This window comes from Lepidochelys kempii, chromosome 9, assembly GCF_965140265.1.
Source record: "Lepidochelys kempii isolate rLepKem1 chromosome 9, rLepKem1.hap2, whole genome shotgun sequence".
Lineage (NCBI taxonomy): Eukaryota > Metazoa > Chordata > Testudines > Cheloniidae > Lepidochelys > Lepidochelys kempii.
In genome coordinates, this window is record NC_133264.1 from 58,024,887 (window position 1) to 58,165,350 (window position 140,464).

Consider the following 140,464-nt stretch of genomic DNA (forward strand, 5'->3'; position numbering starts at 1 on the left):
GGCCTGAATTAAAAGCCTTCTTCAAAGAGACAGAAGAATCTGCATCAGAGTGCCTACCGGGGCACAAAGAAATGGGAAATGCAGTAGACACTAAATGAGGGCGAACAATTTATGAGTTTACCCTGTATAAGCTTTATACAGGGTAAAATGGATTTGTTTGGGCATCTGAGTGTTAAAGACAGGAATACTTCTTAAGCTGCTTTCAGTTTAAGCCTACAGATGTTAGGGGATGTGGTTCAGACCTGGGTCTGGGTTTGCAGCAGTCTAGCGGGTCTGGTACAAACCAGGCAGGGCACTGAAGTCCCAAGCTGGGAGGGCAGGGAAAGCAGAGGCAGAAGTAGTCTTGGCACATCAATTGGCAGCCCCAAGGGGGTTTCTGTGATCCAACCCATCACAGGGAGGTCTGTGGTTCCTGGGGGAATTCATTCCACAGTCTGACCAGCCCCCCAAGAAAGCTCTCTCCCGCACAGATGAACTTAACCGTTGTTGTTGAGAGTTCCATTGTGCCAGAGCTGTGGTTCTCATACTTATTTGATCACACCCCCCTTCTTTGAGTCTGTAGTCGTTTATGCCCCTCCCACAACACAAGTACATATACTGGTGCCCAGTTCTGAAGGCAGAGCGGATAGCAGCGATGGCTGGCTAGGCACCCAGCTCTGAAGGTAGCACCACCTCCAGCAGCAAGGCAGAAGTCAGGGTGACATGATATGGCATTGCTACCCTGACTTCTGTGCTGCTGCTGGTGGCGGCACTGCCTTCAAAGCCAGGCACCCGGCCAGCAGTCACCACTCTCCTAAAGCTTCTTTAGGTCCTGGGGTCGGTCCTGGGGCCGGTTTTGTTCAATATCTTCATAAATGATCTGGAGGATGGTGTAGATTGCACTCTCAGCAAATTTGCGGATGATACTAAACTGGGAGGAGTGGTAGATACGCTGGAGGGGAGGGATAGGATACAGAGGGACCTAGACAAATTGGAGGATTGGGCCAAAAGAAATCTGATGAGGTTCAATAAGGATAAGTGCAGGGTCCCGCACTTAGGATGGAAGAACCCAATGCACCGCTACAGACTAGGGGCCGAATGGCTAGGCAGCAGTTCTGCGGAAAAGGACCTAGGGGTGACAGTAGACGAGAAGCTGGATATGAGTCAGCAGTGTGCCCTTGTTGCCAAGAAGGCCAATGGCATTTTGGGATGTATAAGTAGGGGCATAGCGAGCAGATCGAGGGACGTGATCGTTCCCCTCTATTCGACATTGGTGAGGCCTCATCTGGAGTACTGTGTCCAGTTTTGGGCCCCACACTACAAGAAGGATGTGGATAAATTGGAGAGAGTCCAGCGAAGGGCAACAAAAATGATTAGGGGTCTAGAACACATGACTTATGAGGAGAGGCTGAGGGAGCTGGGATTGTTTAGTCTGCAGAAAAGAAGAATGAGGGGGGATTTGATAGCTGCTTTCAACTACCTGAAAGGGGGTTCCAAAGAGGATGGCTCTAGACTGTTCTCAATGGTAGCAGATGACAGAACGAGGAGTAATGGTCTCAAGTTGCAGTGGGGGAGGCTTAGATTGGCTATTAGGAAAAACTTTTTCACTAGGAGGGTGGTGAAACACTGGAATGCATTACCTAGGGAGGTGGTAGAATCTCCTTCCTTAGAGGTTTTTAAGGTCAGGCTTGACAAAGCCCTGGCTGGGATGATTTAACTGGGAATTGGTCCTGCTTCGAGCAGGGGGTTGGACTAGATGACCTTCTGGGGTCCCTTCCAACCCTGATATTCTATGATTCTCATGCCCTGCAGGGGGGCGTGCCCCCAGTCTGAGAACCTCTGTAGAGGAATGAAGCTGTCAACCATGTCAACCCAGAGCTCTAGACAAGAGGAAGCTAGTCTTTTCTTCCAAGAGAAGACTACCTGATTTTTATACAACCATCAGCCCTACAGTATTGGGGCACAGAGGGAGGATGTGTAATATGCCCTGAGCACGAGGCTATGCGCACACTTACGTGATGCAGCAGAGAAGGAGCATGATCCCCAAGGCAAAAGGGAAGGCATACAGAGCTGCCCGGGGGAAGGATCCACGGATGTGGGTCCAGAGATCATCCATGTAGTCTGCCAGCCAGGACCTGCGGACTCCTGCAGAGGTGACACATTCTAGTCAGCAAAAGGAGCAATGTGCTGGAGGGATAGAATAAAAAATCTGCTACAGGGATGTCCTTCGTTAAAAGCACCACAGGGGAAGAAGGTATGTGGCATCTGATCCTCTACATGCATTTCTGTCTGTGGGAGAGCCAATAAAGTATTACATTGGCGAGTCCCTGCTGCCTCCCCACATGCCCAGCCAGTTATATCGCCCACCTTGTCTCTCCATAGCCCAGAGAGTGAGGAATGGATAGCTCTGAGGACTGGTGATGGAATATAGCACCTGTCTGTGCTCCCAGTGAACACAGTTGACCTCCATGGGAACAGGATAGGGCCCAGGGCAATTTGCATCTCTAGGTCGCTTTTCTCAATGCAGACCAGGCTGGTAGTGCCCACCTGATGGCTTGTTAGTAGCCTACATGAAACAAGCTGGTTGCCTGGTAATATAAGAAGGTTCTAACTTGGTACAGTAGAACCTATAGACACATTCTCCTGACATCTGTGAAGCAATAGAGATCCAGATCCCGTGTGTCTTTTCTTGGCAGACTCCTGGGTCCCAGAGTCACATGAGGATTGGACCCTGGGCTGAACATAGATACTTGGGAGAAGGTGGGTTCTATCTCATTAGGTTTTTGGAACCTGAAAGGTAGGTTTGGGGAAAGCTGAAACAGCCTGAATAGCCTTCAGAAAGACTGGAACATCTCTAAGGGCTCATCTGCCTGGGGACACTCAGGAAAGTTAATTCAAATTAATTTTTAAAGTCAATGAGTTAAACTTCATTAAAACTCTCTCATTCAGAATTAACGTGGCTTTAATTTGGTTTAATTTAATTCTGTGAATTAAGCAAAATGGAATTAAAGTCACTTCAATTCTGAATGAGAGAGTCTACACAGGAATTTAATGCAGTTTAACTAATCCACTTTAAATCCACACCTTTAGGTAATTCAGATTAACTTTCCTGAGTGTTCCCATGTAGACAGACCCCAATATTAATTGTTAAATGTTTGAGTTTTCTGATAGTTATTTGAACAGAGACCAAGAGGACCCATTTTAACTGACCCAAGGAGTTTCAGTCTTAGTGAGATTTTTCATAAAAGTAGATTTAGAAAAGGACCAATAAATCAGAATTTATTCTGAAGCATGAATAGTATAATAATTCAGTTCCTGTTCCATTTGCCCCTGTTAAACACTATGAGCTATGTAGGATCAACTATTAGAACTAAGAATACACTTATCTCTTCACTTGCCTCACCTTTCTGTCCTTTGACATTGTAAGGCACAAGAGCTCGAGGAGGAGATAAGTCTAGTGTCAGTGCCCTCGATGCTTTGTATAAAAGTAAAAAATAATCTGCAATCAGAGAGACAACCCCGAGCCCTTCCTACAAAGGAAATGGAGGGTCATTTGGTGGCAGGGTAAACAAATCATATTCTGCCCTCTTGAAACATCCACGTACCCCTTTGGCACGGGAGCGGGGTGGAGGAACTAGCTATGACAGTTTCATCACACATCCCCCTCCCAGTTGGCACTAACCTTCCCCCTTGGCAGCAGTTTTAGCAGAGTGACCAAGAACTGAATGGGTCATGGTGACTGAACTCCTCTCTTGTCTCTAAAACTGGGTTCCTCCTAGGCCCAAGTTGGGGTACATAGCTAGGGCCAGTGCTGTAGATGCTCTTAGGGATACACAGAGAATTTTTAGGTTTCAGAGTAACAGCCGTGTTAGTCTGTATTCGCAAAAAGAAAAGGAGTACTTGTGGCACCTTAGAGACTAACCAATTTATTAGAGCTGTAGCTCACGAAAGCTCATGCTCAAATAAATTGGTTAGTCTCTAAGGTGCCACAAGTACTCCTTTTCTTTTAGAGAATTTATAGTTTCAGGGCTGCAAATCCTATCCATTTCTCCAGCACTGAACTGACTCCAAGGGAATAATAAGCCTCACATCCATCCTGTACCTCACCCTGCAGATTCCAGACACCAGGAGAGAGGTTTAAAAATATGTCATCTACGAGCATTACCAATGGATCTGGCAGTACCATTCTCTACTTCCACCCCATTGAGCTGGAGGCATGGGGCCTGTCTCTCTTTAGCTGCTGCTTTTGCTACTTACGTTGGATTTCCTGGCCTGGGTCTCCTCTCTCTCCCACAGCAAAGGGGTAAACTTTCCCCTTCTGCCAAGCCAGAAGTCTTCCTGGGACTGGTTTCTGGGCTCCCCACTCTCTGATCCTGAAGAGGTGCCTGCGTGGATGGGAGATGGCCTCAGGCTTGGAGGTGGGCTGGTAGCAGGAGGCAGAGGCAATCAGCCAGACCAGCAGAGGAAACACAGCCTTGTGCAACAGCAGTGCCATGGCTTCTTCCTGCCAGGGGACTTCTCACAGGGCTGGATTCTCCTCACCTGGTTCCACCTGGCCCCTCACACGCTTGCCCTTGCCCTAGTCTTGATCTTTAGGGATCCTTTGACCACAAGAAGACTGAAAAGTGTAAAAGGGGTTAGGGACTTGTCAGTTACTAAGGGGAAAATTTCCCAGACCAATTCCCTTTATTACAGCAGAAAAATTTGTATGAACCCAACATGCTGATGAGTAACTGTCCACACAGGGCCTGATCCAAAGCCCGGTGATGTCAATGGGAACCTTTCCACTGATTTCAGTGGCCTTTGGAACAGGCCCAAATAATGCACAACTGTGCCGTAGTGCCTGTTTGGATGTGCTCATGCAGGCTTAAGTGGATGCAAATTGCAGCCCACATTTGAAAGTAGTCTCTTAATTCTCTAGCCAGTCAGACGGGCTCTTAAGTGTATTTCTTGCTAGAAAGAGCATCTCACTCAGAAAGATTCTGAATTTATAAATATAGAGGCAAGGCCTGAGCTATAAAGCTGGGATTCCAACATCCCCATCATTTGAGGAAGTCTGGATCCAGGATGATCCATGGAATCACACTTTGTCATCTGATTGCAGGCATAGCTAGGAACTGTGCTGTTATGAGCACTTATTATAAAGACTCTCTTGTGCATCCCTAGGAGAAGCAGGGCTGTTTGGATTTCATGCTTCCCTTATCCTAATAGTGCATGAGACAGGCTCATAACAATGAAAAGGCTGCCGTGGGAGCCTACAAATGCAGAGAGCAAACTACAATCCTGCAGCTAACCACGGTATAAACAGCAGGGAAGAGGAGAATTACTCTGAAATATGAAGAGAACCATTTAGGATCATAGCCAAGATAGAAAAGACCCTATTGAATCAGCGAGTCCACACCCCTGCCAGAGGCAAATGGAGTCCCCCAACAGAGAATATATCTGATATTAAATTGACACTGCATCTGAGCATTACAAATATTCCTGGGGGACATAGATTGCCATACAATCCTCTTTACCCTGTCCCCCACAAGCTTCAGATCCTGCACGGAAGATACAACTGACAATGACTTCTCAGATATCTGACACTCATGGGGGCATTAAATACGTTCAGACAGCATGGGGGATCTTCAGTGTAATTAATAGCCCTCTGATTCAGCCCATGCAAGAAGAAGGCTGATCATGTAGTTAAAGTACTGGGCTGGGTTCAATTCCTGGCTCTGCCATAGGCTTGGATAGGTCACTTTGTCTCTCTCTGCCATGGTTCCCCACCCCCTGTAAAGCAGAGATAATAGCACTGCCCCACCTGATGGAGGTTTTGTGAGAATGAATACTTGGGAGGGGCTCAGATGGGGCTTGTAAGTACCTGAATACATGTAATAATAATAATCCTGAGCTCTTCTATAGCGCTTTTCAGCTGTACTCTACACAGGAGGGCAATGCCATAATCCCTGTTTTACAGAAAAGGAAACTGAGGCACGGAGTGGGGACATGATTTGCCCAAGTTCACACAGCAGATCAGTGTAGGTGGGAATTGACCCCAGCTCCTAGTTCAGTGCCCTATACACTAGGCTACACTGCCCCCTCCCTCTGGGTTGTTTCCCATTTTTGGGTCTGGTCCTGTATTTTGTAAAAACATAAGACTAGCCAAACTGGGTCAGACCAACGGTCCATCTAACCCAGTGTCCTGTCTTCCAACAGTGGCCAATGCCAGGTGCTTCAGAGGGAATGAACAGAAGAGGTAATCATCAAGTGATCGATTTTATGCAGCATGGGATTCATTCTGACAATAACAAATTGTTGCTAATTAATGTTAACTGTCCCCTTATATCAGTCTCCCATATCTGTTTTCATAGAATTGGTGTTGAGAACCCACTGTTACAGCAGCAGGGTTTGACATTACCAGTATCAAGAGTCTCCCCTGGACAGTGTGCTTCCTGCTCATGCACAGGGTTGAAAAGAGCAGCACGTTTTGGATTGAAAAGTAATTCCCTTTTGGGATATAGCAGGAAGGACCTTGGGGGTGGGTTATGCCTTCCTGGGAGTATTGAGGGTCTGTCTGTTAGGATCAGATAAGTGTCCCTCACCTGGTCAATTTCCTGGGCCTGCGGGGCCCCTGGATGTACCCCATGTGCTCAATATCAGGGGCTCCCAGAGATGGCTGGGTCTGGATTCTGCTGTTTCTAGAGTCCCATTATTTGCCCTGATTCTCTTGTCATTTGCCATTTTATTTGGGGGAAAAAGCCCTTTTTAGCCAGCATTTTGACACTGTAACAAATGTTTATTCTGGTGCCTTTCAGTGTGGGGGAAATATTTTTCTTTTTAAATGCTTTAAGAAATTAAAATGTATCTAGGGACAGGAATAGAAGTCCAAAGCAAAGACACCCACAAAAACGTCACTGGCCTCTTGGCAGGATCCAGGGTAGCCTGTACATAAGCAATAGACAGGGTAGTTCTGTGTCACATGAGTGACTCTGTGACCCAGATCCTCAAGCTGTGGCTGTTGCAGCTCAAGAGGTGGTTGCAAAGGTGGTCTTTGCGCTCTCCCAATCCTGGGCTAGCTGTGTTGACAAGCCAATTCCCTGGCATAATTTAGAATAGCCTGAAGGCAGTTGTAAACGATACAGGGTGTACAAAATACCTCTTACGCCCCCTGTGCTGACAGGTACGAGTAGGGGTGATGTAGGAGCCAATATACCAGCTCTATGCCACTGATGAGCCCTATGTGATACTCCTGTGGACCCAAAATCCACCAGCAGTGTAGCACAAAGCAGCAAAGGGTTTGGGTTTGCTGTTTGGAACCAAGTTACTCACATGGATACCTGAAGTCTAAGCAAGATCAGCCACAAGAAAAAAGGAGAGAGTGAGAAGAGAGGAAGAAAAGGCAGAAAGACAGAGAGAGGCTAGAAAAGAGGAAAATGGATAACCTGAGGTATGGCTTTGTGGGGGAGGGGGATGAAACCATCAGTGAGATATCTCAGAGAAGCTTCCGGGTAATGGATAATCCCTCCATGCTGTTTCTTGAAAGAATGACCAGGGTTTATTTCATAACACAGTTTATCAGACTCCCCTGACCCTAAACTGAGTAGGTTTCAGTAATCTTGAGATGCTATTGCAGGAAAGATCCTCTATCCCCAAATCAACCTAATTGCACTGTTAGCACTTGCTACCAGTTTACATCATGCAAGCACTTTGGGTCAGATCCTCAGCTGGTGTAAACTGTGTGGCACCATTCTACTGAAGGCAACAAAGCTACGACAATTTACATTAGCTGAGGATCGGGCCCTTTAACTCTGCAGAACCTTTGAATTCTTGTTTCGAGATGACATGGGGGCCGGGGATTTGGGGAGCTCTGACTCATGGCAAGGGGAAACCAGCTCTTGTTTCCATTCCCAAGAAGAAGATACATTTAACAAGACCGTTCTGGAAACTAGTCCAGGAGCCTGTCAGGCTTTACAAATCCACCGCCCACAATCCAGCACTCCACAGCCATTACTGCGTCACATGACTTCTGGGCAGCTGGAGTTGCCGCAAGGGACTTGTGACTTTGCCCACGGACTGCAGGTTTAGTGTAGTTTCCCTGTTCATACCCTGGTGCCTGGAATTTCAAGGCTGGCTTCATACTTTGGGAACACTCCAGCTTGGACACTTTCTGGGTTGACCTTCTGTCCAATTGATTGATTCTTTTAAATCTCTTTATCACTATATTTTAAAAACTCAGCATCTGGGATTAGGGCAGCGAGTCGCAACTCCTGCTTTGAGCAGGATGAATTGAAGCTGGTGAGAGAGCACCACCATCCTTTCAATGCATCTCACTAGCCCTGCAGCCCAAGAGACCCTGGCCTCGCAAAGGAGAGGCAGATACAAAAGAGAGGCTCTGGGATGTGCCAGTGGTGGAGGCTGGTGCGATTGAGTGGATTGGTCCATTCTCCACAGGTGCCCCTGATTATACCCCCCTTGCACCTTTATTCTGGCCACTGCCACCTTCTAAGCCAAGACCAACCATTTTGGCCTCCTGACCCCTTTCCTGCTGATTTTACCAATGCCAAGGAAGCTGCAGTGACTATATGGAATAGGGAGCCCAGGCCCTAGTCTAACAGCTTCAGAACACAGCTGGCAAGGGCAGGCTTATCATTGGAGGAGGTACCTGTCACTGTAGGCCACACCTCCCAGGGGACCCAACCCCCCTTTCCCCACAGGGTGGCTTAGTATGACAGGAACTACAGAGCTGCCTAGCCATCTGGTCCATCTCTCTGCCAATGCAAGATGGATCTCTGCAGGGCATGTCAGATGGCACCCCGGGTTTCTTTGGCACTAGCTTGTGAGCTGCTGGTTGATATGAGGAGGGTGGTCCATCATGAAATGGTATCATGGAGCAAAAATCACTGAGTGGTGCAGTGGCCCTAGCCAGCTGTGTTCTGACACTGAGTGAGTTGGAGTACCTAGATTCAGTGTATATCCTGCAGCTGCTCTGGGTTCTGGAAAGATCACCTTGGAAAGGGACATTGTTTGGTCTGTTCCTAAAATAAAAGATAAGATCAGCTTGCAAGCCACTGAGAGACAGACTGTTCCGAGCCCTGGGAATCCTTAGGTTTCCAGCCCTGAGTTTGAAGTGCTCTTTGTTTCCCCTAATGAGGGCAATGACCCTGTTAAGATCCACGTCACCAGCCACACAGGCAGGAGTTCCTTGCTCTGATGAGCATGAGGAGCCGTCCTTCAGTCTGGTCACTCTGTTCCTGTGAGCAGGTTGTTATTGTGATGATGCAGTTGGACTGAAGGGTAATTGGATCTCCTACTCTGGGCAATAAGTCACTGCAGCGGCCAACGAGGAGGGGATCCTCTGGCCACTCACATACAGCAATGCAGCACCACCTGGTGGCATTATGTTTGAATCCTCCTGTCAGCTGAAGTGTCAGATATTGGCTGCTGCTGAATGTGGATTACCAGGGGGATGCACTGATGGCCTATGCGATGGCACATCCTTCATGCCTATTGAAACGCACAGGAATCCTGCCCTGTGCAGCACTGTAAAAGCAGGATGCTTGTGTGTTTCGATCCACAGCTGACCGCTCCAAGTGTTAGGGCACAGAGAATGGGTGTTCCATGTGCCTCCACCAGCTGGCAGGCCTAGTCTTCAGGCCTGTCGTCCTTGTTAGGGTACCTAGGACCCACTGAAGATACTCTTTCACTGTCCTGCTGCCTTGTGCCATTGAGCTAGCACTGCTGTAGGGATGCATTTCTCACTGTCTATTACAGCCCAGCTAGTCACCCAGTGGCACGGAGAGACATTCCTCCACTGAGACCAACCTGCTTCAGGCTTCGTGTTGCTTTCCTCCAAGGGAGTGGTTGTCCTGGCTGGCCAGCAATGTCTCGGAATCTCGCTACACCGCCCATGCAAAGAGCTGTTATTACAGTCCCCAGGAAAATCACTGTCCCACACATACACAGGCACGCACATCTGTATCTGCACATGCATATACAGACACACTCCAGAATGTCAAGGCTGTATTTCTCATCTTTTACCAGAGCAATACAACGGTGCCACATTACAGAGCAAGGACTGAGATCCTCTTGCTGTCAGGCCATCAGGTCCGTAAAACGGTTTTTGTATAGAGCAAATTACCAGGTACTCACTGTCAGAGGCAGCCCTAGGGCAGTGAGGCCAAACCCCGGGGGAATAAACCAGGCTGCTGGTTCCAGATGATGGCCAAACTGCAGAGTGCCAGCCCCAGAGGACATGCTCGTGCGTGTGTGCACACGCACACACCTGATCACATCTGATCTCGGAGTCTTCCATTCTGGGTTCTAAAGCTGCCACGTGGAACTCTGCTGTTTTTATGACATCACCCCCGCCCCCCTTCTCTTCACCACACCTGCCTTGGTTAAAGGAGATTGAAACAAACGGGGGAGCTCTCATGTCACTATCCAGCTGTGGGGGGAGGGAGTTGAGTTGACCCCCCCCCCATACACACATCAGTCAAGAGGGGGTTAAGGATCAGCCCCCACCCAAGCATCTATGAGGCTTGTCAGACCCCAACAAGGGTCTATGAAAGGGAGGAATGCAACAAATTGGGGTGCCACCCAAACCAGACTGGGGCACTGTGTTGTTATTAGCTGGTGTATGGTGTGCATGCACCGCTTGCTTCAGCCCTCTGAGGACGAAGATGGGCTGGGCTGTTATTGCTGTTGAGACCCTGTTTAGCCACCCAGGAGAGTGGGAGCCGCAACAGCCTGCAGTGCTGAAAGCCTGCTCCCATCTCCTATGCATGAGGCAAGGACCGTGGAACTAGTTTTCTTTTGTCTGGCCTGCTTGCCATCCCCTGGCAGGGGGCAGGCCTGCTTACATGACACCAATGGAAGGGGGCACCTCAGAACCGCACCAGAGAACTATGTAGGAGGTGAGCCAGGCGCCCACCCTCACCCAAATGGCCAGCCTGAGGCCTAATGTGACAGGGAGCTGCAAGCCAGGGAGAAGAGGGGGAGCTCCCCCTCCATCTCGCTGCCCTGTACTCTCACCCCTGCACCCCCTTCATCCCGAATCCTTGGCAGCTGGACAGAGTCTGCAGTGATCCCCAAAGAGCAGGCTGATTATGGAAGCTTAGCTGGTGAACCATCACCTGTCTCCCCTGAATCACTGCATTTGGTTAAGGGAGGCTGGGTGCTTTTCCACACGGTGGATCACTTTTCGAGAGAGAGGGACCCACTTCCCTCCCCAACGCCTCAACATTAGCTCATCTAATCTCACTAGGTTCCTATCGCTGCAGCCTCTATCCTCTGCCAGACTCTCTAAACGTTTCACGCTCTGACCTGCCGGAATGCAGCAGACCCTGGGCCTCAAGCTGGATGGTATTTAAAAGGGGAGAGAAGTCTTTTTAGGCTTCTCAGTGAAACAGATATTTTCACCAAAAATGAAAGTCCACTTTTGTAAAAAATTGTTGGTGTAAAGGAACTTGTTTCTGGTTTTGTGATTTCTCTCCTGCCCCCCACATACAGCTTTTAGTTTTTCAACAAAAATCTAAAAAATTGCAAAGAAATTTTTCAAACAAAACCCACATTTTTGACATTTTTTGCAGCGGGGAAAAAATGATTTTCTGACTAGTTCTAGTGCAGCGCACTCTGAATGCCCATTGGAGCTGATGAGAATCATAGAATCATAGAATATCAGGGTTGGAAGGGACCTCAGGAGGTCATCTAGTCCAACCCCCTGCTCAAAAGCAGGACCAATCCCCAATTAAATCATCCCAGCCAGGGCTTTGTCAAGCCTGACCCTAAAAACTTCTAAGGAAGGAGATTCCACCACCTCCCTAGGCAACGCATTCCAGTGTTTCACCACCCTCCTTGTAAAAAAGTTTTTCCTAATATCCAACCTAAACCTCCCCCACTGCAACTTGAGACCATTACTCCTTGTCCTGTCCTCTTCTACCACTGAGAATAGTCTAGAAGCATCCTCTCTGGAACCACCTCTCAGGTAGTTGAAAGTAACTATCAAATCCCCCCTCATTCTTCTCTTCTGCAGACTAAACAATCCCAGTTCCCTCAGCCTCTCCTTATAAGTCATGTGTTCCAGACCCCTAATCATTTTTGTTGCCCTTCGCTGGACTCTCTCCAATTTATCCACATCCTTCTTGTAGTGTGGGGCCCAAAACTGGACACAGTACTCCAGATGAGGCCTCACCAATGTCGAATAGAGGGGGACGATCACGTCCCTCCATCTGCTCGCTATGCCCCTACTTATACATCCCAAAATGACATTGGCCTTCTTGGCAACAAGGGCACACTGCTGACTCATATCCAGCTTCTCGTCCACTGTCACACCTAGGTCCTTTTCCGCAGAACTACTGCCTAGCCATTCGGTCCCTAGTCTGTAGCTGTGCATTGGGTTCTTCCGTCCTAAGTGCAGGACCCTGCACTTATCCTTATTGAACCTCATCAGATTTCCTTTGGCCCAATCCTCCAATTTGTCTAGGTCCCTCTGTATCCTATCCCTGCCCTCCAGCAGAGAAATGTGCACTGTCTAACCCCTGAATCAACCCTGGTATAAGAAGAAATAAGGTCATCTGGGATCAGTCAATCAAGGACCCATGAAGCAAATTCGGAGTCAGCATCCTCATCAGAGGAGCGCTCTGCTTCAATATTTCCACTCTAAGTCGACTGGTGACTAAAAATATTTTCAGGTTTCAGAGTAGCAGCCGTGTTAGTCTGTATTCGCAAAAAGAAAAGGAGTACTTGTGGCACCTTAGAGACTAACCAGTTTATTTGAGCATAAGCTTTTGTGAGCTACAGCTCACTTCATCAGATGCATAAAGTGGAAAATACAGTGAGGAGATTTATATACACATAGACCATGCAAAAATGGATGTTTACCATACACATTGTAAGGAGAGTGATCACTTAAGATGAGCTATTACCAACAGGAGTGTCGGGTGGGGGGAGAGAAAACCTTTTGAAGTGATAATCAAGGTGGGCCATTTCCAGCACATTTCCAGGAGTTAACAAGAAAGTCTGAGGAACAGTGTGGGGGGGTGTGTGGAGGAGGTGTGTGGAGGGGAAAGGAATAAACAAGGGGAAATAGTTTTACTTTGTATAATGTCTCAACCACTCCCAGTCTCTATTCAAGCCTAAGTTAATTGTATCCAATTTGCAAATTGATTCCAATTCAGCAGTCTCTCGTTGGAGTCTGTTTTCGAAGTTTTTTTGTTGAAGAATAGTCACTTTTAGATCAGAAATCGAGTGACCAGAGAGATTGAAGTGTTCTCCGACTGGTTTATGAATGTTATAATTCTTGACATCTGATTTGTGTCCATTTATTCTTTTACGTAGAGACTGTCCAGTTTGACCAACGTACATGGCAGAGGGGCATTGCTGGCACATGATGGCATATATCACATTGGTGGATGTGCAGGTGAACGAGCCTCTGATAGTGTGGTTGATGTGATTAGGCCCTATGATGGTGTCCCCTGAATAGATATGTGGACACAGTTGGCAATGGGCTTTGTTGCAAGGATAGGTTCCTGGGTTAGTGGTTCTCTTGTGTGGTATGTGGTTGCTGGTGAGTATTTGCTTCAGGTTGGGGGGCTGTCTGTAGGCAAGGACTGGCCTGTCTCCCAAGATTTGTGAGAGTGATGGGTCATCCTTCAGGATAGGTTGTAGATCCTTGATAATGCGTTGGAGAGGTTTTAGTTGGGGGCTGAAGGTGATGGCTAGTGGCGTTCTGTTATTTTCTTTGTTGGGCCTGTCCTGTAGGTAAAAAAGTACTGAAGGTAAAAAATCCATTACAATCTACATACCACACAGACTATGCTGACAACTTGTGCCACACGCTCTCAAAGAAACTGCGGAACCACCTGGTCAACATCCTCTACAGCAAACAGGGAAAGATTAAGAATGAGCTCTCAAAACTGGATACTCTCATAAAAAACCAACCTTCCACACAAACTTCCTCGTGGCTGGACTTTACTAAAACTAGACAAGCCATTTACAACACACACTTTGCTTCTCTACAAAAGAAAAAGGACACTAAATTATCTAAACTACTACATGCCACAAGGGGCCACAGCAATGGTTCCCTTAACCGACCTAGCAATATTGTTAATCTATCCAACTATACTCTTAGCCCAGCAGAAGAATCTGTCCAATCTCGGGGCCTCTCCTTCTGCCCCTCCACCCCCACGAACATGATACAGTTCTGTGGTGACCTAGAATTCTATTTTCGACGTCTCTGACTCAAGGAATATTTCCAACACACCTCTGAACAACATACTAATCCACATAGACCTTCCTACCAGCATTACAAAAAGAAGGATTCTAGGTGGACTCCTCCTGAAGGTCAAAACAGCATACTGGACTTCTACATAGACTGCTTCCACCAACATGCACGGGCTGAAATTGTGGAAAAGCAGCATCACTTGCCCCATAACCTCAGCCGTGCAGAACACAATGCCATCCACAGCCTTAGAAACAACTCTGACATCATAATCAAAAAGGCTGACAAAGGAGGTGCTGTTGTCATCATGAATAGGTTGGAATATGAACAAGAGGCTGCTCGGCAGCTCTCCAACACCACTTTCTACAAGCCATTACCCTCTGATCCCACTGAGGGTTACCAAAAGAAACTACAGCATTTGCTCAAGAAACTCCCTGAAAAAGCACAAGAACAAATCCGCAAAGACACACCGCAGGAACCCTGACCTGGGGTATTCTATCTGCTACCCAAGATCCATAAACCTGGAAATCCTGGGCGCCCCATCATCTCAGGCATTGGCACCCTGACAGCAGGATTATCTGGCTATGTAGTCTCCCTCCTCAGGCCTTACGCTACCAGCACTCCCTGCTATCTTTGAGACACCACTGACTTCCTGAGGAAACTACAATCCATCGGTGATCTTCCTGAAAACACCATCCTGGCCACTATGGATGTAGAAGCCCTCTACACCAACATTCCACACAAAGATGGACTACAAGCCGTCAGGAACACTATCCCCGATAATGTCATGGCTAACCTGGTGGCTGAACTTTGTGACTTTGTCCTCACCCATAACTATTTCACATTTGGGGTCAATGTATACCTTCAAATCAGTGGCACTGCTATGGGTACCTGCATGGCCCCACAGTATGCCAACATTTTTATGGCTGACTTAGAACAACGCTTCCTCAGCTCTCATCCCTAATGCCCCTACTCTACTTGCGCTATATTGATGACATCTTCATCATCTGGACCCATGAAAAAAAGCCCTTGAGGAATTCCACCATGATTTCAACAATTTCCATCCCACCATCAACCTCAGCCTGGTCCAGTCCACACAAGAGATCCACTTCCTGGACACTACAGTGCTAATAAGCGATGGTCACATAAACACCACCCTATACCGGAAACCTACTGACCGTTATTCCTACCTACATGCCTCCAGCTTTCACCCAGACCACACCACATGATCCATTGTCTACAGCCAAGCTCTACGATACAACCGCATTTGCTCCAACCCCTCAGACAGAGACAAACACCTACAAGATCTCTATCAAGCATTCTTACAAGTACAATACCCACCTGCTGAAGTGAAAAAACAGATTGACAGAGCCAGAAGAGTACCCAGAAGCCACCTACTACAGGACAGGCCTAACAAAGAAAATAACAGAACGCCACTAGCCGTCACCTTCAGCCCCCAACTAAAACCTCTCCAGCGCATTATCAGGGATCTACAACCTATCCTGAAGGACGACCCCACACTCTCACAAATCTTGGGAGGCAGGCCAGCCCTTGCCTACAGACAGCCCCCCAACCTGAAGCAAATACTCACCAGCAATCACATACCACACAACAGAACCCCTAACCCAGGAACCTATCCTTGCAACAAAGCCCATTGCCAACTGTGTCCACATATCTATTCAGGGGACACCATCATAGGGCCTAATCACATCAACCACACTATCAGAGGCTCGTTCACCTGCACATCCACCAATGTGATATATGCCATCATGTGCCAGCAATGCCCCTCTGCCATGTACGTTGGTCAAACTGGACAGTCTCTACGTAAAAGAATAAATGGACACAAATCAGATGTCAAGAATTATAACATTCATAAACCAGTTGGAGAACACTTCAATCTCTCTGGTCACTCGATTTCTGATCTAAAAGTGACTATTCTTCAACAAAAAAACTTCGAAAACAGACTCCAACGAGAGACTGCTGAATTGGAATCAATTTGCAAATTGGATACAATTAACTTAGGCTTGAATAGAGACTGGGAGTGGTTGAGTCATTATACAAAGTAAAACTATTTCCCCTTGTTTATTCCTTCCCTCCCCCACCCCCCGCACTGTTCCTCAGACTTTCTTGTTAACTCCTGGAAATGTGCTGGAAATGGCCCATAGAATCATAGAATATCAGGGTTGGAAGGGACCTCAGGAGGTCATCTAGTCCAACCCCCTGCTCAAAGCAGGACCAGTCCGCAATTAAATCATCCCAGCCAGGGCTTTGTCAAGCCTGACCTTAAAAACTTCTAAGGAAGGAGATTCTACCACCTCCCTAGGTAACGCATTCCAATGTTTCACCACCCTCCTAGTGAAAAAGTTTTTCCTAATATCCAACCTAAACCTCCCCCACTGCAACTTGAGACCATTACTCCTTGTCCTGTCCTCTTCTACCACTGAGAATAGTCTAGAACCATCCTCTCTGGAACCACCTCTCAGGTAGTTGTAAGCAGCTATCAAATCCCCCCTCATTCTTCTCTTCTGCAGACTAAACAATCCCAGTTCCCTCAGCCTCTCCCAATAAGTCATGTGTTCCAGACCCCTAATCATTTTTGTTGCCCTTCGCTGGACTCTCTCCAATTTATCCACATCCTTCTTGTAGTGTGGGGCCCAAAACTGGACACAGTACTCCAGACGAGGCCTCACCAATGTCGAATAGAGGGGGACGATCACGTCCCTCGATCTGCTCACTATGCCCCTACTTATACATCCCAAAATGACATTGGCCTTCTTGGCAACAAGGGCACACTGCTGACTCATATCCAGCTTCTCGTCCACTGTCACCCCTAGGTCCTTTTCCGCAGAACTGCTGCCTAGCCATTCGGTCCCTAGTCTGTAGCGGTGCATTGGGTTCTCCCGTCCTAAGTGCAGGACCCTGCACTTATCCTTATTGAACCTCATCAGATTTCTTTTGGCCCAATCCTCCAATTTGTCTAGGTCCCTCTTTATCCTTTCCCTGCCCTCCAGCGTATCTACCACTCCTTCTAGTTTAGTATCATCTGCAAATTTGCTGAGAGTGCAATCCACATTATCCTCCAGATCATTTATGAAGATATTGAACAAAACCGGCCCCAGGACCGACCCCTGGGGCATTCCACTTGACACCGGCTGCCAACTAGACATGGAGCCATTGATCACTACCCATTGAGCCCGACAATCTAGCCAACTTTCTACCCACCTTATAGTGCATTCATCCAGCCCATACTTCTTTAACTTGCTGACAAGAATACTGTGGGAGACCGTGTCAAAAGCTTTGCTAAAGTCAAGAAACAATACATCCAGTGCTTTCCCTTCATCCACAAAACCAGTAATCTCATCATAGAAGGCGATTAGATTAGTCAGGCATGACCTTCCCTTGGTGAATCCATGCTGACTGTTCCTGATCACTTTCCTCTCATGTAAGTGCTTCAGGATTGATTCTTTGAGGACCTGCTCCATGATTTTTCCGGGGACTGAGGTGAGGCTGACTGGCCTGTAGTTCCCAGGATCCTCCTTCTTCCCTTTTTTAAAGATTGGCACTACATTAGCCTTTTTCCAGTCATCTGGGATTTCCCCCGTTCGCCACGAGTTTTCAAAGATAATGGCCAATGGCTCTGGAATCACAGCCGCCAATTCCTTTAGCACTCTCGGATGCAACTCGTCCAGCCCCATGGACTTGTGCGTGTCCAGTTTTTCTAAATAGTCCCTAACCACCTTTTTCTCCTCTGAGGGCTAGCCATCTACTCCCCATGCTGTGATGTCCAGTGCAGCAGTCTGGGAGCTGACCTTGTTAGTGAAGACAGAGGCAAAAAAAGCATTGAGTACATTAGCTTTTTCCACATCCTCTGTCACTAGGTTGGCTCCCTCATTCAGCTTGATTATCACTTCAAAAGGTTATCCCACATTGATTATCATTTCAAAAGGTTTTCTCTCCCGCCCCACCCCACTCTCCTGCTGGTAATAGCTCATCTTAAGTGATCACTCTCCTTACAATGTGTATGGTAAACATCCATTTTTTGCATGGTCTGTGTGTATATAAATCTCCTCACTGTATTTTCCACTTTATGCATCTGATGAAGTGAGCTATAGCTCACGAAAGCTTATGCTCAAATAAACTGGTTAGTCTCTAAGGTGCCACAAGTCTTCCTTTTCTTTTCTTTTTAAAAATATTTTGCTGCTAAACTTTACTTGGGGGTGAGAGCTTTTATGTGGTCTGCATTGCTGGCATTGGCTTCCAGTAGCGAGCACTTGGATTGGTTGCAAACCCTGAAAGCAAGCACAGTGCCATCTGGCTGGAGTCTGGACTTTATTAGGATTACATCAGTAAGATCGATTTTATTTTTGTTCAGTTCAATTTAAACAATGTCTGCACAGTTTGGGGATTTGGTAATTGTAACACCCCAACAAAATGTGCTGGGGGAAGAAGTGAAAAGGTCATTGTAGGTGGGCACCCATCTGAAAACACCAGAACCCACACCAGGACCATAATACTGAGGGGTCCATGCCTGCTCTTTGACTGGCTGTGCTCCAGAGGTGGGATCAGTCCGTCTCTGTGCCTGTCACAGGCTCGCAGTGTTTGACTGAAATACTCCACCCTGGAGACCCTGCTGGGAAAGGGTTAATTGTGTTCTCCTGAGTCTCCAAGGCAGGTAACTCATTACCCCACTTGGCTATAAGGGAGGTAGGACGGGCCCTCTGGGGACCAAGGATCTGGGGTGTAGGCTGAGTAGTCAAGAAGGAGGAGCCTTAGGAGAAGCCAAGCCAGGGGAGAAGGTTTGAGCTGAACATTATCTTATTGTGGCCTTGTTAATAAAGCCAACTATCAGGACGCGGCGAGTTTGGATTCTACACAGTGTGTGGCCAGTGTCTATAGTGCAGCCTGGGAAAGGGACTGAATCACAGCCTGGCAGTCTAGTCTAATCATAGAGCTCCAAGCATTGTTGTTTCTAATATGCTGGCAGCAGACACTAGCATAAGCCGAGATGGGCCCAAGTCCTGCGGTTTGGATCCAGGCCCAGTCTACCTAAAGTTAATGGGAAAGCAGCCACTGGGTTCAGCCAAAGCAGAGAAAGAGCATAACAGCCAAATCCAGCTCCCACTCCAGATTCCCCTAACGTATGGGGCTCAGTGTGAAGAAGCAATCTGGGCTAGATGGCCTTACTGTAAAATGTCCCCAACCTCCAATGGCCCCTGGCCTGACAGAGTCTCTGGGTGGGGGTGGGTATGTGTGTGCGACAGGAAGTATCCTTGTTTGTGACAATCTGAGAGCCTGCCTGGGCTGCACTCTACATGGTGTCGGCATGAGGGGCCAAAGTCCCATAGCAGGCTACCGAGAGCACAGAAAGGGAGAAAAGCCCCAGGAGGAGGAGGGTTTGCTCCAGGAGATGACTGCCAACAAGAGAGCAACTTGCTGAAGACAGAATGGTGGCACTGGGCCATGACAGTGCAGGAGCACTATTGACTCAGCAAAGGAAGGGAAACAAAAGGGCATGTGGGGCAAATCCCACAGCCCTGAGTCAGGCTGCATGGCTGCTGGCTTCAGGCATTGCACCAAGCTAGCACAGCCCCAGCCTGGACTCTGGCAGGGGCCACTGGGTGCGTTGAACCCCAGCTGATTGCAAAATGTGGCCCTTGGGCGATGTTCTTATCTCTCCCTCCAGACCACACCCTCCATCACTTGTGCTGGGGCCATAGCCAGGGCCAGGTCACTGAGAGTTTATGGAAAATAACGAAGCAGATCTCAGTGGCTAATTAATTATTAGCTGCTATGAATGCTGACTCTAAGCCCCATGGGGATTTCAAGGCTGGCTGAGCTGGGGAAGACAGGGGTGGGGGGTGGCAGCAGATGTTTGCTGGAAAATTACTGTTTAATTATTTAGTGCTATGTTCCGATTATATGGCACACAGTATATGAGAAAGACAGGGGAAGGGCAGGCGACCCATAAACCTTTGCAGGCCCCTTTCTTCCGACCATTTGGAGTGCTCTGTGCCACATTCCCAACCCAGCTAGTGTAAATGCATAAAACTCCACGGAAGTGAATGGTGCTGCTTCTGCTTAGACCTGCAGTGAATGTGGCCCTTCATATGGGCTTTGGAAGATCTTCCTCTTTGGATCGCTCCAGGCTTGGTGATGGTTCAGTGTCCAGCCAAAGCTAGGTCCTTTAATCCAAAGCTATCAGCCCATCAGTATGTTTGCTGGGCGTCGCAGCCTAAGAATTCCATCCTCAGGGCAATGTGGTTTTGCCACCGGCGGGGGTGTATCCTTAGATACCGGGCAAAGAGCGGAGGATCCAGGGAGTTCACCACGGTGCTGAAGTGATTTTGGTTGCCCTTGAAGATCTGAAAGGAGGAAGAAATAGTTGGCACTTTCTCTGCTCTGCCATGTCAGGGCTGCTCACTCCCCCAGTGGGGAAAGATTCAGAGATTCATCCCAGGAACCAGCCCCTGGATGTCAGTGGAGTTACTCTAGGTGGGAATCTCACTCAGCTGGGGGTAGGACAATGCTAAGGAAGGCGATCCCTGTATCTGAAGGGCACAGGAGGGGACTTATTTCAGGTGGTGCAAGCAGAGGATATACCTGGGAGGAGTGGGAAGAAAGGAAGCAAAGGAAGATAACAGCGGAGGGGGAGGGTTCTAAACAACAGGGTCTATCAGATTGCAGCAGAGATTCCCAAGGAAAGGGGTAGAAGCTTCATCACTTGGGAAATTTAAAAATAAACAGGACAAAGATCTGGAGAATAAACTAGAGGAATCAATTCTGCACTGGCTTGGGTGCAGACAGCTAATTGCTCTAATAGGCTTTCTCTATCTTTCTGTTACAGCCCAGGTCTACTATATGGGGAGGCAGTGTATGGGGTGGTGTTTAACATCTTTATTAATGACCTGGATGTAGGTATGGAGAGCATACTGATGAAATGTGCAGATGACTCAAAGCTGGGGGGCGGATGCCAACACTTTTGAGGATAGAGCTAAAATTCAGAGGGATCTTGATGAATTGGAGAATTGGGCTATAGACAACAAAATGAAATTCAACAAAGACAAATGGAAGGTGCTGCACTTAGGGAAAAAAAGCCAAATGTACAGATACAGAACGGTGAATAACTGGCTTGGCAGCAGCACTGCTGAGAAAGATCTGGGAGCTGTGATGTATCACAACCTCAACATAAGTCAGCAATGCAATGCTGTTACAAAAAAAGCAAATGCAATTTTAGGTTGCATTAACAGAGGCATAGCATGCAAGTCACGGGAGGTGACAGTACCGCTCTACTCGGCGCTGGTTAGGCCTCAGCTGGAGTACTGTGTCCAGTTTTGGTCACCAATGTATAGAAAGAAAAGGAGTACTTGTGGCACCTTAGAGACTAACACATTTATTTGAGCATAAGCTTTCGCGAGCTACAGCTCACTTCATTGGCTGTAGCTCACGAAAGCTTAGGCTTAAATAAATTGGTTAGTCTCTAAGGTGCCACAAGTACTCCTTTTCTTTTTGCGAATACAGACTAACACGGCTGCTGCTCTGAAATGTATAGAAAGGATTTAGTGAAACTGGAAGGGATTCAGAGGTGAGCGACAAAGATAATCAAAGGGATGGAATGTAAGCTGTATGAGCACAGGCTGCAGGAACTGCATATGTTTAGTTTGGAAGAGAAGAGATTGCGGGGGGGAAGTGATAGCGGTCTTCAAATATTTGAAAGCTGCCATTAAAAAGATGGAGAAAATTTGTTCTCTCTTGCCATAGAGGGCAGGACAAGAGGCAACGGGTTCAAACTACAGCACAGCAGATTTAGATTAAGTCTCAGGAGAAACTCCCTAGCTGTAAGAACAGTAGGACAATGGAACAGACTCCTCGGGAGGTTGTGGAAGCTCTTTCATTGGAGGTTTTCAAAAGAAGGCTGGATACTCTTGAATGGGTCAGACACAACAAATCCTGCATCGTGGTAGGGGGTTAGATCAGATGGCCCCTGCAGTCCCTCCTAACCCTCTGGGTCTATGATTCTATGATTCTTATACACAGAGGGAATACACATACTAATAGACTGTTGCTGTATCATGAGTTCTTCCCATCTCCCAGCTGCTGCAGTACACACGGTAATCAGTTCTCCTCCATTATCCCCATCCCCCAGGGCCATTGCACAGTCAGGATTTTACAAAGCCCCTTATTCTGGCCTGCAGGTTTCTAATTTGTGGGTGATGTGTGTTTTCAACAAGTCCCTGTACTTTGCTTTCTGACGGACCAGGTGGCACAAGGGCTGATGCAGTTACAAGCAGGGCTGATGGAATTCTGCGCCATTGCAAGGCTTCATAATGGAGCAAGCACCAATGGGCACAATGGCAGGAAACAATACCTTAGAGCTGGGTGAAATTTTTTGGACAAAACTCTCTCATCTCAAAACTCATACATTTGTGTCAAATTCTCTGAATTGTTCTGCTCAAGAAAAAAATGGAAAAAAATGGAAAATAGATATTTTGATTCAAAATGACTTTTTGTTTCAAATTTTGCTTCAATTTTATTTTTAAAGGGTTAGAAAATCTTTGGAACAAATGGAAAAGTTTTGGTTTGGGCAAGGTATTTTCAAATGGGGAAAAATATGCCCAGCCCTGCAACAAGGCTATCCTCCCTTTGCCTCCAGCAGCACTGTGCTATGCTATCCACATGCAGGAACCACCCCAGGCACTCCTAGCGAGTGCAACTCAGGAAACGTTTGTTTGCCAAGTGGGACTGCTGCACCTCTCCTTTGCTAGTGCCCTGAGAAGACAGTTTTGTTTCAATGGTAGAGCAGATGCATTACCGTAGTCCCATAGCACCCTGCAGCACACTCAGGCTATGTCTGCCCTTTAAAGCACCATAGTGCATCAGTGTAGACAGCACCTTCACTGACGGGAGGGGCTCTCCAATCACTGCAGTAAATCCACCTCCCTGAGAGGCTGTAGCTAGGTCGACGGAAGAATTCATCCATTGACTTAGGCCTGGTCTACAGTACAGAGTTAGGTCGACACACACAAGGCAGCTTGACCTAACTCTAAGCGTCTATACTAAAATTTTGCTCCCATTGTTGTAACTGCCCCATTACACTGAGTCCGTGAAAGGCGTAGAGTCAATGTTGATGTAGTAGGTTGACGCAGGTCAGTGTGGAGCTTACATTGACTGTTACTGGCTTTCAGAAGCCATCCCACAATGCCCCACACTGACAGTACAATTGGTACAACCGCTCCTGGGGAGGACATGCACCGCAAACACAAGGAACAAAAGTGATTTAATTACTGTGCAATGACTTGGTACATAACTAAGGCTTGGTCTACACTACATCAGAGGTGCAAGTAAGCCAGTACGCCCCGGTACAGCCTACTGGCAAGAGCTGGTGCACCGTACCGGGGTGCATCGGCTTCCCCAGGCGCAATTTAAAGGGCCTGCAGCTCTCAGCAGCGGCTGCAGCCCCTGGGCCTTTAAATTGCTGCCAGAGCCCTGGGGTAGCGGCGGCGGGGCTGGGGCGGCGATTTAAAGGGCCCGGGGCGGTAGCAGGCTCTGGGGATGATTTAAAGGGCCCGGGGCAGTAGTGGCGGCTGGAGCCCTGTTCCCCGGAGCCCTGCTGCCGGAGCCCTGGGGAAGCGGTGGTGGGGCTCTGGGGACGATTTAAAGGGCCCAGGGCTCAGTCGCCGCTACCGCCCCGGGCCCTTTAAACCGTTGCCAGAGCCCCCGGCTGCCGCTATTACCCCGGCGGGGGGAGGGGAGGGGGAAGCAGGCACTTACTGGTACAGGGTGGCCCGGGGCTGGCTCTGACCCCCCAGTCCCGCCCCTTCCGCCTGAGGCCCTGCTCCTTCCAGGGGCCAGAGCCAGCCCGAGCCCCGTACCAGTAAGTCCCTAGACTTACTTTCACCCCTGCACTACATACTTACTTCAGTATAACTACGTGAAAAATACACCCGCCCTGAGCGATGTAGTTCTACCAACCTCTGTAGACAGTGCTATGTCAAAGGGAGAGCTTCTCCTGCCGACACAGTGACCACCTTTCACGGAGGTGGAGTTATTAAGCTGACAGGAGAGCTCTCTCCCATCAGCTTAGAACATCTTCACCAGACAGGCTGGAGCTGCGCCAATGTAAATTTGTAATGTAGACCTGCTCTTAGGTCGACATAAATTTGTAGTGTAGACAAGCCTTAGCGCTGTCTACAAAGGGACTTTTAGATTGGTTTAACTGGTCACTCAAGGATTTTTCACACCCCTGAGCAACGTTTGACTAATTTTCTAGTGTAGACCAGCCCTTACCCTGGAATAGGGGTTCACAGCTGGCTGAGGGGGGCTGAAAGCTACTGATGGCTCTGACTAATGAGTCTGATCCAAAGCAAATACAGACCCTGGTAAAGCCAATGGTTGTGCCAAGCGCTCTTTTTTAGGCTCAATGGAAGGAGCAAACAACACCCTTTATGCAGCAGAGACAATGGAGGGCTTGCCCAAAGTACTTGGCAGTTCAGTGGGCTGAGTACAAACTCAGGGGCTAGGAGACTGGTTTGGAAGCCTGTGTGTGTTAGCGGAAGAAAGCCAGCAGGATGACTGGAGAAGCTGTGAGTGTGATCCTGAGAGGAAGCTGAGCTCACTGGAGGATAAGAACCCAGCTGTCCAGTATTAAACCAGGCAGTCCTACTTTTCTAGGGTATGTCCCACTTCTGCACAGAAAAAAATGGACATGGTTTAGTTTGGATGTGGGACGCCCTTCTGAAAAGCAGTGTGCTCTTAACAATGGCCTGTCCCCCGCTACCCCATGCAGCATGACCTTGTCTGCACTGTGCGTCCAAGGTCCGACCAGTGCGGGTAGGGTCACACTGGCAGGGGCAGGGTCACGCCATTCCCAGAAGTACTGGAATGTCCAGTATTCAGGAATGAGTGAGTGGCCCCCTACTGGAGGGGCAGACCTGGGAATTTTACAGCCAAGAAACTGCCTGCTGTTGTTTCTTTCTACCTTTTGAGAGAACGAGGACTGTGTGTGTGTTCTTGGTAGATAAACAGGATTGCACCAAGAACAGACCTGACTCCTAGCACCAACTTCTCATCCTAGCAGAAAAAACCCTGCAAGGCCCCAAACACTGACTAATTCCTCCATCCAAAGAGACACCATCACAACCCTGGCAGCACATCACTGCCAAGTGGTCCTTGAGTTGCCCATGACAAAAGCCCCAGGAGTTGCTGTTGGTTAAATAAAGGATACAGAGGGGTTGCAAGCCCCTCTCCAAGTGTGAGCCAGCAGGGCCATCCTTAGGATTTATGGGGCTCTGTGCAGTATTATTAAACTGGTGCCCTATGCCCGATGGCAGCTCGGGCTTGCATGTATATTTTAGAAAAGGTGGTCTTTTGAAGGATTTATTAAAAAAATTATATGCCTGAAGATCCAAGCATTTAAAGCTAAAGATGAATACCAGATTGTGCATCTAAAAATATGTGCGAGGATTTTTTAGAGATGTGATTTTATAATCTTCAGCAACACACTAATGAAATATTTTTAAAGCAAATTTTAAACTAAGATCCTGTAGTTCTGAGTAAATATTACAGTAATGCACAACTGTTTTTGTCAGTAAAATTCAGAAACTGACAGTATATACCTGGGGTTTGGCAAATGCCTGTTAAATTGCTTCATTACCACTTGAATGGCTCTTTAACAGATTCAGTGTTGTCCTAATAGGTCTGGAAGGCTTTTCATAGAATCACAGAATATCAGGGTTGGAAGGGACCTCAGGAGGTCATCTAGTCCAACCCCCTGCTCAAAGCAGGACCAATCCCCAACTAAATCATCCCAGCCAGGGCTTTGTCAAGCCTGATCTTTTTCACTTTTAAGTACTAGATCCCCTTCAGAGGAAGATTCACCAGGCTGCAGCAGCCAGCTGTGGTCGGAGCCTGCAGAAAGGGTCAGAACAGGGATAGGAAGAGGTAGCGGGTGGACACTAAGACCCAGGGGTGCCCCATATTTTTGGATGTCCTACGCAGCATAGCTGGGCATGCCTAAGGACAACCCTGAGTACCAGTGTCTGTGATCCCTTGGGCTTTCCCTGGTATCCCAGGCACCAGCCTGGATCTGTTTACCTTCTCCTCGCCATTCTGGAGAACTGGAGTCCAACGCGAGCCGTCCTGACTGCTGGAGACAGCAAACTCCTTCACGAACATTTTACTGAAGATGAATTTGGCGCCCTGGGTTACGATTCCAGTGACTCTCATGATCTTCTCAAAGTCCACCTGCAGCCACTCATTGGGGCTGTTCACCTGGGGAATGACACACCAGCCTTCATGTCCCCTTCAGAAATACCCACCAGACACAGTGCAAATGGTCCCCTCAGCTCTCAACATGTCAGAACTTTTACTTAGCCATGTCCAGTCCCTCCCACTACTCTCAGAATGTCTTCAGCGCCAGGGAGCAGACAGGCCAAAACCCTTTCTATGCCGTAACCTTGAACCAAGTTGGTAACCATCTCTGGACATGGTTGGTGCTAAAACTTCGGAACAATCTCAGCTAACCAGGTGTTGCCCTGCTAGACTGGCACATAGCATGCTCCTGGAACCAAATGAGGACACTTATTTCCTTGTGTGGGTAGGATCTCCTCACAGCATCTGTGTCACCAGGTTGGCCAGCACTCCTTCCCAGACTCTTTGCAGTAGGGAATCCCAAAATGCATTGCTTCATGTGCTCCGCTGAGGCATTGTGGGATAGCTACCCTGATTTTCCCACAGTGCCCTGATACAAACATGGCAAGGAGCATGATCGGTACAGATGCACAAACCCACTGGAGACACATGTGTGTTGCGAAAAAGGCTGCTGTGTGGACACAACTCAGCCTGGTGTGTTGTAAGCATGGCAGACAAGAGTGTCGCAGTCACAGTTTACTTGTATTGTGGATGGGGCCTTAATGTTCTACGAGGAGCTGCTGGATCCAAAGAGACTTTGAACTGAACTGGCCTCACTCTCAGAGGGGCTGAGCCCCTGCACGTCCCACTAATGTCAGTGGGAAGGAATGGTGAGTGCTCAACATTTCTGAACACCAGGCCAGGGATCACAGCTCATGTTAAGTGCACTCACTGTTCCTACTCTCATCTCTGTAGCGCATCCTCCTTGGAGAGGCCAGAACTGGAGTAGTTATGATCTGACCCACAGCCAGACCTCCTGCACCCTGCCATACAGCACCTCCTGCTCAGACTGGAGCAGCTATGATTGACCCACAGCTACTGCTCCTCTACCATTCTCCACAGGGACTCCTGTCGGGAGAGGTGGGGAGTGTGGCGAGCCAGTGCTCTGTCACTAGCTCAGTGCTCCTTTGGGCTGGGAAACCCCCATTTAAAAGTGGGGCATGCCCCATGGTTACCTTTGGCTTCCAGGCATTAGTCCTCTCCTGCAGGTTAAGTCGGGCTTGGGAGGGAGCCCAGCTGGAGAACATGTTCTCACTGTAGGAGGAGGCAGAGATCTGCTGGTTGGAGATACTTTTGTTCTCCATTCCTAAGGGCATGGAGCAGCCTGGAAGAGAGTTGAAGCAATAGAAACCAAGATGCCTTCTGGTTGCCCATTACTCCCATTTGGTGGCCTACTGGCCAACATATGGGAGGCAGCATCTGTTATCACATCAAGACCACCTGTCACAGTCCTGCTGTGCACGTACCTTACCTGGCTATATTTCAGCTTCTGCAATCCCCTGCCAGCCCAGCTCCCATGTCTCCAGAACAGTCCTGTGCATTGGACACACACCCAATACCCAAAGCAGCTCCTGCTCCCTCCAGCCTGCTCTTGCCGGGAGGGAGGGGGGTCTGTTCTCCTTGAGTCACTCAGGAGGAAATAGAACAAGGAGTACTTGTGGCACCTTAGAGGGTACTCCTTGTCCTTTTTGCTGATACAGACTAACATGGCTACCACTGAAACCTGTCAGGAGGAAATGTCCTTCACTCCCCAACGTGCCTCCACATATCCAGCCCCAGTGTGTGTGGGAGGGGGGGACTCCATCTGCTCACCTGCTCCCCCTAGACTGAAATGGCAGCTGACTAAAAACCAAAAGCAAACAGGGTTCCTTAAAACAGGTGAGGATCAGACACTCTTTCTAGGAGGGCACTCTCAGCGTGGCTAACACACCCACCCACAGCTGCAGCGTCAGCACCGAGAGCTAGCTCTGCGCTCTTCCCAGGATAGCCATAGCCATCAGCCAATAAGGAGATTTTCAAGCATCACTTACCTGCCAGATGTCACTCCCCCTTCCTGTCCCCTGCAGCTAATCTTGGTGTGTCTGGTGCCAGCCCCACCACCAACATGGTCTAACCCTGCCAGGCCCTGAGCACCCTCGTCTCTCACTGAAATCAGCGGGAGTTGAGAGTTTAGCACCTCACAGGTGCAGGCCCCTGTCCCCCTCTGCTCCAGAGTTAGATTTTAGAGGGCATGAGGAGGAGCCAGGAGCAGAGGGCCTCATGGTGGGACTTACTGTTCAGATCACGGCCTCATGGTGGGACTTACTGTTCAGATCACAGCCAATGAGTTCCATGCGCAGAGTGGTCCGAATGCTGTAGTGTGTGGGGTGGAGGCGGATATACCGGGCTATGATGGGGGGGTTGAAACGATTATCTTTCACCCCTGTTGCATCCACATTCCCAAAGAACACCTGCAGGAAGGGAACAGATGGGGCCCTGTTTCTCCAGCGCTTGCAGAAGGAAGAGGACAGAGGTCTACAAAATAATCATAGCATCATAGAATATCAGGGTTGGAAGGGACCTCAGGAGTTCATCTAGTCCAACCCCCTGCTCAAAGCAGGACCAATCCCCAACTAAATCATCCCAGCCAGGGCTTTGTCAAGTCTGTCCTTAAAAACCCCAAAGGAAGGAGATTCCAGCACCTCGCTAGGTAACATATTCCAGTGCTTCACTACCCTCCTAGTGAAAAAGTTTTTTCCTAATATCCAACCTAAACCTCCCCCACTGCAACTTGAGACCATTACCAATAATGAGTGGCAAGGAGATGGTCACTTCAGTCTGGCACTTATTAACCTTACCAGCTTCATAACACAAGAATAAGGGCTCAATGAAATAAATATGAAACACCATTCAAATGGATACTAATAAATACTATTATACACAACCCAAAATTAACCCCTGGAACTCACTGCCACATGATGTCACTGAAGAGTAGGTTTACAAATGGTCAGACACTTATATGGACAAAAACATCTGCCATGACATGAACTAGGATGCAATTACTGGAGCAATGAATCCTCATGCTTCAGGATAGAAATGTATCACCTGCTGGGATTAGGAAGATATTTACCCCCGAGACAACATTGTATAATTATATGAATTGAAAGGGGTTCTGGCCCCTGCAGAAGACAGGATGCCTGCCTTCATCACACCCTGGCCTATCAGTCAGTTCTAGAAAGATGCAGCATCCTTTTCAGATCCTATCCTCTCTCCTTTACTCACCATCTGGGAGCTGGTGGCATTCCCCTTGTATCTCTTCCACCTCTCCCCATCAAGACCATAGAAGATGATGAACTGGGAGATGTAGAGGCTGGAGAACTTTTGCCGGGCCCCCTGGGTCTTTATGCCATGAAGGATCATGGGACGCAGCAGATCCACCTACCGAGGGAATATAGAGATTCTTTTCCCATAGGATGATTGCCATTTGGTATCTACTCCCAACGATAGTGCGACTTGCGCACCGGGTTTGACTCCTCCCAGGTTTGGGGTTGGGGAGGAGCTTCCCTCCTTGATATATCTGGGGAGGGTGTTGCAGAACCCTGGCTCATTGAGCAAGGATAATTTGTCAGGACCAGGCTGAGGTATCCCACACCATCAGTGATTGCAGGGGCCACTGGGAGACCTCAGACCACCCTCTCATCATCTTCCCCTCTGCTACTCAAACCAAAACAACCTTCTGCAATGGCACTGACAGCCCCTAAGAAATGTGCCAATCTACCTCTCTCCACTCACCCTGCAGCCCCAGTGGCCCCAGTCTCTCACAGCCAGCACGAATATTAACCAGCGTTAGGAAAATCACACCCACCAGTATGGTTGAATGGACCAAAGATTACTACCGCCTTTGGGGAAAGAGGAGCCTCAAAGGGAGGGGACATGGTCTTCGGGTTTAAAAAAACAGGGTAGCGACTCATGCTCTACCAAACCTGCGAGTAACCATAGGCAAGTCACTTCAAGCCTCGGTTTCCCCATCCATACAATAGCGATAATATACAGGGTTGCTAAAAGGTTGAATGACTATTTGTGAAGCATTCTGAAATCCTTGGATGGAGCATGCTATAAGAGTATTATTATTGTGTGTGTATTGTCAGGAGATTATCACAGACACTGTGCTGGCACATTACAGTTTTATTTGCTTTGTTATAATTATCTTAACATGACAGTGACTTTTGTGGATTTACATTTCCCTTCACATTTTCACAGCATAGTTTTGGGCACTCAATGCAATTGAAAAGGGATGAATTTAACACTGGTAAAAGGAAACAGTCGATCATTAACCTTTGGAACTCATTGCCACAAGATATGATGGAGTCCAAGTGTGTAGCAGGATTGATAAAAGGATTAGACATTTATATTAATAATAAGAATACCCAAAGTTATATTAGATGGGATAAAATAGTATAAGGAATATCAACTTTGAGACTTCAGGGCACAAGTCAACCCCTAACTGATAAGGGTCAGGAAGATTCTTCCCTTATGGCTAGATTATTACAAAGCTGTCTGGTAGGGGAATTTGCATCTTCCTATGAAGCAGCTGGTACTGGTCACTGTTGGAGACAGGATACCAGGGGGGAGGGATAGCTCAGTGGTTTGCACATTAGCCTGCTAAATCCAGGATTGTGAGCTCAATCCTTGAGGGGGCCATTTAGGGACCTGGGCCAAAAATTGGGGATTAGTCTTGCTTTAAGCAGGGGGTTGGACTAGATGACCTTCTGACCCCGATATTCTATGATTCCTGTTTACCTGTGAGGGTTGATCTGGTGTTTATGTGAATCGGGGATGATTAGTGCTGACTAAAGCAAGGCTGGCTACAATACTTGTCAAGATTTTAACTATTAAAGCTGGGGGATTGCTCCTATTCTTAGGGCTAGCATCCTCACACACAGCAGTTTGAGCTGAGAATCCACTTTGAGGGTTGCAATGTTACAGTGCATTACTTAATCACTGTTATGCGTGTTACATCAATGCAGGAAAATCCACATTAAAAATAAACATGGAGGGCAGCTCATCTGTTCTGTTCATTAATAGGAAACTTCTCACCAAAAGGGAATCTGCTATTTTTCTCTCTGTGCAACATGAAATATTCTTGTTTTCTCCATCCGAGGAAGGCAGATACTACTGACTTCACCAGCCTGTGGGTGAGATGCTAGGCACAAGGTGCAGGGAGGGGGTAGGCAGGAGGAGGGGACCCTTTCTGCAGCACTGGGAGTCACATGCTATTTCTCACTCCAGCAGCAGACCCGTCTGGGGGCACTGAGGTTAGCTCCAGAGGGTGCAGAACATGCGGCACCAGACATTGAGGTCAGAATGGGGGCACAGAGTCTGGCAGGAGGGGACAAGTGGGGAAAAGGGAAACCTGAACCTGCAGGGAAAAGTGTGCGTGTGTGTGTGTGTGTGTGTGTGGAGGGGGTTTGGAGGGGTGCATGTGGGTGTGTATGTGTGGAGGGGGTTTGGAGGGGGTGTGTGTGGAGGGGGTTTGGAGGGGTGTGTGTGTGTGTGTGGAGGGGGTTTGGAGGGGTGCATGTGGGTGTGTATGTGTGGAGGGAGTTTGGAGGGGGTGTGTGTGGAGGGGGTTTGGAGGGGTGTGTGTGTGTGTGTGGAGGGGGTTTGGAGGGGGTGTGTGTGGAGGGGGTTTGGAGGGGTGTGTGTGTGGAGGGGGTTTGGAGGGGTGCGTGCATGTGTGTGTATGTGTGGAGGGGGTTTGGAGGGGTGTGTGTGTGTGTGTGGAGGGGGTTTGGAGGGGGTGTGTGTGGAGGGGGTTTGGAGGGGGTGTGTGTGGAGGGGGTTTGGAGGGGTGCGTGCATGTGTGTGTATGTGTGGAGGGGGTTTGGACAGATGGATGTATATGCATGTATGTAGGAGGTTTGGTGGGGTGTGTGTGGGGGGTTAGAGGGGTGCATGTGGGTGTGGGTGTGTGTAGGGGGTTTGGAGGGGTGCATGCATGTGTGTGTATGTGTGGAGGGGGCATGTGTGTGTGTGTGGAGGGGGTTTGGAGGGACGGGTGTATATCCATGTGTGGAGGGGGTTTGGAGGGCTGCGTGTGTGTGTATAGGATGTTCGGAGGGGTGCGTGCATGTGTGTGTATGTGTGGAGGGGGGTGGAAGGGGCGTTTGTGTGTATGTGTGTAGAGGTTTGGAGGGGCGTGTGTGTGTGTGTAGGGGGTTTGGAGGAGTGAGTGAGTGTGTCTGTGTGTCTGTGTGTGTAGGGGGTTTGGAGGAGTGAGTGAGTGTGTATGTGTGTCTGTGTGTGTAGGGGGTTTGGAGGAGTGAGTGAGTGTGTGTGTGTGTGTGTGTGTAGGGAGTTTGGAGGGGAGTGAAACATCCCAATCTGGCAATGGCCTGAATAGCCTGAGGGCACTGTAGATGTGGTGGTGGAGAAACTGAGGGGCTTGCCCAGACTGAATTGCTCACTGCCTCTTTCTGTAGCTCATTCACAGGGCAAATGGCTGGTGCCTGCAGGCATCAGAGGCTACTATTAATTTCACTTAACAATGTCTCCTTCCTCCATAAGTGAAACCTACCTGAATCCAGGAGTTGCCGCTGTCAGTGCTCCAAGCATTGACAGACCCAGAATGATCTAACCGGGCCAGCCTAGGCGCCCATTGACCTGTGGAAGAACACAAGAGAGATGGGGAAGCCATGGCGTGAGTTCACTCACTGACATGGACAGACAGGTGTGATGACTACAGCACCAGCAGCAGAGTCAGAGCACATCCCTCAGTGGGTCTGTCTGCCTGCCCCTCACTGTTCAGACCTGGTTCACTGTCAGATGGGAAGTGCAGGTATCAGAGAGCTCTGCACTGGTAAAATCTGGGCTCAGATTAAAAAGACAGAGAAACACAGAGTCTGGGTAACCCCACTCAGGCATCCTTGTCTGACAGAGACCTACTTCTCCCGTTTACCCTCTCTTTTACAGTGGCCACCATCCTGCCAAGGGACAGGGTCTCCCCGTGTATCACATGCTGTCTGGACTGTAAGGGGCCATATCTTCTTGTGTAGAGAAACAAGCATCTTGGCCACACTTCTGCTATAACAATGGCTAAAAAATGGATTCTCACTGGACTCCTCTGGGGGCTGGAGGAGGTTGCTCTCAGCTGACAGAAGAGGTGTTCGCTGGCCACCGCAGGCAGGGAGAGCTGAACTTGAGATGAAGTACTGAATTAAACAGCAAGGATGTTTCAAGGCACCAGTCTATTGCAGACGCCTCATCTAACTGTGGTTACAATGGAATCATCCCAAGCATAGAAGGCAAGGAATAAAATCGCCAAGGCAAAGCAATGCAGCATATTGAGGCCTCTAGGAATCAAGAAAGGATTTGAAACTCAGTTGAATGGGCCCAGGGAAGAAGGCATTCTAGAGCTGGGTCCTTAGAGCCAATGGTATGGCCTTTGCCAGCCCCTGTCTGCTCCCTCCACAACTCCTTCAATACCGGGATGGTATCCGGCGGGAAGTAGGAACCACTCCATAAAAAAGGCTTTGTCTCGACTAGGAAAGTTGATTGAGTAGGTCAGGTCTTGCCAGCATGTGTTGGCTAAGCCTGATGAAAACTTGACCTTCTTCCTGGTCACAAGGCCAAAAAGTCCAGCACTCACCATACTGCCCTGAAGCTGTGATCTGAGCATCCGCAATATTCCCGGAAGCTAGGCCAAGGGGGTTCTGGCACTCTGCAACAAAGGGGAAGAGAGAGGAAAGAAGATTTATGGGCTATTTCATTTGGCCTTTGAAGCTAAGGCCTAGGTGAGCCTTCAGTCTTGGACGCTGAGTTAGGTTCCCAAGTCTGGTTTGGCACAGCAGCCAGGGAGCCCACGCAGCACTGCTTTGGAGCCTTCCCTGGGGCTGGTGGCCATTGTACTCAGGTGACATCACCTGCCATAAGGGCGCTCAGTTAGTGCTGGGCCAGCCTTTCAGAACAAACCCACAACCCAGGACAAGTGTGGGCTTGTTACCAACCCAGAGGTCAGGCCAGGCTTGCTGAAAGGTGCACCAAGTTCTGTGGGGCTTCGTGTGAACCTGGGCCAAGTTTCCAGCCACTGCTAGGCTTCGGGGGTGGGCCGTTCAAGATTTGGAGAGTAAATCATATGATACCTAGTAGTTTCAACTAGGAACCAGGCCAACTTGGCAGATTCAGCTGAGCACCATTGAACTTCTTGATTCATTGAAACCTGGATTCCAAATTGAAACTCAGGATGTGGGGACCCATATGAACCAAGACAGACAACGGCTTGTGCCAACACTGGAGAATTCAAATGGCCAAGTTCCCCCCCACCCCATCTCAGTTCTGACCAGGTCCTGCTATCTGTGACCTACCACCCTGCGCAGCCAGGGTATTGAAAGCATCCCAGGATGGCAATATCCTTAGAGCCAATGCCACTTCGTTGTGCTACAATGTCGCCATGTGACAATGCAATGCTGCAGATCAATTGTGTTAATAGTCACTGTGCAGTGCAGATGTCAAGAGGCATCACAGTGCAGTGACATGACAAGTCTCTCCTGGAAGTTTTGACAGGTGTTGAATTTAAACATAGTGTCAGAGATCTTAAACTCGCTTTAAAGGGGAGATAGAACCATGAACCCTGATTTTTTGCTAGCACTGTAGGGACAGTCCTAAATACAGCAAGAGCTGCAAAACAAGAGAACACCTCCATCCAGCCTTAGCTGTTAGTGACCCTAACTGCTACAGCTTTCACAGGAGGACTCCAAAAGCCTGAACTCAGGTCCTGGCATATAAGTAAGGCAGGAGTTGATTTTCTAGCATTTTAAAAAATTCTTTGCAAATTTTTAAATCTGCCCCTTACAGACCCTTGTTCCTAATTTTGACCCTTGCGGGTGATATCAGCTTTTATTATTGGTTTATAAGCCAATCCGGGATCGTATATATTACAATTCACAGCTGCCTCTCAGAGAGTCCTCTGATACATCTCCTCTCTTTGGATCACTGGTATGACAGCTGTGTTGACAAATGTCTCTTCTGTGTACTGTGTACTGTGTACTGTGCACAGCTACAGACTAGGGACCGAATGGCTAGGCAGCAGTTCTGCAGAAAAGGACCTAGGGGTGACAGTGGACGAGAAGCTGGATATGAGTCAGCAGTGTGCCCTTGTTGCCAAGAAGGCCAATGGCATTTTGGGATGTATAAGTAGGGGCATAGCGAGCAGATCGAGGGACGTGATCGTTCCCCTCTATTCGACATTGGTGAGGCCTCATCTGGAGTACTGTGTCCAGTTTTGGGCCCCACACTTCAAGAAGGATGTGGATAAATTGGAGAGAGTCCAGCGAAGGGCAACAAAAATGATTAGGGGACTGGAACACATGAGTTATGAGGAGAGGCTGAGGGAGCTGGGATTGTTTAGCCTGCAGAAGAGAAGAATGAGGGGGGATTTGATAGCTGCTTTCAACTACCTGAAAGGGGGTTCCAAAGAGGATGGCTCTAGACTGTTCTCAATGGTAGCAGATGACAGAACGAGGAGTAATGGTCTCAAGTTGCAGTGGGGGAGGTTTAGATTGGATATTAGGAAAAACTTTTTCACTAAGAGGGTGGTGAAACACTGGAATGCGTTACCTAGGGAGGTGGTAGAATCTCCTTCCTTAGAGGTTTTTAAGGTCAGGCTTGACAAAGCCCTGGCTGGGATGATTTAACTGGGAATTGGTCCTGCTTTGAGCAGGGGGTTGGACTAGATGACCTTCTGGGGTCCCTTCCAACCCTGATATTCTATGATTCTATGATTCTATGATTCTATGTCTGGCTCCCAGGCCTGTTTGTTGCTAGGCAGTGTCTTTTAAACACAAATCTTCATGTTTCTAAGAACATCTTGGCTGACACCTCCTATTTTTTAAAGTCCCTTTGCTGATCTGTGGAGCACTGCGGTGTTTATTTCCATTATAACTTAGACTCTTAAAAAATCATAGTACTTGACACTGTCTTTTCACGTCAAGCCCTTTCTAGTAAAAAGTGGATTTTGAATCTTAAGCGGCTTTTTAATTTATCTTTAAACAAAGCTTTTCTGGCTCACATTTAATGCTCCTTTAAGAAGAGGAAAAAGACCTTTACTATGTAAAGCCAACTATCCTACATCTTGGCAGAGGGTTAGACTAGATGACCCTTGTGATTCTATGATTCTCTTAAGTATAACAAATCAATCCTTTCCTTCTGTTTTGAAACTAGTATTTAAAATGAGGTGGAAACTGATTTACACTCTTGAGCTGGCAAAGACTTTACTGCAATTCCCAACAGATTTTGCACCACTTTACATGGTAAAGAGTGTTGCTGAAAATGACCACCTGTGGCCAGCCTCTGTGACCCTTGGTGAGTCACGTTGCCTCTTTGTGCCTCAGTTTACCGATCTACAAATGGGTATTTCCCTATTCCGTTAGCCAGCTGGATGGGCGCATGCAGACATGGTGATAAGAGTATGCACATTTTTGTGCGTGGCCCATAGCGTCTTAGGGTTTGAAAATCAGGCTGCTGGGGGCAAATTTTTCAAGGTGGTTCAAGCCGGCCTCCAGTTTTGCACCCATAGTCACATGCCCACTCTTAGATGGGGGTGTAATTCACTGCAGGTGTGAATGATGGCAGTTAGCTATCCTGCTGTCTCTTCCGTAGGTTTGGTCAGGTGGTTCAATTGTTCAGCGCTGTAACTCTCCTTCGCCCAGAGCTGACTGAGGGTGAAAACTGGCGTGTCCACGTTTGAGGGCCATGAGGGCAAAATTTTCAAAAGCACCTAAGTGACCGGAGGAGCCTGAGCCCTGTTCTCCAGAGTGCCTTAGGCGGGTACTTCTGCACCTGTGAAAATGCTCCCCCATGCTGTCTAACATGAAATTCTCGGGAGGTGAATGAAGAGTCAGTGAAGGCAACTGTAGAACAAGGAGAAGAGTCACTCACTCGGGTCATACACAAGGAACAGGGCGCTCATTCCAGCCTGCTGGTGCTCTCCAACCTCGCACTCCACCCGCCAGATCCCCGGGTGGGAGGGGCGCATTTCCACTGTTCCAAAGACACCTGGGTGAGAAGAAGGGGAGGGAGGGCAGAACAAAGGATTATTTATTTCTAGCGGCTAAAGGAGAAGCCTGTGGTGGCTACACCCACTCCTGCTTCACTCATGCTGAGGGCAGATTGTGCTGCCATGATGCCAATTGCACTGGACTACTCACAGAGTAAAGTACTGCCCAAGGTGGGTATGGGTGCCAGGTGCTTCCTGAGCCTTAATAGCACATTGACTGGGTCAAATTGTTCCCTGGTGTAACTTCATCAAAGCCAGTACCGTTAGACAGGAATGAGTTTGGCCCAATAAATGCACTTGAATTTGATAAAAATAATTAACAAAAATATGAATTGTTTGTATTACATTGCACTTAGGAGCAGGGGCACTGGAATGGGAGAGCCAGGGGGCCATGGCCCCATCACTTTTTACCAGCCATAGAGCTGAGCGACAGGAGCAAGGTGGTGGAGAGGAGTGAGTGGGGGCTAGGGTCTTGGGGGAAGAGGCAGTGCAGGGGCGGGGACAGTGTGAGGGCAGGGGCTCATGGAGAAGGGACTGTGTGAGGGTGGGGCTTCAGGGGGAATGAGTGGTGCGAGGGCAGAGCTTCGGGTGGGAAGGGCCGGTGCAGGGGCTGGGCCTGGGGGTAGTGCAGCTCTGGGATGGGGCCATGGTTTGGGGACCTGTGGCCCGCCCCACTTTTAGGACACTTCCACCACTCATTCCTAGGAGCCCTAGTCACGGACAAGGAGCTCATTGTGCGAAGTGCTGGACAAACAAAACAAGACTCTTCAAAGCCAGTAAGGCGTCACTAGCTAATGGCCATTTGGATCCAAATATTTGAGGCAGTGTTGGTCCAGGGCCTATTTCTCAGGCTGAGAGGCACTCGTCTATTTAGCTACCCCTTGATGTCAGGTTGGTGCCATGTTCACCCTAATCAGAGTGCATCAGCTGCACTAAGCTAGGTGGGCACTCTTTGGAGCTAGGCTGCTGGCTTCTCCTGCATCAATCCTCTCCAGGAGACAGGTTAGCTCCCAGCACCTGGGTCAACTCTTACCAGGATAGAGGTTGTAGACTCCCATTCGATACTCATGGTTCGTCCTAATGGCAAACAGTTGCCCATGAAAATAGACTGAGTGGATGTCCTCAGTGCCGCCCACATTCAGCAGGTACCATCGCACCCTTTGGTGCTGAGCCATCACCAGCCCAGGCAGTGCATCCATCACGTAGCCGTTGATAGCTGGAGGAGAAGAGCACACTTGGGACGTGCTGTGGCAGGGGAGAGGTTCAAAGTCTGCAAACAGCAGCAGCCATGCTGGAGTGAGCTGAGGTCACTCTTGCTGTTACCCAGGGGATGGGCAAGGAAGGGGATTCTGAAGCCCTTGATCTGAAGCTCTGCTCTAACAGCAGACCCTACAGAGTTTCCCTTCTATGTGGGATGGCTGGGTAGGGAGGGGAGGGGAGCTGGAGCTCTTACCAGGGAAGTAGCTGCTTCTTCTAAAATCAGGATCGTCTGGCTGGATCTGGCAGAGGGGTGGGCAGTTCCTCTCCATGTTCTCGGCGAGGTACCAGCTTTTGGTCTCATCAAAGATAGTGAAAAGCAGAGAGAATTCCTGCACCGCCAGCTGCCTCCCGAAGGCAGGGCTCAAGATGCCGGGGCGGCAGATAAGCAGTGGCCCAACCAGGCCAGAGTGCAGATCCTTCTCCTAGAAAGGGAAAATAACCAGAGTGTAATGGGAATGTAGAGTCCACTCCTAACTTCCACCCCATCCACAATGCCACAATGTGGCTACTCAGAACAACATTAACCACCGTCAGGCAGGACTTTGGAAGTGTGTGCTTCGTCCCAGGGCTGCTCTCTCTGTGCCTGTCAAACTCCAGCACCGCCCTGTGAGTGCCAACCACAACTCCAGCAGCATGTGTGGCCTCAGACTAGACAGACAGGGGAAGAGGCCTTGGCGATGAATGCTCCCAGCTCTCAGCTGAAAAGCCAAAAATGAGAGGAGCAAGGTGTGTGCAGAGCCTGGCACTGGTGCTGGGAGTTGGAGAGGCATGCTGGGTTTCAGAAGGGGGCAGAAGCCCCCTTCCTCTCGATCCCAATCTGACATGGGGGAGGAATGCACACTTAGAATTGCTCTGATTTGATTTGTAGTTCTGACTCGCTGGGTTCCCTTCCCAGCTCTGCTGCTGACGCAGTGCCTGACCTCGGGCAAGTCACTTAATCCTGCTGTGCCTCAGTTGCCCCACCTGAAACACTTTGGACAACGGTACAGGATGTTGTGAGCATTAGTCAGTCTGTGGCTGAGAAGGACCAGATTTTTAAGTCTGATGGCTGCTCTATCCATAGCCTGCATGGGGCCAGTCATGTCACGGACTGCCAGGGCATAAGGATGCCCCAGACATCCCCCCTGAGTGGCTCTGCACTGCCTAAGGCATCACCAAGGCAGGGGGAGTTTTGTACCTCTGGGTCCCACAAGCAGCCAGAGAGGGGCTGAGGATCTGGCCTGTGAAATGTGACTTATCCAGGTGGTAGCAAAAGCTTTCTAACTCTCAGGGTGATTAAGCTCTGGAACAGGCCCCCATGGGAGGTTGTGGGATCCCCATCACTGGAGGTCTTTAAGACCAGGTGGAACTAACACCTGGTCTAGAGTTCCTTGGTCCTACAGGGGCCTGGACTTGATGACCTGTCGATATCCCTTCCACCCCTACGTTTCTATTTCTATACACTCTCGGACCCATTCACAAATGGCCTGATGAAAGCCCCCATCAATGTGTCACAGAAATATCCTATGCAGTAGTGTCCCAGGCACCAATCCCGTTGGGTCTGCATGGAACAGGGGAGCTGGGATTCTGGTTGAGAGGCAGGTGAGGGCAGAGATGGCTAGCAGAGAGACCAACAGGTTTCTCATAAATGGTTCCCACCTACCAGGTTAACACTGGAGAAATAAGCCCAAGCCTTGCAGTCAAACTCATTGACAGTGGGTGCCATCTGGGGCAGCACCTTCCAGGAGTACTCGCGGAGCTCGCCAGGCTGCACCGCTTCCTGGCTGGGTGTGCTGTTTTCCCCCAGGCCTCCTTGGTAGGGCAGGAGGTTGGAATGGAAGGAGTAAGGCCGGGAAGCTAGGTTCTTGAAGCTAACCTGCACCGTGGAGGGAAAGAAGCAAAGAGAAGGGTTACATTCCTTGTGGGGGGAAAACTTGGAGCCAGGGCCCTGCCTGCACTCCTTCCCTGTGTGGGGCACTGGCTATGCCCCATACCCTTCCTGCTGTTGTTCTTTAGTGAAGCTCAGTGAGACAGATCCTAGCGTCAGTTCTGCTTGTGCATCCCTCGCTGGAGTTGTTGGGAAAGGCACATGTGTTTTTATAGGCAAGATGTGTGTTTTCTCCACAGTGGCAGTCAAACACAGGCCAGTCCCTGCCATTGCCTTTTCCCCCAGCTCCAGCCTTCTGAATCCATATTATCTGGTCTTTTCTTCCTCCCCAGTTCAGGGTTTTGCCACCCCCTATTACATGTGTAAACAGAGTCTGAATGAACTCTCCTCTGACATTTAGTGGTGAGCTGTGGAAAAGGACTTCAGGAGCTGATCTCATTTGCATGGACACCCCCACCCTGCCTAGGTGCTCAGCATGATGTGATCATGGACTAGATGACCTCCTGAGGTCTCTTCCAACCCTAATCTTCTATGATTGCTTGTCCAAATGATCACTTGTGGCTGGTGTTGGATCCCCAGTCTCCTTGTTATTGGGGCAGGAGTAATAAAGGACTCACTCTCAACTCAACGGCACTCGCTAGGCAGGGAACATGGGTTCCAAAGCCCAAGGAGTTGAGAAAGGGTGGTGAGAGGTACTTGTATTTGGTGGTGTGGGTCTTGTTTAAAGATCCTAAGTACCACTTGACCCTTTTTTTCCTCCCTGGTATAATAAAAGAGCTAATTTAGACTCAGTTGAGAGTTTTTTTATGTGCTACAGAGCTGAAATCACTGATACCTAGGTCTAAGTATTAGACCTACTTTGGGACAGTGTCTCTATTGCAAAAGACTGCCCCGTGTGCACCAGCAGTGATGCCCGCCTGCTAACAGCTGAAATCACTGAGAGCTGTGTTAAGTGGTGGGCCCTGAAGATATCTTGGTGAGTGGCCAGCTAGGTGGCTGGTGGAGAGGCATGGAAAGCAGCCAGCAGTGCGGCTGGCAGAGAGGACCAGAGCAAAGCCCTGCAGAGAGGTGTGGCAATTGGCTAGCAGGGTGACAAGCGTGTGCCTGAGTAGTGGAGCGTGTAAGGTGCCTCCTTATCCCCCCTTCCACCCAGGGTGGGAGGTAAACTCTGCAGATGAACCTCTGAACTCTGAGGCTGCACTTGCCAAAAGACAGCAACTTGAGTGGGGTGCAGAGAAGGGATGAGCATGTTAAAGGGGCTTTTGGGTTGCTGGACTTGAGAACCTTAGGGGAAAAGGACACTGCCCAACTTACTTGGAGGTGGGTCTTTTGCTCATGGTTTATGTTTATGAACCCTAGTTGTGGGGTTTTCCCAAATTAAGGCTGAGTTACTTCCCTCCTTTTATTAAAAGTTTTTGCTACACTCAGAGTCTGTGCTTATGAGACAGGAAGTATTTCCTCTTAAAGGTGCCCAGGGGTGTTGTGTAATTGTCCCAGGAAACGGGTGGGGGCTCGAGATGGTTCTTTGTTGTATTGTTGAAAAGGAACCCCTAGATACTGAACCTGGCACTTGTTGCTGCTGGCTCCACCTGGCAGAAGGGTTACATATGCTAAGAATTTCCCTCTTCCTTGATACATATGATGAGTACAGGTCCAATCCACACTGGACTGGGGTGTGTCTTTGGACTCAGTTTCAGCCGGTCAGCAAGAATGGACCCCAGCCTGAGTCCCAGCTGTGCACACTGCCCAGCCAAACTCACACTATCACCCAGCTCAGCTGGAGCTGTGTGGGAAAAGAGGCCTTGTCTGCATGAGCAAATTGCACTGTTTAGCCTAAGGTGTGAACTGAAGCTGATCCAATTTCAAACTCTTTTGTGGATGCTGTTATTTGGTTTTAGCTTGAGTCCAGTTGGGACAAGGTGACGCTAAACTGAAACAGGCCCCTCTCAAACCAAAATAAGAGTGTCCACACAGGAGTCTGCACTAAATAGAAAGGTTTAGCAATCTATTAAACCGATGCAGTTTGCCATGTGGGGGGAGGGATAGCTTAGTGGTTTGAGCATTGACCTGCTAAGGGTTGTGAGCTCAGTCCTTGAGGGGGCCATTTAGGGATCTGGGGCAAAAATTGTGAATTGGCCCTGCTTTGAGCAGGGAGTTGGACTAGATGACCTCCTGAGGTCCCTTCCAACCCTGATAATCTATGATTCTATAAGGCCTGAGTTTATACACAGTTCCTCAGTTTGGTACCCTGCTCTTTAGGGAGGATGAATCGGAGCCTGATTGAACTTGGGGACTCGTGTGTCTCCCTTGGGAGCCATTCTGAATCCCAGTTAGCTTTCTTCCCTTCCCACCTCCTTCTGCCTTTTCAGAGGCTTTTTCCCAGAAGTGCCATGTGGTATTTCTACAGAGACTGCTCTTGTGACGAGGAGACCCTAATCTGTGACTTGGACCTGCTAAATGATCTTGGCTGAGCCACTTCCCTGCTCTGTGCCTCAGTTTCCCCTCTCAGCCTTTGTCTATGTGCATTGTGAGCTCTTTGGAGCAGGGACCATCTCTCGCTCTCAGCAGCACAAAGGGGCCCTGATCTCAGCGGGGGCCTCTAGGTACCACAGCCCAGCTCCTCACAGCTATCTAGGTGCTGATCAATGGGAGTTAGGTGTCCTCTTCCGCCACTGAGAATAGTTCTAGACCTAATAGTCTAATAGTCTAGAACTATTCTCAGTGGTGGAAGAGGAAAGGACAAGGAGTAATGGTCTCAAGTTGCAGTGGCGGAGGTTCAGGTTGGATATTAGGAAAAACTTTTTCACTAGGAGGGTGGTGAAACACTGGAATGCGTTGCCTAGGGAGGTGGTGGAATCTCCTTCCTTAGAAGTTTTTAAGGTCAGGCTTCACAAAGCCCTGGCTGGGATGATTTAATTGGGTATGGTTCCTACTTTTGAGCAGGGGGTTGGACTAGATGACCCTCTGAGGTCCCTTCCAACCCTGATATTCTATGATTCATATTCTATGATTCTATGAACACCTTAGGGAGCTGGGATGGTGTTAGCATAAATAATAATTCCCCACAGAATATCCTTGCATTGTCAGTGCAATGAGAGACAACATACCCAGGGAACCACAAGGGAGTAAACTGAACGTGACAGATCTCAGCCATGGCCCTTGGTTGGCAGTTTTCTAACTGCAGCCTATGGTGCAAGACAGGCCTTTAGTGCTAACGGGTCCCGGCACAAGAGGTAGCAGGAAGACCCACCTAGAACTAGAGGGGAAGCTTTGCACTGGGAATGTCCTAACTCCTTTTAAGGAAATGGGGATTTTCCTTTTCAGTCTGACTCACCATTATGACATCATCAACTTCCGCCCTGATGTATGGCCCTAGGATTCCCAAGTGTTCGTCCAGCTCCCCACGCGCCAGCGGCTGGGTGAAAGAGTTGTCCAGGTACCCTCGGAAAACCACTTTCTTGTATGGCTGGAAGGGCTTCCTCCAGCCCCTACTTGGGCCTCTGCAAGAACAAGAAAGGACCACATCCTGTGGGAAGGCACCAGCCATGCTCACTGAGTGGAAGGCTTGAGGCATGGACATTGGAGTCTGGGCTCTAATGCCTCTCTTCACCCCAACTCCCATCACAGCTCTAGTCCCTCTGCTAACACCCCAAATGAGCATCTCGGTTGGCATCGTGATCTCAAGCTACATACCTGCTCAGGCAGAGAGTCTGAATGTAGAGCCAAGCCAGGAGCCACCAAAGGGCTCCGACTGGCCTTCAAGAGGCAAAGCATGAGCTGACTGTGACAGAGAGATCTATGTAGCTGCCAAGACATATTGGTAGAGCCCTGCAAATCTGTGGATATCCGCTTTATATCTACGGACTGTTTTGCGGATACAAATTGTATCAGCAACGAGCTCTGTATGTTGGCATAGTCTCTCTGGTGCAGCTCTTCTTTGACTGGACCCCATTCAGAAGCCCAGGGGCTGAGGTACATCCAGGTACTTACAGCAGCTCCAGCCTTTGCTGTCTTGGACCCTCTCTAGATTCTTAGTGTTTAGTGCTCATAGCCATGCTGGAGAGCAATCCAAGTGGATTAGCTCTCCAGCATGGCTATGAGCACTGGAATGCGCTACCTAGGGAGGTGGTAGAATCTCCTTCCTTAGAAGTTTTTAAGATCAGGCTTGACAAAGCCCTGGCTGGGATGGTTTAGTTGGGGATTGGTCCTGCTTTGAGCAGGGGGTTGGACTAGATGACCTCCTGAGGTCCCTTCCAACCCTGATATTCTATGATTCTATGGGGTAGCACTCAGACTGAGAGCAGAGGAGGTATCTGAGAGTGCCCCTATCTTCATCTCGCTGGCTCCTCCTCTGAGTTGATTGTTTTGGACATGGCTGTGGCCAGCTCAGCAGCCACACAGCGCTTCATGGAGGATGCTCCCTTTGGAGTCCCCCAGCAGTGTGGACAAACTGTCAAGTAGTGGACTAACCACAGACCAAGATGCTGGTCATTCCTCTCCTACATCTCCTTAGCACTGCCAGGTCTATAGGAAGCCAATGACTAAGTCTGTGGCTCCAACTCCTGCCCCTCACCTGGTAAGGCGAACTGATACTGCAAACCACTGGGAGGACACATTAGAGCCAGAATCTTTGAGATCAAGCTAGGGAGGATCTGAACTCCTCAACAAAGTGGAGTAGCAGGGCAGAACTCAGTTGACTGCTGCCAGCTGGGCTGCTACACTTCGAAGGAAGATCAAGGACTCAAGAGAAAGACAAGACTCTACTGGGGCGGAGCGCTGTAAGTAGGACAGGCTGTGCTGGAACTCAATGTCTGTCTCGTGGTGGGGCCTGTACCCTGGATGGATCTAAGCCAGTGGTTCTCAAACTGGGGGTAGGGACCCCTCAGGAGGTCTCAAGCTTATTACATGGGGGGTCACAAGCTATCGGCCTCCCTCCCAAACCCCGCTTTGCCTCCAGCATTTATAATGGTGTTAAATATATTAAAAAGTGTTTTTAATTTATAAGGGGGGGTCACACTCAGAGGCTTGCTATGTGAAAGGGGTCACCAGTACAAAAGTTTGAGAACCACTGATCTAAGCCTTGTCTGTTCATCCATGCTGCCCTATAGAAGGGAAAGCAATCAGTAGGGTGGGAAAGATGTCTCGTGCAAGGGGAAGGATGTGTCTGATAAAACTTACTTCAATTTTAGAAAGTGTTGGGGTCTCTGGCTCTCATATTCCCACAGCACCTCGACAGCTGCAATGAAATACTGCTGGACCCTCCCAGTGAAGGTGCGCAGATCTTGGTTCTCCTCCCCATAGATGTCAAACTCTTCAGTGTCTCTCTCGGGTTTGCTGTAGTCGTCATAGTCTGATTTCTCCTTCTGGGGCATTGAGATGTTGGACTTGACCATGTTGTTTAGGGCATTGGGTTCTCCAGAGGTGTCAAAATATTCCTCAGATCCAGGAGAGGAGCTCCTGTTCTTTGCTTTGCTGGTGCTTTCCCTGCTGCTCTGTGTCCCATCTACCCCCTGCACCACCTCCTTCCATTCTGGTGTCTGTATTTTACTACCTGAGAGGGGAATGGCGTCTTCTTCTTTAAACACTTGATTTTCTTGCTGGCTGTGCTTCAGCTTCCATTGGTCCCCTTTAAGAGTCTGATTGAGAGCCACGCCATCTTGGGGAAGTGGATAGTTTTCTTTGGAGGCCCGTTTTGTCAGGATCTCTGAGACCTCTTTGCTTGCTGGAAAATCCTTAGATTCAGTTCCTAATACTTGGTCCTTAACAGCACTAGATTCAATATCCTGCTGCAGTTTACTGAAGATCCACATTTCCTTCAGCTCCAGCTGGTCCAAGGTGCTCACTTCCCCATCTGTCACATTTCCCTTGGGCTGCAAGCTCAAATGTGCCTCCCAATCAACACCCCTTTTACGCTGCATTGCAGTTACTGCAGGTGTCTTAATTCCACTCACTTGCCCCACAACCTGTGTTGAGATGGAGACCATACTTGTTGTTCGCTCTACTGCTGATGCAGTGGGCTTTGTGTCTGCCTCAGTTCCTACCTCCTGTTCCTCTTTGGTAGTTTTCTCACTTGAATAGGCAGAGGTAGCACTAGTTTTCTCCTCCTCTGACTCTTCCACCTTCAGAAAGGAGTTACCTCCTCTCTGAGCTGTATCACTTTCACCTTGGTTGTCATAGTGTCCCTCTACTGCTGGTGGCTCATGACTGCTGGCATGGTATGATAGTGCATCCGCTTGGCTAGGGCTTGATGGAAGAGAAGCTGACACACCCCTGATGTATCCTGTGGGGTTATCAGTGCCAGTTGCTCTATGATCTCTTGCTGTTGTGTCTACCAAGAGTGGCCTAGCAGCGAGGTGGTTTGCTCTGTCATTGTAGATTATCTTGATAGTGCCTCTGAGCACATCTCCAATTCCTCCTGTATGTTTACCAGAGCTCTGCCTTCCCTTCAATGCTCTGGCTTTATCCTCCAGTCCTTGCTGCACCTCTGTTTCTTCCAGTGAAGTTCCATGTGATTCCAGGGACCTCTTTTTTACATGAGTGCTGCATCCCTGAGAGTTTTGATCACAGGGCTTGAAAGCTGTCCTTTGCACTAGCTTTCCAGGGGTCTGGCTGTCCGAGTCCAGCTCCATTCTCTTACTTTTATAGAGTGTTCCTTCTTTGTCTGATGAATTGGCCTCCAGGCGATGTGTACCATTTATCAAGTCCACTAGCTCTGCTGGAGGCACTTTCCCGTTGAGATAAACTTCCTCATTATCTAATAAGCTGTTGTCTTCATTTGTTGGCCCATCTAAACTTAGCACAGTAACCTTGTGTTTCAGAAATGTGTCCTTGCTGCTTTGTAAAGGGGCCTTTTCGAGCTTCCTCTCGTTGGCCATAACATTTAATTTGAGTAAGTCAACGTTCTCCATTTCAGACATTTCTTCGTTTTCTGTAGCTTCTTGAAACTTTGTCCCCAATATTAATTCATCGCTTTCTTGTGTAGTAACATAGCTGGTGGCAAAAATGTCATTGCGGCCCAGAAATGTTGGTACAAGCCTTCTAGAAACATTGGTAAGTTTATCTGAGGCTAGCCTGATGCTACTTTCTGCAGACAAGGAATGTTCTACGTTTGAAAGACCCAGGCCATCACCAGATTTATCCTGTCTTAGCGGTGTAACACTCCTTGTCTCATGGTCCAACGGATGGTTTCCTGCAAGCCTCAGATCTGCTGTATCATTGATATCTAACAGCGATATGTTAGTCCTACCAAGGAGAAGATCTTCCTGATGTGGTGCAGGGGTCCTTTGAATTCCTGTATCATTTGAAGACTTCTCTACAGTCTTTTCAAAGAATACGTCTCCATTTGTAGTGGATGTGTTCTCTTGAAGCATGGTATCATGTGCTGGGCTATTTAACTTTCCTTCTTGAGAAGTTTCATAAAAGCCCAGCGAAGCCTCTTCTTGAAGTCTGGTGTCATTTTCTAACCTAATCGGTGCACCATTGCTTTTAAGAAATGCTTTCCCACTGTTCACATAGGTGATGACACGTATACTTGTGTTATCTGCTGACTTGTCTAATGATGCTGAAGTACTATTCCCTTTAACAAAAGTGTTATCTGTAGTTATTGTATCATTCAGTGGTATGTGTGGCTCTAAAGATGTAATATTCAATTCTAGAGGCATTTCTTCATCTAATGGAATCCTTTCTTGAAACCTAGAATCATGTTTTGAGTCATTCAGTTGCAGTGAACTATCATTCCCTCGAAGACCAGTTTCTTCAGCATTAAAGGAAGGTTCCTGATGGCCCATCACACGTGCTGACTCTTTTAATTGTGCCAAAGTAACATTCCCTTTAAGAAATTTTTCTAAGTTGGCTAATGGAGCAGTTGGTTGGGACATCACATTGTCCACTGACTTGTGCAGCTCTAAATTCTCTTTAACCATCTCTACAGCTTGAATTGGTCTACGCTTTCCAAAAAAGAGAGCATCTCCTTCTGGATATGAGCCAGCTGCTGCAGCGCTGGCTGAGCGTGTGTTATGATGGACCATGTCACTTAAGCTTGTTGAGTTTCCTTCAGGAGACGGGTGTCCAAATTCTTGGTCAGGGCTGATCATTTCTGACAAACCTGCCTCTTCTGAGAAGGAATCATAAGATATTGGCTCAAAGTTAGACTCTGTTTGAGAAGATAGTGAAAGGCCATGTAGATCAGACAGCACTGATGTGCTGTTGGAAGAGGGGTCCATGGAATTATTCCTGCTGTTTTGAAGTCTGTTACTGAATTTGAGGAGCTGGCTGGATTTTCTCAAGCAGAGTGTTAGCTGCGGGTTAAGCGACTCTGTTTCCTTTTTGGGAGAGGTGACATTATGATGCTTCCTCAGACACAGCCTGCGCCATCCCTTATTCCTGGGGAAGCCCCTAGGTTGAAGGCCATTGCCCTCATTTATCAAGTATTCCGGTATCAAATCATAATCTTCCCCATAGGAATACAGTTCTGGATCAGTGTTACATTCAGAGACTGTGAACTTTGCCCACATTCCTCTGTCTCTGAAGTCAGGATTCAGGCATGCCAGCATCCATACGCCTATCCCAGAAAAGGACAAAAGAACAGCATTAGTTCAATATACCAGGAAATTTCAAGAGTTATCACCCAGCTGGTGCTCCCTCATTAGCAAGTTCTGTATTTTAAGAATGCTTCTGACATAAACCAATGATATTCTTGTTTCCACTCCCACTGAAATCTATCACACACTGGGTTCACCTGTCATGCATGTCTCCATGTGCTGCAACATTTCTGGCAGTGTTTAGAATTATCCCTGGCAAGGATTTTTAACTGCTTTAATGCTCCCTAACACACCTAATGAATTGAATGCATCCCTGGTACCATCACCTTTACCTGGTATGTCCCCACAATGGCTTCAGTGGAGAGTAGCTATGAAGTGGTCAATAAAATGGCTGCAACTTTACATGTAAGTGCCAGTGGGATTCCAGAATCAACCCATCAAAGGTTTGGTTGGTGCTGTCAGATACACTATACTGGTTCTATGGTATAATGGTCACCATTCTGGATTTTGAATCCAGTCATCTGAGTTCACAAATCTCAGAAGAGCCAATACTTGGTTTGTTGTCCATGGGTGGCAGTGGATTCTCCATCTCTGGCAATTTTTAAATCAAGACGGTCAGTTTTTCTAAAAGATCTGCTCTAGTTCAAACAGGAATATTATGGGGCAGTTCTCTGGCCTATGTTCTGCAGGAGGGCCTTTGAATCTATGGTGCAGAATGTCTTCTGCATATGCTGATCTCTTGAGTCCCAGTCACCATTTCTCTCCTGCTCAAGGTAAAAGAAATCAAAGCCCCTCTATCACAACGCCCCTCTTCCTACCCCTCTGCTCTGACCAGCTCATTCCTGCCTGGTCAACTCTGAACTGTCAAGACTGGATATAACAACAATAATCTAGGTTTAGATAATTCTCCCCATGAACTGTTGATTTCGGGGTTCCCCCTCGTCCCTTCACTAGAGAGGACAGGGCCTTCTCTTGCTTTGGGGGGCTGTGCTCATCCTGGTCACCAAATAGGCTGGTGCCATTCACTCGTTCTAAATTCACTTACATAAATACAGTTATACCACTTTCTTACTCTCCCCAGGGTGGACGAAGGGCCAAGGGTTAAAGCCACAAGCACAACTCTGAGTTGCCAGTGCCCATGTGGCTGTTTCAAATCAAAAACAGGAAAAAGCTCAAGGGCAGTTGTCATTGATTGCACAGCACACTAGCATCATAACAGGCCTAACCCAACTCCCATAAAACTCTGTGACTAGACTCCGCTGGGAGTGTCTGACCCAGTGAGTGTGACAGGCAGGTTAGGGATGAGGACGAAGAAAGGCCAGCAGGTAAATTCTGAGATTAAACGATTGAGTTAAATATGTGGGCTAAGATCTGGCTAGTTGCCTACAGGATGTGGACACTGGATTGGCATTCATTCCAATGGAACCTTGATGTGGCTTTGGCAATCTCAGCCATGATCCATGATGGGGATTATAGTTACTACATTCTTACACCCTTGCATAGTCCCAGAGAAGTCAATGAGGCTGTGCACAGACAGAGCTCTTCCCTCGTGGATCAAGGCCTGAGTCATTTGTCTCTGTGCTCAGATGGCCACCAAGGAGGCTAGTGCTGAGGGTAGCTTTTTATTGCCACTAGAAATGGGACTGAAGCCATTGGGCACTTCACATAGGACAGCAGATCACCATTAGATGGTGTCATAAACATACAGCTAAGGGTAGCATAAAATCCTTCCTCCACCTGTAAGGGGAGGGATAGCTCAGTGGTTTGAGCATTGGCCTGCTACAGCCAGGGTTGTGAGTTCAATCCTTGAGGGGGCCATTTAGGGATCTGGGGCAAAAAAATGGGACTTGGCCCTGCTTTGAGCAGGGGGTTGGACTAGATGACCTCCTGAGGTCCCTTCCAACCCTGATATTCTATGATTAAGCTCACATAACCTGGTTGGTACAAGACCAATAAGGGAAGAAGAGCCTTTCAAATCTGTGGGGTGAGGTTTTGTTGGGCTGTCTTTGTTGCTCTCTCCAGGACAGAGAGGAACCAGGGCATGAAAAAAACATCTCCTAAAACCCTACCTGAAATAAGCATCTAAGATTACAAAATTGTACGTAATAGCGAGGAAATGCATTAGATTATCTTTTGGTTTAGCTTGTGAATTTTCCCTATGCTAACAGGGAGGTTTATTCCTGTTTTTTGTAACTTTAAAGTTTTGCCTAGAGGGGAATCCCCTGTGTTTTAAATCTAATTACCCTGTAAAATTACCTTCCATCCTGATTTTACAGAGGTGCTTCTTTTACTTTATTATAAAGAAAAAAGTTCTCTTTTTTGAAGAACCTGATTGGTTTTTAGTGTCCTAAAAACCCAAGAGTCTGCTCTGTGCTCACCTTGTTTACCTATTTGGTTGGTATATTATTCTCAAGCCTCCCCAGGAAAGGGGGTGAAGGGGCTTGGGGGGGGATATTTTGGGGAAGCAGGAACTCCAAGTGGTCCTTTTCCTGAATCTTTGTCTAACTCACTTGGTGGTAGCAGCAATACCGTCTAAGGACAGGGAACAAATTGTGCCTTGGGGAAGTTTTTAACCTAAGCTGGTAGAAATAAGCTTAGGGGGTCTTTCATGCAGGTCCCCACATCTGTACCCTAGAGTTCAGAATGGGGAGGGAACCCTGACAGATAGTAACAGTATTTACCTTGTCAAACCAGTCCCATTGAGGCAGAAGGCTCTGCGTCCCATCACCCATCGCACATGGGATTCTGTAGGAGTGGAACAGTCTAGTTTTGCAGCTCAGGGAGTAGTGAGGGCAAGTTAAGGGTTGTAATGATGCTGGTTCTGGTGGGACCCAACTGAGAGTGCCAATTCAGAACAAATTGCTTAAAGCAGGGCAGTTACAGCCCAAGGCTGGGGTTTCTATGCAAGCCAAGGAAAACCAAACCAGCCAAACAGAGAAGACCTTGGTTTTACCCCACTGGCTAACCACAAGTGTCACAAGCAATTCTCTTAGACACTCCAGTTTCCCAGTATCACCACCAGTACCACTTGTTATGGGGACAAATGGTTATGAAAACCAATACCCCAGTAAAAGAAAAAAGGATCTCTTGATCCCAAAGGATCAAGCCCCTGACCCAGATCAATATGCAAATCAGATCTTACTCACAAATCATGCTGTTGCCAATCCTTTAGAATCTAAAATCTAAAGGTTTATTTATAAAAGGAAAAAGATATAGATGAGAGCAAGAATTGGTTAAATGGAATCAACTACATAGGGTAATGGCAAAGTTTTTGGTTCAGGCTTGCAGCAGTGATGGAATAACCTGCAGGTTCAAATCAAGTCTCTGGAAAACATCCACAGCTTGGATGGGTCTTTCAGTCCTTGGTTCAAAGCTTCAGTGTAGCAAAGTTCCTCCAGAGGTATGAAGCAGGACTGAAGACAAGATGGAGGAGCTGCAGCAGCTTTCCAAAGAAGAGAGCATCTCCTTCTGGATATGAGCCAGCTGCCATGTAGTCTTTCTTTCTTTGTTCCAAAGACAAGCTGTCCATGACATGGCCTGGAAAAACCTCAGCGTTCTCTCCACAGGCATGTCCCTGCATACCTTGCTGAGTTGCAAGGCATATCTGTCTTCTCTCAATAGGTCACTTGTATAGCTGATAGTCCTTAATGGGACATCAAGCAGGCTAGGCAGAACTGACACCAACTTATCTGGGGTGTCACCCAGGAGCATAGCACAAGTTTGAAATACAGACAGTATAGCGCCGATATTCATAACTTTAACTACAAAAATGATACACACATAGACAGCATAATCATAACCAGCAAACCATAACCTTGTCTTAGACACCTCATTTGACCCCCTTTATATAAGATTTGGTGCCACTACAGGAGCTGGGTTGCAACCATGTTCTATATGGTCCCAGTTCAAGTCAATAACTTGACAAGGGTGCTTGTTGCATTCCATAAGGGTGGAATCAGAGTGGCCAAAAGAGAGATTGTGGCTTTTTTAAAGTCTTTTGGGAATGACCAATCAGCTTCTGCCTCTGGCACCTGAATAAAATACTGTGGGAATTACTCTGAGTTCCTTGTTCAAAAAAAAAAAAAGTTTAAAAGTTTAACTATTTTTTAAATTTAGAGTTTTTATAGGGGTAACTTCACAATAACATTACATATCTCAGCATTCTTCACATCATTTGTTAGTTTCCAAAATAGGCACAAAATGTGAATGTGTCTTGTATTTCTCAGCTCTGCTCTCTTATTTCTCTGGAACAGGTCACACCTAAGAAAGGTTTCACAAACTGGAGATGAGGTCCTTCTCTGAATCTATAATGTGTAGGATTTGACTGTGGGTAGCACACAATACTGAATATGATTTTTCTTCATCTATACACTGGGCACCAGGTCATGGTCAGCATCAGGCCAGCAAGGCTGATTCTTCACAACCATGTTCAAACGTGGCAAACTTCTGTAAGATAGCCACACCGTAAGAGTTTGTTCTGATGATGTAACTTGATAGCTAGCTGGAGAGCTCTGTTGCAGGGGGAGTGTGAGTGGGGGTGAGGAACCAGATGCACCTGGAATTGCCATTTACTTGCTCATGCAGTTTCAGTTGAGTTTTGATTCTTTTATCTCTCTTTCTCTTAATAAAGCTGGTTATTTTTCTAGCTGATCCCTACAGTCATACACGTAAAATGCTCCTATTGTAACATGCTGACCTGTCTTTGTCAACATATATTAAACAGCAGCTGGGCAAAGTAATTTATAAAACAACTAAAGTTACTAACCTGGCTTTTCCATGCTCATGAAGACGGTTTCTCCAGAAAGTGGAAAGAGGGTGAGCGTGTCCTTAAAGACCATGTTGTGTTTGAAGGTGTTTCCAGAGAAGAAAACAGACAGGAAGTCTGTCTGGGCACCGACACTTAAGACATACCAGTACACCACTTGATGCAGGCAAAGTTTCAGGTGCAGGTTGTCAAAGACGTACCCATTAATACCTGGAAGAGACATGGGGTGTGAGAAGTTTTATCAGTGCTTTGGTCTCACATGACGGCTAACCTTTTATATTTTAGTTGGGTGTGACAATACAGTTAAGACTTCAGTTCACTCCCTGACAACAACCAGGTGTTGATCACATTCCCGCTCCAGAAGGAGCCCAGATCAGGACAGTCATGACCAGCTTACAATCAAGAAAGAACCCAAGATCAGGTCATCTATTGCTAGCTAGTATCAGCTAACACTGATCTACCATAACTGTGCTGAGCCAATAAATAAGATAGGTCCTTATGTATGGATAATGCTGTTTTTTCCTTCAGTCCTTCACTTACAGCTCCCACCCTGGGATACTCACTGTGCATAACATTTGAAGCATAGAATTCAGGATCCTGTGGGTTCACCATAGCTGCATCTGTGCAGAACCGCTGTATGTTTTCTGCCAGGTACCAGCTGTGGTTTTCATCAAAGACCGAAAACAGCACAAACCTCGTCTCATCTGACATCATCTGGGAATCACAGAGGAAGGGGGTTAATTCATAATCTGGGATGGCTCTGGCCAGAATGTAAACTTATACTCAGAGGTCACAGTGTGCCTGCCAACTACCACCCAAGACTGGGCAGGATGTTGGTACTGCACCCAGGCCCACCAGGTGGCAGCCTTAGCTGTTGTGCCCAGCAATGCATGTAATCCCTTCCCTGACCAACAGCCTGATTGCTAAAGGCCTACGGGCCCCTGATTGGAGGGACAGGAGCACTCTCACTGGGTACCTGGACTATAGAAAGGCCCCAACAGGAAGAGGAAGCTGTCTGAGCAACATATCATTGTCTGCTGTTTGCTGCCTCTCCCAGCCCTGCCTTGTTACCTTGCCTGACCTCACCTCCCCAACCCACTGACCCAGTGACGGGGCTTGGCTTTTTCGCCTACTGACCCCCAGAAAGCTCTGACCATTGTCCTGGCCACCTCTGATGCAGTCTGACCTGCCGCTACCCCATCACCATGCACACATTTGACTCCAGCTCTGGCCTGCCCCCTCGCTGCCTCAGCCAGTGGGCATGACAGCGCTCTCAGCCAGCTAGCAGAGTCCTGTGGCTGCACGTCCTGTGCGTGCACGTAGCCGGGATATGGCTGCTGCCAAACTCCAACCTAGAGCCTCACAGTATGTAGGCAGCAGCTATATTAGGTGAGTTCAGAGATGGTAGATTCCAGAGTGAGCCACAGTAGCCAGGCTGAGCATGATGCTGCTTTGTGTTCATGTTACAATCAGGGTTGGGAGAAGCTCTTTGCAGAAAGGACAACTCATGCCTCAACCCAAAGAGAAGCACTGGAAATGCACCGTGAAAGCTTGTTCTTGCAAGTCTCCTTGCCCAGGAGTGGGCTCTGGAGGAGCAGACATGTGCTAGATGCTCATCCAAAGCAAACATCTGAACCTTTGGGGCCAAATTCTACCTTCACTGACACCAATGAAACCCTGGCAGTAGCCAAAAGCCCTGTCACTGACCATATGTATTGGGGATTTAAGAAAACGTCAATAGATTTTGTTGTCAGAGCTCATTAATTTTAACTCCCAGTGTCTTAAAAGGACATTGAAGGGGTCAGCACTCTGTAGGACTGGGCCCTTGCTCAGGGCCACAGAGACAGGACCAGAACAAAAACAAATCCTCTGTCTCATGAACAGGGTGTGTGATACTCTGGGGAGATGGGGCCAGCCCCACCTGTGCGATAAGGGATTTGCTGCTTCCCAGCCTGAGGGGGCAGGGGGCCAGGTGACAGTGGGCCTCATCAAAGGGTTGACAGAGCTCAGTCTGGGATGTGCAATCCCAGGGAGTGGTATGGCCATGAGCCAGGGTTTGCAGAAGGCCGGGTTCTCCAGGGGCACCAGCCTGGGACCGAGTGCCCTCTGTTGGAGCAGGGAAGACACCAAAATAACCCAGAAAGGGGCTGGGACCAGGATGCAAAGGGTAGGCTAAAAAGACTCCCATGGAGGGCAGAAGAACCTTTTTGTTTGTTGGGACTTTTAGCTGGATTGTTGTTACCCCGGAAGGGGTCATGTTCATTGTGACACGGCTGGAGGGCCAAGCCACATCTCCAGCATAGACCTATGTTGGAGAGCTGAGGAGATCCACCTCAGGGAAGGAAACTGAGGCAGGGAGTGCTGGCAGTGCCATGCTTGGGCAAAAGGAAGTGCTATGGGGTGGTCATGCCTTATAATACACTCCCTCACTCTTAATGTTGCTGTTACACTACTATGCACCTGGTGCCATGGATATGTTAGTGACCTATGCACTTATGAGGCTGTTTCCTCTCAGGCAGTGCAGTCTAGTGGACAGAGCACTAGACTGCAATTTAGGAGATCTGGGTTCTTTTCCCAGCTCTGCCACTGGCCTGCTGGGTGACGTTGGGCAAGTCACTTCCCCTCCCTGTGTCTCAGTTTCCCCATCTGTGCAACAGGGATAATGATCATGACTCCTTTGTAAAGTGCTTTGAGATCTATGGATGAAAAGAGCTAGGGATTATTATGATTATTATTCCAGAATCATTGAGATCCTTCAGTGGCAGGAGAGCATAGGTGTGAGTTACAATATGAATCATTTCATATAACTCAGCTGCTGCATTTCTGTAACCTCAGCTCTGATCTCAAATATAAGGGCATCCCTTAGTAATGTAAGTTACCCATCATATGGATATATGACCAGGCACCTGACAGCAGAACCAGCTGTTCAGAGCAGGTAACCATATGTCTACACTGAAATCCAGGGGACAGACACGTGTTTTGTCAGTTCTGATTAATATTGGTGTCATGGAAAGTAAAGACTAAATTCTGCAGCCCTTTAACCAAGCAAATCTCCCACGTGAGCCAATGGGAGATTTGCCTACATAAGGGCTTTGGGATCTGTCCCTAAGGATGAAAAATTAGCAAGCAATGATGCATTATCACCATGGGAAAATTCAAATGTTGGGAAGCTGTGGTGCAGTGTCACTATGTCGCACTGCAATGGCTCTGTCCTGCAGCTCAGACAGACAAGGAATGGGACTCCAGCACACTTTGGCCACACCCCCACCTCCGCAATGGCAGGTGGTTACGCAGAAAGGGAAGAGCTCACCTGATTCCCTCTCTGATCCATCGATTCTTTAGAGCAGATCAAGAGGGGGCCGATGAGCCCCGAGGCCGTGTCTCGGACTGGGTTGATGGAGCTGTAGTAGAAATGGGTCAGGCAACGAGGATCTGAGCCAGCTGGCCCATCCTCAGTCGTCACTTTCCAGCTGTACTTGAATGACTGGCCAGGCTCAATAGGTATATCCTTCACATCTTTATCTAGTAACAGACAACCCCCAAAAGCAATTCATTAGCATTCATTCAGAGGAGGGGGTAATCCTACTTATAAAATGGGCTGCAGGAAGGAAGGGATTGAATGGGTCAAGTAGGAATCAAGATCATACAAGCATCCTGTAGAAGCAACAGAAGGTCAAGGACAAGCATCTAGGTCCAGAAGCAACAGTACTTAGATTCCATGATTGGAGCTTCTTTTGTGGGGACTGCTGGCCCAACCCCAATCAGAGCTCCTGAAATCTCATGAGAAAGCCTGATCCCGCAACACTTTCAGCCCAAGACCATGAGCCAACAGAGCATTCCCCTTCAGGAAGGGCACTTAAAGTTCAGCACACACTTAGGTGCTTTCCTGAATCAGGACCACATTTGCAAACCCAAAAGGCCTGTACAATATGGTGGGAAGGTATGGAGACTTCTCTGGAGGTGCTAGTACTTGCCTGAGCCAAACAGAGCCAGGGATGAAAGGGAAGGTTTGTGCCTAATTTTGAAACCACTTATGAGTATCATGGGCTGAGTCTGATCTGAACTCAAATTTATCTGGGTTGTGTCTTGCTGAGTGGGGATTATAGGTGAAATGGCAAGGGAATAGATAGGGTGAAGAGTGATGCAGAGAAGGGCAGAATGACAAACAAATACAGAATAACTGTGAGAAAAGAAGTTTGGCGAGAAGACAGAAAACGCTAACATCAAATAAATACCATGATGATACCTCCTCAGGGCAATTGCTTATGCCCAATATGCTTCTGAAGGGGGCTCATCCACTCCTAATTAAGAGCCCAACTTGCTAGAAAAACTTGGATTTAATTGATCACCCTTAAATTATGGCACAACAATCATTAGGCAGAGATCCCACAAAGATAGGTGAGTGTTCTGCCAAATTTATAGCTGGGGAAACGGAGCCACCAAGCATGGACGTGACTTGCCAACAGTCACGCAGTGAGTCAGTGGCTGAGCCGGGAACAGAACCTAGCTGTCCTGGAGGAAGGCACTAGCTTAAATTAAATCATAGGGGGGAAAAAAAGGGGGGGCTTGCAAATCTGATCTAGTTTTATGAAACCTGAAGCCACTGGTTCCTCTCCTTTTCTTGGAGGTTCCCATCCCAGCTAGAAGCAGCAGCAGAGGATCTTGTTCATGCACTGCGATTGTTGCCCTAGATAGTTTTAATCCTTAAGGAAGAAAGAGGAGGGAGACAGAAGTGCATGATGCCTACCCAAGAATCACGATGGTTCCTAAGTAACAGTGTCTCCCAAAGATTCCCACCAGGCAGCAGTCCAGCAGTGGTTGGAAGGCCAGGTGGTAACCTAGCAACTGCACAGAGGAAAACAAGAAGCAGTACCAGGAGGGTAAGTTGAACCAGAGGGAAACCCCAAATTAAAGCAGAGCAGGAGAGCGCTTGTGTGGCCAGCTCACCCATCCTGGCAGCATCAGAACGGAGGATTCCTGCCCAGGGAGAATTTCACTGATGCCACAAAGGGCCTGATTCTGCCACCCTCACACTAATTTTACAACAGTGTTACTCTGCTGACTTCAATGCAATTACTCCTGATTTACACTGGTATAAATGAGATAAGATTCCAATCCACTGAGCAGCATCTGACTGCGAAGCAGTCCTGTTGATTTCAGTACTGGTCACTGGGAAGGTGGCATAACTGGGTGGTTGTATTAAGTAAAATGGCAGGAGGAGGAGGATTAGTGATTGTCATTGTCCCCAGTCAGATGGTCCAGCAGCTAGGGCACTAGCCAAGGGCTTGGGAGACCTTGGTTCAATTTTGCCACATTTCCTGTGTGACCTGGGGCAAGTTGCTCAGTGCCTCAGTTTCCCATGAGTACAATGGGAATAATAGCATGGCCCTGCCTCACACAGCTGTGTGAGGCTAAATACATTAAAAACTGTGAAATGCTTTGAGATCTACTGCTGAAAAGAGCTAGGCATTGATTATATAATAAAAATATTGCATTATCCTACAACAATGGCTCAAAACACTGCAGCTGACAGCCATGTCACTACCTTACTACACCACTGCTAATAGAGCAGTGTTTTATGTTAAGGAATGTTGTAATAAATGCCAATTGATCATTCAAAACACTTTTAGAACTACACAAGTTTATTTAGTTGACTTTGCTTTAAGCTACCATTTAAACCCCATTTTATAGCTGTGTGGTTCCAGGAAGGTTTTTGGAGGGGCTGGTCAGTATGAAATGCCCAGGGAATGAGGAGAAAGTGAAATATACAAGGCATATGCTGATCACTGTGCATGGGATGGGAACGAATTCCCCCAGTGCACATATACGGCATCGCTCACTAGAAGGTGAATTATAGCAGTGGGTATTTCCTTCCTACGAAGCATTGCTGGCCACAGCCAGAGGGGGATACTGACTTGGATGATCTGATATGCTAAAGAAATCCTGTGTAAAGACAAGGATGTCTGAGGCTCGGTGATTCCTCTGCTACTGATGAAGAACAGCAGCAGAGGGATCGGTTCTGTTGTCTGGAAGCATCATGAGGGAACATGAGACCATAGAATGATCGTACATTGCAGAACTTCTGCAGAGGCAAGGAAACCCCATGAGGTTCCCTTTGTACAGCCTCCTCTGAATTCTGCCGTTGTCGGGCAGGGTTGGCCTCTCACTGGAAGCAGCAGGAGATCTGGACTCCAGAACATGCAGATCTTCTCAGATCTTGGGGGCCCTAGAGAGGCCAGAGCTATCTGCATGAGGGAGGACTCCACACTGCCTCCTGGACCCCTTTGGCTGACCCTCAGTTCCCTGATCAACAGGACCTCTCCTGTCAGCCCCTGTCCTCAAAACCTCCCTGAAAGAGAGGGTTCCACAGTGCAGAGGGGTCTCTCCCCAAGAGTTAATGCAGTCTGAGAGGACATAAGTACCCAAGTACTTCGAATAGGTAAAACAACCCATTTACTGAGGGCTTCACAAAACTCTCCTGTTCTGAGGTATGTGATCTTTGCCAACAGCTCTGCTAAATTCCAGTGTCCTTCCTCAGCCAATCTCACCTTCAGAAGACTTCACTGGGTGATAGGAACTTATGCTGGTGAGCCCATGAGGGTAGATGTTGTAAGGCCGACTTGCTAGATTCTTGAACACAATCTGAAATGACAACACACAACAATAACACTTAGCGTCTATAGCCCTATGTCTTCAAAGCTTTCCTTGTGGTCATTCACAGGCTCTGGTTCTAATGGGGGACTTCAATCACGCTGACATCTGCTGGGAGAACAATACAGCAGTGCACAGACAATCCAGGAAGTTTTTGGAGAGTGCTGGGGACAACTTCCTGGTACAAGTGCTGGAGGAACTGACTAGGGGCCATGTGTAACGGGTTGTATCACAGAAATCCCTTTGGGATTGCCACCTGATGTGCTTAGCCTACTTCTGAGCCTGTTTTCCCTGCCAGCTTGGGACTTCAGTGCCCTGCCTGGCTTGAGCTAGACATGCTAGCCTGCTACAAATACAGACCCAGGCCTGAACTACGTTCCCCAAAAGCTGCAGGCTTAACTGAAAATAGCTTAAGAAGTGCTCCTGTCTCCAGCACTCAGATACCCAACTCCAAATGGGGTCCAAACTCCAAATAAATCCGTTTTATCCTGTATAAAGCTTACACAGGGTAAACTCATAAATTGTTTGCCCTCTGTAACACTGATAGAGAGATATGCACAGCTGTTTGCCCTCCCTAGGTATTAATACATACTGTGGGTTAATTAATAAGTTAATATGATTTTATTAAATACAAAAAGCAGGATTTAAGTGGTTCCAAGTAATAACAGACAGAACAAAGTGAATTACCAAACAAAATAAAATAAAACACACAAGTCTAAGCCTAATACAGTAAGAAAGTGATTACAGATGAAATCTCACCCTCAGAGACCATAGAATCATAGAATATCAGGGTTGGAAGGGACCCCTGAAGGTCATCTAGTCCAACCCCCTGCTCAAAGCAGGATCAATTCCCAGTTAAATCATCCCAGCCAGGGCTTTGTCAAGCCTGACCTTAAAAACCTCTAAGGAAGGAGATTCTACCACCTCCCTAGGTAACGCATTCCAGTGTTACCCTCACCACCCTCTTAGTGAAAAAGTTTTTCCTAATATCCAATCTAAACCTCCCCCACTGCAACTTGAGACCATTACTCCTCGTTCTGTCATCTGCTACCATTGAGAACAGTCTAGAGCCATCCTCTTTGGAACCCCCTTTCAGGTAGTTGAAAGCAGCTATCAAATCCCCCCTCATTCTTCTCTTCTGCAGACTAAACAATCCCAGTTCCCTCAGCCTCTCCTCATAAGTCATGTGTTCTAGACCCCTAATCATTTTTGTTGCCCTTCGCTGGACTCTCTCCAATTTATCCACATCCTTCTTGTAGTGTGGGGCCCAAAACTGGACACAGTACTCCAGATGAGGCCTCACCAATGTCGAATAGAGGGGAACGATCATGTCCCTCGATCTGCTCGCTATGCCCCTACTTATACATCCCAAAATGCCATTGGCCTTCTTGGCAACAAGGGCACACTGCTGACTCATATCCAGCTTCTCGTCCACTGTCACCCCTAGGTCCTTTTCCGCAGAACTGCTGCCTAGCCATTCGGTCCCTAGTCTGTAGCGGTGCATTGGATTCTTCCATCCTAAGTGCAGGACCCTGCACTTAGATGTTCCAATAAGCTTCATTTACAGACTAGTCTGCTTCTACTCTGGGTCCAGCAATCACTCACACCCCTGTGGTTACTGTCCTTTGTTCCAGTTTCTTTCAGGTATCCTTTGGGGATGGAGAGGCTATCTCTTGAGACAGGTGAAGACAAAATGAGGGGTCTCCCAGGGCTTTATATAGTTTCTCTCTTGTGGGTGGAACCCCCTCCTTCCCCCTGTGTAGAATCCCCTCTACAAGATGGAATTTTGGAGTCACCTGGGCAAGTCACATGTCCATGCATGACTTAGTTCTCTACAGGAATGTTCCCAGGAAAGCTCAGATGTGGATTGGCATCTATCAAAGTCTATTGTCAGCTTAAGTGTTTCTTGATTGGGCACTTACTCAAGAAGCTGAGCAAATGCTTCACTGAGGCTACTTAAAACAAACAAACAAGTACACAGTACATAGCTAATATTCATAACTATGAATACAAAATATGATACATACATACAAATAGGATGAATATATTCAGTAGATCATAACCTTTGCAGAGATATGTTACATGGCATACGTAGCATAAAACATATTCCAGTTATGTTATATTTACATTCATAAGCATATTTCTACAAAGCATTATGGGGTGCAAGGTCACACTGTGCTCCTCTTGACCTGCTGCTTACAAACAGGGAAGAATTGGTAGGGGAAGTCGAAGTGGGTGGCAACCTAGGCAGCAGTGACCATGAGATGGTTGAGTTCAGGATCCTGAAAAATGGAAGAAAGGAGAGTAGCAAAATACGGACTCTGGACTTCAGAAAAGCAGACTATGACTCCCTTAGGGAGCTGATGGGCAGGATCCCTGCGAGGCTAATATGAGGGGGCAAGGAGCCCAGGAGAGCTCACTGTATTTTAAAGAAGCCTTATTGAGGATGCAGGAACAAACCATCCTGATGTGCAGAAAGAATAGGAAATATGGCAGGCGACCAGATTGGCTTAACAGTGAAATCTTCGGTGAGCTTAAACTCAAAAAGGAAGCTTACAAGAAGTGGAAATTTGGACAGATGACTAGGGAAGAGTATAAAAATATTGCTAGAGCATGCCGGGGTGTAATCAGGAAGGCCAAGGCACAACTGGAGTTGCAGCTAGCAAGGGATGTGAAGGGTAACAAGAAGGGTTTCTACAGGTATGTTAGCAACAAGAAGAAGGTCAGGGAAAGTGTGAGACCCTTACTGAGTGGGGGAGGCAACATAGTGACAGATGATATGGAAAAAGCTGAAGTACTTAATGATTTTTTTGCCTCCGTCTTCACAGACAAAGCAGTTCCCAGACTGCTGCACTGGGCAACACAGCATGTGGAGTAGGTGAGCAGCCCTCAGTGGTGAAAGAACAGGTTAAGGACTATTTAGAAAAGCTGGACTTGCACAAGTCCATGGGTCCAGATCTAATGCATCCAAGGGTGCAGAGGGAGTTGGCTGATGTGATTGCAGAGCCATTGCCACTATCTCTGAAACTTCGTGGTGATCAGGGGAGGTGCCGGACGATTGGAAAAAGGCAAATATAGTGCCCATATTTTAAAAAGAGAAAAAAGAGAACCCGGGGAACTACAGGCCAGTCAGCCTCACTTCAGTCCCCGGCAAAATCATGGAGTAGGTCCTCAAGGAATCCATTTTGAAGCACTTAGAGGACAGGAAGGTGATCAGGAACAATCAACATGGATTCACCAAGGGAAAGTCATGCCTGACCAACCTGATTGTCTTCTACGATGAGATAACTGGCTCTGTGGATATGAGAAAAGCAGTGGATGTGATATAGCTTGACTTTAGCCAAGCTTTTGATATGGTCTCCCACAGTATTCTTGCCAGCAAGTTAAAAAAGTATGGATTGGATGAATGGACTATAATGTGGATAGAAAGCTGGCTAGATTGTCAGGCTCAGTGGGTAGTGATCAACGGCTCAATGTCTAGCTGGCAGCCGGTATCAAGTGGAGTGCCCCAGGGGTTGGTCCTGGGGCCGGTTTTGTTCAACATCTTTATTAATGATCTGGATGATGGGATTAATTGCACCGTCAGCAGGTTCGCAAATGACACTAAGCTGGAGGCAGAGGTAGATATGCTGGAGGGTTGGGATAGGGTCCAGAGTGACCTAGACAAATTGGAGGATTGCGCCAAAAGAAATCTGATGAGGTTCAACAAGGACAAGTGCAGAGTTCTGCACTTAGGAAGGAATAATCCCATTCACTGCTACAGGCTACTGGCTAAGCAGCAGTTCTGCAGAAAAGGACCTGGGGTGACAGTGGACGAGAAGCTGAATATGAGTCAACAGTGTGCCTTTGTTGCCAAGAAGGCCAATGGCATATTGGGCTGTATTAGTAGGAGCATTGCCAGCAGATTGAGGGAAGTGATTATTCCCCTCTATTCGGCACTGGTGAGGCCACACCTCAAGTATTGTGTCCAGTTTTGGTCCCCCCACTACAGAAGGGATGTGGACAAATTGGAGAGAGTCCAGTGAAGGGCAATGAAAATGATCAGGGGGCTGGGGCACATGACTTACGAGGAGAGGCTGAGGGAACTAACAGGTAACAAAAGGAGTTTGCCTGGGATCTGCCTGAGAGGAGGTACGCTAAGGGCTGCATTAAGGAGGCTGTGTTGGTGAGTATCTGAGTGTTGTGAGGACAGTGTGACTGTGTGCTGTGTGCTTGATTGGTTGTTTGAAAAGGGTGGGAACTGGGTGTGCCTTGTTCCAGGTGAGCCTTAAGTGGGCCTGACTGCATAAAAAGCCAGTCAGTTGCGAACCAGCTGAGCAGCGAACAGCAGAGCAGTTAACAAAAGGAATTTGCCTGGGGAGAGCCCACTGTGGCTTACATCTTGTCGGATTCTCTGAGTAATTACTACAACTCCTTAGGAAGCTCATAGAAGGAAGGTAACATGGATGGGGGGTGTTCAGCTGTTGTGACCTGCACTGGATGTGCTATGTTTGTCTTTCTTCCACAGGACAGATGCGACTTTGTCTGTACAAAGTGCAAGCTGGTCTCCATACTGGAAGAGAAGGTTCAAGGTCTGGAGCAACAGGTATTGACCCTGCGGTGCATAAGAGAAACTGAAGATTTCCTGGACGGATGTCAGGATAGGCTTCTACGGGCACAAGGTTCTGAAGATTCAGAGTAGGCTGCACATTGGGGACAGAAGGATGGTGAAGAAATTTGGCATCGTGTGACCTCCAGAAGAAAAAAGGGGAACGTCTATGTACCAGCAGGGCAGATAGAGGTAAGTAACCGTTTTCATGTTATCTCCACAGGTACTAATGCGAAGAGTGGACCAGATGATACGTCTGAGGGAAGGGAGCAGAAAGAGACTCCGCCGATTGGAAGGCATGAGATGCACTGTCCTAGGGTTGGGGGTTCCACAACCACCGCTCCCAAGAGAAGGAGGCGGGTGGTGGTGGTCAGAGACTCTCTCCTCAGGGGGACTGAGTCATCTATCTGCTGCCCCGATCGGGAAAACCTAGAAGTCTGCTGCTTGCCAGGAGTTAAGATTGGCTATGTGACGGAGAGACTGCCGAGACTCATCAAGCCCTCGGATCGCTACCCCTTCCTGCTTCTTCACGTAGGCACCAATGATACTGCCAAGAATGACTTTGAGCGGATCACTGTGGACTACGTGGCTCTGGGAAGAAGGAAAAAGGAGTTTAAGGTGCAAGTGGTGTTCTCGTCCATCCACCCCGTGGAAGGAAAAGGCCTGGGTAGAGACTGTCGAATCATGGAAGTCAACGAATGGCTACGCAGGTGGTGTCGGAGAGAAGGCTTTGGATTCTTTGACCATGGGATGGCGTTCCAAGAAGGAGTGCTAGGCAGAGACGGGCTCCACCTAACGAAGAGAGGGAATAACATCTTCGCAAGCAGGCTGGCTAAGCTAGTGAGGAGGGCTTTAAACTAGGTTCACCGGGAGAAGGAGACCAAAGCTCTGAGGTAAGTGGGAAGTGGGATACAGGGAGGAGGCAGAAGCGTGTGAGAGGGGAGGGCTCCTGCCTCATACTGAGAAAGAGGGGCGATCAGCAGGTTACCTCAAGTGCCTATATACAAATGCACGAAGCCTGGGAAACAAGCAGGGAGAACTGGAAGTCCTGGCACAGTCAAGGAATTATGATGTGATTAGAATAACAGAGACTTGGTGGGATAACTCACATGACTGGAGTACTGTCATGGATGGAGATATAAGCTGTTCAGGAAGGACAGGCAGGGTAGAAAAGGTGGGGGAGTTGCACTGTATGTAAGGGAGCAGTATGACTGCTCAGAGCTCAAGTATGAAACTGCAGAAAAACCTGAGAGTCTCTGGATTAAGTTTAGAAGTGTGAGCAACAAGGGTGATGTCATGGTGGGAGTCTACTATAGACCACCAGACCAGGGGGATGAGGTGGACGAGGCTTTCTTCTGGCAACTCGCAGAAGTTACTAGATCGCAGGCCCTGGTTCTCATGGGAGACTTCAATCACCCTGATAGCTGCTGGGAGAGCAATACGGCAGTGCACAGGCAATCCAGGAAGTTTTTGGAAAATGTAGGGGACAATTTCCTGGTGCAAGTGCTGGAGGAATCAACTAGGGGCAGAACTCTTCTTGACCTGCTGCTCACAAACTGGGAAGAATTAGTAGGGGAAGCAAAAGTGGATGGGAACCTGGGAGGCAGTGACCATGAAATGGTCGAGTTCAGGATCCTAACACAAGGAAGAAAGGAGAGCAGCAGAATACAGACCCTGGACTTCAGAAAAGCAGACTTTGACTCCCTCAGGGAACTGATGGGCAAGATCCCCTAGGAGAATAACATGAGGGGGAAAGGAGTCCAGGAGAGCTGGCTGTATTTTAAAGAATCCTTATTGAGGTTACAGGGACAAACCATCCCGACGTGTAGAAAGAATAGTAAATATGGCAGGCGACCAGATTGGCTTAACAGTGAAATCCTTGCTGCTCTTAAATACAAAAAAAAAGCTTACAAGAAGTGGAAGATTGAACAAATGACCAGGGATGAGTATAAAGATATTGCTCGGGCTTGCAGGAGTGAAATCAGGAAGGCCAAATCACACCTGGAGTTGGAGCTACCAAGAGATGTTAAGAGTAACAAGAAGGGTTTCTTCAGGTATGTTAGCAACAAGAAGAAAGTCAAGGAAATTGTGGGCCCCTTACTGAATGAGGGAGGCAACCTCGTGACAGGGGATGTGGAAAAAGCTAATGTACTCAATGCTTTCTTTGCCTCTGTCTTCACGAACAAGGTCAGCTCCCAGACTACTGCACTGGGCAGCACAGCATGGGGAGGAGGTGACCAGCCCTCTGTGGAGAAAGAAGTGGTTCGGGACTATTTAGAAAAGCTGGACGAGCACAAGTCCATGGGGCCGGATGCGCTGCATCCAAGAGTGCTAAAGGAGTTGGTGGATGTGATTGCAGAGCCATTGGCCATTATCTTTGAAAACTCATGGCGATCGGGGGAGGTCCCAGATGTCTGGAAAAAGGCTAATGTAGTGCCCATCTTTAAAAAAGGGAAGAAGGAGGATCCTGGGAACTACAGGCCAGTCAGCCTCACCTCAGTCCCTGGAAAAATCATGGAGCAGGTCCTCAAGGAATCAATTCTGAAGCACTTAGAGGAGAGGAAAGTGATCAGGAACAGTCAGCATGGATTCACCAAGGACAAGTCATGCCTGACTAATCTAATTGCCTTCTATGACAAGATAACTGGCTCTGTGGATGAAGGGAAAGCAGTGGACATGTTGTTCCTTGACTTTAGCAAAGCTTTTGACACGGTCTACCACAGTGTTCTTGCCAGCAAGTTAAAGAAGTATGGGCTGGATGAATGGACTATAAGGTGGATAGAAAGCTGGCTAGATTGTCGGGCTCAATGGGTAGTGATCAATGGCTCCATGTCTAGTTGGCAGCCGGTATCAAGTGGAGTACCCCAGGGGTAGGTCCTGGGGCCGGTTTTGTTCAATATCTTCATAAATGATCTGGAGGATGGTGTGGATTGCACCCTCAGCAAGTTTGCAGATGACACTAAACTGGGAGGAGTGGTAGATACGCTGGAGGGTAGGGATAGGATACAGAGGGACCTAGACAAATGAGAGGATTGGGCCAAAAGAAATCTGATGAGGTTCAACAAGGACAAGTGCAGAGTCCTGCACTTAGGATGGAAGAATCCAATGTACCGCTACAGACTACGGACCGAATGGCTTGGCAGCAGTTCTGCAGAAAAGGACCTAGGGGTTACAGTGGACGAGAAGTTGGATATGAGTCAACAGTGTGCCCTTGTTGCCAAGAAGGCCAATGGCATTTTGGGATGTATAAGTAGGGGCATTGCCAGCAGATCGAGGGACATGATCGTTCCCCTCTATTCGACATTGGTGAGGCCTCATCTGGAGTACTGTGTCCAGTTTTGGGCCCCACACTACAAGAAGGATGTGGAAAAATTGGAAAGAGTCCAGCGGAGGGCAACAAAAATGATTAGGGGACTGGAACACATGACTTATGAGGAGAGGCTGAGGGAACTGGGGATGTTTAGTCTTCAGAAGAGAAGAATGAGGGGGGATTTGATAGCTGCTTTCAACTACCTGAGAGGTGGTTCCAGAGAGGATGGTTGTAGACTATTCTCAGTGGTAGAAGAGGACAGGACAAGGAGTAATGGTCTCAAGTTGCAGTGGGGGAGGTTTAGGTTGGATATTAGGAAAAACTTTTTCACTAGGAGGGTGGTGAAACATTGGAATGCGTTACCTAGGGAGGTGGTGGAATCTCCTTCCCTAGAAGTTTTTAAGGTCAGGCTTGACAAAGCCCTGGCTGGGATGATTTAGTCAGGGATCGATCCTGCTTTGAGAAGTGGGTTGGACTAGATGACCTCCTGAGGTCCCTTTCAACCGTGATATTCTACGATTCTATGAACTGGGCTTGTTTAGTCTGCAGAAGAGAAGAGTGAGGGGGAATTTCATAGCAGCCTTCAGTTACCTGAAGGGGGGTTCCAAAGAGGATGGAGCTAGGCTGTTCTCAGTGGTGGCAGGTGACAGAACAAGAAGCAATGGTCTCAAGTTGCAGTGGGAGAGGTCTAGGTTGGCTATTAGGAAACACTATTTCACTAGGAGGGTGGTGAAGCACTGGAATGGGTTACCTAGGGAGGAGGTGGAATCTCCATCCTTAGAGGTTTCTAAGGCCCGGCTTGACAAAGCCTTGGCTGGGATGATTTAGTTCGTGTCCTTCCTGCTTTGAGCAAGGGATTGGACTAGATGACCTCCTGAGGTCTCTTCCAACCCTAATACTCTATGATTCTATGATCTTCAGCATTGTCTCCATCTTTTCTGGATTGGTCTTAGGCACACTTTGCCTTGCTATTGCAGGGGGCCTCGGGCACTGGTGCACCTCAGTCCCTCCTGTTCTCTGTCTGTGGCACATAACAGTCTAGTCTCCTGTGGGCTGTGATACTTTGGTCTCATTTCAGTTGTCAGGTTTAGTGTGGGAGCGCTGGGTGGTGCTGGTGGCCTCTGATGGCTGAAGGTCAGACTAGATGATCCAGTGGGTCTCTTCTGGCCTTAAACGCTATGATCCTGACTTTCTTTGAGGTCCCAGTTTCAGTCCGTCCATGGAAGAGCATGGAAATGGCAGAATTGTTAGAGGGTAGGTAAATATTATTTAGACCCATTTTACAGATGGGAAAAGTGAGCCCCAGAGTGGCTGAGACTGATTTTTTAAAACATGGGTTCCCATAATTGGACACTGAATTCATAAGAGACTTGAATAAGTGGCCTGATTCACAGAGGTGCTGAGCACCCACAACTGTCATCCACCTCAAATGGGTGTGTGGCGTTTCTGAACATCTGCCCAATCAAATAAATATGGAGATAAGTGCCACCCGAGTTTGAAGTCTTTGGCCTCAGTTCCTTGCGGTCAGCTACACAGCAAATCAAAGAGACTAGAACTAGAATCTGCTGAATCATAACCTGTTCTCACCAGAAACCCACGCTGCCTCTTGCTAATGATAAACAAGTCAAGCAGCTGGTTAATAAAAGGGTACAGTGAGATAGACTGTGCATATAAAGCAGCCTCCCCCAGGTACTGTACATCCTAAATTACCCGTGCAATCCACACATAGCTGGAGAAGACTGAAGGAAGGAAGAGAACTGTTGGGAGGCATGTACCATGTATGGGTTAGGACGATTACTAAGCACAGCTGATTGCATTAAAGACAAGTCAAGAGCATTGGGCCAAATCCATCCCATGTATATTTCCACTGAAGTCAATGAGGCTTTTACCTCTAGATTTCAGTAGCAATTGAAGGAAAGTCCTCTTCTCTGGTGGACTCTAGCCACTACAAGGGACTCAGTACAGAATCTGTGTTGGATCATAGGCATGAATAGAGAACCAGGAAGAAGAACAGTAATAAATCAGTAATGAGTTTACCCTTCCCATCCCTCTTACCAGAAAGCCGTCTCTCTTTTTTTCTTACCGTAAATTGATCCCCAACTTCTCCTTTAAGGACAGGTCCCAGAATTCCTGTGTCACGTTGATCTGATATCTTGCGGTTCTTAAAGGTCCCATCCCCATATTCCACAAACATCACCTTCTTATACTTTGAACCAATTCGCTGAGGACCAGCTTCCAGAAACTGACTTGTGTAACTTCTACAGGGGAGAGAGGGAAAGGAGAACTGAGTAAGCCCAGGCAGAATTGCCAGGGGTGGGCACAGGAGCTGATTTTTTACTATTATCACCATCATTATTATTATTAATAATTGTATAATAATAAATTTGTTATCATGGTAGTGCACACAGGCCCCAATCATGGATCAGGGCCACATTGTGCTAGGCATTGTACAGAAACAGGATGAAAAGGAAGTCCCTGCCCTGAAAAACAATGCAACAAAATACAACTTTTCCACAACCCTAAGACTGGATTCAAATGCAGGCTATCACTTCTATAAGAGAGGAAGCCTACACCAGATGGAGTTGTAGGACAGTGTTGACCAATATACAAGGGGCTAATTAATATATATATACCCTGGGGTATATATATATCACATTATCAATATGCATTATTCACACCAGATGTATTAATATGCATTAAGCACACAATATCAATATAACATTATATTGTATATATATAGTTCTAGCAGTTATATGGCCTAAAACAGCCTTTTTCTTTCTATAATCCTGTTCACTTATGCTAAGTATCCCATAACAGTTTGCAAAGCTGAAGTCACTTTGGAGTTAGAAAACAGCAAACTTGTCAAAGGCAAAATCCATTAATGTTCTGCCCTGGTACAGATACCTTCTTGGATCAGTATCTGAAGTGCTAGTATCCACAACAAAGATAAAGAAGGTACAGAACAAGTTAAGGAATGGGGACAAAGTGATGTTTGGGTTTTAGTGAAGTGTGAAGGGGTTTGTAACCTCTAAAATCATCCAAAAATACTACCAGCTGAAACATGTAGCTCTGGGAGCATACCTTCTATGTAAGGTGAATTTAACAACAATACGGCATCCCAGAAATTGGTATCGTATTGAACCATTTTTCCGGTATTGGCTTTTAGCAATAAATCTGGCTGATAATGGTTACTGGACTCCTGAGTCTATTTCATAACAGACCCAAGTGTGGGCACGCTATTGACTACACAATTTAACAACAAGAGGTTCGTTAACCGTGTCCGGTCCTGGCAGCAACTGATTACTGTAGCAAAGCAGTGAGCGTGGCACTTGCCCACATGTGCTGGGGTCACTGCCAGATGTGCCAAAATCACATGACCGAGTAACTACTTTGTTTGGCCAAGACAGCATCCTCTTACTGCCCTGACAGCAAGCCTTGACCCTGATCTGGAAGGACCCCCTCTATTAGCCCATTCAGCCCTCGGCTTCCCTGCAGACAAGGGGCCCAGTCAGTGCTAACTGGGAAAGTGAGTTTTGAGAGGTTGATACTTGTCTTTTGGGGGCTGGGCTGAGACTCTCCATGGGAAAGCAAAACCCTGTGACCCTGCTTAATACCCAAGCAAGCTTGCGTGAGTAGAGCGAGTGGGATAAATGGTGACAACTGTCACTACCAGGCAGTGCTGAGTAAGACACTGCTATGATAGAATTCTCAGATTACTGCTACCCAGAAGGAAGTGGAGCATCATTAGGGGCTAATCTTGTCTTGTATCTGGTACAGATCCATCCTCTCAGGACAATGCAATCACATCTCTCATCTGCAAAAATATAGGGCCAAAGGGATCCCTGGTGTATCTCCACTGAAACCAGCAGAGTGGTAGCACAGGAGCACACATGGCTCACCATGGCACCCTCACAGTTTAAGAGGGCAAGGTGGGCTGGGTATTTCAGCACCAACTACAGAACCCTCTGTTCGGAGGACTTGCACCTCACAGTTCCCTCTAGAACTCTACCTGTGCTACTGGTAAGTGGCTTGTGGAAAGCTAGTGACTACTGGTACAGTAGATCAAACAATTCCCTTTCTCCCAGGAGCTGACTGTGTCATTTCCACACCCTTCCCAACCTTTGGCAAGGGACCAAACGGAGCCCCATGCTCCGGTACTGTGCATGCTGCTTCGGGCTATATTAGATTGCTCACCCAGCCTTTATTCTGGGGTAGTCCTTTTTGCCATGATGTTGATGGTATTGTCTAATATAATACACCCTCAGATAGGATTCTTAATGACAACAGTTCCCTTTAGATCAGGTTCCATGGGCAGAAAGTAAACCACATTATGGCTTTGGTGACTTGTATGGCTCAGCCTACCATCTGCCAGCAGCAAGGAATATGGCTTAAATATAAGGGCTAAACTCAGCTCTCACTCCCCTGAGGTTGGGCGAGTATACCTAAGAGAAAAACTTAGCCCACTCTCTTCTTGTCCTGAGCCTAATGAGGAAGAAGTAAGCAGCTCTTGGAAAGGGTCTGGCTGAGGCTTCATGGTGGTTTGAGAAAGAGAAAGAAAACTCAGAGGGGGGAAAAGGGAACAGCTGGCCAAGCCTGTACTTGCCCCATTCCCTGGCCATGCTAACATGCTCTCACCTGTCCAAATAAGTGGGCATTATTGGGGCGTAGTCCCAATCCACCTCCTCAGCTGCAATGTAATGGATCCAGGTCACAGGTTCCTGCTTGGCGAAAGCACGTGCGCCAATTGAGGGGGAAGAGTCACTCTCATCAAACATAATCACTGTGTTGTCCAGATCATAGCTGTCATCATAATAGTCTTCCTCTGGTGCATCTATGGCCAGCCTCATCTTCATCTTGGGCTCTTCCAGGCAGACTTCCACACTGATGTATGCTTCCATGCCAGCTGGATTCAAATGGGCCAGGCAGAAACATCAATGTCTGTCTGTCTGTCTCACTCACTCACAGCTCTGGATATTGTTTCACTAGTATCTCCGGTTTACCTGCCTCTACATCAGATGGACACACAGCTACCTAGCCCTATTATATCTGTCTTGGTAAGTAGGTTGATGTGGAGAAACAGATGAGGATAGTGATTAGGAGAGGAATTAGATAGGTTAGTAGAGGAGGGCAGGGATTTATACGTATGTATCCGTAGATGACATAAGACAAATGTACAGCCAACAGACTCCAGTGCAACCAGATGGGAGAGGCATTACAGCCACTACGTCTGCAAAGACAGAATTAATTATACCAATGATCATTTAAGGAGCTCTATAACACACACTCTACATTGAGGCCTGGGTTAGCTTCCAATTAATTGCTGCAGACTTCTGGAGAAATTTGTGTTGTTCTTTTTGCTTCTTGAAATAACACAGGAAAAAACAAATCTGGGACAGATTCTGGACCAAATTCAGAGATGACGCTAAATAATTCCAGGTGGGCCTCAGTAATTCTCCTCCCTCTTACACCTGTATTATATTGGTATAATACCACTGGCATTCATGGAATCACTCCTGATTTATCCAGTGTAAGGGAGAGGACACTGCTTTAATTTTACAGCCCATTAGACTTCTAAGATGTGCTTATTTCCTGACTTACACATCCACTCATCAATTTGTAACCAACAGCAGAAGTTCTGAGTTTCCCGCAGGCCTAAAGGAGTCGAAGATGGCAAATCTCACAAGTCTAATGGCTGGAAGAGAGGATGGTAGCAAGAAAAGCAGTAGGCAGGGGTAAGAAGGTGCAGAGGCACCGACTTCCTGAGTTCCTAGAGGGTGCTCAACCCTGTTCCACTCCAGGCCTAGCCTCTACTCCACCTCTTCCCCCAAGCCCTGCCCCCATCCCGCCTCTTTCCCCCGGTTCCGCCCCGCCTCTTCCTGCCCCCACTCTTTCCCCTCCTCCCCAACGCCTTGTGCATGCCGCTGAACAGCTGATCCTCGGCGGGCAGGAGGCACTGGGGGGAGGGAGAAGAGCTGATCGGCAGGGCTGCTGGTGGGTGCTGAGCATAGGGTGACCAGATGTCCTGATTTTATAGGGACGGTCCCGATTTTTGGGTCTTTTTCTTATATAGGATTCTATTATCCCCCAACCCCTGTCCAATTTTTCACATTTGCTGTCTGGTCACTCTAGCTGAGCACCCATTTTCTTTTTTCCGTGGGTGCTCCAGCCCCAGAGTGCTCACAGAGTTGGTGCCTATGAAAAGGTGTAAGTTAAATAGCCCCACTCCCACTTTCAGCTCCTCAGTGTGCCAATTACATCAACCTTAGACCCCCTTGCAGATCAATAGAGGGGGTGTGACTGGGTCTAGGCGAGTCTAACTGAGCATGAGGGAGCTGTGAGTCTTGTCACCTCACACATCTCTGATTCCAGCCCATCCTCTCTCTCCTGATCCCTCCCAGTCTGATGGCTGGTGGATGTTACCTTGCTGGTGGGCCGGGATTTGACAAAACATTAGGAACCTGCCGCTGGTGGTGGGCATGGTCTGAGCGGTGAGGAAGGTGGCCGGTGAGATTTCTAAGGTTGTATGCCGGTGGCTCCTCACCAAGAATGTGTGGCCCTCAAAGAAAATAGAGTGCACTTCCGGGGCAGTACCCAGCCCAATGACGTGCCAATAGACTGGTCTTTTCTGGCACAATTGGAGATCTGCCAGAAAGGGAGGGGAAATGCACCAATGAGAGAACAGCTCATAGAATCACACAGTTATAGCCTCCACTCCACCCAGAGACACCAATGGGCCAACCCATACAGGTGCTAAGCTCTGGAAACCTGTCGTGCCAGGATCTCTGACTTCTGTTGGGTCTTATGCAGGAGGTCAGACTAGATGATCATAATGGTCCTTTCTGACCTTAAAATCTATACACTTTTTCTTTTAAAGAAAATTTGCATTCTGGAGCAGTTATCCAGCAAAGGGAAAACTCTGCAATCATGAAATGTATAGGGCCCTGCTTATGATTCATTTTGCACCATATGGCACATTGTCCAGCAAGGGGAACATACCACATATGGCTGTTCCTTGACTCCTCCCTCCTGCTGACCACCCTCGCAATCACACAGAGATCAGCTCATGCATTGCCGGCCACCGTTTTTTTGAAGCAGCTGGTACTGGTCACTGTTGGAGACAGGGTACCAGGGGGGAGGGATAGCTCAGTGGTTTGAGCATTAGCCTGCTAAATCCAGGGTTGTGAGTTCAATCCCTGAGGGGGCCATTTAGGGACCTGGGCCAAAAATTGGGGATTAGTCCTGCTTTGAGCAGGGGGTTGGATTAGATGACCTCCTGAGGTCCTTTCCAACCCTAGTATTCCATGATTCTATGAACTGCAGATGCTCAACACCTCTCATAATCTGGCCCAGGGGAGCAAGGACTGAGCAAAAAAAGAGGGACCAATCCTGAAGTGAATGGGAGTTTTGCCATTGACTTTAATGGGAGATGGGGTCAGGCCCTGATTAGGAACTTCAAGTTCTGTCCTGTAGGAATTAGGGATGGAAAGGACTCTCCATCTGGAAACAGTTGTTGTTCCTCTTCACTTCTCCCCCTGCTTTTTCCTCAGGCAGACTTTTGGGATACAATTCTTGACTCTGCATCGGTAAAGACACCTGGGCACTTTGCCGCTAACTACCATGGGAGTGTGACTGGGCCCTTCAAGATGGAATCGAGGTAAAATATTGCTGTGTTGTCTACTCCATCCCTGGTCAGTGCTGGATTGTCCCCTGATATATTTCCTCAGTGCTCCCTTTACGCTAGTGTTAGAGATCCCCAGCGCTGAGACTGCCACCCGTTCATTACTATAATGCGGAAAGACTACAAGCAGGGCCCGGTGTGCTACACTCAGTGCAAACTCTAGTAGGAGACAGTCCCTACCCTGGAGAGCTCCCAGGGTAAATAAGACAGACAAAGGGATCCCTAGGGAGGCTAATGCACAGCCTAGCAGATCATAGAATATCAGGGTTGGAAGGGACCTCAGGAGGTCATCTAGTCCAACCTCCTGCTCAAAGCAGGACCAATCCCCAATTTTTGCCCTGATCCTAAATGGCGCCCTTAAGGATTGAACTCACAATCCTGGGTTTAGCAGGCCAATGCTCAAACCACTGAGCTATCATTCCCTCTAGTCTCACCCTCAGGAATTTTTTCCTGGCTTCCAGTCTAAATATCCCTTCTCTTCAGGTGACCCTATAATCCTGTTGTGCCACTCTAAGCAATCTCCCTCCTGCACTGCTCCCAGACCCTCCTTCTCCCTCATCCTCCCTTCACTTCCCACACTCCTCAGCATCCAGTACCGGGCAGAGAGCCGTTGATATAGCCGTTGATAGCATGCAGCTGAGCCAAGGACCGAGGAGTTCCTGTGCGGTTGGGCTCTGGGTACCAGCTCTTCCCTGGGGAGAGAGACAAAGAAGTTCAGCTGGAGAGTTTTTAGCCAAATGAAATTCATGGTGTGTGATCTACTGCGAGAGCTGAGGCCTCAGCGTCTGGAGCCTTGGAATCCTGGAGTGGGCAGCAGTGTGCTCTCGGGTGAGAGCCCCTCACGCTGGCACTCAGTCCCTCAACTGTTCATTCTCCTAAACTGGGGGGCGCCAGGTCATGCGGCCAGGCCTTTCCAGGTCACAATCAAGCTGCTGGTCAAACACTATTTTTTATTCTGATTGATTTATCCTGTCTGGTTGGATGTGCTGGGTCCAGCGTGTTTCTGTGAAGGACAGGGCTCCTTCAGAGCTCTGCCTTCAGTATATTTGGAGTGACTGCAGCACAGCACCTACACACTGTTGTTCTGGGTGCTAATCAGTGAGGCCTTGATGCAGCAAAGCAACTCAAGGACATGCATGACTTGCAGCATGTGATGTCAGCGGGACAAGTTAAAGTTAAGCATGTACCAAAGTGCTTTGCTGGGTCAGGGCCTTAGCACTTGGATACTGTGATGATGTGTGGATTCCAATTCCCTGAGATAGCGAGATACTTAGATTACATAGAGGCAGTGTATGGGGGCCGGGGGGGGGGGGGTATGGCACTAGATAGATAGCTAGATTCAATTTGATAGGGTTGTCAAGGCTGATTCCCCACTCTGGCACTTCAAGTGCAGAAGGTGGGGGCCCACAAGGACGCTAAAAATTAATACTTGCCACTCCAGGCTTGTATTAAACTGCCAAGGTTACAGCTTTTTTCTGACCTTGGATTGGTAAACCACCCAAGTGCAAAACCACTCTGATAAACCAGGAAGGTGCACTTGGGAATTCCTTCCTGTGGGGTACCCTCAAGCCCTTTCAGACCCTCCTCCAGGGAAGAGCTGAGGAAGAAAACAAAGAAAATCAGCTGTTGCTACCAGCTAATAAAAAACAACATGTGCACAAACCTCTTAAGACACAGAACTCTAAACCGGTTCTTAAAAAAGGTAAATTTTATTAAAAAAGAAAGAAAGAAAATACATCTGAAAGCTCCAGCTATTGCTAGATTTAAAAAGAGCAAATACAAGAATTAAGCATTAAAAATAGCTCTCTTGAGGTCCAGCTTAAAGGTTAAAAGCAAAACAAAAACACGTGGGGTTAGCACAGAGGAATCCACAAGCCATAAAAAATAAAAGGGATAAACCTAATCCCGTCTTTCTAGACACTTCCTAATCTACTTACATATCTGGGGTTTTAGATGAGTAGCTTCTAGGTATGATACTGATGATTTTTCATACCTGGCCCAAAGCTTCTTACAGCATCACTGCTCCCTCTCTGCTTCTCCCCAAGAACAACAACAGAGAGATAAAAGGGGAGTCTTGTTTCAATTTTAAAAAGTTCTAGCCTTCCCATTGGCTCTTTTGGCCAGGTGCCCACTCACTTCCTTTTACCTATGCATCGCAGTGAGACTTTTAATCCTTTACAGGTAAAGCAAGTAGAGAACGGCAACCGAGAGGGATTTTATAGCTAACTGGTTGGCTGCATCCATAAAAGGGAGCCCCCTCACACTTCATTTATCACAAGGGTGTATGGCACTAGCTAGCTAGCTAAGATAGATAGATAGAGGGGGTGTACGGGGATAGATACATACAGGCATACATAGAGGGGGTGCATGGGGATAGATAGATTAGATTAGATTAGATTAGATTAGATTAGATTAGATTAGATATGTGGGTGTGTATGGCGATGGATGGATGGATGGATGGATGGATGGATGGATGGATTTATCCATATATACATACATAGAGAGTGTATATGGGGATAGATTAGATTAGATTAGATTAGATTAGATTAGATTAGATTAGATATGTGGGTGTGTATGGTGATAGATAGATCCATACATACATACATACATACATAGAGGGGTTGTATGGGGATAGATAGATAGATAGATAGATAGATAGATAGATAGATAGATAGATAGATAGATAGATCAATTAGATTAGATAGATACGGGGGTGCCTGGGATAGTAAGGGGCTGATCCTGAGAGGTGCTCAGTTTTCATTGCAAAGTGCTAAGTACTCTCTATTCCCACTGAAGTCAACAGGAGTTGAGGTCGCTCAGCACCAGTAAAGCTCATCACAATCTAGATTTCCTCTATGGGTTTGACTGCCCTGTTGTCTGAAGGCTGTTTTTTCCATATGCTAGGGGGAATGCAGGGGCTGGCAAAAATTCTTTGCACCTGGACATCTTCAAGTGATTTAGAGTCATGAGGGTCCAGCTCTGAGAATAAAACCAGTGTCCCAGTAACTGAACCTCATGGCCAGGTGGAGGTTATCTTCCAGAGCTGTGATGCAGGAGACCAGATTTCAAATACCAGTCCTGGTGTCTCACCCCTCTGGCAGAGTGGGGAGTTTAGACTGCAGTCAGAGGTGGGGCTGCAGCGTAGGGATACAGACCCACACTAGCTTTGGTCTAACTAGCTCGGGTAAAAATAATAGTGAATCCACAACTGCCAGGGTAGCAGCTTGGGCTGTACAACCTCACTCAGGACCCTGAGTACATGCTCAAGCAGCAAGCCTGTGTTGCTGTGGATTCATTGCTTATTAGATCAAAGCTAGCTGTGGTTTATCCCATGTGCTGCAGTTACACCTCCGATTGCAGTGTCAACACACCCAGTGTGTTCAGACTCAGCTCAGGAGGCAGCTCTGCAGCCAATCAAAAAAAGAGACTTTGTTCTCCAGGGCCGCCCATCCAGCACCTTCTGCCAGCCTTTAAAAGCAAATAAATACATCAAAGAAGGAAATACCCAGACCGTGAACTCCAGCTATGCTAAGGTGCGTTCGGCCATGCTGGCTTTGTTTGTAATATTCCAGATGTGGCACAAATTCTCCCAACCAGCAGAATCTGACTACCCTAAGCCAGGATACAGGATCTGGCCGCCCTCATACCATGTATTTACCTTCATCAATCACCGAGAAGAGCAACACGAATTCTTGCAATGTGCCCTGGGTTCCGTCTTTGGTCAGGGCTCCTACAAGCAAGAGGAGAGAAAGAGATGATGCTACTGTTAAAGAAACAGCAAGGGTGGTGTTGTATCTCTCTCTTCCCCTGGAGACCTTTTGTTCAACCTCTTGGAGGTAGCGAAGCCATTGCCAGGGCTTGCATGGGTTTGTGCTGATCTGGGAGGGGTACTCAGGAGGGAGCCTAATTCTTGCCTGCCATTGCTCATGGTCTTTGTCCAGTGCATGGAGTGATAAGGAAGTCCCCTTATCTGAAGAGCCAGTGCTGTGGCCTGGTGATCCTAAGGAGAAAGGCTCCTAGGGGAAAAGCAAAGGCTGTCACGAAGGCTCCCTGGTCTAGGTACTGAAGGGATAGTTCAATATGTCCTATCCTGACTCCCTCTTGTACCATACAGGATTTTATTTAATCACCTGAAACAGCCCATCTTATCTAGATCTGTGCTAAGTTGGCATCACCTTTTGCTCCTATGCACTTCAGGTACTACTGGGAACGAAGTTTTAGTCAATCTCCATTCTGGCAAAAGGATCATGCATAGAATAGGCAAGAGTATCCTAAATTTGGCTTGGTACTACACATCCTACATCATCTGTGTGTGATCTTTAAATCCATGCTGGCATGGCCCCATCTGTATTTGGTCTTCCAAAATCAATTTATCTGTGTGAAAAAATACCTAGACTTACATTGAATAATCATGGCATAGGTGAAAGCATCTAAAAAGGTGGACAAACATTCACACCCTGAGACCATTGCCTCAGTAACTGCTTAGGAATCTCTGGGAAATACAAGAAATTCTTTGAGGGAAACAGATGACCAAGTTATTTCCAGCATGGCACTCGAAAATGTGTTAACTTTCTGGATTGGGAATGGATAAAGGCACCCTTTGGAAAATGTGTCAACCAGAAAATCTGTATGTCCACAACAGATGCTGTTTCTCCCAGGGGTCCTGCCTTTGCTTCATACCCAATTTAAGGAAGATTCCAGTTTTCTTTTCAGTCATGACCAAATACTAAACGGTTGATTGGATTAAATCACCCACTTACTTTTCCGATTCCCCATGCCCCTCACCTGGCCTGCAGACAAGCAGGGCTCCGATCAAGCCAGAGTTGATGTCCTTCACGCTGTCAGTGTAAGAGAAGTAGGAGTAGGTCAGACATGACGCGTCAGACTCTGTTGGTCCTTGGTCTTCTAGGATTTCCCAAACATATGTGTGGGTCTTACCAGGATCCACCTCGTCATCTTCTTTCTCAGCCTGGCTGGTTTCATCCTTATACCCTGCCCCTAAAGCCAAAAGAGCAGCCCACTCATCACTGATGACCTCATCTCCACTGCACCAATGACCTGTCACCACACAACTGCCCTTTGTTTTATTATTATCATTCTTAAAAACAGTCTGGGCAGCCCGCAGCTCATCTCATTCTCTGTGCCTCTCTCCAGATTCATGAAGCTGGTTACTATCTGATACCTCTGTCTGACAGCTAGTTTTAGTGCAAACAGAAGATCAGTGTTAAATAGCCAAGTAATGGGTTAGTTCATTATCTGAATACTTGTTTAGTTTAAACCAGCTTGTTACTGGATGGACAGTTTCTGTTTGACATTTACTGATTTCAAACTGGTGCACTAGAAATCCTGTGATAATTTCCCTTAACCATCCAATCACCTATCCATATATCTACCCAACCCACCTGCCTATGGTCCTAATCACCGTGGTCTCTGAACACCCACCAGAAGTTAAAAATATGGCAATGCTCTCTCTCTTTCCCTCTTCCCTGCCACCAGGAATCTGGCTGGGTGGTAAGGTGGGGTTTTGTTGTTGTTTGTTTTTAATGCACCCATGAGAATGAGGTTTATGATGGGAAAACCTGGGCAAAGAGGTTGCTTTTCCATTTAGCTCTGAATGCAGCACAATATTCTTCTGCTCCCTGCTCCCACATCTCTGCCCTCCTGCAAACAAGCACTGTGACAGCTGTTACAGAGCCAGAGATAAGAGGACAGACCTACCCTCTGATGCTTTCCAGTATGTCACACCCACAGCATGGAGGCTGAAAGGGCGGGAAGCCAGATTCTTAAAGGTAACAACGACCATGTCATAGACTTCGGCTCGGATGGTGGGGCCCAGGAGACCTGAAAGAGCAAGAACAGTGCAGGGTAAGTGCTGTATACACAAGCAGCTGAGCTAAAAACAGAGACACAAGGGGAGTAGATCATATCCTGGAGAGGGACCATAGAGGCCCAGGAGTGTGTGGTACTTGATAACTGGAGAAATAGCCAGAGGTGTGGGGGCATCACGCTGGGAGGCCTAGAAACTTAGGACTGGAGAAGGGACCGCTTGAATCAACAAGTCCAGTCCCTACTATCACATGCAACCCGTCATAATCTTATCATGGAGGCATCATGGAGTCATCAGAGCTCTCCAGACGGAATTGAACAGGCTACCCTCCTGCAGCCTCCGGTTCTGTACGTTGTTTGGATGGACATTCTGTGTAGTGTGTGGGTACTGGGTGGATGGTGGCCTGAGCTATGCAGGAGGTCAGACTAGATGATCTGGTAGTCCCTTCTGGTCTTGGACTCTATGATGCTACTACAATGGCGTAATGTGCTGTTGAAGCAAAGCCAGGCAATCCCGGCTAGTACTCATGAGTCTATGAATGAACATGCCATGAGCAGAATGTGAGTTACTCTGCAGGTCCCAAGCCAAACTGTCCCAACAGGCAGCGGTCAGTTAGGATGATGTGGTATAAATCTTCCCTAGTTACTAAGGTGGTGTGCGGGGAGGACACTGGCAGGAAGCCATGTGCAGCCTTCCAGAGCCAGAGCACATGTCACAGCATCCTGAGGTGTTTATGGAGACTGGAGAAATTAAAAGCAAATTCAGGGTGATCCTTGTGGCTCTGAGAGGGAATTGAAGGAGTTGTGCCCTTAAAAAGCATATAAAGCTCAGACGCAGGGTAAAATTTTCAAAAGCACCTGACTTAGGAGCCTAAGTCCCATAGACTTGCAATCAGACTTAGGGTCTATCTACACTGCAATTGGATGTGTGATTGCAGCATGTGTAGACATACCTGAGCTAGCTGTAATCGAGCCAGCTTGGATGCCAACAGCAGTGATGCTGCAGCAGTACCAACTAGTTGCCTAATACATACCCAGAGTTGCAGGATGGTTTTTACAGCCCGCACAGATGCGGCTTCAGTGCTATTGGTGTCCGAGCTAGCTAGACCAAAGCTAGTTTGGATATGCCTACCCGTACTGCAGTCGCATCTCTGATTGCAGTGTGCACAGACCCCCTAGACTCCTAAGTGCTTAACTCAGTTCTGAAAATGGGGCTGGAGCTTTTTGAAGATTTGACCCCCAAGTCCAAAGGAAACAAGATCCCACTTGTCCTCTGGAGCTAGAAAAAATTATCTGAAAATAAACATTGAAGGGTTTTTTTAAAAGAAAAAACACTCTTTAAAATAACAGCAATATCAGCACCGCTGTAAAGGGAATATAATTTAGCAATATGCTTGTAGAGGCTTCAATTTATTGAGCACTTTTAATAACCTTAGAGGCTACATGTCACTGACTTCAACCTATACTGTGTCAAAAAAGACCCCAAAAGACTTCAGCAAGATAAGAGGGAGACAAAGTGGGTGATCAACACAGTTATAGTAACACTGCACCCAGCGAGACATGGCATGTGAATAGATTTCTTGCCAAGCTTGTCCATCATGCTAAGGATGAGCAAAAACCAGATCAGTTGGAGAGGAAGAAATGCATTCTTCAACTAAGAAATAAACATCTTAAGGTTTAAAATAATTGTTTCTTTTTAAGCAACTGAAAGTTGTGATAGTTCAGAAATGTTACTATACAGGAATAAAACAGTATAAATGTTGACTTGGACCAAGGAAAATTGAGTTGAGAAGATACTGCATCTCCTTGTACCAGGTTTGTGTTGTTCAGATGGTAGCTTGGTTCCCTGGGTAATTTCTTCCCCATTGCCTCATCACGGGAACTTGCCGGTTCGTTGCAAAACTAATGCTGCAGTGCATTGCAAGTCATTACTATATTTTGCAACAGAGATGGTTGCATTTTGATGGTGTGTGAAGTGATCGCTATGTATAATTTGTAAGGGGCTTCGGGAGTCTTTGGGATGAAAGGTGATCTATCTATCTATCTATCTATCTATCTATCTATCTATCTATCTATCTATCTATCTATCTTCATCATTGTAGTATATGATATAGTATATCCCCAGTTAAAACTATATCTGTCTAGGTTCCTGTACCACTCTCCTCACCATACAATCTAGTATAAATAAAGACCATTAGATGTATTTCAAGCTATTGATCATTAGACTATAGATAACAATCATTCTCTTTACCCATCCAGGCTGGTTTGGGTTTAGTTTGCGTGAACGAGGAATCAGTATATTCCACAAACACCGCCTTCTTGTACCGAGTGGAAATGCCAGACATAGGTGACTTTTGACCTTGGACCCCTGAATCTCTGCATTAAAGAAGGAAAAAATTAGCACTGGTTGTACAGATCCATCTATAAGGTGTTTATAAATACCCCTTTCCTCCCTCATCCCCAAAATATCACACCCTTGTGTCGGTTCTAGTCAATACCTGCCCTAATACATGTATGAAAAGATCTTCTGTACTTTCCACAGTATGCATCCGATGAAGTGAGCTGTAGCTCACAAAAGCTTACGCTCAAATAAATTGGTTAGTCTCTAAGGTGCCACAAGTACTCCTTTTCTTTTTGCGAATACAGACTAACACGGCTGTTACTCTGAAACCTAATACACCCTGTAAATTTCCTAATACCCGCTGCATGAGTTTTTAAACTGTTATTACTAAGTTATCTGTAATAACATAACATGATGTGTCATTCTGGATTAAGATGCATCATAATGAGACTTCTTACCACTTTATACAATACACACATGCTGACAAGATCCACTGATGAGTATGATTGATCGATTGATTGTGAACATGTGAATCTATCTATCTGAGGTGGTAAGAGTTTGATAAGAAACATATCCTCTATATGGTCCATTATCCTGCATAATACAAGGACCCAATTTCCTCAGACATTTATGTTTACCTCTTTTCAACTGCAGGCACATCAGATATACTGTACCAGCTCAGAGCACCTAGCCCATCTAATCTAGCACCCTTTTATCTGTAGGAGCCAGTCTCTCCTGCTTTACAGAAAAGTAAAGTTCATAATGCACCTGCTCAGCTATGGAATGCTTTTCATAAGTACCTTATTCATCCAAAGAGAAAGAACCTCACAATGACTGACATGTGGATTAAAATCATAGATTTCCTTCATGCATTAGACTATAGGGTTGTGGGGACAGAGCCCTTGTCTTCCTATGTTTGTACAGTGCCATGAGTTTGACTGGGAATTTACCACTGGGTTATAATTAGGGTTGGAAGGATTAGATTTTTATCTGTAAATGTCAGTAAATGTCAATGTCAACGTACTCACACAAACCAACACCAAAATATTTCCATTGATAATAATCAAAATGTACATATAAGCAAAGTAAAAAAAATGCTGCTTGAGAACTTATTAGAGTTTCATTTAAGGCTATTTACTTTGTATATTTTGACATATGATGTTGACAATTTGTGTTCTAACGTTTATAAAGCTTTAACATTTTTTATTCTCAACATCTACCGTCATTAAATAATTATTGCCAGACTCTCACCCCATAATTTCCTGTGAAAATGTAAATAGATAAAAATAGAAAAAATGCATTAAAAATAAACATTGATATTATTTGTCAAAATTATTTTTTGAAAGATCAACTTCTTTCAAGCCTTGTTATACTGCAGCCCTTGCAAACCCCACATGCTAAGCCATGGAGCTGCAGCCCCTGTGACCAGTATATGCACAGAAACAGGTTGATTTGCAATCAGGGGCTGTCAGGCACAGAATTTTTCGTTGCCGGTTCCACAGGGTGAACTTTGCCAAAACACATATATGTGGTTGTCTGCCCTCTACTGGTTGCAAAGTGTCAGACCTTCTCATAGGGAGGTGAGCTTTGGCGAGCTTCCCAATGAGCTTGCTCAGGAGAGGGAGATTAGATGCTGAGTATTCAGATATCAAAGTCTGTTAATGATGCACGTCATTTCTGACCTGCAGCATCCTGTTATTGCAGTCTTTGACACCCCAGATAGCCATGCCCTGTGTCCAGTGCCTTGGCAGTACAGTATTCCAGCTCTCGTCCTCTCTGGCAGGGAGATCAGGATAGATTTTTGAATTTCTGCTTAGGGATTAGAGTGAGGTCCTGAAATTCATTTAATTTATACCCGAACTAGGATTTGCACCCTGGTCACTTAGCAATGAGATCTCATTGTGAGATGGAAGGCAGCTTTAATGATTTAGCACACTGACTGCACCACCTAGACCTACTATTGATTTTTTTTAAGCTGCTTAACAAACTCATTATATAGGAGAAATCCAGTAAATTTCTCAGGATAACAAAGCTTTGAATTTCTCCAGGGATTGTAGAGGATGCCTTATCAGTCTCAGCCCACAGACCATTTCCAGTAATGAATGCTCTCACTGATTGCTGCAGGGTGTTTTCTTTGGAACACAAGCCAGTTGCTATTTTTCCCCTTGAAGAAATGGAAGAGATTTCTCTCCCTTATGACTAATACTTCATTTGTAATAACATTAGCTGGCTTAATTTTTCCTAAAGGGGAAATGAAGGGGGACTGAGTGACACAGAAAACTGGCAAGGGCCAGGATTATAGACACATTCAATGAACTATACGTCTGAAAAATTTCCCCGAGCTCTACTGATGAGTGACTGTCTCCTGAATCCACAGAACAAGATAGCAGCAGTGCAAGCATCTCCATGCCACCCAGCCAATATGCCTGTAACCTGGTCTGGACAGATTGGAGAAAATTAGATGAATTTAGTCTCCACAGTTTATTCAGTCAATGGCCTCTTTACTGAACTGGCCAGTTAGTTCCAGTTATAGCTGTGATTTCTGTTGCTCCTTGACCACTGGCAATTGAGACCACCAAACTCATTTCACATTAGCCACAGTACTGTCATTAGATTGTACCATTTTGCACTCACTGGGTGATATGTCCCAGATTTGAGCTGGTACCCCAGAGATAAAAGGCTTTGGTCATTCCACTGAAATGAGTCAGATTATTTGAATCTTTATGCCAAGAAAATCTGGTTTTGGTGACAATTGAAAAAGCATTCAGCGCTGTAGGGCCTGATTCTAATCTCATGTATACTACTGTAAGACAGCAGCCACTCCACTAGGCCAAAGGAATGGCACCAGCAGGAAACTAGCATAGATTCTGGTCCTTAAATACTGTGCCCAAAGGGAGTCAGTTATGCATGGTGATGCTGCTGCTGCACACATGCTCCTTTTGCATTCCCTGCAAGCATCGTTAACAGGGCAGAATCCAGAAATTCAAAGGAGAATCCGGTTGGCTCTGGATCAGAGGTGAAGTAAGATGATTTAACTGGGAATTGGTCCTGCTTTGAGCAGGGGGTTGGACTAGATGACCTTCTGGGGTCCCTTCCAACCCTGATATTCTATGATTCTATGATTCTAAGAGTTTGGATGCCCAAGCATTTTTGCCAGGACTTCTTATCAGATCAAATCACAGTGGAATTCTTACCCTAAGAGCAGACTAAGTGAAGGCAGATAGTGCCTGGAACATTTCATCAGCATTGTTAGGCTTCCTTATCTATTAATTTCTTCAGAGTTCTGAGGCAGCCAAGGTAAACACTCTGCACTGTTGTCATACTAAAGACCTAAATTACCACCCAGTCCTCCTTTGCCAAAAGGCTTGGAGGCTGAGAAGAGATTTTCAAGGCTTTGATAGGACACACAGAGACCCTGTTCCCCACTCCACTCAACCCCAGGAAAGGGAATGCCTGTCACTCACCAGGAGTCACCAAATAGATTTAGTCTCTTGGAATGCAGGGAAGGAATTAGAAACAAGGGAAATAAGTAACAGATAAGAAGTTCTGTGTGTTTCCATTAGATGAAGTTAGTTTAGATAGCAGCAGGCTAGTGTATCTGAGCAGTTTCAGACATCAAAGTCCTTCAGGAACATAGCTGGGAGAGGACAGAGCACACCCATCTTCAGGGACCCACTCAAACCCCCAAATGGGCCATGAAAGCCACCAGTGTAATTGGTGAACACTTCCAGTCATCCTGCCTCCAGAAGGGGTAACTTCATCGGTTGCCAATCAGCACTCTCAGAAGCATAAACGAACTAGGGAAATACAACCTAGATGGAGTTACTATAAGGTGGGTGCATAACTGGTTGGAAAACCATTCCCAGAGAGTAGTTATCAGTGATCCACAGTCATGCTGGAAGGGCATAATGAGTGAGGTCCCGCAGGGATTGGTTCTGGGTCTGATTCTGTTCAATATCTTCATCAATGATTTAGATAATGGCATAGAGTCCTGCACTTAGGACAGAAGAATCCCTTGCACTGCTACATGCATTGCTACAGACTAGGGACCAAGTGACTAGGCAGCAGTTCTGCAGAAAAGGACCTAGGGGTTACAGTGGATGAGAAACTGGATATGAGTCAACAGTGTGCCCTTGTTGCCAAGAAGGCCAATGGCATTTTGGGATGTATAAGTAGAGGCATTGCCAGCAGATCGAGGGACGTGATCGTTTCCCTCTATTTGACATTGGTGAGGCCTCATCTGGAGTGCTGTGTCCAGTTTTGGGCCCCACACTACAAGAAGGATGTGGAAAAATTGAAAAAACATCCGGCGGAGAGCAACAAAAATGATTAGGGGACTGGAACACATGATTTATGAGGAGAGGCTGAGGGAACTGGGATTGTTTAGTCTAGGGAAGAGACTTGATATTCTATGATTCTATATGTGTCCCGGACCACTTCTTTCTTCACAGAGGGCTGGTCACCTCCTCCCCATGCTATGCTGCCCAGTGCAGTAGTCTGGGAGCTGACCTTGTTCGTGAAGACAGAGTCAAAAAAAGCATTGAGTACATTAGCTTTTTCCACATCCTCTGTCACTAGGTTGCGTCCCACATTCAGTTCCTTGCGTTCCTTGACTTTCTTGTTGTTGCTAACATACCTGAAGAAGCCCTTCTTGTTACTCTTAACATCTCTTGCTAGCTGCACCTCCAGGTTTGATTTGACCTTCTTGATTTCACTCCTACATTCCCGAGCAATATTTTTATACTCTTCCCTGGTCATTTGTCCAAGCTTCTACTTCTTGTAAGCTTCTTTTTTGTGTTTAAGATCAGCAAGGATTTCACTGTTAAGCCAAGCTGGTCGCCTGCCATACTTACTATTCTTTTTACACATCGGGATGGTTTGTCCCTGTAACCTCAATAAGGATTCTTTAAAATACAGCCAGCTCTCCTGGACTCCTTTCCCCCTCATGTAATTCTCCCAGGGGATACTGCCCATCAGTTCCCTGAGGGAGTCAAAGTCTGCTTTTCTGAAGTCCAGGGTCTGTATTCTGCTGCTCTCCTTTCTTCTCTGTGTCAGGATCCTGAACTCGACCATCTCATGGTCACTGCCTCCCAGGTTCCCATCCACTTTTGCTTCCCCTGCTAATTCTTCCCAGTTTATGAGCAGCAGGTCAAGAAGAGCTCTTCCCCTAGTTGGTTCCTCCAGCACTTGCACCAGGAAATTGTCCCCTACATTTTCCAAAAACTTCCTGGAGTGTCTGTGCACCGCTGTATTGCTCTGCCAGCAGATATCAGGGTGATTGAAGTCTCCCATGAGAACCAGGGCCTGCGATCTAGTAACTTCCATTAGTTGCCAAAAGAAAGCCTCGTTCACCTCATCCCCCTGGTCTGGTGGTCTATAGCTGACTCCCGCCATGACATCACCCTTGTTGCTCACACTTCTAAACTTAATCCAGAGACTCTCAGGTTTTTCTGCAGTTTCTTACCGGAGCTCTGAACAGTCATACTGCTCCCTTACATACAATGCAACTCCCCCACCTTTTCTGCCCTGCCTGTCCTTCCTGAACAGCTTATATCCATCCATGACAGTACTCCAGTCATGTGAGTTATCCCACCAAGTCTCTGTTATTCCAATCACATCATAATTCCTTGACTGTGCCAGGACTTCCAGTTCTCCCTGCTTGTTTCCCAGGCTTCGTGCATTTGTGTATAGGCACTTGAGATATCTCGCTGATCGTCCCTCTTTCTCAGTATGAGGCAGGAGCCCTCCCCTCTCACGCGCTCCTGCTAGTGCTTTCTCCCGGTATCCCACTTCCCCACTTACCTCAGGGCTTTGGTCTCCTTCCCCCGGTGAACATAGTTTAAAGCCCTCCTCACTAGGTTAACCAGCCTGCTTGTGAAGATGCTCTTCCCTCTCTTCATTAGGTGGAGCTCGTCTCTGCCTAGCACTCCTCCTTCTTGGAACACCATCCCATGGTCAAAGAATCCAAAGCCTTCTCTCCAGCACCACCTGTGTAGCCATTCATTGACTTCCATGATTCAATGGTCTCTACCCAGGCCTTTTCCTTCCACAGGGAGGATGGACGAGAAGACCACTTGCACCTCAAACTCCTTTATCCTTCTTCCCAGAACCACATAGTCTGCAGTGATCCACTCAAGGTCATTCTTGGCAGTATCGTTGGTGCCCACGTGGAGAAGCAGGAAGGAGTAGCGATCCGAGGGCTTGATGAGTCTCGGCAGTCTTTCTGTCACATCATGAATCCTAGCTCCTGGCAAGCAGCAGACTTCTCGGTTTTCCCGGTCGGGGCAGCAGGTAGATGACTCAGTCCCCCTGAGGGGAAAGGGGAAATGACTGCCTAGAAAGGAGTACTGCGGAAAGGGATCTGGGGGTCAAAGTGGATCACAAGCTAAATATGAGTCAACAGTGTAACGCTGTTGCAAAAAAAAAAACAAACATCATTCAGTGATTTATTAGCAATATTGTAAGCAAGACATGAGAAGTAATTCTTTCATGCTACTTCACGCTGATTAGGCCTCAACTGGAATATTGTGTCCAGTTCTGGGTGCCACATTTTAGGAAAGATGTGGACAAATTGGAGAAAGTCCAGAGAAGAGCAACAAAAATTGATTAAAGTTCTAGAAAACATGACCTATGAGGGAAGTTTGAAAGTTTGAAGTTTGGGTTTGTTTAGTATGGAGAAGAGAAGACTGAGAGGGGACATGATAACAGTTTTCAAGTACATAAAAGGTTGTCACAAGGAGGAGGGAGAAAAATTGTTGTAGTTAACTTCTGAGGATAGGACAAAAAGCAATAGTCTTATATTGCAGCAAGGACCCAATTTAAAAGAAACTGTGCAAACAGCTTGAAAGCATATTGACCCACAGTTTGGGTCAGCCGCAGAGTTCGGACCTTTAGCTCCTTGGCACAGACCTCTGCTACTTGAGCTAGTAGAGTAATTGACAGTAATAGCAGGCTGAGTATCTGGACCAGGCATCAGAGGGGGACGAGACACACTCTGCCAGTGGGTTTTACAGACATCTGCTGAGAGTGGAGGACTGGAGAGATTTAGGTCTCCTGGGTTCAATTCCAGGTTCTGGAGGGAGTGTGCTTTAGTGATGGGAGACTCTTCTGCCCCCTATCCTCCACACCCCCATCTGCTCCTATCTTCCTTGCCCCCACCCCTCTCTCTGCTCCTATCCAATCCAATCCCCCTCCCCTGTTCCTGTCTCCCACTACTTCTCCCCACTTTCTGGCTCCTGTAATCCCCCCTTCCTGTGTTCCCCCATTCTCCACCCCAATTCCTCATCCCTCTGCATTCAGGCCACACCCTCCTCCATGCTGCCTGGGCGCCAGCGGGGGGAACACTGAGGCAACAGGAGGCATAGCCTCCCTGCTCACAGCTGTGGTGCCTGGTACCAGGCCAACCTGGCATAGCAATTGCGGGGAGAGTCCTGCAGCCCCCAGATGCAGCATGCTCAGTCACTCTGAGGGGGATGGTGCATATGCAGTCCAGTCACACGTAGGAGTTGTGAGGGGTTGGAACATGCTCAGTGCAGATGGCATCGTCGGATAATTTAGCTGTCAAAGTCTAACAAATCTCTACAGAACATGTGAAAACTGCAATTTTTCAAAGACTTGGCCAAATTTGGACAGATTTTCCCAGGAAAAGCAAAAAGGCACATCCCTGAGTTCAGGGCAACTCCCCCGCCAAATGTCCTGTCCTGCTGCAAAGTACCTGGGTGCTAGAACTTCTCAAAAAAATTCTTACAATCAATTCATTCACATGGACAAAACAACATATTTTCCCCTAATTTCATTCTTGGAAATGGCCAAACCACTTCTGCTGAAATGTTTAAAAATATTCCACTTGAGGCAGACACCACGCATGGAAAACTTCAGCCCAAACAGTTACAGTTTGGCAAAATTATAAGCAACTGAAAACAGTTCTAATGGGAAGTGTTGGCCAACCTTACCTAAAGGTGTCACGACAATATCATTTGTAACCTTTGGGACATGGAAAGCACAGTCCACAGCTATTAACTCATCAAAAAGCAAATCAGAACCCTACTTAGGGTAGGGTGAGGGACTGGTTACTCATCTGGTACCAGCCGGAGAAGCAATTCTTATCTTATCATACAAGGTCTCAGTCACAAATAAATTAACTAGATTTGGGATGGAAAAATGCACAGTTTTTAAAGTCATAGTTAATAATAATTACCCTACATGACCGCAACCTAAAACTCCAACATCAAAGCAGTTCTCGCTGGCTACATGTGCAGAATTAACCCATATGTCTAATCACACTGTGTGTGTGCCTGGATGAATGTATGTGTATGTCTGAGTGAGTGCGAGAGTGAGTTTGTGGGCCTGATTCTCCCTGCCTTGAACCATGTCCAATGATTTACACCTGTGAAAGTGGAGTGCAAAGCAAGTGTGAGGATTCTAGTAAATCAAAATTCTCCACTCACCTGCACCGCTGGGAGCATTCTACATCCACTTTGCATAGACACCAGTGATGATGTAATGTGCAAGGCATTGGGAGAATCAGATTTTGTGTGTCCACATGTATACACACATACACACAATATGATGCGCACACACAAATATGCCCTCACACACATGCACACACTCAGATTAAAACACACATGCACAGATGCACTCATGCACATTCAAACAGATATACCCCCACAAACAGATGCACACACACTCATGTACATACAGCTGCATTTACACACATATTTTATAGTTGTCATATTTCCCTGGGGGCCACCATCACCTCTGTGATGCAGGGTGCCACCTTCCTCAAAGCCAAGATGAGAGCTCCCTACGGACATCACATGACAGTCGGAACATTTACAGTACAAATGGCCTTACCCAGCTGGTGCCTGCAGCACAGAGAGCAGGCTGCTGTGCACATAGTCCCAGTACGTCTCCACAGCACCAATGTAGTATCTTCTGGTGATTCCAAAGCTCTCCTGAAAGAAACAACCCAGCAGAAAGCAGCACAGGACTCCTCCCGGCATGGTGCCCCTCATACTGGAGAGGCAGAAGAGTTTCTGATTAAAAAAATAAATTTCTGACAAGAAAAAGATTTATCTTCCATCCAGCAGCTTTAATCCACAGGAAAAAATGAGGGGAAACCGGCACCCACTGGCTCAGTCAAACCTCTGGAAAGGTTTCTGAGGACATCAGGAGACGGAGTCATTGTGACCGGAGCAGTGCAGAGGGGAACATGCGTAAGTGACGGGATCTCCCTTCTGGGTAGTAGCAACAGGATGAGAGGAAAAAACAAAGGGAAAAGGGAGGCCAAGCAAAGCTTAAACTTTTCCTGGTCTGCAGCACTCCAGGTGCAGGGTGTTTATTTGTATTCGGAGGCATCCACTGAGTCAAAATCTTGGAGTGAGTTGTGAAAGGGAGGGGTTTGTTGGCCAGGGGAATTTAGGTGTGGTCTCTGCCTACTCTCTCAGCTGCAAAGGAAAAAAGCAAGGCTTGGGTCAAGTTCAGTCTCTCACAGTCCATAGAGAGCAAGGTGCTTTACTCTCTCATAGCAATAAGCAGCCAGGATGCAGAGACTAGCCTGAGCTGCAAAATTATGATTCCATCTAGATATGAAAACTGTTCAAATCCAGGGCTTGGTCCAGCCCATTATAGATTCAGGGTCCAAGAAGGAAATTTGGACTCAAAGCCAAGTTCTGGTTCTGCAGCCTCTGAAAGTTCATGAAGTGCAGATTCCGGGGACAGTGTATTCCCAACATTGCTCTTATGGTATTGATACATATGGCTTATTGCAGATAGGCAGGGCTGTCTAGCTCTAGTGATCAACATAGCCTCACATGCTGACATCATACAGTGTAACCACTTGCTGACATCATATAGCGTAACCACAATAAAGATGGACCCAAAGCAAAGCTCCAGATCCAAACACTTCCAGACTAGTCATTGCCATCAGATGACTGTTGAGTAGCTTATACACAACAGTTACAGGTCTCTCCTTCCAACAACTGCTGTTCCAATAGGGAAGCAAAACAATGAATGGGCCATGGAGACCAACCCCACTGCTTATCGGGGAAATCCTTTGTTCATGGCGACAGCTACCACCAGTGTGTGAGGGAGTGGGTGAAAGTTGGGGTATCTAAAATCCCAGATCATCTGTGACTTTTGATGACTGAAGCTTGTTTGATTCTCAGCGATCCCACACCAGTTTGATCCAATGCCTTGCCTCAGTCTTTAATGAGGATCTTAGGGATAATGGTAGCATGACAAATGGGAATGGGACGACTGGAGGTAGATATTACCATATCTGAGGTAAAAGCGAAACTCGAACAGCTTAATGGGACTAAATCGGGGAGCCCAGATAATCTTCATCCAAGAATATTAAAGGAATTGGCACATGAAATTGCAAGCCCATTCGCAAGAATTTTTAATGAATCTGTAAACTCAGGCATTGTACCATTTCACCAGAGAATTGCTAACATTGTTCCTATTTTTAAGAAAGGGGGAAAAAAGTGATCCAGGTAACTACAGGCCTGTTAGTTTGGCAACTGTAGTATGCGAGGTCTTGGAAAAAATGTTGAAGGAGAAAGTAGTTAAGGACATTGAGGTCAATGGTAAATGGCACAAAATACAACATGGTTTTACAAAAGGTAGATCGTGCCAAACCAACCTGATCTCCTTCTTTGAGAAAGTAACAGATTTTTTTAGACAAAGGAAATGCAGTGGATCTCATTTACCTAGATTTCAGTAAGGCATTTGATACGGTGGCCACCTGGGGAGTTAAATTGGAAAAGATGGGGATCAATATGAAAATTGAAAGGTGGATAAGGAATTGGTTAACAGGGAGACTACAGCAGGTCCTACTGAAAGGTGAACTGTCAGGCTGGAGGGAGGTTACCAGTGGAGTTCCTCAGGGATTGGTTTTGGGACCAATCTTATTTAATCTTTTTATTACTGACCTTGGCACAAAAAGTGGGAGTGTGCTAATAAAGTTTGCGGATGATACAAAGCTGGGAGGTATTGCCAATTTAGAGAAGGACCGGGATATCCTACAGGAGGATCTGGATGACCTTGTAAACTGGAGTAATAGTAAAAGGATGAAATTTAATAGTGAGAAGTGTAAGGTCATGCATTTAGGGATTAATAACAAGAATTTTAGTTATAAGCTGGGGACGCATCAATTAGAAGTAACAAAGGAGGAGAAGGACCTCGGAGTATTGGTTGATCACAGGATGACTATGAGCCGGCAATGTGATATGGCCGTGAAAAAAACTAATGCCGTCTTGGGATGCATCAGGCGAGGTATTTCCAGTAGAGATAAGGAGGTGTTAGTACCGTTATACAAGGCACTGGTGAGACCTCACCTGGAATACTGTGTGCAGTTCTGGTCTCCCATGTTTAAGAAGGACGAATTCAAACTGGAACAGGTACAGAGAAGGGTACTCGGATGATCCGAGGAATGGAAAACCTGTCTTATGAAAGGAGACTCAAGGAGCTTGGCTTGTTTAGCCTAACTAAAAGAAGGTTGAGGGGGAGATATGATTGCTCTCTATAAATATATCAGAGGGATAAATACCAGAGGGAGAGGAATTATTTAAGCTCAGTACCAATGTGGACACAAGAACAAATGGATATAAACTGGCCATCGGGAAGTTTAGACTTCAAATTCGATGAAGGTTTCTAACCATCAGAGGAGTGAAGTTCTGGAATAGCCTTTGAAGGGAAGCAGTGGGGGCAAGAGACCTATCTGGCTTCAAGATTAAACTCGGTAAGTTTATGGAGGAGATGGTATGATGGGATAACATGATATTGGCAATTAATTGATCTTTAACTATTCATGGTAAATAGGCCCAATGGCCTGTGATGGGATGTTAGATGGGGTGGGATCTGAGTTACTACAGAGAATTCTTTCCTGGGTATCTGGTTGGTAAAACTTGCCCACATGCTCAGGGTTCAGCTGATCGCCATATTTGGGGTCGGGAAGGAATTTTCCTCCAGGGCAGATTGGAAGAGGCCCTGGGGTTTTTTCTCTTTCCTCTGCAGCATGGGGCACGTGTCACTTGCTGGAGGATTCTCTGCACCTTGAAATCTTTAAACCACGATTTGAGGACTTCAATAGCTCAGACATAGGTGAGAGGTTTATTGCAGGAATGGGTGGGTGAGACTCTCTGGCCTGCACTATGCAGGAGGTCAGACTAGATGATCATAATGGTCCCTTCTGACCTTAATATCTATGAGTCTATGAGCCTATGAGAAGTTTAACCTTGATACCTCCTGATGCCAAGGTGTGTGTGTGCCGGAGCACATGTGCCAAGATCTGGGTATCAACTCTGTCTGGCAATATCCTGAATAAAAATCGCTTCCCAGTACAATGTGCTTTGTTTATGCCTGATAATAGTGAGCCCGGTCCTGAAGACAACAGGAGTTTTGCTTTTTGTGGGAGCAGGACCAGGCCCTACACAGAGGGTTATACATACTAATACAAGGCTAATCAAACTTCACGTTTTTGGGCATCAGCTAATCACCATAAAGGACATTTCTGTCCATGGAATAAGGCTGCACTATTGAGTAAGTACACTCTGGATTTATTTTCCACTTTCCTCTGGAGCATTAGTCAGGTTGGATGCTGGTCTACATAGTCTGAACTGCTATAGCAGGGGTGGCCAACCTGTGGCTCCAGAGCCACATGCGGCTCTGCAGAAGTTAATATGCGGTTCCTTGTATAGGTTCCGACTCCAGGGCTGGAGCTACAGGGGCCAACTTTCCAATGTGCCAGGGGGGTGCTCACTGCTCAACCCCTGGCTCTGCCACAGGCTCTGCCCCCACACCACCCCTTCCTGCCCCTTCTCCTGAGCCTGCTATGCCCTTGCTCTTCCCCTTCCAAGCCTCCAGCACCCCACAAAACAGCTGATTGGAAGGTACGGGGAGGGAGGTGGAGGTGCTGATCGGTGGGGCTGCCAGTGGGCACTGGGAGCAGGAGGAGGGGAGCTGATGGGGGGCTGCTGACGTATTACTGTGGCTCTTTGGCAATGTACATTGGTAAATTCTGGCTCCTTCTCAGGCTCAGGTTGGCCACCCCTGTGCTATGGACTATCCTACATACCAACATGGGCAAAAATCACGTGGATTAGCCTCACACCACATCCACCCCAATTACAGGCTCAAGGGAAATCCCTTTTCTGGGTGTTACAGAGGACCACAAGACGATCCACAAATGTCTCCTACATGTATGCCACACAGTCATCTACCCCTCTTTAAACACTTCCATTCCACCACACACTTTCTTTAAAATCACCCCCAATGGGGAATCCATTATGAACACACCCACTTGGCTGGACCCAAATGGAGTGACAGAATGAAAGAGAGTTGGAAACACCCCATGCCACAATGCCTAGTGACCTTCTGCATGGCAAAAGCAAACAACTTTCCTCTCTCTGAGTCTAGGAGAGCAGCTCATAAATGATTCACCAAAATGTTTTATGCAAATCTTTCACTATTTTTAAGTTCACATTTTTCTTTCTCGTTTTTAAGGACCAGAAAATTCTCCCCCCACTCTGAGTTCATTGATTTTTTTCTCTCTGTAAACAAATAATAAAAAGGCAGGAAGATGAGGAGTGAGGGTCCTGCCTTGCTTTGTCCTCTGCTATGCAAATGAGGTGATGCGGGAAATGCTCCATGAGTCATTCCTAGGAAGCCTCTTCTCTGAAGTAATGCACGTGCAAGGTGAACAACTCCTTGGCTGCTCCTTGAGGCACCTAAGGGAGTGGGGGGACTGCAGGGAAGAGGCCAGTGCACCTTGACTACTCAGCTGAACCCCAGTTAGGCTTAAGAGAGGCCACCCGGGACCTAGAGGGAAGGAGCTCGGGTCATGGTTACTGGAACAATTTTGATATTGTGAGTGCTGAGAACCATTGAACCAAAATGGGTGCTGGAACAATTTTGATAGTGCGGGTACTAAGAACCATTGAACCAAACTGTAAACCCTGTATATAATGGAAACCACTTCAAGCCAGGGGTGCTGCAGCACCCCCCGCATCCCTCGTTCCAGCATCTATTGCTGGGGTGAGTCAGAGCATGAGAGGAACCAGAAGGAGGAGGTGTCTGAGACTCAGAGACAGGATGCAGCAAGGAAGAGCTGGCAGCAGTTGCTTGGAAGAAAGCAGTAGGAGACCCAGTAGAGAGAGCTGAGTTCCCACAAGAGCTGGAACGGGAGTATTGGTGAGAACTGGCCACAGCTGGGGGAGCTGATGAGCAGCCCCCAGGAAAAGGGGAAGAGCCATCTTGGTCAAGGGAAGCCAAGCCTGGAAGCAAGAGGATGGCTGCTGAAGGGTGGATCCCTGAGCCAGGGTAGGATGCACAGGCAAGGAGGTGTGGGGAGGGGAATGCTGTGGGGAGCCCTCTTGCAGGAGACCTGACTTGGGGACTGTGTAGTAAAGGAGTTGTGAGACTGATCCCTCAGGCAGGGAAGCCTTGAGAGTGGGGCCCTGCATGAGGAGGAAAAGGACCTGGGAACACAATGCTGCAATTGACTCTTGGGTAGGTGACGTCAGGTGATCTCCCCAGAGAGGGGAATGGAAAACCTGTTGCATCTTGGTATGTTTATGATGGGAATTGGAGAATGGTTTTACTACAAGGGTTTTTGGGAATCACTGCTCTGGTGTAGTTGAATAAATTAAGGCCGGAGGCGGGCTTTGTGTCAGACACTGAAAGATATGGTCCATTTGTGGGTGGAAGAAAGGGGAAACTGAGGCAGGTCTATCTGTTGTGCTGCAGCCTGACACTGGAGGGTGCCCCACAAGGGGCTAGCCTGCCACAGGGGGAATTTGTATTCACAAAGGCACAACAGATTTAATCAAGACAGATCTCTGCTTTCTTCTCCCTCAAAGAAAGACATCTCATTGTCCTCTAATGATCACCAGTGCTACAGGCTCAGTTCTGAACAATGCCACACACAGAAGCCAGGCTGGGAATCTCTGGCGAGCAGTGTGGGGTGGAGCTGACCTCTCCTGTGCTGTTCCTCTGAGGGCCACCGAGCTTGTCCTCCATGACAGGAGTACAGGCTCTTCCTGGACTGGAGCCCAGTTGTGGGGTACACTGGCTCACACTTACGCACTCCATGTCCTGGCAATGGCATCGAGGTGCACACAATGTCCCCATTGGATAGGTCCAACACTCAGGGCTCACTTACCACCCACCTCCCCCCACCCCAGAATAAATTAGAGCAGCCCTGAGAGATACCTTTGTCCCTCAGGTCCTGTGTCAATCACAGCTTGGCTGGCCCTGGGGACCCTGGGAGCCAGGGAGAGCATTTATCCCACAGTCCGTGGTAGGTGTGGGCTTTATACTCAGTCACACGCATATTTATTCGTTAAGGCCCTGCTCATGGGTACTGAGCCAATAGAAGCCACTGGATGGAGCTCCTCCCAGGAGCTGAGCCCCATGGCAGCACTCACAGCACTGAGCCCCAGCTCCTTGAGTGGAAGGAACAGGAATCCAGCCCAGCCCTTGTCTCCCCACCAGACACCAAGAACTTGCCCTTTTCCCCAATGGAAAATATTTTCTTCCTCTTTCTTTCCGTTTTCTGTTCCCCTTCATGTCACCCTTTGAATCTCCTTGGCACTGATGCAAATTCTAAAAGTGAAATGCAGGGAATAAAAAACTGAAAGAAGGAAAGAAAGAGGGAAATCTAGGGAGAGGGGGAAGGAGGAAATTAACATGAGTCTCTGACCAGCAGTGGTGGATTAGCCACTGGGCCGACGGGACCTGTGCCCAGGAACCCTGGCCAACTGGGGGGCCCTGGCAAAAATCTGCCACCAGGCAGCGGAAGCGCGGAGTCCAAACCGCCGGATGGGCAGGGCAGAGGAAGCCCCTGCGCCCCAACTCCACTCCCTGTCAGAAACCACAGGATGGGAGAAGCCTCCCTCAGTGACCCCCAACCCTGTCCCCAGCAGGGGAAGCCCCCGTGCCTGTTTCCACTCTCCGGCAGAAGCATCGGGCAGGTGGGGTGAAAGAAGCCCCAGCGCCCCCTCCCTGGTCTCCCGCAGAAGTACAGAGAGTGGAGGGGGAAGCCCCAGCACCCAAACCACTGCTGCAGCCCTGGGACTGGAGGAGCTGTCACTCCACACTGCAGCCCCAGGGCCACGGCATGGGGACAGAGCTTCTCCAGTCTTGGGGCCGCATGGGGTGGGGTGGGGAGGCAGAAAGGAGCAAAAGGGGTTGCGGGGCTGCAGAGGGGGGCAGAATGCGGGGGGGACACTAACTGGAACAAGGGCTGCCCGGGGAAGGGGCAGAAAGGGGTGGGGCCATTGGTAGGGCTGCAGGCAGAAGGGGCGGGGCAGGGCTGCAGGTGGAAGGGGTCGGGAGGGACCCTCCACTTATTCTGGCTCAGGGCTCCAGGAAACCTTAATCCGCCTCTGCTGACCAGACCTGAGAATTCACCTCTTGGGCTCCAGCCTTGCAGCCCCTCTGAGAGGCACAGCAGCATTATCCCCCTTTTACAGCTGGGGAAACTGAGGCACGGATTGGGGAAGTGACTTGCCCACGGCCACACAGTGATTAAACAGCAAAGCTGACATCAGGGCCAAACCCTCAGCTTAAGTGACTCGGCAGAGCCCCATCCGTAGTCAATGGAGCAATGTCAATTTACCCCAGCTGCTCTGTCCCTCCGTGGTTTTGCACCACTGTTGACACTGTGGGAGTGAAGAAGCCACCCAAGGCATCTCAGGGGTGAGGGGGAGGGGGAAGGAAGGAGGGGCAGAGAACCCCTTCTCTTCCCAGCATAACTCCCTCCCATTGTGAGTACATTGAGTTTGGCCACTTTAGGGGAAAACCTTCCAAGCAACGATACTATCTAGCAGGGCTCCTGCTACGGATGCAAAATTTTCTAGGGACTCTCCCCTTTAACAAGTGAAAAAACCCAGCCCTCTGGGGGACTGCCCACTCCTTCCTTCTCGTTATCTAAGGGGATGGCTGACACAGCAGCAAGCTCACAACCTGGGCGGAAAACACTCTCCCCACAGCTCAAAGCCGAGAAATTAAAAACTAGCAATTCCTCAAGTTCAAGTAAAAGCTGCAGCAGCTTTTCGCCTTGCGTCCAAGGGGTTTGCTTTCTTTAAAAAACATGTTTTGCAGCAAACATCTGACTAGGGCAAAAGCATTTAGTGGGCATTCCCACACATCCTGTCAACTCTGCATCTGTCTTGGTGAGGCTGTATATACTCCAGGGCGAGGGCTGTCTGTGTTATATCTCTTGTAAAGCGTTTTTAACAACTAAGAATAATACCCAGCTGTCTGGCACTTTTCATTCATAGATCTCTCAGCACTTTACACAGGCGGGCAGAATCATTATTCCCATTTCACATATGGGGAAACTGAGGCACAGAGCAAGAAAGTGACTTTGCCACTGGCCTGCTGGGTGATGTTGGCTAAGCCAGAAATAGAATCAAATGGAAAAATCTGGAAAAATATTTGTTTGGGTTTGACTCAACATGAAATATTTTCATTTTTCTCGACCACAATGAAAAAAATTGTTTGACCCAAAACATTTTGCCCCTTTTTTCATTTAATTTAGTTTTTTTGTCTATTCTTTTTAAATAAATCTAGCAAAATTTCAAAACAAGTGATCGTTTTGTAACAAACAGTCAAAACAGATCATTTTGACAATATCTAAACAAAAGGTTTTGATTTTTTTTCTTCTTTTCCCCCTCAGCTGAAACTCTTGGCTGAATTTGACTTGGATTTGTGAATAGTTGCACTCACCCTGTAACTAATAGTTAATTTGCCAAAAAAATGCAACCTGCAAAACTTTTCCCAGCTCCACTCCTGATCTCTGATTGGGGCCCTTCTGCACAAATAAATAAAACAATAATAATAATAGCAACTAAAGGCTGGAGCGTGAAGGGGTCCTCTTGTGGTTAAGGGAGAGACTGTGGAGTTGGGAGAACAGTGTGCTGTTCCTGCCTTCCCCACTGACTCAGTTTCTGGCCTTCGTCAAGTCACTTAACATCTCTGTGCCTCATCTGTTTCCCCATCTGTGACACTGAGGTGATCTTAATCCTTAGCTGCTATGCTTGTAAAACATTTTGAGATCCTTGGACAGAAGGTGCCTCAGCAAGGAACATATGGATTCCCTTAAAGTGGGACAGAGCTGAGTAGCAGGATGGGGTGGAATCAATGGGACTCCTCATGGGAGTACGGGGACCAGGGATTTAGCCTTGAATTTGCAACCTAACTGGCAAATTTTATATGAGCTGGAAAATTCTAGCAACTCACAGCCACTTAAAGCAAGCCTCACTGGGAAGTGCTAGACAGTGGAGGAACTTTGCTGTCTGAACAGGAGTAGAGCTCCTGCTCTTTCGCCTTCCTCCTCCTATAAGCTGGGTCTGAACCAAGCCCTGCTCCAGCCTCAATGTTTAGGGTGATTGAAATCTGGATCCGGATGGTGCACACAGGCTCATCACCACAAATTTCTGATGGTGATCAACACTGCGGGGTCCTGCAGCACTGGGCCTGCCCAGTGTTCCAAGTGAGCAGAAAGGGTTCCAGTGGGTCTGGAGTCTCCCGGACCCAGAACATCCAATTGGTCTGGGGGAGGGAAGTTCCCCTCTTCTCTTCACACCCCCCTGGCCACTTTCAGGCTCAGCTTGCTGTGTTCAGCGACCAGCTCACCAGCAATGTCTCTTGGAGATCGCAAAGGGGGAATGAACTGGCCAGAGGCTCCATACCCCTCACCTGATTTTTGCCCTCTTAATTAAACACATTTAAGGACAACATTGAAAAGATGCCCATTGAAACTGTGCCTTTAACGAGGTGCCAGTACTCCCAGCACAATGTTCTGGAAGCTCTTTGTCTGAATCAGTGCCGCTCACTGAGCACAGTCACATGCACCAATGTCAAAGAGGGCGACATTAACCGTAGACACAGACCCCAGTACCCATGTATGCACAGAAAGCCCGGCTCGTTTCCCTGCAGAGTGTGTTCTCAGTTACACAGAGGATTTGTAGGGTAAACATTATTCAGAAAAAAGTGAACCACGTCTAATCTCTTCTATGTAAGTGACTCAGGGGCTGCCCCTTTCTACCACCTTCTGTCTGTACAGACTGTGAACAGTTTGAGTCAGGGCCTGTCTCTAATTATGCTTATGAACAGTGCCTAGCACAATGGGGCCCTGAAATTGGATGCAAGCTATTGTGCTACTATCATAGTGCCCTCCGTTTATAAGAATCATTGACATAAGAATCAACCACATACAGTGATTGAAACCACTGGGACAAAATTATTCCTGCTTATAAGAATCAAATCATGCAGGGTGGATGTGATTCCTATAAAAGGAGTGCACTGTAATAGCAAAGCTTCAAAGGTTTTGCCCTGACTCATTTTCCTTTATTCCACTGTGCTCCAGTCTCTACCTCGTGCTTCATTTCAACCCAGATACCTTCCAACAATGTAACTAAGGATCTTGTCAGCCCCCACCCCTCCCCAGGCTTGTCCAAAGGGGGATTTTATTCATGCAGCTGATGTTTATCATACAGAGGGTCAGATCCTCAGCTTGGTGTATGCCAGCATTGCTTCATTGACGTGAATGGACATATGCCAATTTACATTACCTGAGGCTCTAACCCTTACTACCTACCTTAGAGGAATCAATTTTGGATCCTGCTGACTAATTCTGAGCTGAGCAATAAAGAAAGAAATGAGATTTTGCAAATGGATGCTCACTAGTTAGTGAGCACAGAATCAATACAAGGGAATTCTCCCTTGTGATGTTAGCTAAAAAGTTGTTTTCAATTTTGGAAATTAATAAAAAAGTTTTGTCTCTTGTTTCTTTTCTCTCTCCCTTTGGCATGAAAAGTAAATCCATTTGGGGTTCTACACTGTAAAGGAAGTAAACTGAAGGAATTGGCGGCTGTGATTGCAGAGCCATTGGCCATTATCTTTGAAAACTCGTGGCGAACCGGGGAAGTCCCGGATGACTGGAAAAAGGCTAATGTAGTGCCAATCTTTAAAAAAGGGAAGAAGGAGGATCCTGGGAACTACAGGCCAGTCAGCCTCACCTCAGTCCCTGGAAAAATCATGGAGCAGGTCCTCAAAGAATCAATCCTGAAGCACTTGCATGAGAGGAAAGTGATCAGGAACAGCCAGCATGGATTCACCAAGGGAAGGTCATGCCTGACTAATCTAATCGACTTTTATTATGAGATTACTGGTTCTGTGTATGAAGGGAAAGCAGTGGATGTATTGTTTCTTGACTTTAGCAAAGCTTTTGACACGGTCTCCCACAGTATTCTTGTCAGCAAGTTAAGGAAGTATGGGCTGGATGAATGCACTATAAGGTGGGTAGAAAGCTGGCTAGATTGTCGGGCTCAACGGGTAGTGATCAATGGCTCCATGTCTAGTTGGCAGCCGGTATCAAGTGGAGTGCCCCAAGGGTCGGTCCTGGGGCCGGTTTTGTTCAATATCTTCATAAATGATCTGGAGGATGGTGTGGATTGCACTCTCAGCAAATTTGCAGATGATACTAAACTGGGAGGAGTGGTAGATACGCTGGAGGGCAGGGATAGGATACAGAAGGACCTAGACAAATTGGAGGATTGGGCCAAAAGAAATCTGATGAGGTTCAATAAGGATAAGTGCAGGGTCCTGCACTTAGGACGGAAGAACCCAATGCACAGCTACAGACTAGGGACCGAATGGTTAGGCAGCAGTTCTGCGGAAAAGGACCTAGGGGTGACTGTGGACGAGAAGCTGGATATGAGTCAGCAGTGTGCCCTTGTTGCCAAGAAGGCCAATGGCATTTTGGGATGTATAAGTAGGGGCATAGCGAGCAGATCGAGGGACGTGATCGTTCCCCTCTATTCGACATTGGTGAGGCCTCATCTGGAGTACTGTGTCCAGTTTTGGGCCCCACACTTCAAGAAGGATGTGGATAAATTGGAGAGAGTCCAGCGAAGGGCAACAAAAATGATTAGGGGACTGGAACACATGAGTTATGAGGAGAGGCTGAGGGAGCTGGGATTGTTTAGCCTGCAGAAGAGAAGAATGAGGGGGGATTTGATAGCTGCTTTCAACTACCTGAAAGGGGGTTCCAAAGAGGATGGCTCTAGACTGTTCTCAATGGTTGCAGATGACAGAACGAGGAGTAATGTTCTCAAGTTGCAGTGGGGGAGGTCTAGATTGGATATTAGGAAAAACTTTTTCACTAAGAGGGTGGTGAAACACTGGAATGCGTTACCTAGGGAGGTGGTAGAATCTCCTTCCTTAGAAGTTTTTAAGGTCAGGCTTGACAAAGCCCTGGCTGGGATGATTTAACTGGGAATTGGTCCTGCTTCGAGCAGGGGGTTGGACTAGATGACCTTCTGGGGTCCCTTCCAACCCTGATATTCTGTGATTCTATGATTCTATGATTCTAAACCCAGATGATTTCAGAGAGAGAGAGAGACTGTTCTCTTTCAGCTGAGATACATGACCATACTATGAGGAAATTTGCTGGGAGAGCCTTTCCCACTGGAAAGTATTGTTAATTATCACTGTAGTGCCTAGCAGGGGACTGTCATGAACCAGGGCCCCATGATGCTAGGTGCTGTACAAATACAGAACAACAGAACGTTCTGCCCCAAAGAGCTTATGATCTTAGTCATAGAATCATAGAATATCAGGGTTGGAAGGGACCTCAGGAGGTCATCTAGTCCAACCCCCTGCTCAAAGCAGGACCTAATCCCCAACTAAATCATCCCAGCCAGGGCTTTGTCAAGCCTGACTTTAAAAAGCTCTGAGGAAGGAGATTCCACCACCTCCCTAGGTAACCCATTCCAGTGCTTCACCACCCTCCTAGTGAAAAAATTTTCCCTAATATCCAACCTAAACCTCCCACACTGCAACTTGAGACCATTACTTCTTGTTCTGTCATCTGGTACCACTGAGAACAGTCTAGATCCATCCCTTTTGGAACCCCCTTTCAGGTAGTTGAAAGTAGCTATCAAATCCCCCTTCATTCTTCTCTTCTGCAGATTAAATAATCCCAATTTCCTCAGCCTCTCCTCATAAATCATGTGCTCCAGCCCCCTAATAATTTTTGTTGCCCTACGCTGGACTCTTTCCAATTTTTCCACATCCTTCTTGTAGTGTGGGACCCAAAACTGGACACAGTACTCCAGATGAGGCCTCACCAGTGCCGAATAGAGGGGAATGATCACGTCCCTCAATCTGCTGGCAATGCTCCCACTTATACAGCCCAAAATGCTGTTAGTCTTTGTGGCAATAAGGGCACACTGATGACTCATGTCCAGCTTCTTGTCCACCATAATCCATAGGTCCTTTTCTGCAGAACTGCTGCCTAGCCACTCGGTCCCTAGTCTGTAGCAGTGCATGGGATTCTTCCTTCCTAAGTGCAGGACTCTGCACTTGTCCTTGTTGAACCTCATCAGATTTCTTTTGGCCCAATCCTCTAATTTGTTTAGGTCCCTCTGTATCCTATCCCTACCCTCCAGCATATCTACCACTCCTCCCAGTTTGGTGTCATCTGCAAACTTGCTGAGGGTGCAATCCACGCCATCCTCCAGATCATTAATGAAGATATTGAACAAAACCGGCCCCAGGACCGATCCTTGGGGCACTCCGCTTGATACTAGTTGGCAACTAGACATGGAGCCATTGATCACTACCCAGTGAGCCGGACGATCTAGCCAGCTTTTTATCCACCTTGTAGTCCATTCATCCAGCCCATACTTCTTTAACTTGCTGGCAAGAATACTGTGGGTGACTGTATCAAAAGTTTTGCTAAAGTCAAGGAATAACACATCCACTGCTTTCCCCTCATCCACAGAGCTAGTTATCTCATCATAGAAGGCAATTAGGTTAGTCAGGCATGGCTTTCCCTTTGTGAATCCATGCTGACTGTTCCTGATCAATTTCCTCTCCTCAAAGTGCTTCAAAATTGATTCCTTGAGGACCTGCTCCATGATATTTCCAGGGATGGAAGTGAGGCTGATTGGCCTCAGAGTGATCCAAGACACAACAGATGGATGCCCCACACTGATGGGGGACCAAAAGGAAACGGTAAGATAATAATGATGACGATGCCATTAGTTCATTAGTGTTCTATAAAGATCACCCTAATCAAGTCAAAAATATATTCTCTGCCAGGTATGGGTTACCTCCCCCCTTCCACATGAAAGATCCCCAGATCAGACCATGCTGGCTAACACCCACTTATCATTGTTACAGCCTTCTAGAGGAGCCCCAGACTGGGATCTTCCCTGCCAACTCACAGGAGGTTTCATACAACAAGCCAGATCTTCAGGTGCTTCAGTGTTTTCAATGGAGCTACACTGATTGTGACCCAATGTTCTAACCTCAGGACCTTCTTCAAAATCCAATGAAGTTAATAGAACTCTCCCTGACTTCTTTGAATATTGGCTTGAACCATGAATGAGCCATTTAATCAAGTGTTATCTTTTACTAAAAACCCCTAAAACTTGCCATGTCCTTTCTGTGCTTTCTTCTGAATCACTACAGTAATTGGATCAGTAATTTCTCCTTTCTAGTTTTTTTTTCTCACATCTGTGGCATTTCTGAATGAATCAGGCAGATAGATACCTAGGATGACATAGGTGGAGAACAAAGACAAAACTCAAGACAAAATACTTTCTAACCCACAGAAGTGTATTGTGCAGTAGAAGCAAGATGGGACATGCATTCTGGGGAGAGAAGATGGTGTGGTGCTTTGCTTTATTTTATAAGGACCCTATTAATTTGGACTTGTCCCATAAAATGTAAGATTAATGCAGATAACTTTTATATGGGAGTGCAGATCATCAATGGCTATCCATTGTTGCCAACCCATTAGGAAAATTTTCCCACAATCACCTTGATGCTTTTTCCCACACTGCCCCCTATCTCTGGGAGTAGTTCCCTGTAATAATCCACAATGACACTGCATCCTCCTCCTTCAAGTCTCTCCTTAAAACTCATCTCTGCCAGGATGCCTACAAAAGACTCAGCTTGTGCTCTGTGACCAGTGCTTATTACACTAATCATACTCACCTTTACCTTGTGCTCTTCTGGCCTGTTTCATTGTATCAACCTGATACCTCCCATCATACACTTAAATTGTAAGCTCTTTGGGGGCAGGGACTATCTTTTTGTTCTGTGTTTGTACAGCACCTAGCACAGTGGGTCCTGACCCATGATTGGGGCTCCTATGTGCTACTGCAATACAAAATAATAATCTTTAAATTCCTGAGGCTACTCTAATTTATGCCAGGGCCCAGGAAGAAGCCTGCACAGCTTCACAATACAGTAAGTACAAAAATAGCTTTGCTCTCCCCATTTGCTTCCTCCATCTCTGCTTTTGGCAGAGTGCTGAGAGCTAACAATTGTCCCAGCACTCTGGTCACTTAAGCTCTGGTTAATTTCCCCACCCCAGAGAAAACTTGACTGAGGAATGGACTACTTAATTACCTGACCAGATTGTGGACTGGGGGCTCTAAAGAGCTAATTGTCCCATCAGCTGGGAGTAGTAGTTAAAAAAGCACAGGAAGCAAATGTAGAGGGAGAAGGGCATCGCAGAAGGATGAGAGCTCTCCTGTTCCCTGAAGAAAGGGCTGATAGAGTGTTGCAGATAAAAAGGCTGGATGGGACTGTGATGGTGGTGATAACATGAATACATCACATAAAGGCATTAACAAATGAGGAATTCAAGACTGTGTTGTTATCTATCAGCTCTGTGTTCTTGGGGAACCAGGGCGCAGTACCCAGCCTGTCTGACTCACAAAAGACCTTCCCCCTCCCCACAACAACCTCTGCTTGAACCAAAGCTGATCAGAAGAAAGAATTACAAAAAGCAATGAAAAGGCAAGAAGAGACACACCTAAACCCCTTGGACAAGGGTGACAGGATTAAGGAAACTCCCCTAGCCTCATTTGCATTGGAGATGGGACAGGGAGGCATCCTCATTAGCATATGGAATGGAGAACAGAGATTCCAAGGCAAGATCTGCACTGAACTATGGGACCAGAAAAGCAGGAAAGCACTGCATGATGGGGGATCTCTGCTCCAGATGTTAATGAACCCACGCCTGCACACACCCAGCTCAATAGTTATCAGACCAATTCTAGTAATAAATCCTTTATTGGTATCCAAAATACTGAAGTTGCCTAATTGCATTGTGAGCTCCCTCAAAGAAACACCACCCATAGCCAGGAATGATCAGCTCCTATTGTCTAGCCTGAACAAAACACCTTTGGTGTACTCCCTTAAACCATCACTTTACCTATAAACAAATCTAGTGTTCTCCCTTGAGCCATTGTTCTTTCCCTACAAAAATCTCTGCCCATGCTCAAGTAAGTGCTCTGATGCCTGGATCCAAAATCTGCATCAGTTTCATTGGGACTTCATCTTCTCCTGACTGATCATGCTGGAGGCTCTGCCTGTCTCCAGCACTCCGGACCCTCTGCACCACCTGGGACCCCCGATCGATTCAAGATTCACGGAGTGGTAAGAACCCAGCTCTCTCTCTCTCTCTCTAGGTATAGCCTTCTGACCCTGACTTGTGTGATCAGGTTATAGTTTTCTAAACCTGACTTTTATAATCAAATGTAAGTTAGATTTAATATTATCACTGTTTTGTTTGTTTGCCTCCCTTTGTATGGTTATTACCTGGCAATAAATAACTTTCATGGTTAAGCTGGTTGCCTCTCTCTCTCTCTCCCTCCCCTCCACCCCCATTGTGGGTGTTTTTTGGCTTCCTCATTCGCTCTGCAACAATGCTCCTCATACCTAAGCTTAAGATCCGTGTAGTGCCCAAAAACCCTGGGGAATTTGCTCATCAAGTGGGTTACTACCAGAACAATTGTAATGTGAAAGTGGGGATAGGGACATGCTGAGTCCAGGGGCATATGAGGGTGGCAGCTTGGAAGTGCTGCTTGACCCAGTCTGCTGAGTCCAGGGGCATATGAGGGAGGCAGATTGAAAGTGCTGCTCGACCCAGCCTGCTCAGGCGTGCTCTATGCCAGTGCGGTGCCCGTGGCACACGGGGGTGACAGCTGGGAGGTGCTGTTCGACCCACCTGCTGAGTCCAAGGGCCTCTGAGGGTGACAGCTTGGAGCTGCTGCTTGACCCATTCTGCTGAGTCCAGGGGCATATGAGGGGTCAGCTTGCGAGTGCTGATTAACCCAGTCCTCTCAGATGCCCTTTGTTAATGTCTGTGTTCATCTGATTCTGGGGTTCGAAGAACCCAGCCCTGGGGAACCTAGGTCCTGCAGGATAGCTCCATTGGGAGGGAACCTGCAGAAGGGAGAAGTAGAGCTCCATATGAGAGCATAAGTGACACAAGCAGTACATTGATAGAATTATAGAGCACCCTCTCCCAGAAGAGTAACCCTAATAAATGAGCATACCACAAAGTAACAGGGAAATCTGGTAACAATATGGGATGGCAGGACAGTGACCATGAGATGGTTGAGTTCAGGATCCTCACAAAAGGAAGAAAGGAGAGTAGCAAAATACGGACCCTGGACTTCAGAAAAGCAGACTTTGACTCCCTTAGGGAGCTGATGGGCAGGATCCTCTGCGAGGCTAATATGAGGGAGAAGGAAGTCCAGGAGAGCTGGCTGTATTTTAAAGAAGCCTTACTGAGAGCAAAGGAACAAACCATCCCGATGTGCAGAAAGAATAGCAAATATGGCAGGCAACCAGCTTGGCTAAACAGTGAAATCTTCAGTGAGTTTAAACACAAAAAGAAAGCTTACAAGAAGTGAAAACTTGGTCAGGTGACTAGGGAGGAGTATAAAAATATTGCTAGAGCATGCAGGGGTGTAATCAGGAATGCCAGAACACAACTGGAGTTGCAGCTAGCAAAGGATATGAAGGGTAACAAGAAGGGTTTCTACAGGTATGTTAGCAACAAGAAAAAGGTCAGGGAAAGTGTGGGACCCTTAATGAATGAGGGAGGCAACCTAGTGACAGATGATGTGGAAAAAGCTGAAGTACTGAATGGTTTTTTTGCCTCAGTCTTCACAGACAAGGTCAGCTCCCAGACTACTGCACTGGGCAGCACAGCATGGGGAGTAGGTGAGCAGCCCTCAGTGGTGAAAGAACAGGTTAAGGACTATTTAGAAAAGCTGGACTTGCACAAGTCCATGGGTCCAGATCTAATGCATCCAAGGGTGCTGAGGGAATTGGCTGTGACTGCAGAGCCATTGGCCATTATCTTTGAAAACTCTTGGCCATCGGGGGAGGTCCCAGACAATTGGAAAAAGGTAAATATAGTGCCCATCTTTAAAAAAGGGAAGGAGAACCTGGGGAACTACAGATCGGTCAGCTTCACCTCAGTCCCTGGAAAAATCATGGAGCAGGTCCTCAAGGAAACCATTTTGAAGCACTTGGATGAGAGGAAGGTGATCAGGAACAGTCAACATGGATTTGCCAAGGGAAAGTCATGCCTGACCAACCTGATTGCCTTCTATGATGAGATAACTGGCTCTGTGGATATGAGGAAAGCAGTGGATGTGATATAGCTTGACTTTAGCCAAGTTTTTGATATGGTCTCCCACAGTATTCTTGCCAGCAAGTTAAATAAAGTATTGATTGGATGAAGGGACTATAAGGTGGATAGAAAACTGTCTAGATTATCGGGCTCAATGGGTAGTGATCAACGGCTCAATGTCTAGTTGGCAACCAGTATCAAGTGGAGTGCCCCAGGGACCGGCTTTGTTCAACATCTTTATTAATGATCTGGACGATGAGATAGATTGCACCCTCAGCAAGTTTGTGGATGACACTAAGCTGTGGGGAGAGGTACGTATACTGGAGGCTAGGGATAGGGTCCAGAGGGACCTGGACAAATTGGGGTATTGGGCCAAAAGAAATCTGATGAGGTTCAACAAGGACAAGTGCAGAGTCCTACACTTAGGAAGGAAGAATTCCATGCACCGCTACAGGTTGGGAACCAACTGGCTAAGGAGCAGTTCTGCAGAAAAAGACCTGGGGATTACAGTGGATGAGAACCTGGATATGAGTCAGCAGTGTGCCCTTGTTCCCAAGCAGGCTAATGGCATATTGGGCTGCATTAGTAGGAGCATTGCCAGCAGATCAAGGGAAGTGATTATTCCTCTCTATTCGGCACTGGTGAGGCCACATCTGGAGTATTGCATCCAGTTTTCGGCCCCCACTACAGAAAGAGATGTGGACAAATTGGAGAGAGTCCAGCGGAGGGCAACGAAAATAATCAGGAGGCTGGGGCACATGACTTATGAGGAGAGGCTGAGGGAACTGGGCTTGTTTAGTCTGCAGAAGAAAAGAGTGAGGGGGGATTTGATAGCAGCCTTCAACTACCTGAAGGGGGGTTCCAAAGAGGATGGAGCTAGGCTGTTCTCAGTGGTACCAGATGACAGAACAAGGAGCAGTGGTCTCAAGTTGCAGTGGGGGAGGCCTAGGTTGGATATTAGGAGACACTGTTTCACTAGGAGGGTGGTGAAGCACTGGAATGGGTTACCTAGGGATGCGGTGGAATCTCCATCCTTAGAGGTTTTTAAGGCCCGGCTTGACAAAGCCCTGGCTGGGATGATGAGGTGGTGTTGGTCCTGCTTTGAGCAGGGGGTTGGACTAGATGACCTCCTGAGGTCTCTTCCAACCCTAATCTTCTATGATTCTATGACAGATAGTGGAGCCTGCTCTGTTAGACAGCCCCAGGCTTAGGGATGGAGTAACTGAGAACTAAGCCCTTTATCTTTAATCCTGGTGTCTAGCACATACTGAAAGGAGAATTAATTTACCCTTTGCAAAAGGTGAAATCTGCTCTTTGCATTATTAGCACTACCCAAGCACCTGGGGAGCCAGGCAGTCATCTCACCAACTTAGTTTTCAGCAAGCCGAAAAAGGGCTGTATTTAACATCAGGTTTTTAATGTGATTCCACAGGGAAAGAAGCTCCAAAGATACTTGGACGTCCCAGAAAAAAAATATTCCCAACCAATATTTAAGGAGAATAAAGGAGGTAGAATGAGTGAGTGAGTGAGAGAGAGAGTGTGTGTGTTTATGAGAAACAGAGGGAAATGCTCCCCTCCGGTGTTATCCGGACCAATGATCTGCTAGGCCATTCCAATCCTTGACTCTGGGAGCCAGCCTTACCTCACTCTGCTGTGAGGACCCCCACTCCTGGGCTGTTCATACACAGCCTCTGGCATGTAAGCTGCTCCCAGCTACTTGCAAGCGAATGATACTAGCCAATGTCTCCGGTCCCAGACACAACCCTAGGAACCTCCGTCTTGCAGTGTCCAGTTATGCCCACTGGACACTGCAAGCTTATATGAGTTTGTCAATTTAACAAAGAAATTGAAATGTACCAGGCTTGTTCTCCCAAGGGGAGCCTCTGACATGGTTCAAACCAAACGCACAGCTTCAGGTAGAATAAACAAACAGATTTACTAACTATAAAGATAGATTCTAAGTGATTCTAAGTCAAACCATAACAAGTCAGATTTGGTCAAATGAAATAAAAGCAAAATGCATTCTAAGCTGCTTTTAACACTTTTAATGTCCTTACAAACTTAGATGCTTCTCACCACAGGCTGGCTGGTTGCTCTTCAGCCAGGCTCTCCCCTTTGATCAGTGCTTCAGTCGCTTGGTGGTGGTGGTGGTGTCTGTAGATGTAGGTGGAAGAGAGAGAGAGAGAGCCATGGCAAATGTTTTTCCCTTTTTTTCATGTCCTTTCTTCCCTCTTGGCTTTGCCCCCCACTTCAGAGTCAGGTCAGCATTACCTCATTGCAGTTCCAAACTGACCAAAGGAAGGGGGGTGACTCCTTCAAGAGTCTAACAGATTCTTTTGTTGCTGCCTAAGCCAGGGTCTTTTGTTCCTGTGAGGCTGGGCTTGGTTTGTCCCATACCTGCCATGATGAACTGCCTCTCTGCTCTTGGAGAGTTTTTGTCTGGGCTTGCTTTAAGCCATGAGGATACATTTTCAGTCTCATAACTATATAAGTGAAATTATAACCTATAACATCACTATAACAACAATGCTCAGTACATCATGAGCCTTCCAAAGACACCTGACAAGACAAACTTTGCATTGGATCCCATGCAATCATTTTATAAGGATGAACATGGGGGTGCTGGGTGTTCCCTCAAGGTACAGAGTGTCACAGCGTGCACACGCGTAAACCTATACTAATAGCTATTGGGGTTCATGATTTTAAGAACTGATAAGCTGGAACCTACCAGGACTAGACATTAAAAGGGGGATCCCAGTCTCTTTCCAATGTGATTAAACACCTGTTGCCAGCCTGATCTGTTCATGAGATATTCAGTTTTTAAATCTGTCGCTGGTTGTCAAGGATCTACAGGATTGGTGCTACTCCCCCAGCTATGGAACAGTCTCTAGGAAGAACCCTGTTAGTGTGCCAGACCCCCAAGGGGTCTCACTCTTCCTTCAGGGTAGGCCATATTGGTTCACCACCTCCTTAGACTTTGCTTCTGGGCCTTCAGGTCCCTGCTTCACACTGTGAGCTCTGTTCAGTGAGTCCAACAGAAATAGACTCTTGTACACTCTGCGGGGATTAATGCAGCTCACCCAGCATTTGCAGTGACGTTATAGCATTGCCAAAAGTCAGGTGTATTAGGAACTGGAACACAGCACAGGAAGTCCTTAGGTTAACACAGAGGAATGAAGGTTAATGCATAGTCCACTCTGGGGAGCCCAGACAAGCTGTAGTGAACCCCATTGTTCTAGCTTTGGTCCCTCCTTGGTCAGACTCCCAGTGAGAGCCCTGGCACCTTCCAGCAGCCAACTCTTATCCCTCACCTCTCACCTCTGTCCTTTTTTCTCCAGCTGGGGATGTTGCTCAGCTTCCCTGCTGAGAGGTGAGGAAAATCAATATCCCTCTGGGTCATTGGTTACTAAGTGTCAAATGTCCTGGTTATTGGGTTTGTCATTGTCTTCTTAGGTGCGCCACTGATATGGCGACTAAGGCCAGGCAGCTAGGGGACATCCATACCCATGTCTCCTAGCATGCCCTGAGAGCAAACAGTCCCTTTCCCCACTTGGTAACAATGCAGCATATAGGGGAAACTGAGTCACATATAGGCTTCATAAAAATATTACAGAAAATTCCCACTTCATCACATCAGTCCAGGGCTGGATTTTGTGGCAAGTTTTTTTATTTTTGCATTTAGCAACTGTTTGAAGTAGTTCCAGTGGGCAAAGTGCAGGTGAAACTGGTCAAAGATGCAGGGTGCAGATACAAAGTATCACATAACTCAGCAATTTTGTCATAGATTTTTAAGGCCAGAAGGGGTCGTTGTGATCTTCTAGTCTGACCTCCTGAATAACACGGGCCACAGAATTTTCCTGTATCAATTTCTGCTTCAGGTCCTTTAGCTATACGTGAACTACAGCATATCTTCTAGAAAAATATTGACTATAACATGGATATCCCTTGCACATATATAGTACATGTAAATATAATTATACTTAATTAATAATGCACTTTTCAACTCTAGATCTCAAAATGCTTGGCAAAAGAGATTATAATTATCCCCATTTTACAGATAGGGAAACTGAGGTACAAAGAGGCCTTGCCCGAGGTCACTTAACAGGCCAACAGCACAGCAAGGAACAGAACTCAGGTCTGCCTCGATTAATAATAAATGATTATTATTATTTACTATTTGTAATGCCTGAGGGCCAGTTTGCAGGAATCCTTTACTCATTTGGATGAGCAGCTATGCATTCAAGTAGACCCATTGAAATCCCCAGGGTTCCTTGCATGAGTAACTGCTCACTAAGAGCATATGGGAGATATGATCAGGCTCTATATGAAAACAACTACCCTTTATATGGATTTGCCAAGGTTAGGATGACCAGATAGCAAGTGTGCAAAATTAGGTTGGGGGTGGAGGTGGGGGTAATAGCTGCCTATACAAGACAAAGCCCCTAATATCAGGACATCTGGTCACCCCAGCCGAGGTACAGTGAGGAGCAGGGGAAAAGCCTGACTGGGAAATGACCACGAAGCTTTCACTAAACCAGATCATCAGAAATTCCAGCTGTCAGTGCAAGAGGAGAAGAAAGTCCCTTTATTTGCTGAGTGGAAGTCGGGAAAGAGACAAACTAGGCTGTAAAGTCCCTACAGCCTATCTGAAAGTGGTCAGGGCTAAAAAGACGAGCCCTCGCCCCCACAAAGCAGTGAAACGCGCCAAATGGCATGAAAAACTGGAGACTGAGTGTGCTTCGTTTCCAGAAAATTAGAAGAAAGAGAGGGGGGAGGGGAGAAAACCCAGTAAAAATCCCCAGTTTCTTGTTTGATCTAAGAGGAGCCCTCGTCATTGCCCCAAACCTGTGGCGCAGGGACTGTCCCTGCTGGAGGTGAGTAAGAAGAGTATGAATGTCCCATCCTGGGGGAAGGGGAATTCAGAAGCTGCTTGCTGTAGTACTGATAAAAGCGGCAGCACCTCTGCCTACATCCTGGCTCAACAGAGAGCAGCTTCGATGGCTAGAGGTTCACGAAGAAGGGAGCACAATAATGACCCAAACTGGGGATTCAGACCATGGGTTGTGCCCAGGCCTCCTTCCCACTTCATCAGCTGCCCTGCTACCTTTGGATTTTACTCTGAGGAAGAAGCTGTAAGCCCAGGGGAAGAAAATGAAGCTCTACAAAGCCTTGTCTCTTCCTTTTTTTTTTCTTCACTTCTGTTTAATTTTTTTCTTCTGTTAAAAATGCTGAGTCTGGAGTTGGGCTGGGGACACGTGGTTAGAAAAAATGTGTTTCATTTTCTAAGAAAGCATCCAGGAGCAGCATGTCTGGTGGACAAAGGGTAACCCTCACCTGGCTGAGCCCCATCTGGAAAAAACATTTTGGTTCCTGCTTTTGTAAAAGAGCAAACTTTTTTTATGATTCATTGAGAGAAATGGCAAGGTATGGTGACCACGTCTGACGGTGCACTGATTACTCCATGGGGACGACCCTGTAAGGTGCTAAGCACTGGGGCCCCGATCCAGCATATCACTTAAGCACATTCTTAACTTTAAGCAGTCCCATTTGAAGTCAATGGGACTCACTTGCTTAAAGCTAAACACACACTTAAGTGCTTTGCTGGATCAGAGCCATAAGGTGCAGGTTCAAAGGCTATTTTCTTAATAATAGCTAATGGCTCCCCCATGCTGAGCTGTAGCCCAACTGAGCAAAACACTTAAGCACATGCTTAACTTTAAGGAATTTTGGTAGTCGTATTGATTTCAATGGGAGTACTAATGTGCTTACAGTTAAGCACATGCTAAAGTGGAGGTTGAGGGGCCGGTGACTTGCTAAGGGAACAAGTAGTTTTTGAGGTTTTATTTCTTTTTTAAAGATCAGATTTGTTCATCTTTCAAAGTTTTGCATTTTGCAAACCATTGTTTTCTGAGTGAAAATTTAATCTGAAAGGGGGAGAAATCCTTGTGCAGTATTTCTAATCTATGCTAGGAAAATGTTTCTTGTTTGAAAGTCTTGCTATACTTTGAGGGTGATTGTGGAATAACCTATAAGAAAAACAGCAGCAGGAGCTTAGAGATGGCTTTTTGCCAGGCCTGAGTTCTACTGTAAATCTAGAATCCACTATTTCTAAGTGGCTTCTACATTTGGCAAAAATAAGATCTCCCATTCCCAATCTGTATGTGCATGTGTGTACCCAAGTGTGCGTTTGGGTTCCATCTGAATGCCTTAAATGCTATATTGTCCCTATCTGAGTGTGCCTGTGTGCTCAGTTAATATGTATCTCCCTTTTATTGCACAGAAGTCACAAAGATCTGCAGTGATGAGCCACCATCCCTGCAATAACAATCATGCTACAGTGCTCTGCAGTCATGCTTCAAGCATAGCAGTAAGCTGGAGCATTCCGGTGTATTGCTGGAGAACACTGTAGCCTTTCTGTTAGAGCAATGCTGCACACCTCTGTATAACTCTATGTGTATTCAAAGCATTTCACCCCCTATTTTTCCCAGAGAAGGAAGTTGCGTGATCACCTTGTGCTCATCTCTCACAGCGATTGTACACATTTCACTCATCGGCTCGGTGCGGCAGGAAGGATGGGGTAGCCACATTGCCTGGGAGGATGTGTAGCTGAGCACTCGTGCAAACAGGTGCAGTATGAGCCCCGTCCAGCTCCGGGTGAGTCCCTCTCCTAAACACTGCCTCTGCTATGCAGCTGGGGAAGACCCTCAGGGGAGTGGAACCACCCTAGCTCCATTGTGGCCAGGCTGGAGAGGCTGCACAGCAGGACATTTCACGCATGCACTCCAGAGCCTCTCTCTCTCTCCAGTAGCACAGGAGGAAGAGTGGGGGGTAGGAGCATGCCACAATGCAGACCCCTAGGGATAAACTCCCCACATAGGGCTCCAACTGCAGCTACAGTGGCATTAGCAATATGGCTGCACAGCTGCTGAGGGCCATGCCAGGGGCATGGAACAGGTACCCTCCCACACTGATCCCTAGTTACATCTCCTACTTGTCTGAGCTTTGCATGAGGGCTGGGAGAGACACAGGTGTTTTCAGGCTTGTTTATTTCACAGAACAACTTTGCTCTAAGTGGAAGGTGGCTGGCCCTGAATTTCAAGTTGGTACTGGAACAATTGGGAATGTTCAATCAGCTTCTCCCTAGAGAGTTTCACAGGATCCCAGCTCATTAGAGGTATGTTAAGCCTGGAAAAGAGATTTCTCGTTGTTACTTACAAAAATGACAAAAGAAATAGTAAGGCTGAGAGCCAGGGGATGACTGCAGCTGCTGGTGAGAGACCTGATAGGAAGAGCAGGAAGAGAAAATGCAGCAGTGGGAGAAAGCAGGTGTCCACAAGAGACAGGGAGGTGTGGGTGGGTTGATGAGAAAGATAAGCCGAAGGTAAGCTGATGAGGCCAAGAACCAATGCAGAACAGCCCAGGTTTCTCTGTGGCTCGTCTTCAGCCACTTCTGTCCTAAAAGAGAAAAGCAAGTTCTGAAAAAGTAAGCTGAGCATGTCATCGGCCCCACTTCCTGCTGAGTTTGCACCAGCTTGCCACAACGGTGGAGCAGGGTGCGGTGTGGCAACACCCTCTACTATGTGAAGGCTGCAGAGAGTCAGTAGTGTGCAAAATATGCAGGCTGGTCAGCAAGAGGGCATGGTGAGGGCCGCGCTGATCTAGTGCTTCCTCTCAGTGGTTCTCTTAGGGGACCCCTGGCTGTGTTTAAAGGGGCCCTGCTAGAAAATCCAAGGAAGGGCAGTGACTGTCCAGGCTGACCTGCATGTCCCCAGAGGCCTAGAGGAATTCTTGCTGTGTTAGCTAGGATTGCTCTGGGGACTTTGGCTGTTGTGTGCCCCCCCTTTCCAGTCCTTCCCTTCCCCTTCTTTCTTGATAATGTGGCCCAATCTGGTCCCAAAACCATGTCAACCCCCCAACACAAACCTTCCCCAAGTGCTGTAGCACAGTCTGAAAAGCAATGGCCTCGAAGAAACTTGTGCCCTTTTCCTGGGGCAGAAGGGGAGTAAGTTAGTTCTACCGCAGGATTAAATACCAAGGGTCGACATACATGGCTGGCCCAAAACCTACCAAAGCCAAGAAATTCAGACCTCGCTCCTTAGCCCACTGAGGTAAACAAAGGGTAGTGGCCAAGTCTGGCTTTGGTCTCTCCCTTCTCAGGAGAGGCTGGGAGCAGCTCATGTGACTCAGCTAGGCACTCCCCACTAGGCCAATAACAAGAGTTGTCAACAGGGTCCAAAGAGAGCCTGACTCGTCCTCCTTGGCCAGGAGAGCGGCTACAATGTGGGTGGCAGCATAAAGCAGTGACGAATTGGGAGGGAGGTGTAGGTGTGAACTGGGGATTCTCAAGACCCTGGCTGATCCCCGTGTAAAAGAGAGATCTGAAACTCCTGAATGTGTGGGCTTCACGCGGACCTCTTTGTACTGCAACACTGGTATTTTTACACAGAGACATGTGCATTTCAGGAACATAGGTGCCTGTATAGCTGCTTTTCATCCGGCGTCCTGCTTTGCATGTGGTCACCACCCTCCTGGGACCATGTCTTGTTTTCACAGGGTGAAGATAGTACGCTAACAATAAGTCCCACTTGGAGTCATCTCTTTCCCTTGAAGAGATATGGAGAAGCAGGAGAACCTAGATGCAATTGGCTGCTCAGTAGTCGGTGTAGGATCTGTCTGACATTATTACCAACAGCTACATCTGATTACTGGGTCACTGATAGCATCATCAAACTGCAGCCAACTGGAGCTCTTCGACAGAGAAAGCCAGCGAGGGGGGAAAAGAACAAGGCTGAGAGCATTTGTTCATGTGTGAGTTTGACCTTGCATTTGTAGCTTACCCCAAGCCTGTTGACTCTAAAGGGCAGCATATCCCACATCCTCACAGGTATTTAGGCACCAAACTCCCATTTAATTTAAATCAATGGGAGTTAGGTGCCTAAATATTTCTGAGGATCTGGGCCAGTGTCTTTAAACGCCACAGTGTGTCTAAACGTACAGTGCCTGGTGGGAATTTCACAAGTAGCTTTCTAAGCTGAAAAGGAGCTAATAAATTTCCCATATCACATTTTGGGTTATTTGGGTTGATCTAATTTTGCAGTTAGCCCTCTGGTCAGAACAGAGAACTGAACAGAATCCTGTTAATAGTTAGACATACTTGTTTCATATGGGATTTGTTCGTTTGATCCAACGACAACCTGAACTGTCTTAGTTTGGATCTCCCTCTCCTTGGTGTGAGCAGCAAGGGTAGAGCACTATGTGCTGGCTCCTTGGGGATGTGGTTCACTCTTCTACTTCATCCCAATGGTGTATATTTAGCACATGTTATTCCTGGCTGTACCATGTCAGGGGCACCTGATATTCTGACAGGGTTTTCTGCAACCAGCATGCCCCACCTGTTAGTCCCCAAGAGATGCATCTATGGTACACCAGCTATACCTAACCCAGTGCATCCTATTCTAGGGAGCTGTGCAAGAACAATTGTGGAGTTTTACCAGGGGAAAAAATAAAGTACTACGCCCTGCATACATCCTCCTCCTTCCAGTGCACACACTGTTGCAATCCCTTCTCCCTTTTCCATCTTCACAAACATTTTTAGCCTCTCCATATTTTTACCTATATTGCTCCTGGACTTAACAGCTTCACTGTTGTTTCTGTGTATATGAATGGGCCCCGTTTTTGGGGCTCCATTGACATTAACAGATTATTTCAACCCAATGTATCCCAGAGACATGTGCAAGGCAGGTCTAGCTAAACACAGGTTATGTTCTAGGTATACTGAAAACTTTAATAAAAAAAACAAACAACCTGGTTCATGAAGAAAAGGCAGGAGGGCAGAGGGTCTCCAATGGAACCTGTTCGTTGCTAACTAAATTACCAGTTATGCCTGAGGATACTTGCCTCATGATAAAGCTGAATCCAACCAGACATCAACACCCCTGAGCTAGAGGGGATTTGGCTCTGGACTTGAACTTTATAGTTCTGACCCATTTGTACTACTTCAGTCCAGAGCTGGTGTAGCCTTGTACTTCCTATTGGTACATGCATTTGAAAGGAAAAATAGTAAATATGAAACACTATTCATTACCATTGTAAGGACCAAGCCAATCAGATTGCAGCATTGTCCTCTTGATCACTCGTAAGGCAAGACAGGATGGAAGTCCCACACTGCTCATGATCCTTCATCTGGCCTCAAAGATTTTGTTTGGGGCACAAGAAGTCTCACATAGATCCCTGTCTTCTCTCTAATCTAATTGAGATGTTAATATTGAGCCAGAAATATCTTGGGTCAGATGACAGGACAGGAGTCAGGAGACCTAGTTTCTATTCTTGGCTCTGTCCTTGGCTTGCTAGCTAACCTCAGGTAACTGATGTCATCTGTCTGTGAGCCAGATTCATCTGTGAAATAGAAATAATGATACTTGTCTTGCAGTAGAAACTGCTCTGGAATGGAAGGAAGAAGAGTTAACTGTTTTGTAGTAGATAGATTTACCTGGCACATTTTGTGCCAGGAGTATAGAATCAAGTCTAACCCAGAGCCCAATGTGGGAATGAGCCTAACGGAAGCAGTGTTTGCCTTACCCTTCTCCCCCCTCCCCCCAACAAGATCCAGCCTATGGGTTGAGGAGGGTAGGTTACTGTACAGTATTTGCAGCAAAAATGTCATCTTTTGTCATTCGATCCTTCCAATACATTCATTAGTGCAAGCCAGGTTACATGGGCGTCAGCTCCCTCTCCCTGCATCCCTAACATGGACTTAAGTTTAGGAAACCTCCAGGTTTGTTACATGAAATCTATCTGTACAAGAGAAGAAGAGCAGTCACACCAGAAGCAGCTTGCAAATGCTGGCATCTCTGCATGTCAGCCAGTTGGGAGAGCTGTTAGGTCCGTAAGACTCACTCTTTAACTAAGCATGCTCATGGTTAACAGTCACAGTCTCCCACTCCCCCAGAAACAGTCCCCCAGGCCCCAGTCCCACCTGCCACTGTGCAGGCAGCACAGGCCTCCTCTTGCTTTCCAGAGTTTTGGTTTCACAAAGCTGGCCCCATGTGCAGATTATTTTGGTTTCCCTTAATCAGTATCACAGGAAACACATGTGTTTGTGCACAACAGCCTAAATGACCTGCTACTTCTCTGAACACGTCCCTGTGTTTGTCTGGGAGGGGCAACATGATGTTAAATTGTTCATTAGCAGGATTTCTTGGGCCAAAAATCCTGCATACGTGCTTGATGTGCTTTGGTTTAATTTGTTTTCAGAACAAGTTACAATACACAGGCTCTTTTCAATCCCTGTTGTTTTCTTGAGGGTTTAATCCAAGAGTCTTTACTCTTCTGTGAAATGTGCTGGATTTTATTTCTCAGAGCCCAGTAGAGCAAGGCTGCAAGAACTCAAGTAAGGAATTACTTGTTTGCTGAACTATCTAAACTGGGCTGCTAGGGCTCGGATCGATTCCTAGGAGACAAAAATGGTCATCGCCATCCTATGCTGATTGTCTCAGTAAGGGCATGTCTACACTACGAAATTAGGTTGATTTTTACAGAAGTTGATCTTTAGAAAGCGATTTTATACAGTTGATTTTGTACGCCCCACTAAGCGCAGTAGGTCAGCTGAGTGCATCCTCAATACCGTGACTAGCATCAACTCACGGAGTGGTGCACTGAGGGTAGCTATCCCACAGTCCCCGCTGCCCATTGGAATTCTGGGTTAAGCTCCCAATGCCTGATGGGGCAAAAACATTGTCATGGATGGTTTTGGGTACATGTCGTCAGTCTCCCCTCCCTTCCTCCCTCCTCGAAAGCAATGGCAAACAATCATTTTGCGCCTTTTTTCCTAGGTTACCCATACAGACACCATAGCACGGCAAGCATGGAGCCTGCTCAGTTCAGCGCTGTCATTGTGAGCATTGTAAACACCTCACACATTATCCTGCAGTATGTGCAGGACCTGGTTAGGAGACGCCAGCACAAGGACGATTGTGAGGAGGACATGGACACAGATGTTCCTGAAAGCACAGAATGTGTCAGTTGGGACATCATGGTGGCAGTGGGGCAGGTTGATACAGTGAAATGCTGATTCTGGGTCCGGCAAACAAACACAGACTGGTAGGACCGCAAAGTGTTGTGGGTATGGGATAATTCCCAGTAGCTGCAAAACTTTTGCATGCGTAAGGCCACTTTCCTGGAACTTTGTGAGTTGCTTTCCCCTGCCCTGAAGTGCAGGAATACCAAGATGAGAGCTGCCCTGACAGTTGAGAAGTGAGTGGCGATAGCCCTGTGGAAGCTTGTAACGCCAGACAGTTACCGGTCAGTCGGGAATCAATTTGGAGTGGGCAAATCTACTGTGGGGGCTGCTGTGATCCAAGTAGCCAAGGCAATCAGCGACCTTCTGCTCACAAGGGTAGTGACTCTGGGAATTGTGCAGGTCATAGTGGATGGTTTTCTGCAATATGGTTCCCTAACTGTGGTGGGGCGATAGACGGAACCAGGGGTGAAAGTAACTCAGGACACTTACCAGTACGGGGCCGGGGCCAGGCCACAAGCGGAAGGGGCGGGGCTGGGGTGGGGGTCAGCATCTCCCAGCCAGCCATGGGCCAGGCAGCCTGGCCCATGCTGCGCGGGGCTCCTGTGGCAATTTAAAGGAACCCCACACATTGGCGGTTGGGGGGGGGCAAAAGGGGCAGGGGTGTTAAAGCGCTGCAGGGTCCTGACCGGGCTGGGGGGCGCAGCAATGTCAAGGCGCTGCCACGGCAGAGGACCATCCCTAAAGCGCTGCCGCAGCAATGCTTTAATGACCCTGCCCCTTTTACCTCCTGTCGGCGGCCCTGCCGGTACGGACCCTACCAGCAGAGCCGCTGTCGGGGCGGGGAGGGGAGGGAGGGGCAGCGACGTTAAAGGGCTGCTGCGGCAGCGCTTTAAGGATGGTCCTTTGCCACGGTCCTTTGCCTGCCCATATGGTGACACATCACACACAGCTGGGCAACAGAATTCGGTTTCCAGGCAGCCATGGTAAGCCAAAGGGTACGTGGGGTTGGCTTCTTCCGCCTTCATAACATGTGGCAATGGTTTCAAACTGCAGCGCCCTCCTTTCCCATGGCAAGCGGTGCCGGTTGGGTTTGCCATTTAAAAAGAGGGGCTGCGGTTTTGGGTTGGATGTGCAGCACACCCCTCCCCCCACCGCGTGGCTATTCTCCGGGATGATCCCTTTTAGCCAAGCGCAAAGTAGCCCAGCATGAGCGGGGTCCTCTTACTGTTCCCGTACAAAAATTCCCCTGTTTCAACCAGGTGACAGTGAATGATATCACTCTCCTGAGGCTGACACAGAAAGACAAAGATTGAATGTTGCATGGATGCGACCAAAAATCAGGACCATTCACTGCCATGCTTTGTGCTGCGATGATTCCAGACTACTTGCTACTGGCTTGGCGTGGTAAAGCATCATACCGTAGAGGATGAAATAAGGCAGCCCTCCCCAGAAACAGTCTGCAAAGGCTTTTACCTCCAGGAGAGCTTCATGGAGATGTCCCTGGATGATTCTTGCTCCATCCTCAGACACGTTAACAGACTTTTCCAGTAGCTGTACTGTCCACGAATGCATCCCAATTCTTCAGGGCAAATCAAACATTCAACACAATTGCTTTTAACTCCTGTAGCGTACTTACAACTGTGCACTCACCAGAGGCGCCTTCTCCGCCTTCAGGGTCCAGGAACCCACCTTGGGAGGGTATTGGCTCCAGGCTGATAAAAAGGTTCTGGCTACTGGGGAGAACGGATTCTCCGCTTGCATGCTGCACATTCTCCTCCTCATCCACAAAATCCTCCTCCGTATTGCGTGAGACTCCCCCTTTGCAGGTGTCCACAGCCAGTGGTGGGGTACTGGTGGGGTCTCCCCCTAGAATGCCATGCAGCTGATCATAGAAGTGGCATGTATGGGGCTCTGACCCGGAGTGACCGTTTGCCTCCTTTGTCTTGTAGTAGGCTTGCCTGAGCTCCTTAACTTTCACGCGGCACTGCTGTGTGTCCCTGGTGTTAGCCTTTGTCCACCATGCCCTGTGCAATTTCGGCATATATATTAGCATTTCTTCCTTTTGATTGGAGTTCTGCCTGCACAGATTCTTCTCCCCATACTACAATCAGATCCAGTGTATCCCGTTCGCTCCATGCTGGAGCTCGTTTGCGATTCTGGCACTGCATGGTCACCTGTGGAGCTGAGCTCGCCACGCTGACCAAACAGGAAATGAAATTCAAAAGTTCCCAGGGCTTTTCCTGTGTACCTGGCTAGTGCATCGGAGTTGAAAGTGCTGTCCAGAGTGGTCACAGTGGAGCACTCTGGGATACCTCCTGGAGGCCAATACCATCGAATTTCACAGTGCTGCATCTATAGTACCTCAAATCTACAGTACCACCAACCCAGGAAGGTGAATTTTAGCGCTATTCCCCTTCTCATTGGGGAGGAGTACAGCAGTCAATTTTAAGAGCCCTTTAGGTTGATGGAATGGAGTTGGTTGTGTCGCCACATTGCTTACAAAATCAACCGAACGTGGCTAAATTCGATCTAACCTTGTAGTGTTGACCAGGGCTAAGAGAGGGAAGGTGATAGACTAGGCAAGCTCACCCCTACTGATGACCCTTTCAAGTTAGGGTGGATGCAAATTACCGGGCAGAATAGAGCTGCTTGCCACACAGAAATAGGGGACTTTGTTCTAGGTCCAGGTCTAAATCCAGGACCTTTCACCAGTACTAAATTCATTTTAAATTAACAACATAAAATAAGATATATGTAGAAGCATGAGTCATCAACTGATATAGATTGCTGTAGCTCCACTGACTTCACTGCCAGCAAGAATAATATGATCAGAGTCATAATTCCCTCTTCAACCATTGCCCGAGAGAGCGCCCCATTAATTCCAGTCCTGCAGCTTTACCCTCAAAGACAAAGAACAATGGTATTCGGGGATGTTAATCTAATGCAGAATTTCCTCATTTTTTTTATGCCTACCTTTGCACTGCTAAGAAAAAATAATTATAATTTCGATTGGGCCCACCAAAAATAAAATGCAGAATCTGTGAAAAGCATTTAAAACCACTTCCCAGGAATGGCATACGTTCCTGCACGCACGCACTCACATGGAGAGCGCGCACGCAACTGACCACATCCTCCCTTGAAACACTACTCTTAGCACAAATGAGGAGCCAGACATAAAATCCATATCCCTTAGAATTTGTGCAAATAAACTGGTGGCTGCTCTTTCTGTTTTAACTTTTTCTTCTAAAAGTCAAACTATAAACTTCTTTGTTATGGATGTCTTCTGGGTCTGTAGGCACCAATTGTGATAAGTAACATAAACAAGACAACAGGGGATAAATCAGCTGATTAGTGCCTGTTCTGTTCATTCCCTCTGAAGCACCTGACTTTGGCCATTGTTGGAAGACAGGATACTGGGCTTGATGGACCATTGGTCTGACCCAGTATGGCTGTTCTTTTGTTCTTCAAAGAAAGAACATTAGCAAGCGGAAAATGATCTTCTGTAAAAATAAGGAACCAGTAAACTCAAGCAGAAATGCTGGAGGACTTCTACAAGGTTAAAATCTTTGATCTATTTTGCTAATTTGCTCAAAAACCTGACAATTGTCACTTTGCCCTGACCACACTAAAACCTGCAGGACAACCAGAGAAAGGATGACACCCTGTAACAACTCACAGAAGCTATCTATAAGTAGGGCCCTACCAATTTCACCGAGGTGAAAAATGCATCATGGACTGTGAAATACACCCTTCCCTGTGAAATCTGATCTCCCCCTTGCTTCTGGGAACACCCCAGTCAGGGGGCTCCTAGCTGCAAGTCCCGGCTGGGCTGGGGAGGGAGAGGAGGACTTGTCCTTCCCCACTCTGGCTCTCAGCGGGAGATCAGACCAGATCCAAGTGCCGCCCCCGCTGCAGGAAGCTCCACCCGAGGAGGTTCCTGGCTTTGGAGGAGACTTGGGGAGGCGAGTCTGATATCCCCCTGCTCTGGAAGCGGCCTAGCCAGGGAGCTCCTAGCTGTGAGTCCCTGCAGGGCTGGGGAGAGACAGGACTTGTCCTTCCCTTGCATGGCAGGGTGGGGGGGTGAAATTTCAGATGTAAACAGCTGAAAACATGAAGTTTACCAATTTTAAAACTCTATGACTGTGAAATTGATCAAAATGGACTCTGAATTTGGTAGGGCCCTACTATCTATAAGCAATAATGTACCTCTTAACATAGCAGTTAGGCGCCACCTAGGTGCACAGTGAGCTGCTGCATGTTAGTTTTCAAAGCACTTCTGCTTAGTTTTTAAGAAATGCTCACTTTGGAGTAACTGACGAATACAACAAAACATGTTAAAATGTTAGCCATGCAAAAAATTATCTCCAGAGCGTCAGTATGGCCAAGCGCATCACACACTGGCCTGAATTCAGAAGAGGTAGATTCTATTCCCAAATCAACCACTAGCCTAGCAGGTACCCCAGGGCAAGTCACTTCCCCTTTCTGTGCCTCAGTTTCCCCATCTGTAAAATGCGGATAATGATACTAACCTCCTGTGTAAACCACTTGAAGATCTACTGATGAAAAATGCTATATTAGAGCTAGGTGTTATTTTCTCCTTCCCACTTTATGCAGCCATCCAGCTGGTGGTGCTGCTCCTACACTACTTTATATTTATTAGTTAAGTACCATCAGTGTGCTTGGCCCTATACAAAAGACAAACACCTAGCCTGACCAAGAGTCAGTACAATTTAGACAGGCTACACTGGGAGGCCCAGTAGCAGGAGTCACATTACTTCACTGGAATTATTATTAATAATCTGATTATTTTATTTTTCTCCATGTTGTGCCCTGGCAGAACGAATGGGTGTTTGGGCAAATGCACAGCCAAGGGAGCAGTGCACAGGAGCAGGGGTTGGGCATCAGTCTACACGGGCAGAAGATACCAGGTGGGTGCAATCAAGAGAGGCACTAAGAGCCTGCATCTCCCGCTGTCCTATGTCAGCCATCAAGTTGTGATGAAGCGGGACTGTTCTTAATGTTTCCTCTGAATAATGTGGGGGTTCCTCAGTTTCCCCTATGCAGTTCTTAAGTATCTAGGTGGTGGGATAAGGGTGTATGATCGTTGCAGAGCCCTAGAGGGCAGGTGTGTGCAGGGGTCTGGACACAGAGAATGGCTAACACCCTGTTTCCTGGCAACTGATGGCCTGGCCCTTCCCCCCTGCAAGGTGAGAGCTAAAGGGTTGAAGACAAAGAGATCGGGTGACCTCCTGGCCCAGGAAAGGGACAAAGCCCAGAGGAGGAGGGGTTGGAGAGAGTTTTCAGTTTGGGGCTGGCTGGGGACATGGAGTGAAGTGCAGATGTGGTTGTCAGGTTCACTGACCCCCAAAATGGACCCGGCTGAGGAGTCCTGTTCTCTCTGTCCCAGGATCTCACCACCCCAGGAATGTCTCCCCATTGACCATCACCTTCCGCTACCACTGGAGGTCCGAGAGGCGTGACCCCAGGAAACTCCACTCAGACATACAGGTTGGGACCAGGAGTGGGAGCCTGTCCACCTCCCCACCCATCTGGCTGGTGGAGTCTACAGCCTTGGGACCCAGCAAGGGAGGTAGACACGGGTTTTTCCACAGGGTCCCCATGGTTCAAATCACCAGCCTGCTCAAAGGCAGTGAGGTAGGCATCTACATCCTCCCCCCCCTTAACCAGGGGCAGCAATTTAGTCTTGAGGTTCCCTACGGAACTGGCACCCTGGGGTCTATCCCCACTCACCCCTGGGAGGTCCCCTAAGCCTCACCGCTCCCCCACCGCCAGTTCATGCTGCTGCTGCTTCTGCAGCTCTTTCTTGGACTCTCGCTGTCTCTCACAGTCCTCTTGCTCTCCCGACTCAGCTCCAATCCTGTCCGTCTCTAATCCCCCGATGGGGAACCTGATCGTGAAGACCCCCGTCTGGTCAGGGACAGGAGTCTTGGGAATGCCTGGCTACCACTCCAGCTGCTCCCAGATCCTACTATAGCCCCATTTGGGTCAGGAATATGTTCCTTAGAGCGGTCATCGTCCTCCAGCTGCACGATTAACTGTGCTTTGGTGAACTTTCCAATGCGCAACCCTCTCTTTTTGCACAGGGTTACAATGTCCTTCTTAAGGAGATGGTGACAGGCCATCACTCCACTCTTCCCAAGTTGTTGTGGACTCAGAGACCTGTGTGCTCTCAGCTCCCCATGGTTTCCAGGGAGAACCCCTAGTGTGCCAGCCCTTCTCAAGGTCACCACCTCTTTGCCAGGGTCGAGCTGCAGACTCCTCCACCCCGGGACCGCTCGCTGCAATCCCCAGGGGAACCCTGTTACTGCAAAAGTCCTTCTCTCTCCCAGGGCCACCCAAAATGAACCCGGCTGAGGGGTCCTGTTCTCGCCATCCACGGGGTGCAGTACATCTCACCACTTCCACCAGTTGTCACGGAGTCCCCGGGCGATGCTCTGGAAATGTTCCCTACGAAGCCAGTCAGGACTCTGGGGAAGTCTCCTTTCTGTGAGCAGACTGTCTTCAGGACACACAGCTCACACAACTTCCACCTTTTTGGGTCTGACCTCAGAGCATTCAGCATCCTCTGCCCCTCCTTGCGTTTCCCAGAAGCCAGAGGGTCCTGTCCCCCAACTTTGAAGTCAGACATGACTCTCAGCCAGCCAGTAAAACAGAAGGTTTATTAGACGACAGGAACATGGTCTAAAACAGAGCTTGTAGGTGCAGAGAACAGGACCCCTCAGCCGGGTCCATTTTGGGGGGCAGTGAGCCAGACAACCACATCTGCGCTTCACTCCATGTCCCCAGCCAGCCCCAAACTGAAAACTCTCTCCAGCCCCTCCTCCTCTGGGTTTTGTCCCTTTCCCGGGCCAGGAGATCACCCGATCTCTTTGTCTTCAACCCTTTAGCTCTCACCTTGCGGGGGGAAGAGCCAGGCCATCAGTTGCCAGGAAACAGGGTGTTGGCCATTCTCTGTGTCCAGACCGCTGCACACACCTGCCCTCTAGGGCTCTGCAACGATCATACACCCTTATCCCACCACCTAGATACTTAAGAACTGCATAGGGGAAACTGAGGCACCCCCACACTATTCAGAGGAAACATTAAGAACAGTCCCGCTTCGTCATACAAGTCTCATGAGAAAAAAAAGTGGCACTGCCTTTCAAAACAAGCCCATTTCAAAGGGAGGAGAGTGGGGGTGTTTATTCAAATTCTATTTTTTTTTAGTAGTTCTAGTTTTGCTACATTCAACATTGTTATACATAAAAATATTAAAATAATAAATTTGTGTGTACTTACATTATTCAAAATCCTCACTCTTTCCATCCTCAGTGTGATACATTCCCTTGCTGAACTATTGACACATATCCCAGGGTCAAACAAAAAACTGGAACATAGGATGTGTCATATGTGTGGGGCAGAAGTTTCACCAATGTGGGTGTGTTTTCTTAATTGAATTGGAGTGGGGATAGGAGGATTCTAAAATTCTAATGAGGGGCACATTGACATCAGTCAGTCAATCACCAACCCCCCGCTCATAACTTTGTGTTGAAGTCACCAATTACAAAAAGCCCAAATAAGTAGCTTCCAAATAAAACAAGCCCCAAACCCCACGGCTCTTAGAGTCCAGAACATTAAAGCCACTTTTAACAAAACAAGCCCCATTCCGTGGATAGGAAGCAGACTTAGGCAGAGGCTGTGGGGCTGAGTCAGGCCCTAGCCTTGCCCGGCCCCAGCCTGCCCAGCTCCAACCCAACCCAGAGCCCAGGTGGGTGCGAAGGCCTGAGGGCCAGTTCCCACAGTGGGCACCACCCGCCCTGCCTGGGGCCCTGGAACTAGGCACAGGCAGGGCCCACCCCAGCAAGCTAAGCCTACCAAGTGGTGAGCTGGAGCCGGTTCGCTGGAACAGGTTGTTAAATTTAGAAGCCCATTTAGAACCGGTTGTCCCTTGCAGGACAACAGGTTCCAAAAGGGCTTCTAAATTTAACAACCGGCCAAAAGTGGCGCACCCATGGGGAAAATTTGGTGGGTGCAGAGCACCCACCGGCAGCTCCCCGCCCCGAGCTCACCTCCATTCCACCTCTGCCCTTGAACGTGCTGCCCCTCTCTGCTTCTCCATCCCCCTGGCTTCCTGCGAATCAGCTGTTCGCGCGGGAAGCCAGGAAGTGCTGAGAAGCAGGTGGCAGCTTCGCGCTCAGACTCAGGAAGGCGGGGGTGGAGCAGAGGTGAGCTGGAGCAGAGGGGCGCAAGGAGGGCCTCCTGCGCCACAGCAGGTAACTCGGGGGGCACACAGGGAAACCACTCCCTGCCCCAGCTCGCCTGTGCCTTCCTGGGCCTGAGCGTGAAGCCACTGCCTGCTTCTCAGCCCTCCCTGGCTTCCCATGTGAACAGCTGATCTGCGGGAAGCTGGGGGCAGGGGGCAGAGAAGCAGGGCGGGGTGGCGCGTTCATGGGAGGAGGCAGAGGCGGAGCGGAGGTGAGTTGTGGCCGGGCGCGGGGCAGGGAGCTGCCGGTGGGGGCTCTGCACCCACCAAATTTTCCCCATGGGGGCTCCAGCCCCAGAGCACCCTAAGGCGCCACTTTTGATGTGATCAGTGGGGGGAGTGGCTCCTCCCCCTGTTTCCCCCCAGCTACGCTACCCTGCACCTAGGAGCCAGAGGAACCTGCCGGATACTTCCCGGGAGCCGCCCCAGATAAACACCGCCGGGACTCCCGACCTCGTCCCTCCGCAGGTCCCTTTGGCTCCTAGGGGCGGGACGGGCACCTACTACAGTGGCCCACGAGACCCTCCTGCCCGGTTCTGGGGGCGGACACGGGATAGGAGTGGATGGGGTAGCAGTCCCGGTGGGGAGCATCAAGGAACACAGGGGATTGGATGGGGCAGGAGTCCCGGGTTGCGGAGCAGGACCCCCTCGTGGGGTGAGGAGGGAACCAACCGGTTGTTAAGATTTTGGCAGCTCATCACTGAGCCTACCCCCACCCACAGGCGCTGGGCAGAGGCCAAGGGCATCCTCCAGTGCTGGGCGGAGGCAGGAACGCGGGGGATTCCCGATAGAACCCATTGAGGTGGGGCCTCCCACAGAGCCTGGGTCACATGCCGCGCTGTAGCTGTGTCTGTGGGGGGGTGGTTATTGTTGCCAGCACCCAGTGCCGGGAGGCTGAACAACAGCTTGAGTTGGTTCGTTACCCGGTGTGCTACACCCAGTTATCACAACGGGGTGGAGAAGCAGAAAAGTTTATTTGAAGCTTCAAATAGGTACAGGGAGATTTGAATCTCAAATCCTGCACCCAGAGCAGGAAGTCACACAGGCTTTTATACATCCTTTTTCCCAGCATACTTATCCAATAGCAAGCTGCTCCAAGTATCCATATAGCCAGCCAATCCAGTTCCCAGCTAGTTCCCTGGTTCTCTGTATCAGTGGTTAAACTATACATAAAGCTGCTTTATTCAGCATTGTTCTTCCATCTCTGTCCTGTTTGGCCTTGCTTAGTTTCAGGCAGTCTGACTCTGCAGCATATTGTTGCAGATCCTCAGCATAACTGCTGTGTGTGCCTCCAGGCGGGGGGGCCAAGGACACTTGGGCCTAGTACGCAGAGCTGCTGCGAGTGCCTCCAGGCAGGAGGGTGGGCCAAGGACACCTGGGCCTAGTGCGAGGGGGCTTCATCGACACTCGTGGTCTTCCATCCCCTCGAGTTACCTAGTGGCCATGCCCCAGTGTCCCCAACAACTCCCCCTTTGAGAACACTCAACAACCTTGGCTCTGAGTTTTCTCACTTGGGCTACTTATTTCTTTACAATAGGACTTTGCATAAGCACTTTGTGATAGCCTGAAGAGAATGACTTATTAACTTTTGCAAAAGGGCCCTAACACATGATACTGCACAGCATAATACCAGTAATACAAGCAATACAGGAAAGAGAATTTTCAATAGCAGGCTAAATAAACCACCAAGCCAAGACGACAAACCCCAGTCTGAAAACAAGGTTTGCAACCAATCATTCTCTGGGAAGTATAGGCAACCTGTGCTCTGGCTCGGGCATGGGCCTTAGCCTGTACCACCTTTTCACAGATCTCATAACTGCTACCATTTACATATACACAACGTCGGGGCCCGACGAGGGCACAAACCCTTCCTTGGGATGCCAAGAGATAGTCCAAACCCAGCCTGTTTTGGAGGGAAAACATCCTGAGCTGCTGTACCTCTTTATTTAATGTTTTTACTGCTGACCCTAAATCACTAACCGAGTCCTCTAACTCTAAGGCAACTTTCTCAAGTACCATTTGCAACCTTACAGTATAGCGGCCTATGCATGCCATGGCTGGCCCGGAAACCAGTGGCGCTATTCCCAGCACAGAGCACCCTACAAGCTTCTCGGTTGTGAGGGGATTCTTCATCTTGCCCTCCAATGCCGTAGTCAGTCGCCACAGGGTCTTTTCTCGTGACTCAACAGAGGTGTCTCGGGCATTTCTAATCTTTCCTTTGGGCAGTGTGGCAGCTATTGACAGATGAGGAACTCCATGAGCTATATAACAGCTACCTGTCCAGTTGGCTGGCAGCACCTTGTAAGCCTTTTGGCCACATACAAAATAGTGACCCTGTAGGGCCCAGTAAGGACTGTTTTTTAAGGGGATTCCTGGGATATTTAAGGCTGCTTTTTTAAACAGTTCATATGCCCCTAGGGGGGCATCCCATCCTTCTGATTGGGTACAAGTGGGGGCGTTTCTAATTGTGCTGTTCAAATTACACTCGCCATAGGGACCACTACAAACCCACCATTGGCTTGCTACATTGGAGATGTTAACTGGACAGCAAGTTACATTTCCAAACCCCTTTTTTTGTGGTAAGATTATTTGTAAGAGTTTCCCTAAAAGGGGAGGAACCATTACACCCACACTGCTGGCCTCCCCTTTTGGTCTTTATCCAATACCCATCAGCCCACTGTGTAATAACACAGGAGCTCTTTCCCACAGGACGCCCATAGTGATAAGATTGGTTTCGGGTAAAACATAACACTCCCTCAATGAGTACTGCAACTGAATACTCCTGGTCCTGATAGGTGGCCTGCTGTAAAGAGGTCTTATTCCAGAATGGCGAGTCTGTTCTTTCCTGCTCTTTGGTGGTGGCTAATTCTGCTAGGGTCAAGGGCAGCATGTCAAGGGGCATTCCCGTTTTGGGGGACAGTGGAGTTGGAGCACATACCCAACCATCAGTCTGGTTTGTTAAAGTAGCAACATGGTGTGCAAGCGAAACAAAGGAGTTATGCTCCCGATATGCACAGTTTGGAAATACCAATACAGAGAATAACAATGTTACCCAATTAATTATCACCAGAGTCTTCCCAACCCAGGGTCTCCAGTACCTGGGTGGGCCCATTTTAGCATTAAGGTGCCTGCTATTTGTGTCTTTTAAACAGTAGCTTTAGCCCAAAATCATCACTAGATGAGGAGTCAGCAGGTTGGACGGTCCATTGTTCTGCTGACGAGGGGGCGGGTACTGTCTTCAGAAGAGAGTGATGGATCCAGTTCTTGTGTCCCTCAATCTTTGCTGCTGTATGGGAGATCAGCAGGACGGTATAGGGTCCTTTCCACTTTTCCTGGAGAGGCTCGTCTTTCCAGATGCGAACAAGCACAGAGTCACCGGGCTGTAAGGAGTGGACGGGAGTGTCCAAGGGGAGAGGCTGGGAATCCTTGGTATACCTGTGAAGAGACAAGAGAACAGCAGACAGGGAACACATATACTGTGACAAAAAACCATTACCCAACTCCCATTCCCCTGACAGAACCGGGGTGCCATTCATAGGCCATGCCCTTCCAAACATAATTTCAAAGGGACTGAGCCCTAATCTACCCTTTGGGAGAACGCGGATACGGAGTAGGACGAGGGGCAAAGCATCAGACCATCGCAGTGAGGCTTCTTGGCACACTTTTGAGAGATGCCGTTTAAGGGTCTGATTGGTACGCTCCACTACCCCACTGGCTTGCGGTCTCCAGGGCGTATGGAGTTTCCAGGGGATCTGTAAGGCATGTGAGATGCTTTGAATGATTTTTGACGTGAAGTGTGTCCCGTTGTCAGATTCCATCCACAGGGGGAGTCCAAAGCGAGGAATGATCTCCTTAACAAACTTGAGGGCCACTGTTCTGGCAGTGCAGTTACGGCATGGGAAGGCTTCTGGCCATCCGCTGAACCGATCCACTATAACAAGGAGATATTTGAACCCTTGGGTCCGGGGAAACTCAGTAAAGTTTATTTGCCACACTTGTCCAGGGCCCGGAGTGGGTTCTAGGGCAGCTGGTGGCACAGGATGTCCCGGTTGGGGGTTATTCTTTTGGCAGACTAAGCAGTCCGCTTGTACCTGGGCAGACAGGGGTCGGAGTCCGGAAGTGATAAATTATTTTCCCATTAGTTGGATAAGTGCTTCCCTGCCAGCATGAGTGGTTTGATGTATTTTCTGCAGCACTGGCCGGATTAGGCCCTTTGGTAAGAAGACCTTCCCTTCTGGGGAATGGAGCCATCCCTCCTTTTCCTGGAGACCGAGTTTGTCAGTTAGCTCTCCTCCCCAGAGTACTGAGGGGTTGGAAGCTCCCCTACTGATGGGATAAGGGCATGCATATGGGCGTTCTCAGTCTGAGGGGATGGCAGGGTGGCAGCATGCTTAGCCTCTCTATCTGCCCGGGCATTACCTCTGGCCACATCTTGATCCTCCCTTTGATGGGCTTTACAGTGTACCACCGCCACTTCCGAGGGAAGTTGTACGGCTTCTAGGAGCTGGAGGATTTGGGGCCCATACTTGACTGGGGAGCCTTGGGCTGTCAGCATTCCCCTTTGCTTTCATAGGCCAACATGAGCATGCAGCACACCAAAAGCATACTTTGAATCAGTAAAAACGTTGATCCGCTTTCCTTTTGACAGTTCAAGTGCACGGGTCAGGGCTATTAGTTCGGCAAGCTGGGCAGAGGTCCCAGGAGGCAAACCTTCAGCTTCCACAGTATCATGGAGGGTCACAACAGCATAACCCACCCTCCTTTACCCATCTATTACAGTACTGCTACCATCAGTGTACCACTCATAATCTGCAATTGGGAGGGGTACATCCTTTAAATCCGGACGGCTGGAGTACTGGACATCTATGATCTCTACACAGTCATGTTTCTGTTCCTCTGTTTCTGGCAAGAGAGTGGCTGGGTTAAGGAAGGGGCAAGGCTGTAAGGTGACTTCAGAGTTCTCTAACAGCTTAGCCTGGTACCGAGCAATCCGAGCCTGGGTGAGCCAAAGCCCTCCCTTTGCATCCAATAAGGCTCGGACCATATGGGGAGTATAGATTTGCATAACCCCTCCCAATGTCAGCTTCTCGGTTTCCTCAAGCACTAGGGCAGTAGCTGCGACCGCCCATAAACATGCCGGCCAACCCTTTGCAACCTGATCCAATTGCTTAGACAAATAAGCCACCGGACGTCTCCATGCTCCTAACAGCAGTGTGAGCACTCCTAGGGCCACCCCCCTTCGTTCATGTACATACAACTGAAACGGCTTAGAGAGATCCGGCAGGCCCAGAGCCGGGGCTTCCATCAATTTTCTTTTCAGGATTTTAAATGCCCTGTCAGCCTCTGGGGTCCAATAGAAGGGGTCATGATCTGCTCCTTTTACACAGTCGTACAGGGGTTTAGCCCATAGTCCAAACTCTGGGATCCATATCCTGCAAAAGCCTGCCATACCCAGAAATGCCCTGAGCCGCTTACGGTTACTTGGGGTAGGAACTTGACAGATAGCTTCCTTTCTTTCGCTTGAAAGCTGACGCTCCCCTTGCCGTATGTGAAACCCGAGGTACCGTACCTCTGGGAGGGCAATTTGAGCCTTACTCCGTGCTATCCAATATCCCCGGAGTCCAATAAAATTCAGGACGCTCACGGTGGCTTTAAGGCAGGGTGTTTGGCCCACAGTGGCAATTGACAAATCATCTACATACTGCAGAAGGAGGGCCTCCTCATTATCCCACTCCTCTAGGTCCCTGGCCAGAGCCTGGCCAAAGAGGGTGGGGGAGTTTTTAAATCCCTGGGCCAACACTGTCCAGCAAAGTTGCTTTTTAACCCTTTTTCGGTCCTCCCACTTGAAGGAGAAGATCTCCTGTGATGGGGTGGCAACTTGGATGGTAAAGAAAGCATCTTTCAGATCAAGTACTGAAAAATGGGTATACTGTCCCCCTATAGAAGCCAATAAGTATACAGGTTAGGGACAAGAGGGTGCAGAATCTTAATCCGTGCACTGACTGCCCTTAGGTCCTGTACCAGCCAATACGTGCCATCAGGCTTCTGTACGGGTAGAATGGGAGTGTTCCAGACTGACTGACATTCCCGGAGAATACCATACATTAGGAATCGATCTATAGTTTCCTGTAAACCTTCTCTGGCTTCCCTCTTGATTGGATACTGTTTTACTTGCACTGGGCCTTTCCCTGATATGAGCTGAATAGTAATGGGGGTCTGGTGGGTGGCCTTTCCTGGAATCCCTGATGCCCACACGAGGGGGTACACCTGGTCTTCCCACGGGCTCCATTCTGGGGCTTGCATGGCTGAGGGCTCAACTGCAAGGGTCATGATCCATGCATTCTCAGGGGGTAAGGTAAGGGTTATTTTGTCCTCAGTAAAATACAGGGTGGTACCGAGGCGACAAAGTAGATCCCGTCCCAGCAGAGGTGTTGGACACTCAGGGAGGTATACTAGCTTGTGGGATATAGTCCTGTTTCCCAAAGCGCATTCCGCTGGGGCATACACTGGGCACTTGGTGTCCCTGCCTGTGGCTCCCACCACAGTAAGGGAATCTGCTACTGGCAACTGAAGAGGCTGATTTACGGCAGTTCGGGCCGCTCCAGAGTCCACTAAAAAATCTCTTTCTGAGCTTCCCACCCGCATCTTTACTCGGGGTTCCGGGGGTAGAGTGGTCCATCTCCCCTGACACCCCTATTCCTGCTCTGCCATCGCCATCATAGGGGAACCCCCCTTTTCTTTCCTCTTTGGGCACTCATTTTTCCAGTGTCCCTCCTGTCGACACAGGGCACACTGGTTGCGACCCAGTCGTCTCTCCTGCGGGCCCGGACGGTCGCGTCCACGGCCCCTTCCTCCCCGGCCACTTCTCTTAGTGCCGGCCTGTACTGCTGTTACCATCAATCTCACTTGCTTTCTCTCCTTCTCTGTCTCTCTCAGACTATAAGCTCGGTTTGCAGTCTCTAAGATTTGTGCCATGGTCATGCCCATTAAATCCTCCTTTTTTTGTAACTTTCTCTTAATATCAGGGGCTGCTCTGCTCCTAAAAATTCCCTTAATAATTGACTCAGTTGCCTGATCATCGGGGTCTGCATCAGTGTTCTGTAGAATGGTGTCCCGAATACGCTGTAGAAAGGCCCCTGGGCTTTCTTTTAAATCCTGCATTACTTCATATGGCTTTGCCCAATTATTATGTCGGACAGCCGAGTAACGGAGTCTATGCAAAAGCAACTCCTTATAGGAGGTAAGGCGGGTCATATCCCTTTGATCATTTGGATCCACCTGGAGTCTGCTCGGGGGACTTACAAGGTGTGGGTGTAGGGGCCGAAGGGGACACCAGCTCTGCCATTACAGTTGGGGTGGGGGTCTGGGGACTAACATTAGCTGCTACCGAACCGGTCAGAGTCAGATAACAGTGCTGTAAAATATCTGGTCGAGTACGTAAAGTCAGAAACAATGCACATACATATGTTCATTCCATTTACCCATTCACTGACAAAACAAAACTAATTGGAGGATCGTGTTGTAATTAATTGACCCTCCTGGTGGCCACCACTCCTGGTCCTCTAGTTGATATTGAGGCCAGTCAACTGTACAGAATCGTTTTAATTGGCTCTTAGTCATCGGATCCGCACCAAATACCTTCCAGTTTGCTAGAATGCACTCTAGGGGCGTACACCGTGCCCTAACCCCTGAGCTCTGTCCCTGTCCCATACCTACAGGGCAACTCTGGGCGTCCCCAGGTTCCAACAGAGCATACAATCCGGATTTTAAAAGGTTCCTACCTTATCCAAGGGACCAGTTCTTCACTGTGGCCTGCAGCTGCTCCTCCCCCATGTCTAAGGGACCGGTTGTTCACCGCCGTCCACAACTGCTTCTCCACTATATGAGTGCGTTGCACCATTGTGCCCTCCGGGGTCAATCAAATCGCGTCTCCTTTGAGGCTACGGTGAACTCACTGGTGCGCACTGGGCGTCGGTTCTTGCCGCAATCCTCGACCTCCAGGAGGGGTCCAGGGAAGGCTAATTTGCAGCCTCTGGCCCACCCAGGGACGCCAAAAGCTGTTGCCGGCACCCAGTGCCAAGAGGCTGAACAACAGCTTGAGTTGGTTCGTTACCTGGTGTGCTACACCCAATTATCACAACGGGGTGGAGAAGCAGAAAAGTTTATTTGAAGCTTCAAATAGGTACAGGGAGATTTGAATCTCAAATCCTGTACCCAGAGCAGGAAGTCACACAGGCTTTTATACATCCTTTTTCCCAGCATACTTATCCAATAGCAAGCTGCCCCAAGTATATATAGCTGCCCCATATAGCCAGCCAACCCAATTCCCAGCTAGTTCTCTGGTTCTCTGTATCAGTGGTTAAACTATACATAAAGCTGCTTTATTCAGCATTGTTCTTCCATCTCTGCCCTGTTTGGCCTTGCTTAGTTTCAGGCAGTCTGACTCTGCAGCATATTGTTGCAGATCCTCAGCATAACTGCTGTGTGTGCCTCCAGGCGGGG

General features: G+C 47.8%; 1 protein-coding gene across 3 annotated transcripts; it reads right to left on the minus strand.

The window, feature by feature from the left end:
* Positions 1-18,494: 18,494 nt before the first annotated feature.
* On the minus strand, positions 18,495-93,523 carry F8 (coagulation factor VIII). 3 transcript variants are annotated; one of them, XM_073360565.1, is made up of 26 exons: positions 93,080-93,523; positions 84,137-84,261; positions 81,778-81,900; positions 80,845-81,057; positions 79,718-79,789; positions 76,656-76,751; positions 74,802-75,023; positions 73,017-73,284; positions 70,465-70,639; positions 60,381-60,474; positions 57,143-57,354; positions 54,396-54,546; positions 53,833-54,042; positions 45,706-49,087; positions 43,862-44,027; positions 40,303-40,515; positions 38,854-39,082; positions 38,434-38,616; positions 37,283-37,399; positions 33,996-34,067; positions 32,925-33,010; positions 29,630-29,785; positions 28,674-28,818; positions 27,544-27,692; positions 26,273-26,449; positions 18,495-20,544 (listed from the first exon to the last, which is right to left on the minus strand). In XM_073360565.1, exons 1-26 carry the CDS (start codon positions 93,238-93,240, stop codon positions 20,389-20,391), a joined length of 7,353 nt encoding a protein of 2,450 aa, XP_073216666.1. In that variant the 5' UTR covers positions 93,241-93,523; the 3' UTR covers positions 18,495-20,388. The 3 variants fall into 3 exon arrangements, with proteins under 3 accessions (XP_073216666.1, XP_073216667.1, XP_073216668.1); XM_073360566.1 differs by lacking the exon at positions 84,137-84,261; XM_073360567.1 differs by lacking the exons at positions 33,996-34,067; positions 37,283-37,399; positions 38,434-38,616; ... (15 more) ...; positions 84,137-84,261; positions 93,080-93,523 and adding an exon at positions 33,462-33,954.
* Between the last annotated feature and the right edge of the window lie 46,941 nt (positions 93,524-140,464).

Bases quoted from the DNA above. Each gene is read 5' to 3' on its own strand.
- F8 (XM_073360565.1), bottom strand. From the start codon at position 93,240: ATGAGGGGCACCATGCCGGGAGGAGTCCTGTGCTGCTTTCTGCTGGGT. The intron at 84,262-93,079 runs GTAAGGCCATTT...TCTTTAATGCAG, and splicing joins GTGCTGCAGGCACCAGCTGG to AGATTCAGGGGTCCAAGGTC. The intron at 40,516-43,861 runs GTGAGTCAGACT...TCCACGGTGCAG, and splicing joins AAGTTGATGATGTCATAATG to GTTAGCTTCAAGAACCTAGC.